General features: G+C 41.4%; 2 protein-coding genes and 1 long non-coding RNA gene across 10 annotated transcripts; 2 read left to right on the plus strand and 1 right to left on the minus strand.

Annotated features, from left to right (window-relative positions):
* Nucleotides 1-3681: 3681 nt before the first annotated feature.
* Nucleotides 3682-74181, minus strand: FAM120B (family with sequence similarity 120 member B). Of its 4 annotated transcripts, none has more exons than XM_072141102.1 (11): nucleotides 73968-74173; nucleotides 71365-72406; nucleotides 67867-68047; nucleotides 64788-64889; nucleotides 59835-60007; nucleotides 56643-56735; nucleotides 29626-29832; nucleotides 19861-19972; nucleotides 15842-15955; nucleotides 12772-12855; nucleotides 3682-6208 (listed from the first exon to the last, which is right to left on the minus strand). In XM_072141102.1, the coding sequence occupies exons 2-11, from the start codon at nucleotides 72379-72381 to the stop codon at nucleotides 6153-6155; spliced, it is 2139 nt and encodes a 712-aa protein (XP_071997203.1). In that variant the 5' UTR covers nucleotides 72382-72406; nucleotides 73968-74173; the 3' UTR covers nucleotides 3682-6152. The 4 variants fall into 4 exon arrangements, with proteins under 4 accessions (XP_071997203.1, XP_071997205.1, XP_071997202.1 ...); XM_072141101.1 differs by lacking the exon at nucleotides 3682-6208 and adding an exon at nucleotides 6215-11879 and having other exon boundaries at nucleotides 73968-74167; XM_072141104.1 differs by lacking the exon at nucleotides 15842-15955 and having other exon boundaries at nucleotides 73968-74181.
* LOC140121471 (uncharacterized) lies at nucleotides 38463-62595 on the plus strand. 5 transcript variants are annotated; one of them, XR_011854107.1, is made up of 4 exons: nucleotides 38488-38751; nucleotides 46574-46727; nucleotides 47069-47164; nucleotides 62479-62595. It is a non-coding gene; the product is annotated as an uncharacterized lncRNA (long non-coding RNA). The 5 variants fall into 5 exon arrangements; XR_011854106.1 differs by lacking the exon at nucleotides 62479-62595 and adding an exon at nucleotides 52565-52643; XR_011854105.1 differs by lacking the exon at nucleotides 62479-62595 and having other exon boundaries at nucleotides 38463-38515; nucleotides 47069-47505.
* Nucleotides 74182-119161: 44980 nt separating the features above from the next.
* On the plus strand, nucleotides 119162-125678 carry DLL1 (delta like canonical Notch ligand 1). Its single transcript, XM_072141106.1, has 11 exons — nucleotides 119162-119688; nucleotides 119806-120108; nucleotides 120881-120941; nucleotides 121269-121526; nucleotides 122413-122473; nucleotides 122580-122710; nucleotides 122798-122967; nucleotides 123108-123324; nucleotides 123563-124340; nucleotides 124437-124551; nucleotides 124951-125678. Exons 1-11 carry the CDS (start codon nucleotides 119635-119637, stop codon nucleotides 124954-124956), a joined length of 2154 nt encoding a protein of 717 aa, XP_071997207.1. The 5' UTR covers nucleotides 119162-119634; the 3' UTR covers nucleotides 124957-125678.
* The last annotated feature ends 18501 nt before the right edge of the window (nucleotides 125679-144179 follow it).

Below are 144179 nucleotides of genomic sequence, written 5' to 3' on the forward strand. Positions count from 1 at the left end.
TGCAAGATATTCTAAAAATGGCTAGGACACTGTGCACGCACTTCAGCCATTCTTACAAAGCTAAGCACACCCTCCCCGAGTTGCAGCACCAGAACGGCCTACCCCAACATAGTCTGATATGCCATGTTTCCACCCGTTTTTATTCCAGCCTCCATATGTTAGACCGCCTGTATGAACAGAGAAAAGCCATTAAGGATTTTATGATGATGCAAGCGGACCGTAGTACTCCCCTGTGTAACTTTGATGTCAGCCACTGGCAGCTCATGCGTGACACCTGCCGTTTGCTCAGGCCTTTTGAAGAGGCCACGTTATTTGTCAATAATAACTTCATAACTGAATAACTTCATGTCCTGGAACTTATGCTGCTAAATCTGGTCAGGGCACTGGAGAAGTGGAGACTACATCTCATGGCCACATGAGTCCGCTGGGGGCTGAACTGGAGGAGGAAGAGGAGGACATTGGAGCACAAGCAGAGTCTGGTGCAATTTGTGGTTTTTCTACTCAGGTGACAGTAGAGGAGGAGCAGGAGCATCCGGAGGAGGTAGAAAACGAGGCAGATGACCCAGAAGCACCGTGGCAGTATACTGTGGATATGGAGACCGGGAGTCCCTCAGAGTCACTTGCACAGATGGCCAGCAGCATGCTGCTTTGCCTAACTAGTGACAGCCGTATAGGCAACATCCGGCATAGGGATGACTTTTGGCTCTCCACCCTCTTGGACCCTCGCTACCGGTCCAAAATGGGTGACTTTTTTGTTGCTGCTGAGAGGAAGGAACAACTGGCATACTATAGAGAAATACTGAGCACACAGTTGGCCGCTGCCTATGTGCGCCATTGTCCATCCTCTGTCAGGTCTGGCCGGGGGATTCCTGGCAGTCATTGCTCACGTACTACTACCACGGCTGCTGTTGGGAGCTGGGGGGGTTGGAGCAGTAGCAGTTCCATCAACAGTCGTTTAAGTCTGGATTCCTTAATGAGCAATTTCCTTCACCTGTCTAGTGAGGAGGGTAGCCGCCACCAGCAGCAGCAGGACATGAAGCAGACCCTGCACCAGCAGGTAGTGGCCTACTTGGACAGCACTTTACCACCTGAGGTAGAGGACTACTCTACATGGACTACTGGGCAGCCAAACTTGATGCGTGGCCACAACTTGCGGAGTTTGCAGTAGAGAAGCTGTCCTGCCCGGCCAGTATTGTGGCATCAGAGCGGGTGTTTAGTGCGGCGGGGGCCATCGTTACCCCCAGGAGAACCCGCTTATCCACCCGTAATGTGGAGAGACTGACCTTTATCAAGATGAATCAGGCTTGGATCGGCCAGGATTTCAACTCACCAATGCCTAATGCGTCAGATTATATCAGCCATGACACCTCCTCCATATGAGTCGGGGTTCTAACTACCTGCCTCAGCTACTATTCTGATGCTGCCACCCGCCTGATGCCACACATCTGCTGCTAGTTGCACCATCTGCCTCCTACCATCTTTACCAGGGACTGGAATTGTCCGCCACCTCCACACTATATCATTGTGCCACTCTGCCGCTCTTGCTGCTTCTGATGCCACCTTCACACTACATGATTGTGCCACTCCGCGGGCTCCTGCTGCTGCTGCTCTGTGGGCTCCTGCTGCTGCTTCTGATGCCGCCTTCACACTATATCAATGTGCCACTCTGCGGGCTCCTGCTGCTGCTTCTGGTGCCACCTTCACACTATAGGATTGTGCCACTCTGCGGCCTCCTGCTGCTTCTGATGCCGCCTTCACACTATATCATTGTGCCACTCTGCTGGCTCTTGCTGCTTCTGATGCCGCCTTCACACTATATCATTGTGCCACTATGCGGGTTCCTGCTGCTGCTTCTGATGCCACCTTCAGACTATATGACTGTGCCACTCCACGGGCTCCTGCTGCTGCCACCTTCACACTATATAATTGTGCCACTCTGTGGCTTTCCCTGTTACTGCCACCATGTTGCTGCCACCTGTGGGATCCTGCTGCTGATGCCAACTCCACACTAAATAATTGTGCCACTCTGTGGCTATCCCTGTTGCTGCCACCATGTTGCTACAAGCTGTGGGCTCCTGCTGCTGCCACCTCCACACTCTTATCATTGTGCCACTTTGTGGCCTACCATGTTTCTGCCATCTCCATAATTTGTCATTGTGCCACTCTGCAGCCTACTCATGCTGCTGCCAACTGACTGCTGTCTCCCTGGAACACCCTGTGATTTCTATAATGCTGTTTTCACCCTCCACCACTCTATGACGTTGCCACTATGTTTGGTTTTCCCCTTCATTTAATCTGTCAGAAGGATGAAAAGCTTCAGGATTGATAGCCAAAAGCAGGAGTAGATAAAGAACACAGAGGACATGCAAGTATCCCATTTGCTGCTCATCTCTTTTCTGGATCAACACCTGTTTGTTTTTGGCTTTAGCAATACTGATGGATTATTGACCGATTGAAAGAGGACACTGACGCATGAAAAGAAGGGCAAAATGATCAGTGACGTCAATGCAAAATTACTGCCGACATCCTCTGCACTCTTTCGGGGGGCTTTCCACATGTTGTAATCTATGGAATCATCTGATGTCAGTGTAAAAAGAGTGCACTTGATTTTATAGTGGGATCTTGGCCCTCAGCTCAGTCCTTTCGAGCTGGCACAGACGTTACCTTGTCAGGCTGCGTTCCCGCTTCGCTTATTTGGGGAAGTTGGCCTATGTAAGTGCACATGGAAGTGAAGAGTGAAGCGATTCTAAGAGCCGAGGCTGTCATGTGTGTGTCATACTAAAACACAGCATTGTTTGAAGACCAAACCATGCTCCCTATGCATATTTAAGCATGGCACAACATTCTACAACACCCTACAGGCTCTCTGCAGCCAGGAAATGCCTGTTTTTTAACATGATTCATTTTGATTCCGGTCGAATCACATTTTTTCGAAAAATTCGGCGAATCGGGACGAAACGAAGCGCCCATCTCTAGTCACCATAAACGAAAAATCCCTTGTGCCTCCATTCTCCCAAAATGTCTTCTCGTCTACTACAGAATTGGTATTTCCCAAAACCCCTTACCATTTGTCTGAGAAAATAAATGAGGTGTAGGAAAGCTTTACAAGGCCACCTGTCTTCTGGACATCTAAACAAGTAGAAGCATGTACTAGAGAGTGACAAACAGCACTGCATGACAGTGGACTCAACAATGACCAGAGAAGACACAAAGTAACTTGAAAGATCTCATTACAGTTCTTTGGTGTCTGAAAGACACCTAATCAATCCCATAATAAAAAACAATGAAAGAATTATGTCAGAATATTTGATATTGATTTGTAAAGCGCTACGGAATTTGATGGCGCAATATAAATAAAGATTATTATTATTATATTGTTATTTTTGGCATTTCTCATGAAAGGTGGAGTTCTAGTGGCACTTTCAATGGGGAATATGTATCGATCAACATCAAACACTTTGATAAATCTGGTGCAGCATAAGGTCTCAAGCGCATGACTGTGTGCCAACTCACAGCCTCATTGCTGTTTTAATACAATCCACCTTTTAACAATTTGTATTGTGAACTTTATGATGTATTTTAATGTCCAATACTTTGACTGGGGTCATTGTTCTTTATTTGCAAAATGGAGAAATGTTCAGAATTTTTGGCAGAATTATTTCATGGGCCAGTTTACAGAAGTTTCTACCGAAATAAATTTTTTATTAAGAAGACCTTGAATAAGAATGACCACAATATAATTACATTTGACCTAAACAGTAAACTAAAAAAATGGTTTATTTCTGACACAATAGACACAGTCCTGTCCCTTGTCTTTTATATAGCTAAGGGTAATGGACAAATGCCTAATTTCAACAGTACTAATTAACTAAGTAACTTAGATGTTCCAATGACTATCCAAGAAACAAGTTCAAACTTCTCCTACTGAGGGCAGAATTGTTTGACTATATTGCTGATGCAGAAGAGCTCTGTAACAGAAAAAAAGTGTACATCTGGTAAAATGAACAGCTCTTGTCATATTGGACAACTTTGCCTATTACCGTACTTTTTTTTTTCCAATACGCAGTTTTAAATGCTATTCTACAGAGATAGGCTTCCGCCTTGTTTCTTTTTGGCTTCCTCTGAATCAACAGAGAAGGCTTCATAAGTTGTATATGCCATTAAATAAAATATTTAGGCATCTGAGAAAGTATTGTGCAGGGTTTATCTCAGGTAAGGACATAAAAAGTCCAAAACACAGTAATGAGTGCCACAACTTTTGTTCACTGGTCATGCAAATACACAAAGAAACCATGACCGGTTTTATGGCCTTGACATTCACACCACCACATTTGTGATATATGGTTGGTTCACTGGAGAAACTGGAGGAAGCACATGTCAAAATGTCAAAGTATCCTTGTGTTAGGGTAGGATTCAAGACATCCTCTTTTAGTGTGCGTTGGCTGCGTGTTTCTAATCAATAAGTATGCGTGCACATCATAAGAAATTAATTCAGACAAATTGCTGATTTAAATCTCACTCATGCGATCATTGCCATGGCAAATCTGGACTGCAAGCTTTATTTGGTTTCACAAAACTATATAGAAATTAGGAAAGAAGTAGAAGGGGGCAGAGAATTCCCAGCTCATGTAGTCTCTTGATTGGAGAACTTCCTTGCTGTTACTTACTGACGTCATGTTGACATTCTTTAGCCTTAATTGTTTTCGTTATGATCACGAGGCCGGCGCCATCTTAAAATGAAGTCTCTGTTACAATGCTTTTAGGAAAATAGAACAAGTAGAAATGACAGGATTTGATCTATCAGCTAGGTTTACCTTAACAGTCCCCCCTAAATCCTAGAATTTCTCTCGGCTACTCTTAGTCTAGAAGGATCTACAGATCTGCCCATATGTGCATTGTTCTCCTCTTCACCAGTTGGATGACAGCAGACCCCTGTTGGGTGTGCCCCCATTTAGTGGACTTTCACATATGGGAATCAAATCTCTACTCTACCTCTCCCTACTCCAGGGGGCTGTTTCATATGCTTCAGGGGTGGTTGATCTCAGAGGGATATCTTCCTTATGCAAATTTAGGAAACTTGAGTAAGGGGTCTTTTGCTTGTCTAACTACTGATACCCATGATACTTGGTGGACTTGATGAGGGGGACCACATAACACGCAATAAGTCACAAGAACAAAATCACAATCCCCAATATCATACCCACTTAAAGGAAACCCTTCCAATCCCCCAACCACAAAGTGAAGGATATAGCGTCCACTTCTGAGTTTCTCTTGGGTTCCCTGGACAGTCCTTCAATCTCTTCAAGGGACCCACAGGGGCGATGTCATCCAGGATGTATATGCGACAAGCCACTCCCACCATCTTACAGACTCCTCCCTTCTCAACAAGGGTCATGTCCAAAGTCATGCGGTTCTGGGAAGCATCTCGGATATAATTCACAAATCTCTGCTGATTACAATAAAAACAGTTAACCCAATCAACATCTTTGCTCATAGCTATCTGGGGAATAATGGACTCTAGTCCTGCCCATATCTGATTGTGGGCCTTGAACTCATCTGGGACCCCCCTTGGTGCTCCCACTGTATCCATATAAACGTTGTCATCTAGGTGCTTCTCTCTTCCAGAATCCTTTGGGATTCTCTACCTTTTCTTTATGTGTCTGATCAACCTTACACCTGGGGATCACGAGGAAGGAATGCAGAAGTTTTATCGCAGTACACTCACCTTCCCAGCCTCTAGGCCTGACCTGACTCTCCTATTCCCACAAGTCCTGTACACATCAGACACTGCTAATACAGGGTTACCTGTGCTATCAATGTTAAAGAAGGTCATTGTCTTGTTGCACCAACCGTAGGTAAAGTCTCCTACTCTGGGGGCATCCTGGTCATCCCTATAGATACAGTGATAGTCATGGTTGGGGTGTCCCTGAGCATACAGTCAGCCCTATAGATACAGTGATAGTCATGGTTGGGGTGTCCCTGAGCATACAGTCAGTCAAAAGAGACCAGCTAGCAAGAAGAATAAGTAAGTTTGTAAATAGAAAGCGTGGAAGCATGCTGACTTCCCTCTAGCTTCACAGACGTGGCATTGGTCAGCAGGACTTGGAAAGGACCATCGTAGCGAGGCTCCAGACTCTCTCTCTGGTGTCTCTTCACCACCCATAGTCTCCGGGCTTCAGGTTATGCGTCCTGAAGTCTCTGTCTAGATCTGAAAAAGGAATCAGAAACACTTTTGCGGACCTTTTCCAAGGCCTGGCTCAACTGTGTGTCACATTCCACCTGGTTTCCTGCCATTAGCTGCAGGGTCTGTAGAAAGTAGAGGCCTAGTCTGGGTGCACAGACAAAATGTACTTCAAAGGGGGACAATCCCATCTTTCTGTTAAGGGTGGTCCTAATTGAATGGTGGGCAGCAGGAAAGCACTCGGGCCATAGTTTCCCTGTTTCTTCCATGGCCTCCTGGATCTCTAACTTTAGAGTGCTGTTTAGTCTCTCAATCCTACCCTAACACTTGAATATGTCTAACTTAATATTTTTCATGACTGAGTAATGCAACAGGACAATGATCTTAATGTAGAATAGGGTTGGCAGAAACAGATACTTATTAAGCTATTACATTGATCAAGTAAAACCCAGACCTCAACCTTTCTGTAGAAAAAAAGTGCATGTAGGAAAAAAGAGAACAAACAAAGCACCCCATAGTAAAGTAAAATTAGGCACACAAGAGCAGGTAACTAGATTAGCACTGCTCACCTGGAGAATTGCATCAAGTTAAGTCTTGTGTAGGTCAAGTCTAGTCTTATTCTTGAGTTGTAAGCAGGCTGAAGCGTTCCTTGGGAACCAACACTGAGGTGTGTTGGATAGGTAATTTGAGTCAGAATATGAAAAAACTGATAAAGTAGTTGACATACTGCCTTAAAGTGTGAGGAATTAAAATTGCAACAGTTGCAAGTGGTTTTGTTTGATCAAGATCAGTGGACGACACATTCGGGAATGGACTATTCCATTCTTCAGGTCCAAAAGATTACAAACACAAGAGCGATGGATTTGATGAGGTAGGATATGGCTTCAGGAAAAAGACTATACCTAAGCAGCATATAAGGTTCACATGTATGCTAATTTGTTACTATGTGTTTGTAATCTTTAGTATCTGAAAAATGGAATGATCTATTTTGATCAATAAATATCCCTTTTCTGTTGCAACTTAGATTCCTCAAATCTTGCTCAACCATAAACCCTTTTTTTCCCTAATTTGACTACAGATTTTGCATGTGTCAAGTCTATTATAAAGAGAAAGTTCCAGTTCCATTTAGTACTTTTTGGGTCTATAAAAGTACGAAAATATACATAACGATAAAATGTTTCAACATCATTACCTGATGCACAATGATGTGAGAGACTGATAAAGTTTTAAAGAAAACAATTATTTCACAATATTGATGTAAATGTATTGATTCATATGGTTACTTCATACAGGGCTTTCTCATTTTGACTTCAATATAAATAAATAATGACAATGTGTACTCAGAGGTTGTCTTTACCTCACTGTAAGAGCTTCTATGGTCTTTTTTTTTATTATATCCTAATACATAAAACCCTAGAATTCAAAGGGTGTGTTATCCTTATCTGAATGTGGTTGTTATCACTGTACATATGTTACCTGTTCAAATGTATGGCATTCACAAATATCTGCTATTTGAGAACATTTACACAAGTTCAGTTATCTTTAAAGTAAATGCTAATAATGTTATAAGAGTATAGTAACTTTCATAATCATGAATAGTCGCTTTGACCTTCTAGCACTATTAAGCACAATGTTTGACATGTGTTACCCCACACACTTAGCACGGCTAAAACCATATACCCTTATAACCTACACAATACTTGATGCTGGCCTCAAAATATTTTTGCAGGTTAGTGGGCAAATGAGTAGGAGGCAATTTTCACCCCTCTCCAGCTAAATGTTTGCGCTAGACACTGTGACATATGGCGAGACCTGGTGCAGAGGTGTTTTCTTTTTTTGGGTGAATTGTTGGGTAAATGTATATGAAATAGGATTCCTTTATTTACCCTGCACAGTTGTCCTGTGGTGTTGGAGCAGAAAGTATTTGGCTTTTAATGTTTTAAAGAGGCATATCAGGTGGTTCCCTACTTAAAACAAATCCCAAAGATGTTCCTAGGATCCTGCATATCTACTAAAGCTCCTAAACAGAGATATATGTGTAGATAATACCATGAAGAAATATTGTGTAAACTACATACAACTGACTCACCACTGTACTTTCAAAATGCATTTCTGTTGTTTATTCATAGTAAAATATTGGTCGGAGACATATAACAGTAAGAGCATTGATGTAAATCAAGGGAATACTTGCTACTTGTTTTATTATGGATTTGATGAGAGTTTGGACACAGCTCACTCTGAGTATTAAAGGGAAGGAAGCTGAACTTCTGGGCACATAGAAACATGGTGTGTGCGACAATGGTTTCATGTGGGTTTGGTCACAAATGCATTGTCTATTGTTTTTTGCTATACATTCATTATTAAGGAAATGGCATAATGCCTTGTCATAAACCAAACATAGCACTTATCATACTTTTCAAAGTGACATTTCAGATTATCACTTGCAATTTAGATATTTCAGGCACTCTCTCATAACATTCTGAACTTTCAGATCTGCTTGAAGTACTTGGGGTGCACATACTAAATCTTAGCTGATTAAATAACAACATGTAAACATGAAGCACATTAGGAGATAATTAAACCAGCTGTAAGATTGAGTCAACTATGTCCTTGCACGCATGGTATTTAATGTACCTTCCCAGGGCCATATTACTATGTATTCTGCAGATTACAGAGGGTGTAATGTTTGGTACTCCCCATGAACTAGAAGTCCCCATCAAACTCAAGTTTTTGGATAAGGCTGACATCTTGTTGAATAAAAGTGTTATATAATGAGAGGGAATTACACACAATAAGTCTTCACACACACAACTGTTACAGGGGCCATATTCTGACCGTAAAACTGGCCTCCATTAAGGTCTATGGCACAGGATCTCACCACACCGGAACCCGGCCGGGTGAAATATGGGATATTCCAATATTTTGCTGTTTCGCAGCGGTGGCTGCTTGGCTTTCTATGGAAAGGGGAGGGGTGAGCAGTGCTCAGCCCTCCGCTATCCTGCACTGACTTTATGCCCACCCGGGTTAAGTCTGTATGTATTTTGCGGTCCCGTATTTGTGGCTGTTTTCTGGATGCAAAAAAGGCCTGTGTGCCACCCATATGCCATCAAACACTGGCTGCATCTGCAAAAAAAATATGGTGGGCTGGCACCCACATGACTTGGTCTACTGGGCAACCCACCACAAAAAAGGCCTGTATACAGTCAACAGTATATATAGGCCGTGTAAAAATGTGAAGAATAGGACATGTTCTACTTTTTACATTGCGGTCTTACGTCCTGTTCATGTTGCAATGAGAAATACGGTTACAAGATACATAGCTGTATTTCCTATTAATGCCAATGGGCTGTTTTTTAGAAGCAAAAAAACCTTGAATGGCCATTTTTATGTCTTGTGTGCATAAGGCCTAAGGTTAAGAATCTGTTAAGCCCTATGTATACACTGAGCATGACATCTCCTATGTTACTGAAGGACAGGGTTTTGGTTGGGGTAGTGGGTCTTTTCAAATATGGATGGCGTTGTCGATAGATGTCTGTGGGATGTAGTACACCACTTTCCCAACTGTAATAGTCCTAGAGATAGAACATGTGATCTTCCAAACGTATGTATATGTCTAATATCCTACACTTATTGTGAGGAGTTATCTTTTTTTCCCTGGTTTGTTTTGTGTGAATTTGCATTTTTTTCTGGTGCATGTCCAGTTCTGCACCACAAATTGCACCATTTTTGCAACATAGACATTTTGCATGTCGTACTGTTTATGCAAAACATTAGTCTTAAAAATGCTTATGTTTGTCAGTACTTTCACCCAATTTATTGTACCATTTACATACATTTCTTCAATCACGTGTCCACCACTGCTCGGGTGATCGGGCAAACAAACAAATAGTTTTGCATATGAAATGGCCTTGAGTGATAATGAATACTGAATCCATGCAGTCAGGTGCGTCACTAGCGCATGTGTGGTCACTGCTGGAAGAGTGCACAGGTGGTCCTATCCAGTGACTGCCATCACGTTTCTATGGGACAACATGGCAATTACATGGAAATTATCTTCACACATTTGTACTTTTTCTTGTTTTAATAATATGCAATTAAAGATACATAAACACTCATGCTCGTTAACACTTAATTTCTAATCAGCCAATCACATGGCGGCATTTAGGCATGTAGACATGGTCAAGATAATCTCCTGCAGTTCAAACCGAGCATCAGTATGGGGAAGAAAGGTGATTTGAGTGTCTTTGAACGTGGCATGGTTGTTGGTGCCAGAAGGGATGGTCTGAGTATTTCAGAAACTGCTGATCTACTGGGATTTTCATGCACAACCATCTCTAGGGTTTACAGAGAATGGTCCGAAAAAGAACATCCAGTGAGCGGCAGTTCTGTGGGCAGAAATGCCTTGTTGATGCCAGAGGTCAGAGGAGAATGGGCAGACTGGTTCGAGCTGATAGAAAGGCAACAGTGACCCAAATCGCCACCCGTTACAACCAAGGTAGGCAGAAGAGCATCTCTGAACGCACAGTATGTCGAACTTTGAGGCAGATGGGCTACAGCAGCAGAAGACCACACCAGGTGCCACTAAGAACAGGAAACTGAGGCTACAATTTGCACAAGCTCATCGAAATTGGACAGTAAAAGATTGGAAAAACGTTGCCTGGTCTGATGAGTCTCGATTTCTGCTGCGACATTCGGATGGTAGGGTCAGAATTTGGCGTCAACAACAAGAAAGCATGGATCCATCCTGCCTTGTATCCACGGTTCAGGCTGGTGGTGGTGGTGTCATGGTGTGGGGAATATTTTCTTGGCACTCTTTGGGCCCCTTGGTACCAATTGAGCATTGTTGCAACGCCACAGCCTACCTGAGTGTTGTTGCTGACCATGTCCATCCCTTTATGACCACAATGTACCCAACATCTGATGGCTACTTTCAGCAGGATAATGTGCCATGTCATAAAGCTGGAATCATCTCAGACTGGTTTCTTGAACATGACAATGAGTTCACTGTACTCAAATGGCCTCCACAGTCACCAGATCTCAATCCAATAGAGCATCTTTGGGATGTGGTGGAACGGGAGATTCGCATCATGGATGTGCAGCCGACAAATCTGCGGCAATTGTGTGATGCCATCATGTCAATATGGCCCAAAATCTCTGAGGAATGCTTCCAGCACCTTGTTGAATCTATGCCACGAGGAATTGAGGCAGTTCTGAAGGCAAAAGGGGGTCCAACCCGTTACTAGCATGGTGTACCTAATAAAGTGGCCGGTGAGTGTATATATATACACTGAATTAAATGTTAATGACCAGATGAGAAGACCCCTTTCAGAATTCCCCCATTGTCTGTAGTGGGTTATATATTTACTTTCGCCTTATTTTTTCTCATTGTTATGGGGATGGAACAGGGGGAGAGAATGAAGGGGAGAGTTTGATTTCTGTTAAAAAAAGTTAATAAAAAAGTATCCAATATGTTATAGTCATTTAAAGTAACTTGATTTTACTTTTATTCAGTAGCTTGATACAATACTGTTCATAAATGTTCCTTTTGAAAAGGAACATTTATCAGGTCAGCTTGCTAAAAAATAGTGCACTTATTCAGTAAATACTCCTGCTAGATGTGCAACTGATCAATCTACCATTTACTGGTTAGAAAACTGGTGTCCTCTTCTTCTATAGCCTCTGTAGTGTGATCTTTGCCCTAAAGACATGCAAAAGCAGAGTGTTATTGAACTAGTTCATATTTTGCACAAGAATAACCTCCTAACTGTCAAATTTCATGGAAAACCACCCGAAAAAGGCATTTATTTAATTGTAAATATTTAAACACAATTGGCGCGTCATTCCCATTTAATGAACATTTTTCTCCTGCATATGTTTATACAATGTATTTATTTTATGTGTCAGCCCTCAGATATACTAGAAATTAAGGGCTCATTCTGACGGTCGGAATTGTGGCCGTGATCTGGCCTCACCAATTATGGCTTGGTGAACACATGGGGGCTCATTTACTAAGGGTCCTAATCGCGCATTTTCGTTGGGTTTTCCCAATATTTCAGATTTGTGCCGAATTGCCCCGGGATTTTGGTGCACACGATCGGATTGTGGTGTATCGGCGCCAGCTTTCACGCGACAGAAATCAAGGAGCGTGGCCGTCGGAAAACCCGAAGGATTCAGAATAACCGCATAATTTAAAAAAAAATTGTGTCGCAAGAATAGCACTCACATACACTAGGACGAAGAAGGTGAACTCTGGCGGACTTCAGCGCAGCAGCGACACTTAGTGGATATCGGGCGCACAACCTTAGTGAATCCTGGCGAGCTCGGAATCATCGTCGGACAACGCACCACTGGATCGCGAATGGACCGGGTAAGTAAATGTGCCCAATGGTGTCTTACCACGTTGGGCGTCTCACGGGGTCGAGTGGCTGTGCCCTTTATTTTGCCTCTATGTTTTTACTCTCTAATGTCTTATTTTGTTTGTTTATGGCAACAATTATCTGCAAAATATGATGGCGCTATAGAAATAAAGATTGATTACAATTTTGTTATGCACCATTTTGCAGCTGTATAATATCTGTTCTGTTAGTTACCATGATGACTTGCTTGCCAATCTGGAACGCCTTGCCAAGAATTATTTTCACCCCTTTGGTTAGGATATGGATAAAACTGTCTTCCTGTTGAACAAAACATGATTATTAAATCCACAAGGATGAAAGGTGAGAAAGCAATCTGCGAGAAAAGGTAAAATATTGTGTAACCTTCCTTTACCACTGCATTATCATCACAGCCCAGGCTTTCATTTACACTTCCGCTGGTTATTGGAAACAGTCATCAAACTTACCATAAGATAAAAGTTTATTAAAGTCTTTATAATACACTTTGCTTTTAAACAGGGATCTTGTTTGTGTGATGGTTTTGCCGTTTAATAGGTTTGATATGATTATAGAACAGCACATACAAAGTGCAAGCTGTGTATAGACATGGTGAGAGCAAGGAATGTGTATGCAGGTCCCAACTTTTCTGATGACGATCAGAAAAAGATAAATGATGCCAGTTATTTACACTTACACATCTGTTCATATAAAATGCACACAAACACTTTTTTAATGACTTTTGTAAAGGGATTCAGAAGGTTACTCTGACATGAAACAAATGGATTATGCAAATACAACCATAGAATGCTCATCAAGGGTTAATCTAACAGGTATTTAGAATCCTCAATAAAGTCCATTGCCCATGAGCGAGTTCTCTGTATGTGCAAGATTTACTAGACCAAACCTAGAATGTGAACTGGACTGCTCAGTTCAGTGATTCTAGCTTCCATTAGGCAAATCCCATGCGTACAAACTCGCTTGTGGACAACAGGCTTATGGCTTGACATTCAGCCTAAAGAGAACCCGTCAGGCAAATTCACCCCAAAAACTAAATATATTTTCATAAACTGCCATTACAAAGCATTGTCCCTATCCCTTCATTCTCCCTCTAAATGCCTGTAAACTTAAGCAATGAGGTCCTAAAGCTGTATGCAAATGATCTGTGAAATGTCCAATGAGTCATTATCATATTCAGCTGTCCAGCTTATTCATGAGTGGGAGGCACAGCCACACCCCCAGTGCTTGACTGACAGCCTGTATAATGATGCTGGTGCTGGCTCCTCTCTATACTACCTGGTGCGGGCGGCCACAAACCCTGCAGCCTGTCTGAGAGATATAACAGCTCCAGAAGGCATCCATGTTATAGCAGAACATGTCAGTTACTTGTGTTGCTGATGTCTGTGTCTCTGTGTATTAGGAGGATGCAGCATGTCTGCAGGTAAAGCACAGACACTAGCAAAGCTTTACTATACATTGCACACAGACATGAGAAGGGGGAGGAGATGGGAGGGGTAACCGAGGTGACATCACTGCCTCTGACCTTGTGACCAGCCTCATTTACATAATAAAGAAAAGATGATTAAAGGGGTTCTCCGGTGACAAAGATTGACCTCACTATACCGTATTTCCTCACACTTATCACTTCACTAATTCAGTGTTATTAAATCTTCTGCCCCCTTTTCATGAGATCAAAGTCATCCCTGTGGACTGGTAGCTCCTGCTACACTTACAGTTTCCACAGAAATGACCTGTATACTTTCCCTGCTCTCCAGTGGGGCTTGTGCAGTCAGCTCCTTGTTCCCTGCTGTGGGGGTGTGGCGGCAGGTTCCTCTGTGTGAAGAAACTATGGGGGCAGACATCTTGGAGTAATGCAGCTGTAGCAGTGACACATGAAAGAAAAAAACTATATAGCCCAGGGTGGTGAGGTTGGTGAGGGTGTGGAACTATAAAAAAGGAACAGGTCAGTTTAAAAAAAAGTACAAACAGTGACCGCAGAACTCCTTTAATGTTTGAACTTCTAAGGCTGGGACGGGCTCCTTGTGAGCTGCTCCAACAGGTAGTGGTGACAGGACAAGTGACACAGACCTGATGACAGGTGTCCTTTAACCCTGCTATTACGTCACGAGTCGGCTGCGGGTGCATGGATAGGGCTCACTGTCATACTTGTCATAGAGGGGATAAAAAGTGGACCCTTGGGTACGGTGTGTGTGTGGGGGGGCAGCATATTAGGGAATTTACAAATATACATCTATTAATAGTTCCGTATAAAGCGAAGCCTCCTGTCTTTTACTTCATCAGCGAAGCAGACATGTTTATCAATCTCTAAATATAGATCTATCTATGTAATATTACATAGATCAGGGCTCACCCAATTTTTTTTATTTTGTTTGGTATTTATTTGGCTTATTCTCTTCTGAGTATTTTCAAAAATTTGGTTGTACTATTTAAATGTTGGCCACTTTACCTCATAGGTTTTGTAATGTGTCTGTAAGTAAGCGTGGGGAGCAGGATATTAGGCAATTTACCAATATACATCTATTAAAAGTTCTCCGCTTTCTTGATATGTAAAGTGAAGCCTCCTGTCTATTTCTGTAAACTTATATCAAGGCATTTTGGAGTGAAATGTTCGTTCCAGTGCAATGCATTGGCCCATGTCTGCCAACAGGATAAAGACCCAAAACATAGACCTTGAAAGATCCAAGAAAGGCTGAGAGCAAAATATTGGGTTTGACTCCCCTTGAAAAAGCTACCTGCGAAACACGTGTCGGGCTGTACAGCGTGTGCCTGCTAGACTGGTATGGGTAATTATGTTTCGGTGTTTACTCCATATGAGGTATAATGTTTACCCTTTACCTTGGGGATCTCCATATAAGACTCTGACTGATGCCATGTCTCACATACCAGGTTTGATTCTCCCAATTGGCTTATGATTTTGTGTTTATTTTGGCACTCTCTATTTTTTATACTTTTATTGCTACTTTTGTATTGCCGTCCACTTGTTTATTTAATAAAGTTTATTTTGTTTGGTATTTATTTGGCTTATTCTCTTCTGAGTATTTTCAAAAATTTGGTTGTACTGTATGTAAATAGCGGGGGGTATCTTATATAGAGATTCTATGCCCACACCCTTCGCTTTGTGCTTATTTTGGTTTTGAACATTTAAATAGAGCAAAACAGATCAAATAGACCAGACACAGATCATTTTGGAACTGTTTCTGGGACATAGATTAAATATCTATCTTTTCCTAAAAATACCCACAACATTTTTATCTTGGTACCTTCATACCTTGGTTAGTTGTTTGATGACGAGGAACATTATGCCACTCATTTCTTTCATTTCTCTGGTCACACGAAGGACTGGCATAAAACTGGTCCCTTCTGGTAAATGAGCCGCCAGTTACTTTTAAAATAATAAGCTTTGGTTAAAATAGATATAACAACCTAATATTACCCAAAATAAGAACAACAACAAAATAAAGTCTCCAATTTTTATCTTATGACACTATGTGCCAAGTGCATATATGCTTATGTTTTAGTAAACACTGGTACTGTTCAATATTGGAACTATATGAAGTATTATGTGTTCCTAATTTCTCCTTGTATGGAAAAAAGGAGACCAACAGAGAAATAAGAAATGTATGTCACCCCTTCTTCCTCGTAGATTGCAAGCTCTTGCGAGCAGGGCCTTCATTCATTTTGTTTCAGTTAGTGACTAATTTAATTACTCTGTAATATCTAATTTTGTTTGTGTATATACACCTGGATCTTGAAAACACTACATACAATACAGCATAAGATTTATTGTTTTTATTTACTATATACTATGGGCTATGTTTTTCCCAAAACAGGTGCCTCACAAAGAAAAGTAATAAGAATATGTAAAGATAAGCTAATACCGCGCAAAGTCATGATATTCTTAATAGAAAATTGTGTGCATTCAAAGTCCAAAAACCCTAAAGCACACGAGGGAATAATAAGCACTATAAAATTATTGTTAGTTACAGGATGAAAGAAGAAACTAGGCTAAGGTCTATAATTTGCTAAAATAAAATACAACAATATTTTGTAAAGTGTAGTCGCATTTGTCGTACACTAGTAGGATAGGACATAATAATAAAGTCATAGGTGTGACAGTGATGTCCTCGATGTGTGAAGTAAAAGAAGATATACATTATAGGTATTTAATATGGAATCAGAACTCAACAAAAAGAAAATGGCTCACCATTAGAAAAAAAGGGAAGTGTACTGAATATACCGATAAATTACAAGATGAACACCACTGAATTCTTCACTCATCACTCCCATGGGCGTGCTACAGATGGAAGTATTGTACCTCTGTACTGTCAACTAATGGTTCAACAACTTTCTATACATGTCACCTCAACAAACAGCATTAGAAAAACAAAAAATACCTTGGGTTTCTAAACAGCATGAGCCTTTAAAACCGGGCCAGATGTTGAGATTATATTATCAGAGTATCATCAAAATTACATTGCCTACCATGGTGCTTAGAGCATGATCATTTTTGAAAAGATAAAGGAAAAGTTTTCATTATATTTAGCATAATGTCACATGCACAGACATGTAACTGTGTGTGTACTGTTCATTCTTGGTGACACCATAGATGAATTATGATGTTGCACATTATCCAGTCAATATTAATTGATGAGCGATATGGTCTTACGTTAAAAGTTATAAACTTATCTTTATTAAGGTATATAAAATATTAAGGAATTGCACCTTAGGTTATCGCTATTGAAAAAGTCTTTGAATGTTAACGTAGGGCCTGTATAGATAATAATAATTCCTTTATTTATATAGCGCACACAGATTACGAAGCGCTGCACAGAGCTTGCCAAATTGGTTCCTGTCCCCCAATGGGGCTACCAGTATGTTTTGGAGTGTGGGAGGAAACCCAAACACGGAGAGAACATATAAACTCTTTGCAAATGTTGACCCTGGGACTTGTACCCAGGTCTCTAGCGCTGCAAGGCTGTAGTGCTAACCACTAAGCTACCGTGCTGCCCCATGGTCTTGCAACACTCCTAGGTAAAAACTCTTTTGCGCATGTCAGCTTGCTGCTCCAATTAGCAATCCCAAACCCTGACCTCTGCTACATGTTTCAATAATTTTATTTCAGCCCTTTTCAAGCACATAGCAAAAGTCCCTGCCCTTTTGAGACAATCATTCACAAAAAATGATCTCTGTAACTCTAAATGGGATGTCTGCACCTTGCCAAACTCTCTTGTGCAGGTATTAGAAGTAATGGAGCTTAGTTGTGACCCCTGTGGCACTGTTTTTGGAAGAAAGCAGAAATGTTTTTTAATATCCGGATAATTCCTTTAATATTTCATAACTCAACAGATCAGGGCTCATAGAAGGCCATTTGAGAATAGCCATTCTTGGATGTTTCTAGGCCTTTATCCTGTTGGCAGACATGGGCCTATGAATTACACTGGGATTTCATTCCAAAATGCCTTGATGTCATTTAATTGAATTCTGCACAGAATTCCCCATGATCAAATTATTTTCCATCCTTTCTAAGGGAAGCATCAGTTTAGTCAGGCCATTTCATTTTTTGCAGTCTCTGCTGAATGGGTGCTTACTGGCAGTCCATAAGGACTCTTGGGTGGTTTTAAGGGTATGATGACATTTGGTACATTCATTATAAATAAAACATAGAAAAACAATGCTGGAAACTTAACATGCCTTGTAAAGCAGTCTTCTGATGGACAAGGCACGTTTAAAGCCCCATTTCCAAAAGTTTTGTTGGAATTCCAACCACGTGAATGCCGAACCCTGTGGTGTTTATTATAGTCTCAGCTTGAAAAGTGGGTGGTCCCGCTTTAATGAAAGTCAAAACGTTTGGCCCATAATTTGTCTTTCCTGGCTTAACTGATATCCAACAAGCCTTGATGTCCTCCAGTGTACACAAAAACAGTGCCACTACACCTCACTCTTCTAGATAGGTGATACCTGCTGTAGTGATAAGTTGTAATAAGGTATCTCAATGTTATTATATAACTTCAATGGATACTTTATGCTGTAATGGAGGTCATCTTTACAAATATATTACCATCCGCAGGTCAAAGGTTAAACTGACCTAGTAGACCACTATCAGTTTTTAGTGGAGCAGATTAACAGCTTCCGGATCATGTTCCTTTTATGGACCAGTGTGGTGGCATAATCCAGAAAATTAACTTTGAAGTGATGTAAATGTGGTTGTTTATGGTCAAGGAGGCAAAGAGCTCAGCGCTGAAGTCAAGCTCTCTCCACCTCATTATAATTGATGGGCCTGCTTGCACATACACTAGTAAATTGCTCTACAGACGTGTGATGCAGACGGGTTGTTCTGGGGCAGAGAAAACTTGACATACCGTAATTACTGAACTCTCCGCCTCCTTGACTTTGTACAACCAATTTACATCTCACTTGAGAGTTGGTTTTCTAGGTGATGCCACCAAATTGGGCCAACAAAGAAACATAGGGGGAGATTTATCAAGCTGTCTGATAGTCAGAATATTTCTAGTTGCCCATGGCAACCAATTACAGCTCAGCTTTCATTTTACTAGTGCTCATGAATATTTAAAGGGGAGCTGAGATCAGTTAGAAATATTCTAACTTTCAGACAGCTTGATAAATCTGCCCCATAATCTGGAAGGTGTTAATCTGCCTGATGACATACTAATAGTGACTAATTAGTTCAGTTTCTAAGGCATGTTTCCTTTAAATGTGTAAAGGAGTTCTCTTTATCGTGCTTAACTGCCCTACTAAAATAAAACAGCTTGGCAACATAACCTCTTTTTAAACCATTTTTAACATTGAATAGTAAAGAGAGCATAAAACAAAAAATAATAACAATGCCAATGCTCTAAAACAACAACATATGTTAATATCCTATTAAGTTGTTACAGCAAGCTCATTGTTGTCAACATAATGGAAGTTATAACAGAAAGATTGTTGTTATGGGTTGCATAATTATTTGTTTAGAGTGAGTACAAGTGAAGAGAATTAAGGACAGACCTTGCTACAAAAGACTACCAAGGTGTTATGTCAAAGCAACGAAAAACTGCCTGTCAAGTGCTGTCAGAAAAGACAATGTTACCTACAGCCTCAAGCTGTCTATTCTAACATCCTTAAAATGTTTCTCCTTATTGCACAGGCACGTGTATAATATACTTCAAACATGCACGTATACATCACTGGTTTATCTATAGCTCACAGCAGGTGTCCTAGGTATCATTATTCACCCCAAAAATTCCTGCTCATTGATATCCAGTATGATAGCTGGTCTGAATTCCTCACCTGGTAATAATGAACTGGTTCTTGTTGGACCAGGTTGCAAAACTCTATTCTGTGCTTCAGAAGCTTCAATGATAATAGTCCTTAATTTCTTGAACTCCATTATTAAAGACTCCTGCAAAAAAAAATTCAGAATTCTATGGCTTTGTAGATTTAGAAATGTGACTAGTAATAAGAATTCTTTATTTATATAGAATTATGCATATATACAGATTATGCAGCGCTGCACAAAGCATGCCAAATTTCTCCCTGTCCCCATCGAAATAACCTATCAGTATGTTTTTGGAGTGTGGGAGGAAACCGGGGGGACCCAGAGGAAACCCACGCAAACACAGAGAACATACAAACTCTTTGCAGATGTTGACCTAGGTGGGACTTGAACCCAGGACTCCAGCGCTACAAGGCAGAAGTGCTACCCACTCAGCCACCATGCTTACTAGTACTAAACACATGTTCAGGTCACCAGCAATAACATTCTGAAATGTCAGTGCAATGGAAGGAGAATTTCCTCTAAACATATACTTTCCTAGGGGGTCTGAAAAATAGTTAAATAATAGTAAAAAAAAAATAAAGAAAGAAAACCTGATATAAAAATAAGCAGTAAAAATCATGAGCATGTTAGGTGTCTTCCGTGAATCTGCACGTGGATCTTTAAACGAGAATTTGAGACTGAAGAGTTTACAATGTTCAGTTACAATGTTTACAAGTTGTATGTCCTCCCTGACTATTTCATGGATTAAGAAATTCAACCTGCATCTTATACCTGTTTCTTTAGGAATTTTTAATTTTATATTTTAATAAAAGCAAGCAGAATAATCCTAAAAGTATACAAAATAATAATACAACAAGTGTATACAAGTGTATGCCATCCAAAAATAATATACCCATTGCTTACCATATATATGTTATATATACACCATTATTATTTGATACATTTTCGTGTCATTGACTACCTAAATGTAGCAACAATGGCCCACATTAACTAAAAACAGTGCAAACTGTACTAGGTGTAGTTTGCCTGTGTAGTGTGCGCCAGATTCACGATTTCTGGCACATTCTTCATGAATCTGGCGCTCCCTGCACTGCCCCGACAGAGTGCTACACTTTTTTTTGGTGCACCTTTAACATGGACCGTGCGACACATTTCTGTCGGACTTTGCATGTAAAATGTGGTGCACGGTCTGACTCAGCACCAAAACACTCATTTCAGTCGCGTGCCACAAATGTGGTGCGGACATTTCTTAAATACACGTGCAAGCAGTTTGCATCTAAAAGAACATGCAAAGTCTGACAGAAACCGTCGCATTTCCCTTAGTAATGGACTTAGTAAATGACTGTTGCTGCCAATCACTGGACTCGGTGGAGCACGGAGGTGGATTGATGGTTCTAGAGCAGCAGGAATTAAAGAGGACCTGTCACCCATAAATTCGGGACTAGGAGCTGCTTACTAAAGTAAGTACGCAGCTCCTAGTGCTTAAACAAACACTGCAGTGTTAGAATGATAGCATTATCGGAAACCTCCGGTAACACTGTGGCGGAGTACAATGTAAATGTTCACAAAGCCCTCCCCGGACCACCCGCTCACTCCATAGGCCAGCGGTGACTGCGGCGCGTCAGGCGCCAGTCACCGCCCCTAATCCCGCCCTCTCATGAATACGCTCTCTCAAAGCGGTCCGGCGATTACATTGTACTCCGCTGCAGTGTTAGATAGCGTTATCGGAGGTTTCCGGTAACGCTATAATTCTAACACTACGGCGTTTGTTTAAGCACTAGGAGCTGCTTACTTTAGAAAGCAGCTCCCAGTGCCGAATTTATGGGTGACAGGTCCTCTTTAACCTGATAAACCATAGAGCCATTGGCTTTTAGGACATTTCCTATCCCATCTACTTGGGATACATTGTATGCTCTTATATGAGGCCTCATAACCTTCATCATGTTGGCTTCTGATTAATAACATTTACTTAACAAAAATGAGATTCTTCTAAATGTCCTAAACGTGAATAACTTGAAAGACGTTCCCTACTCTGGGTTCCATATGCCTCTGACTATTCTTCGGCATGTCTATCACTATCTGACACACAGAGGCACCAACAAGGGTCTTAGGAAGTACACATGAGATCTTGTATTGGGCCACTGCAGAAAGGTGGACATTCTTTGTGATGATAAAGCATTAATCATAGTGCCATGCGGACATGTATTTGCTCAGGTGCCTCTGGAATGCAGCACCAATCATGACCAAGAAAGACAAATACCCATTCCTACATGCTTAAAATATGTTTTACATTGTTCATCTGTGCAGAAAACTAATGTGAACACAGGTAAACAGAGAGACTAAGCCAAAAACAGGTCCTGTCATTGAAAAGCTGAAAATGCTATACCTTTACGTGTCACTCATCCCTCCATAGTGCTCAAGGAAATGAGAATGCTTAAATCGGAACAACTTAATACATTTCAAGTTGCAATGCATTGGCTTCATGTCATACAGAACAAATATCCATTTTCAAATGAATTTAGTTCTAAAAGGGAGATATCCTGGGGCGAATATACCCAAATACTTGATGAGGTTACAATCCCATCCAATGAAGTTAAATTCCCTTTTCCACACAGTTCTCATTCTCCTGGCTCCTCTCTTAGCTCTTTTTGGAGATACAACCTAAGGAAAGAGATAACTAATAATACATAGGCTCTGATAAAAGAACCTTTTCAAATATGGCCCCTGCTTCATCCATACAAAACGATTGCTGCACCAATAAAACATCTCACCATTAGGAACTCCATCAAGTTAGGGGATCCCCTGTCACCATCTCCTTAACCCATTAAAGGGGTTTTCCCACAAATCAAGATAGGCCCTATCCACAGTGATGAGACTCCCACAGATCACAAAAACAGGGGGTCTGATGAGGTCCCAGGTACTGCAGTCGGATCCCATGTTGCTATGGGAGAGGAATGTTGTAGACGGCTGAGCATGACCGTTCTGCTCCATTCATCACTATGGAGCTGACGGAGATTGCCGAGCGCGGTGCTCAGCAATTTCCACCGGCTCAATTGAGATGTATTGAGCAGAACGGTCATACGCGGCCGTCTGCTCCATTCCTCTTCCAGAGCGACAAGGGGTCCAACTGAGACCTTCTTAACAGGGGCCAATTTTTCAAATCTGACATGTCACTTTATGTGGTTATAATTTTGGAACCCTTTAAAATACCCAGGTGATTTTGAGCTTATTTTCTTGTAACACGTTGCACTTAATGTTAGCTAAAAGAATTTGGGTGATATGCCTTGTATTTCTTTGTTTAAAAAAATAATAACTTTGGCGAAAATACTGAAAAATGTAACCTTTGAATGCATGCTTTATATTGGCATGTTTTATGTGTTATCTCATTTTTGTAGGATGTAAGGAGGCTTAGAACTTTAGGTGCAAATTTTCCTGTTTTCATAATCGCCAAGACTTCAGCTTTCAAGTAATTTTGAGAGGCCTAAATAATAGTAACATCCCATAAATTACGCCGTTACAGAAAATACACCCCTTGATGTACTTTAAGATAAGTTTAAGTTTGTTAACCCTTTAAGCGGTTTGAATGTAATCTTTTGGCTAACTGAATGTCTATTTTAAAAAAAATTCATACCTTTCGCTGCGCTCGGTAATCTCCGTCTGCTCCATAGAGATAAACGGGGCAGTCTGACCATTGTCGACTGTGATCTGTGGGGGTCCCGTCACTGAGATCTCCACTGATCAGCTGTGGGGTAGCAATGCTGCTGCAAGATGTGACCTGGAAGATCCTTAAAAATGATTTCAGGGATTTGGGCCATAAGCTCAGGGCAAGGACCTCAAAGGTAGTTTTCTCCGAAATACTATCTGTACCACGTGCCACACCAGAAAGGCAGCGGGAGATCAGGGAGGTAAATAAGTGGCTCAAAAGTTGGTGTAGGAAGGAGGGATTTAGGTTCCTGGAGAACTGGGCTGACTTTTCTGTCAGCTACAAGCTCCACAGTAGGGATGGGCTGCACCTCAATGGGGAGGGTGCAGCTGTTTTGGGGGAAAACATGGCTAGAAGGTTGGAGGAGTGTTTAAACTAGAGACCTGGGGGGAGGGCAACTACACTTGTGCAGGGCAAATAGACAGTGTACATAGAGAGCTGGGAAGAGTCATATAGTCCATGGGGGAGGAAGGGGGGCTGGAATGAGATTGGGGAATAAGAACAAAAGGAATACGAACATGGAAAACCATATAAAGTGTATGTACACAAATGCCAGAAGCCTCACAAACAAAATGGAGGAACTGGAACTCTTGATGTTGGAGCAGAAATATGATATAGTGGGTATCAGCGAGACATGGCTGGACAGTAGCTATGACTGGGCTGTTACTATAGATGGTTATAGTCTTTTTAGAAAGGATCGTATAAATAAAAAAGGGGGAAGGGTTTGTTTATATGTGAATTCTTGCCTCAAGCCTGTCTTGCGAGATGACATCAGTAATGCAAATGTGGAGTCCCTATGGGTGGAGATAAGGGGAGGGAAAAAGAATAATAACATATTACTAGGGGTTTGTTATAAGGTTCCAAATATAATGGAGGCAGCAGAGGAAATGCTGATAAGTGAAATGGATGCGGCTTCAAAACATGGTGAAGTACTTATCATGGGGGACTTCAATTACCCAGATATTGACTGGGGGGCAGAAACATGCAGGTCCTTCAAAGGCAGCAGGTTCTTGTCAACAACAAAAGACAATTACCTGTCGCAACTAATCCTGGAGCCAACAAGAGGGGGGGGGGGGCACTGCTGGAACTTATCCTAACCAACAGACCTGATAGGGTATCAAAACTACAGGTTGGGGGGAACCTGGGGAATAGTGATCATAATATCATTGATTTTGTATTTTGCTTTACTAAGAACGTTAGGGAAGGGGAAACCAACACTCTAAACTTCAGGAGGGCAAATTTTCATCAACTAAGGGAAGACCTTAAAGGCATAGACTGGGATAATGTTCTCAAAGACAACACCCCCCCCCCCCCAAAATGGGACTTTTACTCATATATTCTGAAAAAGTCCTGTGAGAAACACATACCTTATGGGAAAAAGCATAAGAGGAGCAAGAAAAAGCCAATGTGGCTTACTAGTCTTGTAAGGAAAGCAATAAGCGAGAAAGATAAGGCGTTTAAGGTGCTAAAACATGAAGGTAGCGATGAGGCATTACAGGATTATAGAGAGAAAAATAAATCCTGTAAAAAGCAGATAAAGGCCGCAAAAATAGAGACTGAGAGAAATATTGCCAGGGAGAGAAAAAATAACCCCAAATTATTTTTCAAGTATATAAATGATAACTAAAAACAGAGAGTGTGGGTCCCCTTAGAAATAACATGGGGGTCATGGTGGAAGGAGATGAGGAAAGGGCCAATCTACTGAATGTCGCCTTCTCAACTGTCTTTACCCAGGAAAATCCCCTGGTGGAAGACACAATCAGGAATAATGTAAATTCTTTTTGGAATGTCAACAGTTTAACCCAGGAAGAGGTACGGCGCCACCTCGCAACCACCGGGCCAGATGGCATACACCCCCGGGTTCTGCATGAACTATGTACCGTGATAGACAGACTGTTATTTTTAATATTTGAAGATTCGCTGAGGACTGGTTATGTTCCACAGGACTGGTGCATAGCAAATGTGGTACCAATATACAAAAAAGGATCAAATAGCGATCCTGGAAACTACACACCCGTGAGTCTAACTGCTGTGGTGGGGAAAATATTTGAAGGGTTTATTAGAGATGCTATCCTGGAGTATCTCACTGTGCACAACCTTATAACCCAGCGTCAGCATGGGTTTATGAGAGATCGGTCCTGTCAGACTAATCTGACGAGGAGGTAAGTTCAAGACTAGACCTGGGTTACAATGTGGATGTTGTATATCTGGACTTTTCAAAGGCATTTGACACCGTGCCACATAAAAAGTTGGTATATAAAATGAGACTGCTGGGAATAGGGGAAAATCTGTGTATTTGGGTAAGTAATTGGCTTAGTGATAGAAAACAGAGGGTCATCATTAATGGCACATTCTCAGATTGGGTGAAGTTACCAGTGGAGTGCCACAGGGGTCAGTATTATTAATGACCTTGAAGTGGGTTTACACAGTCAAGTTTCAATATTTGCAGATGATACTAAGCTGTGTAAAGTAATAAATACTGAGGTCGATAGTTTAGCATTACAGAGGGATTTGTGGAAGCCTGAGGAGTGGGCAGAGAAATGGTTGATGAGGTTTAATGTAGATAAATGTAAAGTTATGCACTTGGGCCATGGAAACAAAAAGTATAATTATGTTCTAAACGGTCAATTAATTGGTAAAACTGGAGCTGAAAAGGACTTGGAGGTATTGGTGGATGGTAAACTTAATTTTAGTGACCAGAGCCAGGCGGCTGCTGCTAAAGCAAATAAAATTATGGGATGTATCAAGAGAGGAATAGATTCTCATGATAAAGACATAGTTTTGCCCTTATACAAATCCCTGGTCAGACCACACATGGAATATTGTGTACAGTTTTGGGCACCAGTGTATAAAAAGGATATAGTAGAGCTGGAACGGGTGCAGAGGAGAGCAACCAGGATTATTAGGGGAATGGGGGGATTAGAGTACACTGACAGATTACAAAATTTGGGATTATTCAGTTTAGAAAAAAGACGACTGAGGGGAGACCTCATTACAATGTACAAATACCTGAACGGGCAGTACAAGGATCTCTCCAAAGATCTTTTTATACCTAGGCCTGTGACCACGACAAGGGGGCATCCTCTACACCTAGAGGAGAGGCGATTCTACCATCAACGTAGACAAGGGTTCTTTACTGTAAGAGCAGTGAGACTGTGCAACTCTCCACCGCAGGAGGTTGTTACGGCGGACTCTATGTACATGTTCAAGAGAGGCCTATATGCCTTTCTGGAGAGAAAAAATATCACGGGTTATGGGGATAAAACATTTATTTAATTCTTAAAGGTTGGACTTGATGGACTTGTGTCTTTTTCCAGCCTTATATACTATGATACTATGATCAGCAAGCTAACTTGTTTTGTGGGAAAACCATTTCAATAAGAAGATCAGTGGAGAAAATCTGATCTGTTTTTGCAACGGCATGTATTTTTCTGTGGACATTGCTGATTGAGGGCTTATTTTTTGTGAGACGAGTTGCAGTTCCAGTTGTATCACTTTGGGCCACATAACAGTTTTTTCCCTTTTTTTAAATTTTATAAACTTGGACTTGAAAAAGCAATGCTCCGATTGCTTGTTCAACTCCATATCATTGCACTGCAATAGTAATGTATTACAATGCAGTGCTGACGCATATTCAGTTAGTTACAGTCAGACCCTGCAGCCTGACGTCTCTGAGCATCGGGCAGTCCCGGAGTACACATCAGTCCTCAGGACTGCCAGGGGAGGTTCCACCTGGTAGTGACTGCTTTTCCAGCAGTTCCATGCAATAATTCTATTTTAATTTATCGAATGTAGGCATGGTCATTTATACTGAAATCACAGCTGACTGTCTTCGTCCATACATTCCCTACTTGATGAAACTAAAACGGGGGAAATTTATCCTTGGGTGACAGGATTTGGACAGCTACCTGAATGTTATATCTCTATGGACACATTTAGTGTCCACGTCCAGAGCTTTCCAGGTGTACATGCGTGGAATGTGTTTCACAATCAAGAAGTGAATGCAGCCTTACTGTGTTCCTTCCTTTATGGATTACTATGAATCATTTATATATATATATATATATATTTTTTTTTTCTATTTTACAGTCCATGAAATTGTTTATTATGAATTAGTTTAAAAAGTTATAGGTATGTGTAATTTTTGTCTGCTAGAGGACAGTTGTAGACTTTATTCTGGTGGTAGTATGGTCTGGATTGGTAGAGAAATGATATGGAATCTTTGACCAAAACTCTTTTGCATGATAATATGGTCTACAACTGTCCTCTAGCAGCCAAAAATTACATATAGCTATAACTCTTGTGCATGATAACTAAATAAAAATGCACTGAAAAGTGGAAAAGTGGGTGCATTTATCTTTGCCCATCCCATTCAGATGTATTAAACCTCCTGTCTAATTCAAGTCTGCCTGAAATTTTCTTTTTACCTACCTAGGTCTTAGACCTATTTATTCTCTGTCCCATTTTCTCATACCTTACTTCAACTGATATGGAAAAATATTTTTTTAAAAAATGGAAAAAAAGCTAACAATTGGGTGCAATTTAAGTTTTGCTTTCAAGCTAAATTTGGAGCTTAAATGTGGTCTTTCAGAAATTGAGAAGTTGATTTTATAAAATGTACATATTACCTTGTTTCTTGGTGTAAACCAATAGTAGTTAAATTTTTAATACACTCTCACAAAACAGTATAAACTTTCAGCTACTATATATAGGACATTTTAATATGTAACACATCCTGCTCTTCACCATAAACATAAATATACACTGTTGATACAACACTACAAGATGTTTAATGTGCACACATTTGTACAAATACATTATCTTATATGACTTGTTTTTGCTGTTATTATAGGGAATTTTTATTATATAAGGTATATATGTTCTATAGTCAGCACTTGCAAGCATAAAGAATATGTAAGGTATAGATCAATGTGCAGTGTATAGTAACAACATGGTCTTAAGCAAACAATACAATCATGTCTGCAATAAGGAGCCTACAAGATATAAAAGGGTATAAGTCTGTTCTATTCAGTGCAAAGATCATAAGGTACATATTACGGTGGCCCCAGGGCACCTCCTTTGTTTCTAGTTCAAACACTAAACAAGTGTTCTGTACATTTATCTTAAAATAAAATGTTCTCATTTTACAAGAAAAACTGCAGAACTGTTCCAGGGGTTAAACACAGTGCCCTCCTACTAAATAGTTTTGGTAAACCAGGTAAAAACAACTGCTTCATAAGCAGAAGGTAGTGACTGACCAGGTTAGACCTCTTCTACTGTATTTTTAGCCCCTAACAAACCCTCACTAAGGGCTAGTGGGCATCAGTTTTTATGTCTGCTATACTGTAAAAAAAAAAAAGAGAGAGAGAATGACGGAAATGTAATAGATCACTTAAAGCGTTGATACACTTAATATAAAACCGTCACTCATCTTGAATAAAAATACTGAAACATGACGGAAGGTCAGCTTAGTTTTTGTTGATACCTTTAGCTGGGCCAGCAGTGTCAGTTTGTTGGTGGCTGCAACAGTCAAGGAGGGAGGTGGTGAAATAGAGGAGAGTGGGAACCAGACAGTGTCTAAATGGATTAGAGGGAGCTGAGTAACCTTTTACTGTGTTAAAGGGGTTGCCTAGGATCAGGGTGCTTTGTGTATGAGCCCCCGGGGGGTGGGTATAAAAATGACAAATAATCTATACTTCACTATCTCCTGTCACCACAGAGGGTGCTGCCGACTGTAGCGTATGACGTTACTACTAAGCCTATGTCGCCAGTCTCTATTTGTATACAGAGGTTCAGCGGTTATACAGCAGCTTCAGTGGTGACGGGAGGCATCATGTTGAACCAAAGAGTTGGATACCCCCTGGGGTCCATATAGAATCCTCCCCCCACAGCGCTAAATATAGGTTTATAAGCAAATATGCTTGTTCAGCCAATTATTGTTTGATGCCAACTCTGTTTAATCATTGGCTGAGCAAGTGTCTCGGTGCATTTTTAGCGAACACCCTGTACAAGATTTAGAGGTGAATTTCGTTCTGTTACAATAACAACATCAATTAATAACACATTTGCTCACTTGTTTCTCTAAGATCACATCCAAAGGTTTGCGTTCAAGACACAACAGGTACTTCTGATGAAAGAGCTTCCCATCAAATGTGTTCCATGGCATCAAATCCATCATGTCAAAGGGGTAGCCACACGCACTGTTACAAGCCATCAACGTAATGAGGCCACGGAGAAAGATAAAGGCAAGATGAACCGCTCTAGAATCCACATAAGAAAGCTGCAAATATTAAAAAAAGACACAACAAGACAATTACATTTTTTACAATTAGAATTTTGTCCATCACAAATGTTATTACATGAGACGTGCAGTATAGTGCTTCCTCCTTTATTAAAATCTCAGCACGTTTTATAATGGTGTCACAATTTGCTCAATATGAATAAAGTATTCATTGATGTTTATTAGCATTTTTGTTTGTAGAGTAAAACACTTTCCACATAATCTTCTTTTATCCATTACCTTTGTACATCTGACACTTTTTACAGAGGAGCAGGTGTTTTCACTCAAAGCATTGCACAAACCCCACATTATATTTGCCATCATACTTTACTTCGCCTAAAATACCTGGCCACTCCTTGCTGGAATTTGTCTCTCTGGAATTTTATACGTTGTTTGCTCTTCTTGTGTAATACGTTTATGTTTACCTGCTGGTGGAAGGTTTATGATACTAGAAATGCCATTCTTGTCCATATATACTTGGTATACAAGACTTATTTCCAGGGTTTTGTTTTTTATTTACAGAGCACCATTAATTCCACAATGGTGAGCATTCATTACATAAAGAAATGTGGCAGTAAAAGAGACACAAAATGAGTGGAAAGAGGATATTATCAATAAGGACTTAAAATGAATATGGGGGGTGAGGTAGGGGGGAAACTGTAGGTGAGGGAGCACAGCAGTGGGGTTACTGTATATTGGTAATGCCCCATGAGAGGGCTACATTTGCAAACAGTTTTGTGTTCTTGTCCCTCATCAACACGGTAGACGCTGGTTAAATTAGGTGTCTCAGATGGAGTTGTGGTAGTGCGTACTGATACATAAGGATCTACAAATGGGTCCTTTTTTGGCTCAGCTTTGGCTGCTCCTACACATAGGTGGAGAGCTATTGGATGGCTACTTGTCAAAACCATGAAGGGCCAAGAAGGGTCATTGTTAACTTTCAGACATTATGCCACTGCGAATTTGGTTACTGTGGTTACAAGGACTGTACATTAGACATGTGTTCCTTTTAACAAAATCTGTCAGTCCTGTTAGAGCCCAGAATCATAACATTTTTGTATTCACACGTAAATGCATACAACCCAAGATATTTCTGGAATAATCTTAGAAAAAGTTGGAGGATCCTATCAATAGACTTATCTGTTGGCCACCTCAGTAAATGTACTGTGCTGGACACATCTTTTCTCTGCTGGTGTCGGCTGCCGGTAAAGTTACAGCATCCTCAGACACTATCTCCATCTCTGATCACTTCCTCAGCATTTCCTCTCACAAGCAGAGATTATGCTGAAGTCTCAATGGTAAAAGATTTACCATACCAGGAATCCCCGTCTACACACTCGGTGGACAGAGACAAGTAAGACTGAAGATGTGTGTCCACCCCAATACATTAACTGAGGTGTACACAGAAAAGGATGTTATACACAGTTTATCATCATGCTTAAAAAAACTTATTATATACCCCTCCTGAAGTATATTGACAGTTTTATGTCTATACATGGCTACTCACTATATTATTTTGGCATGGATGATCGGGGTTATATTCTGTATTGCTTTTAACAAGGTACACTTCCAGTTCTTCCTACAGCAGGTGACAAGTTTATCTGCCCTCACTCAGCATCACCCCCAGCAAGATGAGAGATACACATTTTCCTAATAGTTGCGTCTGGGTTTATGCCAGCCACTATTTCCAAAACATGCTTTAGAAACATTTGTAATGGAGCGTCTCTTTCCTTCCTCTGTGAGGCCTCCTCATGGTAACTAAAAGCACAGAAAACCAGAAGAACGAGTTTTTTTCTCTCCTTTTTAAGCGTCTACTGCAGCCCTGTAAATATTTACCCATAAACATGGGCCTGTTGTTGTTGATATGCAGTCCTACAGAGGTTTATAAGCCCTTGTGTGTAAAGTGAGCTCTCTCAACAAAATTGAAAACTATTTAGGTGAACTTTGTGCAATATCTCAAAGTGCTGACAGGCATTGCTCCATTTTGCTTGACTGCTCTATTTATATTGTTATGAAAATAAACAGCAATTGGGCCCTGGGCATTAAATGACACAAGCAGGCAGCTACCACCAGTTCTGGCCTCTTACATAGCTGTAATCTGTGACCTTACCCATGTTGTATGTATCATCAACTTACCAAGCACATGCAAAACATTCTTCATGCAAGCCAATTAGAAGATTCTAGAAATGTTTGTTTATGATTGCTTATGTGCGGTTAATAGCACGGACCTTTCCCCCAAGGCTATGACAGTCATGATTAAGAGAAGTTCACCTGCTAGAATCGCGTTGATGTTTTTGGATTTTATTGCAATCTGCATGTGTTTAATATGCGCCAATAAAGAAGAGTTTTAATTTGACCCACGAGTTTGACCTGGATTTATTCTTTGTGCTACACTGCCCTAACAGCGGGTTGGTGGCTGGTGAGCTGGAAAACACATTTTTGGCTATAAATCAGGACCCCCTGTTATATAGATATCAACTATACATGTACATTCATGCTTTTAACTCTTAAAATGGGTGAAAAAAGTGTCAATTTGGTCTCTTTTTTCCATTACAATTTTCACAGTGGGGAATACCGTAATGGTTTTTTGTATTTTGATGGATCAGACATTAAGGTGGTAAGTGATTTGGATTTTTTTTCACATTGCTTAAAACTATTTTTTACAATTTTTTTAAATATTATTTCAGACCCCATAGAGTACTTAAAGAGGACCTGTCACCCAGAAATTCAGCACTATAGCTAAAACAAACGCAGCAGTGTTACAATGATAGCGTTATCAGAAACCTCTGTTTGGAAACGCTGCTGCGGAGTACAACAGAAATGCCGGACTGCTCTCAAAGTGATCTGGCGTATTCATGAGGGGGATGGGGGGGGGGTGGGAGCGGCCGAGGCGCTGTCTCTTCCCTGAACCTCTCCTAATCCGGCCCCCTCATGAATACCCAGACTGCTTTGAGAGAGGTCCAGCGTTTCTATTGTACTCCGCAGCGGAGTTAGAGGTTTCCGATAACGCTATCATTGTAACACTGCTGCGTTTGTTTTAGCACTAGGAGCTGCTAACTTTAGTAACAGACTTTAAATGTTTACTTTCGTAAATTATTAAATATGACTGAATTTATTAAAACTATATTTTTGTTTTTATAAAAAATACCTTTCATTCAAAAAGATAGAAGCATTTGATATACTTCCAGTAAATTTGTATTGGCCTTCTGAGGAGGTTTCCATTGTAATGTAGGAGTTAAGCAGTTTTGCTAGAGGGTATTAAAACACAACTGCAGAGAGTGGCGGCCTCAGAAACTGCTTATTGGGATAATGTAGAACATAAGAAGCCATCCAACTTGTACAGCGATGCATTACCGGTTTAACTGGCACTTTTAGTGTCTTTTACTACACTTGGTAGGCGGAAAGTGTGTGAAAGTGAATAACTACATTTTTAAGCCCAGAATTCTTTCTTTCAGCAAAGGAAGAGCTTGTACATTTGTTTTGGCGGCAGAAAACTGTAGAGCGGGTAATATTGTACACATATAATACACAATGGAATGACTGGAATGAGAACACCAGCAACTCAACAATGACCGTGTTTTTTCTGATAATGACCCCCTTTACAGCACATATCTCCTTTGTGTCAGTTAGTAACTGACTAATTTTAATTGGCAGAAAAAGAACCAGGAGGGTTGTTGTATAATAAAAAATCAAAGCGGCATCATTGTAGTCAGTGAGCAGCACACCGGACAAGATTAAATTGGTCAGATTTATATATAAAGGGAACACTAAAATGCTACATCCTAGAAGTCAGTTTATGAAATATGCCATTTGTGTTTCTTTAAGAACAATAAAACTTAAAACTGATCAATGGAAATCAAAATTAATAGCCCATGGATTTGGAATGGTACTCAAAATTGTTGTGGTTTTTGTTGTATCCTCTCCAGCTCCAGGGCATCATTTTTATGGACAGGGGCCCAGAAATTAACTGCATATTCTAGATGAGGAAGAACCAATGCTTTTTACATTGGTAATATCAGATCCCTACAAGATCATGCTGGCTTAAAAGGCAGCTGATTGACATTGCATGTTAGTATTTAACCCCTAATTTAATTTCCTGCAGAAAATGCGTTTTGTTGCCACATCATGAAGTTAATGCATAGAGGCTGTGTGTGATTGGTGTACTCCAAACATCTTATAGATCCTCTCTTCACCATCTTCATGTCTGCAAAATAAATTAATGGAACATTTGCGTCCAAAAGTGCTTATAATACCTCTGGACAAATTACTTAAAGGGTTCATTTTCCATAATGGGGTCACTCATTGGAGGTTTCGTCTGGGATTTCTGGGGCTCCGCAAAAGTGACATAACTCCCAAAATCCATTTCCGGCAAACTCAAAAAACCAATTGGCGCTCAACCTCTTCTGAGCCCCAATGTGTGTCCCTACAGAAGTTTATGACCACATATAAAGTATTTCCACACTCAGCATAAATAGTGTAGGAAACTAAGGAGTTATTTATTTCTTTAAACCCTTGTATAAATAAATATTTTGGGGCTAAAGCAACATTCTTTGGGAAAAAAATAATTGTTCATGAAAGTTTCATGTGATCAGATACATACATGTGGTAGACAAATTAATAGAAGGTTGCTTGTGCCTGTTAAAAAATTGTATACAAGTCACAATCTGTCACCTGTCTCCATTGAAGAGCAACACAGGTGGAACTAACTACGTTCTCCCTGAGTTGTACTGACACGGACACTAAGAACTCCCAAGTACCTGCAGCTTCTTCTGGGGTCTTTATGATTGACACATGAATAGACCTATTACATTATAATTTAGAATGAACAAGGCTTTATATCTATACTAATGATGTAACATTGTACTATTGTTAGATTGCTATTAAAATAGTTCAAGTTCTGTTTTAATGTGATAGTTCTATTCTTGTGTCAATCATAGGGAGGGTTTAAAAGGAAGCCTTGCCCGGCCACCACCCGAGACGAAGCTGAGGGTTCTAGGTGAAATGTATGTTGGGAGCACTTAGTGTCCGAGTCAAGACAGGGATAGTATATCTCAGGGAGAAATTAGTTAGCAATGACACTTACAATAACATTGTACTCCCAACTTTCTCCCCCTGTGTTGCTCTTCAACGGACCACCTACTACACCTAAGCGTAGTCAGGTGATCGCATCACAAGAGCAGCATCAGTACGGCTGGCAACGTCGTGCATGCTGGAGAATATAGTGCACCACACTGCCTTCTATACAATTGTTTAGGTGGTACGAGCAACCTTATATTATTTTGTCAGAAGTGGAGGATTAGCTTGTAACAAGGTCTAATGTAGATTAAACAGCATAATTTGGAGCGAACAGTTCCCAATATCTGCTATGTCTATGTTGAGCGGTTTACACAGAACTACAGATTACTTTGTGGCTAACCGCCCACACAATCAATATTTGCGTCCCACTATAATATATGAAGATACAGGTATAGATCTATAACGAGGAATGTAACACAAGGGGATCATCCTTGTTATTGTTTGTATTGGAAGTGCCTGAGACAGGAAGAGAAGGGGGTAAAAATTATGTGTATCACCCTAGAGCAGTGATGGCGAACCTTTTAGAGGCCGAGTGCCCAAACTGCAACCCAAAACTCTGCTTATTTATCGCAAGGTGCCAACCAAAAATTAAAGCAGTAACTTATTGCTCCCTGTTCAACAACTTTCATATTGGCCTCCGGAGGACAGCAACACAGTAGAAAGATGGAAAATTTTCATCATTTTAGCTTCTTTCCAGGGCTTCTCTGTACACAGAGAATCCTGGGGCCAGCTGGAGGTCCTCCAAAAATAATTTGACCCTGTCTAATTCCCCCTCTTCCTACAGTCCCAAGTAGCGAAGTCAGTATCAAAATATGACTGAAAGCCGCATCTTTTAAGTTGCTTGGAACTGCAGGAAGATTCTTTGAGTCTTGTCTGGTGTGCTGGGGCATTGGCCCGGGTGCCCACAAAAAGGGCTCTGAGTGCCGCCTCTGGCACCCGTGCCATAGGTTCGCCACCACTGCACTAGAGGATACAGAGGACTAGGTAAAAAATTGTAATGTCCACATTCATTTGGGTTATTTAGCAAAATATGATGTGTACAGTGGAAGACTCCTTTAAATGGATAATTTGAATTTACATTTCCATCAATTGTGAATATCAATACTGGTCATTTTTGTATTGTATTGTCGTAAAAGTGTTTCTGCGGGAAGAACCATCTTTAAATGTCTGTATCCTCCAGAGCAAAAAAAATACAACACAAGATGGGACCCCTCTTTTAATGCATCATAGTATCTCAGTCACCAGTTCCAATGTTTGCTGTTGCATGTTTCTTAATGACTAGATCCTTCCAGCAAAGAACATCTAAAAATATTGAGATATACAAACAGGGCGTCAGCACTGGGCATACCTTCGCAAATGCTGGGGCCCAGAGATGCTGGGGAGTGGGGCTGTTATAAAATAACCATGACAGGGATGTTTGGGATGATAAACTAGGGATTATTTTAGGCAACAGGAGACTGTTTTAGTTTCTGTATTTTTAATGCTGCCATGTGAGTTTACTGCAAAGGGGCCCTGCTCTGTCGCCCAGGGGCCTACTGAAACCTGGAGCCAACCCTTTATATACAGGTCACCCCATTCAAGACACTTACACCATATGTAATAATTTCCAAAGATACAATGATGACTGCAACTTATGATAGGGTGGTCCATATCTACTAAAATAGATCAAACTTTCTTGATCTCCCCACAAGCAAAATATTCAGACTTACTACACACTAAAAGGGAAGCAAACTGCTGGCAGATATTTTGGCTGGTGACTTGCCTCCCAGCAGAACAATGGATAAGACAAATTAAAACAAGTCTCATATTCACTTATCCCGACATAATCCACTGGAAAAGACATGAATATGCATCAGATTGTCAGCTGATGCCCCCAAAACTAAAGACAACCACAGACATTAATGTCGATGCACATTGGACACCTTTTCTGGAAAATGGAAAAATGTGTGTCATGGAGATAGCTGCCTACTGCTACAATGTGCTATCTCCACTTCTACAGAGCATTAACAGCAAAAAGCAGATATGAAGAGATATGAACAGTATATGGTGAATGATGTTTTTTTCTAGAATTAAATGGCAGGTGTCCATTATTCTGTGGATATTTCCATGCCACTTTTCCTCTAGGCAAGGTGGGTTTCACAGATAACAGAATCGGTGAGATCAGCGGACCACCACAATAAACTCATGCTGAATAAGCAATCGTTCAGGTGACATAACTGCCCAGGGGCTGCCGCCCAAGCTGTTCTGGCACAAGAGTCAGTACGATAGCCCTTGCTAGTGCACTTTGTATGACGTGAACCTTTGACCTCCCTTCCTGAGAAAAGGAGCCACCCTGCCCTAATTCATTACACAGGCATCTAGCCCTTCCTGGCTTCCTCAGGGAGCAATGCCAAGCTGCAAAGCTTCCTGTGAGACATCACTCTACACTGTTCAGGGCATTTCCTTACCATGACTTAACTCTCTACTTGCTAAAACACTGTAATAGATGGCTGATTACTGTTTGTCACATGTCATGCTATAAAAAATGAACAGTCAATGACAATAACAGAACGTTCTTGCAGATAAACCGGAGCCGAATAGCCAATAGTGATGAATACTGTAACAATGTAAATGGATTATAAAGGATCGCAATGTAGGAACGTTTCTTGCTTCCTGTTTATACTGTATTTTACTTTTCACTTAAAATGTGCTTAATTGGTCTCCAAATCAGGGCTAGTATATACCATGGACCATAACTTCTCATGCAATGCCTTTATCACTACTACATCCTTTAAGAAGTTGCTCCAGGCAAGTTAGAGGCTCCCACCACAGTATTGCAGAGAATTATTATATCAGGCTTCTGACTAGCCCCAAGGTAGCTGTCCATGGTCCCCTATTGTAAAGATGACCTGGAAGACCCTTGCAACATGACTATGGTAAGTACTGTCAATGATATGAGCTGCATCTAGAATAGACATGTATAGAATAGAATGTCTAGTATTTGTGGCTGGAAACCTACAAGTGGCATAAGTGGCATCTGTGGCCAATTTTAAGCAGCAATTGTGTCTAGGTGTGATAGGGAAACCTGTGATAGATTTTTTTTTTCTAGTGGGGGGGGGGGCACAAATCAATTAAAGTGCTACATCCCTCGAGATCCCTGGAATTAACTTAGACTATTCCAGGTAAACTTTAGACTGCCTTGAGGTGCAGTATGTGGAAATGTAGAAACAGTGGTATTCTTCCACTTCTTGCATGCTCGTTGTAGAAAGCAATGCTTGAAATGGATTATCTTTTTCCTATATATTTCCTAAAATAATGAAAATGTATCCATATAATCTTGTAGGATGGTATTCAAACCTACATAAAGATAAATAGTGAGACCTGTATAAACAGGTGTACCTATTTACTTCCATATTCTTGGTTGCTAAGTTACAGATATTGGTAGGTCACAATTTTAGGGGGAAAAACCATTAGATGGAGGGAAATGGAAGAATGTGTCCCTTCCCCCAGCAGAGCCATCTGCCTATACTAGTGAAAGCTCAGGCAGATGTGATGCCTGCATTCCAACCTATGACTTAACAATGGCTTTGCTGACAGGTGCAGGCAGCCAGGAGCAGATGACAGGCAGGTGCGCGTGCCGTTGCTTACTTTCTGCAGCCTTTCCCTATGCTGTCCCGCCCTTTGGGCAACACCTGCCGCTTGTGGACACAGGTCAGCTACAAAACATTGTAAACTCTGACCGCACCCAGTATGGACTAATACTCGGCTCCTTACCTGGGCTCTACTACTTGCCTCCCAGTAAACTAAACAATCACGACTGTCAAACACACAGGCAAGATAGAATAGAGATTTAATGAGGCAAAGGTTGGTTTGTAGCAGTTATACAGACAAGTGTCTGCCCTATTCAGCTTCCAATGTATAAATAGCAGAGGTTACCACCTATGTGCAAGTATTTATCTATGGTTTCCTTGTCACATATTTTACTCCTATTAATGACTTATATCTTTTGTCAGACGGTGATATGAAATAAGATCCCTGCTTATTTTATCAGTGAACAAGGATATGTTATATGTCATTTATCAGGTGAAAATAAGTGTGCGTCACTTACATTAACTGTATTCAACTATTGTAATGGGAGTCTAAATCCACCCAACCACCTGCTATTAGACTGCAGGGAATGCTGTGCAGAGACTGGCCCATGACACTAAATATACCTGCACGCTGATGAGTAGGTATACATTTTTAAGGACGGTTGAGGACAAATTATACTTCCAATTGGCGAAATTTTATATTCTGCGCAGTGAACCCAGAATCTGGAAATAATTTCAACCAAAAAAAAAGCACAATAAACTTAATTCTTTAGACCAATGCATTCATAAATATACCAAACTTGGACATGTTCATGATTTTATTTCTTTATTTAGATATGCATTCTAGTGAATGTGTAGAGATTTCAGTTTTTCCTTTTTACCTAATATTTTTAATACGGATTTAGGCCCGATTGCTCATACAATATATTGATGTACAGCCTTTTTGCAGTATAATGTCAATATACTACTTTTAACACAAATGGTTTGCCATCATTCTCCTCACAACCCCATCCTTAGATAATATATCACTTCAAATCTCACACTGTGTGGCTTGGGTGTAGTTTCTGAGATCTGTCACTGAAGCGCCGCCAAATATTCTTAATCTTCTAATCTCCATCTGAAGAACATTGCATAAATGAAATAGTATATTCCAACGGAAGATATATCTACTCTGGTACATGCCTTTATAACCTCACTGTTACACTATATTAAGGCTTGACGGTGGCTGAGTGGGTAGCACTTCTGCCTTGCAGCGCTGGGGTCCTGGGTTCAAATCCCACCCAGGTCAACATCTGCAAAGAGTATGTTCTCTCCGTGTTTGCACGGGTTTCCTCCCATACTCAAAAACATACAGGTAAGTTGTTGAGATTGTGAGCCCCATGGGGACAGGGACAAATTTGACATGCTTTCTGCAGCGCTGCGTAATCTGTGTTCGCTATATAAATAAAGAATTATCATTATTATTATCATATACATAGGCCTTCCATATCTCCTGTCATCCCCTCAGTTCAAAGGAAATTTAAAAAAAACTAAAGTTTTGTTGCTACACAGGTCTCACTTTCTGAAACTTATAAGTCTATCATTCCTGGACAGTTGTAAAGCATATTAAATCCACATTTTTACAGTCTGACATTTGAGCAAAAGTGGCAACCTTAGCTATATGCAGAAACAACTGCTCAACCTACCCCTAGACTACTCTTTGGGTCCATTGAGAGAACGGTGAAGTTTTAATGTTTGCTGCCTCTGAAAGGCTGTGATGGACAGCACCAGAAAACATAAGAGGTTCCCAGCTGTCTTAGCAGTAGCTAACAGGTTAACAGCCATGAGCAGTGCTACTTGCCTTAATTTGAGATAGTCTCAGTCTCTCTCTCTCTCTCTCTATATATTTATATATACAAAAAAATTATATTATCATTATGAAGAGGTTAAGAAGTCAAGTAGGCCAGCCTCTCAATGGCTGACAATCCCTGCACTTTGCATGTGAGAGGTTCCCCTCAATACAATATATAATTCTACATGAAAGTATTTGCTGTCAAAATTACCTCTTGCATACTTTTCCTTTTTGTTCTTGGTAGCCACGTGACAATGTGGGAAACACTACTATTTTTTTTAATATTAGCTGGCGTGTCAGAAAATCCAGTACAATGGAAACTAAACAAATGAATGTATGGGTGGGTCCACAATCGCAGAGCAGACAATGTTAGTAACTGGCCCTGTATGCTAAAGATAAGTCATGAACAAAGACATCACCAGAAACCAATCCAAGTCTGGATAAAGTTTAATAAACAATCTCCAAGGATAAAAAACTTAGGTAGTAACCAAGTGATGACAACTTGTCTAGATCTGGCGAGATAGGAATGAACTATTTGTCACCAGGCAAGTCATGATTTATTGCCATTATGCCCACTGAGTGATTTGCCATTATGCCCACTAAGTAGGGTATTTTCCATTCAAACTCAGCTAAACAGCATTTAGAGCTCTGTTCTTCTAATTACTACTATATGGTGAGACTTTCTAGATTGTAACACTATAGAATGTAACCATGTAAAACAAAAATGTGTTTTCTGGCCCTGACTTATCAAGTGGATGCCCTATCTAGAAGACAAAAATCTGCTGACCTCTGTCAAGCTCCCTTCTTGAATATGATGCTTAACCACACGCTCTCCATTCATGTAACTAGGAGCACTAAAAATAGCTAAGGCAACTCGCAGCCACTCTGATCGCTGCTCCACTCAAGAAGTGTCCGAGATGGAGGTGAAGATTTTAGGCAAGTAAACTGTAAACAGTTCTACTCTGAATGTAATTTATAATCTCAAATAATCTCCATTCAGTTTCTTATTGAAGAAAGCACAGACATAACACTAAAACAATGACACATTTAGGCAACTGGGAATCAATTCTCCCTATAAGCTTCTTGCCAAACCCTTGTATTTTAACATTGAAAAAGTTATTCAAGAATATAAGGAAATAACTTGCTGGAAGATGCTGGCATGTTTGTGCTAGACGTGTCCCATCTTCCTCTAGGCCTTAAGCCAATACCACAGAAGATTAATGAAATGGAAAGTGGATGGAGATAAAACAAAAAATCTAAATTAATCTTCAAAAGTTATAGGACTTTAAAGAGAATGGAAGGGCACTATTTTGGCACTATTTTATGCTCTTTATAGTAGAAACACTAAATTCCGCTGTACTGCCTAGGGTGATTATTGGCTTAGCAATTGTTTCCTTAAAGGGGACCTGTCTGATTTTGTAAATTCTTGTAACCTGCTGTAACTCTTCAGAGAACTAGGAATATAGTGTCACCAGTAGGGAATGTCTCCATACTAACCAATAAAATACTTTGATAGGGTAAAAATCCAAAGAGAGATTAAGTGTCACCATCACTCCATTCAAACTCCTCCTTAGCAGATTGTAATATTGGTGAGGCTCTCAGTAAGAACTATCTTTACGTGCCGTATTATATTACTGAATAATCATGCACCATTCAGGAAAGAAGCGTACAGCAGCTTCTAAAAGGTTGAAATGTTAGGATCCTTGGTGGGGCTTACAAAAGACAAGATTCATAGAACAAGCATCCCTTATGACGGTGAGCAAAACACATAGACAACTTTCATACTAGTTTTTACAATTTGTAACTTCATGAGCAATGACATGAATTTTTACACAGATCCCAACAAATAAATGGGTCTTTTCTTTCAACGTGCATGAGAATCTTTACATAGTGTATCCATCAGTAGACCACTCAGGAGGACATCATGTAAAATTTACTGTGTATGTGTATAGTAGCTAGATCAGTGTCAAAGAGATGAAATCATCTCTAAGACTGGACCTGGACCTGTACTGCAATAGGCACATTCCCATAATCAACATTATTATTCAGCAGCTTTCATATACAAATCTATTTTCCCATAAAAGACCGCCTACATGCTCAGTAAGTAGTCTGGGGAAGGAAACACCGAGTTCTGCAAACTTTCAGTTTGTTTGGAGATGCAATTTTCACAACATCAAACAAAAAAAAACAAGATTTTGGAAGAAAGGACAGTGTGACCTTCTGTCTAGCTACCCTGTCTCCAATTCTATTCAGGAAAAGGATTTCCCACGGAAACTATCTTCCTACAGCAACTTCAGGATTTCAGCAAGCTCACAGGGCTGGAGAGAGCAAAATGCAAAATCAATTGTTTCTTTTTTTAGTGTTTCACAAGTGGTAAAACCATTGTGTATATGTACAGCTGTGCATATACAATGGCTAAGTATTGCTTCATGTCTTGTGAAGGTAAGGCAGTAGGTAGTGGCAAATCTAGAACCGGCTATACATGACATGAGTGACATCTGTTCACATCATGTTTGAGCCAAGTGCCTGTCATATGTTTCTGGAGAGGATATGTTAACAGAAAGGTTTTGTATTCCATTGAAAATAATTAGAGGAAAAATTGTGGCATTTTGGAGACAATTTTGAAATGGATATGAATTTATCCTAGTTTAGGATTCTTAGGCTTGAATTATTGTGCTGTGGTCTACTCATAGAATTGTAGTATAGCGTTATGTTCAATGTATATTACATTTCCCAGTATTATATCCTGTCCTGTATGTTACTGTACTAATCTTATTATCCTTAACTTAAAGGGAGCCTGTCTCCAGGAGCCCTATTTTGGCTCCCCCATATTCCTGCAGAGAATAGTCTATACATTATACTGGGGCATGGGCTGGCTATATACTGGTGCCTGGGCTTGCATTATACTTGGGTATGGGCTGGAATACTGGGGCAGGGACTGGCTATATACTGGGGTTGGCCATATACTGGGGTTGGCCATATACTGGGGTATGGGTTGGCTATATAGTGGAGATTTATCAGTCTGTCTACGCCAAAAAACTGGAGTCATTTGCACCTGAAATGCCATGCACCACATTTACTGAAGATTTTAGACCAGTTTTGGGCTGTTTTTGAATCCTAAAAAAAGGGCCATGTCCTCAGTAAAAGTAGGTGTGTCTGCTACAGAAATAAGCCGAGCACCACAAAATTCAGTCTGTGCACCAGAAAATCCAATATTGTGGCACAGGCAACTAGATTAATCATCCAGAATCAGACACAGATCTGGTGCAGCAGAGAACTGTCTAGTTCTAATCTTCACTGGTCTTAAGATGGACACACTTCCCAAAGGGTCAGAGTGCAATGTGAGTTCTGCACAACAAAAATATGCGCTTTAAAAATGCCAGTGTGAGAGAGGCCTAACAGTTTTAGTGACAAAGGAGACTCTTTCCTAAATATTATTATCCACCCAGAACATTTCTTATTCCATTAAATTTGAACACGTCATTACTTATTTTGGTTGCCATCACTCATGTTTGCGTCCTGTTGATACCTGAAAGCTGTCAACAACCTGATCTTGACGGATGCTATCATTAGGAGTCTGACTGACTCATAGAGACCTTAACCCCAAGTATGACACCCTGTTAGAGCTAAGCAGTGCTGAGTATTCACATAAACCATACATACAGTCATGGTCATAAGTTTTGAGAATGACACAAATATTATATTTTCACATGATCTGTTGCCCTCTGGTTTTTATGTGTTAGTCAGATGTACATAAATACAAGTGAAATCATTTTATGAGTAACAAAAGACAGTTAGAATGAGTTAATGCAGCAAGTCAATATTTGCAGTGTTGACCCTTCTTCTTCAGGACCTCTGCAATTCTCCCTGGCATGCTCTCAATCAACTTCTGGACCAAATCCTGACTGATAGAAGTCCATTATTACACAATAAATGTTTGCATTTTGTCACAATTTGTTGGTTTTGGTTTGTCCACCGGTCTCTTGATGATTGACCAAAAGTTCTCAATGGGATTAAGATCTGGGGAGTTTCCAGGCCATGGAACCAAAATCTCTATGTTTTGTTTCCTGAGACATTTAGTTATCACCTTTGCTTTATGGCAAGGTGCTCCATCATGCTGGAAAAGTCATTGTTGATCACCAAACTGCTCTTGGACGGTTGGAGAAGTTGGTCTTGGAGGACATTCTGGTACCATTCTTTATTCATGGATGTGTTTTTAGGCAAAACTGTGAGAGAGCCGATTCCCTTGGCTGAGAAGCAACCCCACAAGACTGGTGGTATCTCTCACCTTGTCTTCTCCGAACAAGCTGTTTTCCAGATGTTCCAAACAATCGGAAAGGACTTTAACCCCAGTCCTCAGCAGTCCACTCCCTGTACTTTTTGCAGAATATCAGTCTCTCCCTGATGTTTTTTTCTGGAGAGAAGTGGCTTCTTTCCTGCCCTACTTGACACCAGGCCTTGCTCCAAGAGTATCCGCCTCACAGTGCGTGCAAATGCACTCAAACCTGCCTACTGCCATTCCTGAGCAAGCTCTGCATTGCTGGTAGCCCGAGGTGGTCCTGGCGCTTGCTGGTCCTTCTTGGGCACCCTGGAGCCTTTTTGGCAACAATGGAACCTCTGTCCTTGAATTCCTTGATGATGCAATAGATTGTTGACTGAGGTGCAATCTTTCTAGCTGCGATACTCTTCCCTGTTAGGCCAGTTTTGGGCAATGCAATGATGACTGCATGTGTTTCTTTAGAGATAACCATGGTTAACAGAAGAGAAACGATGCAAAGTACCAGCCTCCTTTTAAAATGTCCAGTGGTGAGATTCTTACTTAATCATGACAGATTGATCTCCAGCCCTGTCCTCATCAACACCCATACCTGTGTTAATGGAGAAATCACTGAAACGATGTTAGCTGCTCCTTTTAAGGCAGGCCTGCAATTAAGTTGAAATGTGTTTTGGGAGAAACACAGGCAAATATTGACTTTGCAAAATGTTATAAAGAGATGATCACTCTTTCTAACATTCTGGAGTATATGCAAATTGCCATTATAAAACATGATACAGTAGACTTTGTAAAAATTAACATTTGCATCATTCTTAAAACTTATGGCAATGACTGTAGAAAAAAAATGACCTGATAATAAACCAGAATTTTGATCATAAATTGAACTTAGTGTTCAATTCCGTAAAACTACCCCCCAGTTACTGTATGAATTATGTTCTATCATAGATAAACCATTATATTTAATACTTAAAGAGTCATTTCAGAAAGGCTCTGTTCCACAGGACTGGCACATAGCAAATATGGTATAAATTTACAAAAAAGGATCAAAAAGTGATCCTGAGTTTATCCTCAATTGTGGGGAAAATATTTGAGGGGTTTACTATCCTGCAGTACATAATCTTATAACCCAGCTTTAGCATGGGTTTATGCGGGATTGGTCCTTATATGAGAAGGTAAATTCTATTCTGGACCTGAGGGAGGCTGTGGATGTTGTGTATCTGTACTTTTCCAAGGCATTTGATACAGTGCCGCATAAAAGGTTGATACATAAAATGAGACTGCTGGGATTAGGGAAAAATCTCTACAACTGAGTAAGCAATTGGCTTAGTGATAGAAAACATAGGGGCACATTTACTAAGGGTCCGCGGACCGCATTTCCGTGGGGTTTCCCGACTATTTCCGATTTGCGCTGCATTTAACAGGGTTTTTTGGTGCACGCAATCGGATTTTGGAGCAATCCCGTTGACTTTCATACGTCACAAATCGGGGGCGTGGCCGTCGGTCAACCGGACTGATTTGGACTAAGTGCAGGGTTTAAATTCAAATTGTGTCTCAAGACATGCACTCACATACACCGGTAAGAAGAAGGTGAACTCAGGTGCGCCCTCATCCGAGAAGCCGGCGTTCTGCGCATGTGAAGCTGGAGCTACTACGCATGTGCAGAACTCCGGCTTCGCGGACTAGGGTGTGCAGCTACGAGGAGCTGCTTGCCGAAGATTTCAGGGTAGGAGGAACAAAGAGGCTACTGGGGAGTGGAGTAGCCGCAACGTGTAGACTCATGTCTAGCTACTCCATGCCCCAGTAGCCGCTTTAGAAAATTTACATGTTAGGGCAATAAAGAGTTAAAAAAATAGCAGGGACGTGAGGATTAGCTCTAAAAAGGGCTATCCTCATGTCCTATACATGCACCTACCACCCGTTCTACCTTTATAGGTAGATTCGTGGTGGTAGGTTCTCTTCAACTTGATAAAGTTTATTGTTCACCACCAGGAGCCATGGGACTTATGACCAGCCAGCAGCAGGACTTCTGGGGACATCATGTGTTCTGCTGGGTTCCAGGGGATGAACGGGACAATAAAGACACAGGAAGTTTTGGGTCCTGCTGCCAGGGGGAGTCATCTGACCTGCGGAAAACTTTAACAGAGTAAGCATAATATGGGTGACCCTATTACGCTCTTATAGTTAACCTTTGAAAGTTTGGTTTAGGTGGCCAACCCCTTCAATTTTACCATACAGGAAGTAAATTTTATAAAAAAATTCACACACAAAAAAAATTACATATCTTATGTACAATACCATACTAGGAACTACTTAATAATCCAGTATGCTGCCTGACTCTCCAGTAGAGTAAAGCAGGCCACCTGAACCCAATGCTTTCTATTGTGTGTATGCTGCTTTATAGGAGTACTAATGGGTAAAGGGAAACAATAAGACATTTCCATGATTTTAAAACTACAATAATAAATTGGCGTCATTGTCTTCTAGAACAGAAACCAGAAGCAGCTGCTTCATTTCAAGAATGCACATAGAGCAAAAGAAGGAGGACAACAAAATGATGAGTGGAAACTAGAGGAGGGTGGAGTATGTCACATTGCCATTAATGCGTTAACAATAGGGGGAAAAAAGGCAAATATTGGTTGTAGAAATTCATTTGACATGTATTCTACTAACCTGTCAAGTAAATATGTAGTTCATCATATTGTCAGCCTCTAGTCTGGAGTACATCACATAAAACTAATATTCTTGTGTTATTTCTTCTCCTGACTGACCTTTCTACCATACATTGTGTACATTTTATTGGTAATATGTGCAGACCTTTCAGTGTCCCGATTATACTGCATTAGGTAAATATATGTATTCCTCATGTAATAACAATTTAGATCAACTTTTCTCATAACTTTATTTTGTGCCATTCCTTCTGGTAGGAGGTGTTTCCCTGTACAATCTGAATGTGCTCAATCATTGTCGATAGTAAACATTTTCTAGAATAATAGAGTAAAGGCATATCACAGAAATATATGAAAATATACTCCATTATTATTAATTCATTGGGGATGCTATGATTTAATAAAACTGCCTTGCCAGGAGAATTGTCAGGTGCTCTTCTAAATGTACATCTGTTGTGTCACAGGGGTAGTTTTTTTTTGCTCTTGCCAAACTTGTTCTGTTCCAATCAACATCATATATTGTTGTCAGTGAGATCACATTGGGAACAACATAATACCAGATGTTACAGATATGTTCTCAATTTCCACTTAGAGCAGGTGATAAACGGATAACTTTGTAAAATACTTTATTATGTTAAACAGCTTCTTTGTGTTTCCTGATTCTTTCTCCTGCAGTGAGCAGTGTGCAAACTGCTTAATTAAGGGAGAAAGGCAGGGTTAAAAGAACACTGGATATTTATTTAATAACGTATACAACAAAGTTTGCCATTGCCATCTGTACTACTGGTTTTATGCACATTTTATTTATAATTCAGTTACAATTTCACGTTTAAGACACAAAATATGCATGTTGAGAATATCTGTGAGTAGGTGTTCCTGGTTTACCCATGCTTGATTCTGAAGGTAGATTTCCTTTAAGAGTATTTGGACTGAAATCCCACTCTGAAGTGACCAAACTGCTCATTAGCAGAAAGAATCAAAAGGCTACACTCACCTTTGCTGAGGATTATGTGTGAACAGAGGAGATTGTAAGCACCCCCACAGTCTCCCCTCCCCGGGATGAAATGGCTGATAGCAGAGAGTAATAGATTCTATTCCCATGTACAATAGATTATAAACCCCCTGTATAGTCATATCTTCCTGGAGGGGGGACACAGAGCTGTAGCATCGGCGGAAAAAGAAGAATATCTGCGGGGGAGTGTAAAGAAGGTGAGCAGGTGTTGGTTTTTGTATTGACTCGATTATAAGTCATATACCTCATGTGTCACCCTCTTCTTCCTCACAGAATGTAAGCTCTTGTGAGAAGGGCCCTCATTCCTATAATTTCATATGACTGTTATTACTCTACAATGTCTTATTTTATTTGTATATGTTCCCCAGAATCTGTAAAGCGCTATGGAATTTGATGGTGCTTTATAAACAAAGATTTTTATTGACTGGTTCACAGCGGGCGGGTCCCGCTGCATGAAGAGGGCTCACGGGCTGAGCCCTCTCCATAGCCGGTAAGTCTTTGCTGCATATTGCCGATCTCGATGCTTGCACCGATCGCGGGTGTTATCACAGCGATCGCTGCCGGCAAAGCTGCCGGGAGCTTCAAAAAGATGGCAGCGCATGTGCGTCGCCATCTTGCCTAGGATTGCTGCTCCCCGTGACGTCATCGGGGAGTGGCGATCTGTCGTCATGACAGCCTTGGGTCTTCTGAAGACCCAAAGCTGTTTCGTTTTAACCCCTTCATCACAATGTGCTGATAGCACATTGTAATGAATGAGGAGGAAAATCCCCACATACTGCCATACTGTAGTATAGGATCGATCAGACAACCTAGGGTTAGAGTACCCTAGGGAGTCTGAAAAATTGTAAAAATAAAAAAAAGTTTAAAAAAAAAATTATAATAAAAAAACCCTCAAAATTCAAATCACGCCCCTTTTGCTAGAACTGATATAAATATAAATAAACAGTAAAAATCATAAACACATTAGGTATCGACGCGTCTGAAAATGCCCGATCTATCAAAATATACTAACGGTTTTTCACTGTGCTTAACCCTGTAACGGAAAATAGCAGCCAAAGTCGAAAATGGCACTTTTTTGCCATTTTGAAAAATATAAAAAAATCTATAGAAAGTGATCAGAAGGTCGTACAGTCGGAAAAATTATATAATTGAAAATATTATAAAATGTCGCAAAAAAAATGACACCATCCACAGCTCCGTACACCAAAGTATGAAAAAGTTATTAGCAACATTTTGTACATGAGGTTTTAATTTTTGTAAATGTATGAAAACATTATAAAACCTATACAAATTTGGTATCCCCATAATTGCACCGACCCAAAGAATAAAGTAGACATGTCATTTAGGGCGCACAGTGAAAGCCGTAATATCCAAGCCCACAAGAAAACGGCGCAAATGCGGTTTTTCACCATTTTCACTGTATTTGGAATTTTTTTTCCCGCTTCCCAGTACATGGCATGGAATATTCAATACCATGACTATGAAGTGCAATTTGTTACACAGAAAACAAGCCGTCACACAGCTCTTTACGTGTAAAAATAAAAAAGTTATACATTTTTGAAGGTGGGGAGTGAAAAATGGAAATGAAAAAACAGGAAAGGGTCAGGTCTTTAACCGGTTAATATAATTTTATGCACTGATTAGCTACTTTAGCTTTTCATGTCCAAGTCCCCCTAAAAATACTTATCAGTAAATATGTCACTTCATAGAAAACAAAATATATTAAAAGGTAGTAAACACATATAAAAAAATTTGTATGATTGCTGATTTTGACCTGAAGTGTGCCTAAGATGCAGCAGATTAATTATGAGGCGTACATGTCAGTAAAATGTGAAATTTTGTCTACCAATGTGCACAAAATGACTATAATTTATGCCGGTTTTCTATATTTTTTTTTTAAAAGAGTGTCGATAGCAGCAGAGGTCAAAAATAAATTTAAGCAAAATTGGCATTTGCCAAAATATGTAACTACTTTACTCCATAAAAAGGTCTTAAAGACCATGTTACATAGCGGTATATATATAATGAGTATTCCACCAAATTTTGTAAAGCAAAATGTTCTTTTAAATGTCTGGTCTACTAAAGGTGTCTGCAATTATACTTCATTGGTAATCCTGATTCTTGAGAGAGCCCAAAACTTTTAAAATCCAATTGTCCTACCAGTATATATAAAACTTATATAGCACACAATTATATAGAACACTATAACACTTATATAGCACACAAACCCACTGATGCACATTGAAAGTGAAGTAATATCAGGCAGTGGTAGTCGTCGGATAAGTGCTTCTGCCTCGGTAAACAAACAGTAGTGACAGGTGAAGCCACGAAACAACAAGAGCGTCTAAGTAGGTAAGTATACGGTTTTATCAAGAATCAGAGAAAAAAGTAGTGTGTCACTGACATGATTTGATTCAAAAAACATAACAAATTTTATTAATATTCAACACTGAACACAAACATGCATATAAAATCTATTAAAACTGTACCAAAGTACATGCAATTGTCTACTATGTAATGCACTATGGTCGGTGCAAAAACAAGACACCTCCTGAATGGGTGGTATCCACCCAAAACCACCCCTAAACAATGAAAAGACACATATAAAGTGCAAGTGCATCTGTCAACCTGCCATGGAAGTAAGGGTTAAGTGAATTAATGCCTACAATGTAAACATGGTAAAAAGTCGATAAAGGTAATGAGGAAGTCTGAGGAAGTCTCCAGTTGGAGACGTAACGCGTGGGGAGCCCTCCACCTCCTGATTACTCCACCACCCCGCCTGCATGCTGCTATTTCTCTGGTTTGTTTGCCAGGTCACTTGTCATATGTACTAGGGTTTGCCTCCATTACCTTTATCGACTTTTTACCATGTTTACATTGTAGGCATTAATTCACTTAACCCTTACTTCCATGGCAGCTTGACAGATGCACTTGCACTTTATATGAGTCTTTTTATTGTTTAGGGGTGGTTTTGGGTGGATACCACCCATTCAGGAGGTGTCTTGTTTTTGCACCGACCATAGTGCATAACATGGTAGACAATTGTATGTACTTTAGTACAGTTTTAATAGATTTTATATGCATGTTTGTGTTCAGTGTTGAATATTAATAAAATTTGTTTTTTGAACCAATTATGTCAGTGACGCACTACTTTTTTCTCTGATTCTTGATTTGCTCGTTTTGAGTGTGTCGCCTATTACCTCTACTTGGTGCAGTATTCTGCTGTGCAAGGTTCCATTTTCTATTGACTAAGTATACGGTTTTTTTATTCTTGTTATAGCCTGATATACAATTTTTAAAGCCAGGAACTACCCTTTAAAGGAAATCTACCACTAGCTGGTAGACATATTAAACTACAAATACTCTCTCATCTCACTCTTCCATGCTTGGAGAGCCGGTTGACGTCAATCGAGAGGTCTGAATTCACGCCTCCTGCGTGATAGATGCATCCCTCTGACATGTTAGTGAGGGAGGTGATGTCACGCAAGAGGCGTGCATAACTAGCAGCCCGGAGTGTGGGGATGAGATGTTTCTTTATAAGTTTCTTTACTAGGCAATCCTGGCGTGTCGAGCTTAGAGAAGGACACCGCCAGGTTCAACATTAAGAAGAGCGTAGGTAAGTATTTGTAGTTAATTATGTCTACCAGCTAGTGGTAGATCTCCTTTAACCTTCTGCCACCTCCAGAGTGGCATCCAAGAGGTTAAGGTGGCAAATTAATGGCCCAAGTCTCCTGAAATCTGAGGAATTTAAATAATCAGCAACTTGTAACAAAAAATAATAAAATTGTATTAAACAAAACACAGCCTTGTAATGTGTCAAAACTGTTTAAAGTCATCTGATTGTTTGTAAAATTCTGGAGGCAGGCTGGGGAGGCCCAGCGAGACGGCGGCGTGGGGCGCTGAAAGCGGCAGAGGAGGTGAGTACAGGTTTGTTTATTTTTAAAAAAATCCCTGCTCAGCCTGTCTCCAGAATTTTAAAAACAATCGGACAACCCCTTTAATATAAAATGAATCACACAGATCAATTGTTCTCAAGCATTATAGCTACTTTGTGTATTGCTTTGGAATTCTGCTCTGCTATAAAGTTTGCTTCTTAAAAGTAACGCTTTTAAATTACAACAGAAAAGTTTAAGAAAATGAACACATTTTTCCAACAAGTTTCCTCTAATGAAAATATACTAGCTTTGTTTGGAACCAAATAAGAGCTTCATCTGAACTTCAAAAAATAGTCTAAATCAAAAACCAAATATTACGCTTACAATGTGTCACACCAAAAGGTGTAATTTTGCTGTGGTCATTCAGGCATCAAAAGGACTCGATCCAGAAAGGGTTACTTGCTTTGAAATTTCAAGATGATAAAACGATTCCCCTTGCACGTGAGTTATGTTATTTTATCAAAAAATATGTGAATATGGACACATAAAGCTATAACCTGTCACACTGTAATACCCCATTACTGATGGCAGGTAAGAAGATATGACACTGTGCAACTACAGGAACAATACATTTCCCCTAAAGTCAATGAGCTTGAAAGAAGTTGGCTGAAGGTCAGGTAGGTTTGGCCTTTTGTCTGAAGGCCTGTCAGTGATTTGTACACTGTGGCTCTAATGTGCACTCCCTATTAACATCTCAATAATGGTTCACAAAATGAATGTTTGTCTATGCAAAAGTGTGCATTAGGTCAAGAGTCCACAATAAACACATGGCATATTTACACATATAACATGTTCTTTTTAGATGCCACCCGATTCTAAGGGTACCTCATCCTTTCACTGGACAGACTTTAGGACAGAAGCGTAATGACCTTTCCAGGGGAAACAGCATGGCTTGTTGAAAAGGGGGAGGCTTAAAGGACACCTGTCATCAGGTCTCTGTCTCTAGTCTTGTCACCACTACCTGTTGGAGCAGCTCACAAGGATTCCATCCCAGCCTTTATCTAGTCAATTCATACATTAATCATTGTAAAATCATCTATTCTTTAATATGTAAATGAGGCTGGTCACATGGTCATTGGCAGTGATGGCACCTCTGTTACCCCTCCCCTCTCCTCCCCCTGCTCATGTCTGTGTGTGATGTATAGTAAAGCATTGCTAGTGTCTGTGCTTTACCTGCTGACATGGTCTCCCTCCTAATACACATGTGCGAGACAGACATCAGCTACACATGTACCTGACATGTCCTGCTACACACATGTGCGAGACACAGACATCGGCTACACAAGTACCTGACATGTTGTACTATACACATGTAAGACATCAGCTACACATGTACCTGACATGTCCTGCTACACACATGTGCGAGACACAGACATCGGCTACACAAGTACCTGACATGTTGTACTATACACATGTAAGACATCAGCTACACAAGTACCTGGCATGCTCTCTCCTCCTATACACATGTGTGAGACACAGACATCAGCAACACAAGTACCTGACATGTTCTGCTTTACACATGTAAGACATCAGCTACACAAGCACCTGACATGTTCTATTATACACATGTGAGAAACACAGACATCAGTTACACAAGTACCTGACATGTTCTGCTATACACATGTGTGAGACAGACATCAGCTACACAAGTACCTAACATGTTCTGCTATACACATGTGAGAGACACAGACATGCACTAAACAAATACCTAACATGCTGTGTTCTGCTATAAATATGTGTGAGACACAGACATCAGCTACATATGTATCTGACATTTTCTGCTATACACATGTGAGAGACACATACATCAGCTACACAAGTACATGACATACTGTGTTCTCCCATACACATGTGTGAGACACAAACATCAATCACACAAGTACCTGACATGTTCTGCTATACACATGTAAGACATCAGCTACACAAGTACCTGACATGTTCTGCTATACACATGTAAGAGACACAGATATCAGCTACACAAGTACCTGACATGTTCTGCTATACAAATGTGTGAGACACAGACATCAGCTACAGAAGTACCTGACATGTTCTGATTTACACATGTGTGAGACACATACATATGCTACACAAGTATGTGACATGTTCTGCTATACACATGGCTGCATCCTGGAGCAGTTATATCTCACACACAGGCCAGCACCAGCATCTTTATACAGGCTGTCAGTCAAGAACTGGGGGGTGTGGCTGTGCCTCCCACTTATGAATAAGCTGGACGAGTAAATATGATTGGACATCTCTCAGGTCATTTGCATACAGCTTTAGGACCTGATTGCTTAAAGGGAACCTACCAACACGAAACTACCTATAAAGGTAGATCGGGTGGTAGGTGGATCAATAGGACGTGAGGATAGCCCTATATTCAAATTTCCTTATGCAGCTACTGGGGCGTGAAGTAGCCGCATCTGAGGTTACACGGGGCGTCTACTCCACGCCCCGGTAGCCTCTTTTCTCCTCCTACCGAAAATCTTCGGCGCGCAGCTACGAGGAGCTGCGTGTCCTCGTCCGATGAATCTGCTGTCTGCGCATGAACCCATCTTTAGTTATGCATTTCAGTTTGTTGAAAATGCATGCGTTTTTTAATGGACTAAAAACGGGTTCAAAATGCCACGTGTCCCACCACCCTTAGAGTTAATCTGAAATAGCTCAGAGTATACAGAGTGGTCTGCTTATAGGTCTGGACACCACTCAGATCAGCTGGAGGAAGCACACAGCTAAAATCAGCTCTAAAAGAAGAACTTGTTAGTCTTAAACTGACATAGATTCTTTTTCAAAATGATGAATATGTCACATCAAAATGCTTGTGTTGTCAAGTTCTGTTCTGTCAAGAGCCTGTGCCTTCCGACATATTTATTAAGGTTTTTAGACCCTTTTTTCCCCTTTTCCAATTTGTCCAACAAAGGTGGCCATGGATTGCTTGGGCGGTAAGTAGTCTGTGCACAGTTTAGACCACCTAAAAGCAGGTCTAAAAGTAGAACTCAACAGTCCTAAAGGAAACCTACCATTTGATTTGATGCATTATGAAGCAAACATACCTTGAGAATGCTGTAACTACATTGATGCAGGATCATATCTTGGTTAATCCCTGAGCTAAGTGGTTTTGCTGATAAAACAGATATAACATTATGATAATGAAGCTTTGTCGCTTCTATGGCTGATTCAGGGTTTCTCCTAGCACGTGGGTTACTCACTGCAGGAGAGGATGATGTAATCCCTGGGTTGTGTCTGAAAGCAGAATGAATAATTGCTGCACCATCCCCCAGCTGCTGTGTATGAGTGATCCAGCTCAAGTTAATTAGTCATGTCTTGACTAACCTTCATTTGTAATTACAAGCTGCCGTGTGTAATGTGTTTATGTCGGCCAGCCTGACTCAGCTTTCCCAAGGTCCTGAATTTTATAATTGTTTTTTCAGCCAAACCACTCAGCTCAGGGATTAACCAAGATATGATCCTGCATCAGTGTAGCTACAGCATTCTCAAGGTATGTTTGTGTTATAGTGCATTAAATAAAATGGTAAGTTTCCTTTAAACGTCCATCATCACAACGATGAACCTGTTAGAGAAAAAAACTAGTGTTGTCGGAGTCTGCGACACATTAATCTATTCATTCAATGATTTATCCGAAGGAAAGACTAAATATTGTAAATCTCAGACAACCCCTAAGTTCCTAACCATTCAATTTTGATTTCCAGAGCATGGTACATGTGAATAAATAATCAATTAAATTATTTAATTCAAATGCATTCTACATTTTTGAAGGTGTTGTCGAAGTTGTATAAAAGAATTATAAGAGCCCCAAATAGCGTAACAAAAAATATTAAAAAGTACCTTATTTTTCCTGAGGCGATCCAGCGCTGTAGTTTGCGCTGTGTTCTCAGCCTTGTTATGGGCAGGGCGGCAGAGCGCCAATTACTGGTGACGTTCTGTAGTCAATGACTAACAACATGCATCTATGGAAAGTCACCTCTCATTAAATAGTTAGCAGTTGTGGTATCTTCAGGCCCATGACAAAGACTAGGAGCAATGCGGAAGTTAACAAGCTGAATTGACTGGGGTAAAAAATAGTGAGAAATCACAGGTCTTTATAATCTGCTTCCTTCAGAACAATAAAACTTTCTGTCTGCAAAAGTTGGTGTTAATATGCTCTTCATAGAAATCTAATAGATTCAATAACTATTTGAGAACAGAAAGATAATGCTACCAACCTTACAAAGAATATATGGGTTTTGTGACAAATAATTTTTTAGGTATATTCTTGAGTTAACACCGTTTTCAGATTTTGGCATCAATAATTTCCAGACAAATTTATGGAAGTATCTCTGTGACAGAGTCTATACATAACCTAGAAGAAAACTAGAGGCCAAGATGTGTCCTGTCAACATGAGGTTAACATAAACACTTTGTAGGGTTTTCTGTTGTGTCTGTACCTGCAAGCTACTTAACTGGGATCCAGATTTCCCCGGAAGGCATAAAGCTTGGGCTAGAAATGCTTCAACGTCTGTCAGAGTCAGACTGTCCACCTGAAGATGAGGAAAGAAAACACACAATTGTTTGGATTGCAAATGGGCACCAGACAAAAGTCCACCACAGCACATTAGATTCATAGCTTTAGGGGATGGTACATTAGATATCACTAAATACAGATAAAGCAAGCAAAGCCCTTGAGGCTCTTACCTCACCTGTCCACGCCCAAACTGTCTACTATCATGAACTCTGTAAGGTAGTTCATGGGAGGAATAGATGTTGTCTGTGCTGTGCTTTGTATCATTCCTGCTTCATGGTGACCCTGATATTTAGCCAAATGACTTGTGCTTATCATATATGGTGAACATTTAAAAACTTTTCATGAACATTAGGAATTTAAAGGGTCGCCTGGACATTCCCATTTAATTGTACCCTTTCATTGCCAGGCATTTCTTGAAATTTTGTTGCATTATTGGCAAGAGCAATTTTTACCATTTCGATGAGTACAACCGAAATTACAATGGAAAGAATTAAATTAAGTTTAACTACAAGATTGTTGACATCAATTATTATATTTTTTTCGTATTAAATAGGTGTTATACTGAACGCCAGCAAACCGTATATTTTCTGAAAGTAGACACTTGCCCCATTTTCAAAATTGCATTAGAAGACATAGGCACCTTCATGCAATTTTTAGTGTATAGAGTGTATAAAAGTATTAAAGTGTATAATTTTATATAAAATGCATAAAAATTTGACTAATTGAAGAATAAATTGCTTGAAGATGACTGTCCTTCCCAGATTACTTTATCTATTTCAGACAATCCCTCTGACACTCACTAAATCCTTTTTCAATAATGTATCGGGTAATTTGATTCGCTTTCTCTGGTCCTCCTCATCCCCCAGGATAGCAAAGAACACACTGATCCACGTCACGTCAAATCCGCATACTGGATCTGTATCACAACATATCTAGTAAACTTTGGATAGGGTTAGAGGAAGCCCAAGCACCCGACCCTCTGCAATCTCTTTTCTGGATGGCCACAAATCTCAAACAGGAGCACTGCCTCTCAATACTCCCATTAGTTACGGAACAGATCCTAAGGACCCATCGAAAAATTTCCTACCGACTCACCCCAATCACTGACAACCCCGACTTTCCTCCTGGTGATTCTCCATCTTTCCTCACTCCTCTTCGATCAGACAGCAGGTTCATATTTAAGTGTTGACTCCCAATCAACCGATACTGGCATGCTCCCGATGGGATTATACACACCTTTCAAACAGATGTGTGTTGCCCCTTCGCCCACACCAAAACTGATCTTAGCAATATACGCCCTATATTTGGATAGATGGTCAGATCCTTGGGGCAAGTCATTTGAATAGTGCCATAAACTTTCCATCTCTAATAGGTCACAGGAAACCAACTAGAAGATCTTTTCAACATGGTACTGGGTATCAGACTCATATAATGTACCCCTCCTTCCCAGCAGAATGCTGGAGGTGAAAGCAGGTATCTGGCACGATGTTGCATATCTGGTTGGAGTGCGCTCTACAGCCCTATTGGAGAATGGCCATTGGGGCAGATTAATCAAGCTGTCTAAAAGTAACAATGTTCTTTGTTTCCCATGGCAACCAATTACATCTCCCCTTTAAAATATTCAAAGCACTGGTAAAATAAAAGCTGAGCTGTAATTGGTTGCCATCAGCAACTAAGAACATTCTTACTTTTAGACAGCTTGATAAATCAGCCCCAATAGGTTGAACCACAAGGTCACTGGTTGTGAATTACAAAATGACCCGGCACACCAGCTTCTATCAATGCTACCCATCTCCGTCCCCACTGCTAAGAGCTCCCTTCTGGGATTCCTTTTGATAGCAGCTCGGGCCCTGATCCCAAGGCTCTGGAAATCAACAAAATCCTCCACTGATATTCTGTGAGAAATGCTAACAATTCAGAGGATGAAGGAACCTACGGCACATACACACTCCTCAGTTAAGAGACACCTCCAGACCTGGGAACCATGGCTTGACTTTCACCGCTCCTCGGATTTTGCCTTTTGATTTGAATTAGTAAACGCCTCTATCTCCAGACTCAGTCCTTGGACGCCCCTGATGTCTTGTTCACCCCTACAAAACCCATTCCACCCTGCCACTTTCTACCCCACTCCCCACTTTTAGTATTACCCGAGTCGTCTGAAGCACTAATTGGGTTTAGATGAACCAATTGTTACCCGATGCCTTGCTGTATCTTAGCTTTGCTGCTGCCTTGTCTCCTGGCACTCAAGTTGAGACAGCTTGTTTTTCTTGTGGAGGTTTATGCACAAGACCAAATTTAAAGATAATAACACAAAGTGAGAAGATTTATATAAACCACAATACACAACATCAACAAGCATTTACACTCCCAAGAATGCTAAAACATAAACCATGCAATAAAAATATATAACGCACATATGTATATATAAGGGAAACAGTTTTTAGCTAAAAGGAGGATGTCAGTTTATTACCAGGGTTCTATGGGCACCTGCCACTAGCTGTATTTGTGAAAAATCTGGTGACAGGTTCCGTTTTAACATTCCGTACATAGATGCATGCCTCTGATGTGATGCTTTGGCTGTAGCGGTTGAGGCATCTTAATGGAGACATCCGTTACCAGCTAAAGCTCTCAGTGACAGTACCAATGAAGGAGGGGAGTTCAATAATGATGACTTATTCTATGGACAGTTCATCAATATCAATAAACCCAGAAAACCCCTTTAAGGAATGTGACACTACATACACATATACCTGTGAGGCCTCCTGCACACGACTCATTTTTTCCTACAGCCCGTAGGAAACGTGTCTAAAGGCTGTTTTTTAGGACCATGCATATTTCCCCTGTATGGCCGCAAAGTAGGCCCATGTGTATTCTATGGGAAAGTAGGCCCACAAACATAGCCAACAGTAGGACCTTCTTAGAGTTTTTTTCTAGAGGGAACTAGGCTGAGACAAGGAGTTGAGGCTGTATGTAGAATCCCTTAGAAATACTTGGAGCCTTTAGCCATATCACTTGTGGAAACAACGATCGTGTGCATGAGGCCAAACTCTTGTGAAATAAGGATATCCTGTGCACTATGGATCTTTCTGAGGATCCATACAAGAGTCGACATTACCTGAACTGACAGATATATCAACAGGCAGCAGGTAGCAGCAAGATGGCTGTCCAAACTTCTTATTCCCTCCGTCCATCTCTCCACATGGAAGCATGCCATGCATGTATAGAATCTCTGTATCTGAATGTCAGGGTTGTTAGAAAGCCAGAGCTCCCTAGCAGTTGGGGTTCCACCTATAAAGAAAATAAATGCTTTTTTATCAATACCCGAGCTTGACATGTGCAAATAAAATACATTAGCTTTAGAGTCAATAGAGTCAAATCAAAGAAAAACTGACCCTTGCTCAATTGCTGTCAATCTGCCGACCAAAGAACATGATTAAGTCTGTTTATGGCATAAAAAAAGGAAAACCAAATGTAACCAAAATGTATTAAAAATATAACTGGAAGGAAATAATATTATATAAAAGCTCTTATATAATGGTCTTGTATGAACTGTGATGGTGGGCAGAAGCTGTCACCAGCTGAATAGATATGTATGCCAAAAGCTTTACTAACAATACAATCCCATACCTGCAAGCAACCTGACCCTACCCTAAGGAAAGGTTAAAAATAGGTGTTTATTTATTTTTACGTCTGAAATACCTGGTGTCAGGTTAGTTTCATTCATGAGGCAGGCTGGGGCCACATATCTGCCTGTAACAGTGAACTTGCAAGGCTCGTGCCTTTAAGGAATGCAAACTACAATTTAGAAGACATGATGCTTTGTAGTGCTGTTAACTAAACACATAAAAAAGATCAGTTTTGACAATGACTTCATCACAGTGGATTTTTGAGTAGGTGCTAATATTCTGTCCTTGCAAACATTTTAGAATGACCTCCCTCCTCTCCCACAAGAAAAACAATAAAAAAGAAAATCATCTAATATACATGTCAGATCCAACTTCAGAATTCATTTTTTAATTTGTAAAAATTCATTTAATTTAATTTGTAAAAATAAATACAATTTCTATGAACACATAAAAAGGCAGAGAATGTATTTCAAGCATGCTTGAAAGAATTAAATAAAACTCTGAAAACAATTTGAGTTAGGCCCCTTCCACACTAGCGTTGCATTTCACGTCAGGGTGCAATGCGTGAAAAACTGACGTTTTTGGCTGCGTTTTTGTTCCATTTTTCCTTGGAGTCATTAGCGTTTTTGCGTTTTTCACGCAGGTTTTTTTTGCGTTTTCGGTGCGTTTTCTAAGTAAATGGGAGACTCGAGCATTTTTCAAAGGGACCATGATTCAGGAAAAAAATGTTTTATTTAATTGAAAAAGAATGTCTTCTGATAAGTTAGCAGATGTATGCAAACATCTACAATCTTTTCTTCACTGTTCCGCGCATATATTATCTCCCGACAAGTTAGCAGATGTGAAGAACAGTGAAGAATAGAATAAAAACAGTGTACACAGTGAAGAATAGATTACAGATGTTCGGCACATCTGCTTACTTGTCGGGAGATACGCGCGGAGCGGTGCGAACAAAATAGCATGTGAAGAACAATATATATGTGTGTGTGAAGAACACATTGCAGATGTTTCCATACATCTGCCATGTGTTCTTCACACACACATATATATTGTTCTTCACATGCTATTTTGTTTGCACCGTTCCGCGCGTATCTCCCGACAAGTAAGCAGATGTGCCAAACATCTGTAATCTATTCTTCACTGTGTTCTTCACTGTGTTTTTCACTTAAATGATCCTGTGTTCACTGTTTTTATTCTATTCTTCACTGTGTTTTTTAATTAAATGCTCGATCTCGAGCAGGGGAATTATTCATGTCACCTAGCAACCCATCCGTTTAAAACGCATTGCACTTGCAATGCTTGCGAGTGCAATGCATTTTTGATGTGTCTCCATAGAACTGAATGGGATGGGAAAAACGCGCGTGAAATGCAAAAGTAGAGCATGCTGCGATTTTGACGCGTGTCAAAACAAACGCAAGCATGCGCATGAAAAAAAAAGACAATTGAGGAAAGGCCCATTGGAAACAATGGGACAGAGTGCAATGCAAGTTCTGTGCGTCAAAAGCACGCGCAGAACTCGCGCGTGAAAAACGCTAGTGTGGAAGGGGCCTAAAGGGACATGTCAAATCTAGGCATGTCCACTAATTAGCATATATATATATATATATATATATATATACACACACATCACCACCATATACTGTACTGCTATATAATATCCCTTACATATGCATCACCACCATAAACTGCACTGCTATATAAGAGATGTGTGTGTTTAGATGTTATGTAGCAGTAGTGTATGTGTGGCTATATGTGACACAGCAGGGGTGTGTGTAATTGGTTAGGAGATATCCCTCTACTTCTTTTATCCAACATACATCTATCTCATTAGTGATTTTATATCCATGTTTCTTTTTCCTTATGTCAGATAATATTAGTAGAAAACTAAATAAAAGTGTAGCTAAACTCAGAATTTCGATAATCTAGTAAATGTCACAGGCAGCAGGAGGTCCACCAGCAAAGCCATAGTGGACTTAATGGGAGACAACCAAGGAGGGTACCATAATTTCTGTCAAGGCATGTTTCATGAGTTTTATTTTTAAAAACATTCTGTTGAAGCATGGTTGAAAAGCAATGTCTGCCTTTCATTTATTAATTTTTTATTTAAATTTTATTTACTTTTATTTATTGTAGTTTTGCTTGCCAGCTGTGCCACCCGCCAGATACATAAAGAGGAGCCGCTATCACACGCCAAATCTCCCTCCATGTCGCCAAACTGCAAACTGATTACAAGATTGTAGACACCTGTGATGTCCGTTTCCTGAGTTTTATTCAATTCTGTTGAAGCTCGGTTCCTTTCATAGTGTTCAGTTTCATAGAAATTTTTTATTATTTTTACTTTTGTCAGATTCAAGTTGGTTCTGTTGTGCGTTATTCTTTGATTAATGGAGGGGTTACAACAATTTTGTACACATTATATATTTATAAAAAGAGAAAAAAGAGAGTAGCACAATATATGACAATTCAAATAGGACAACTCGTATTGTACCTGCCAATAAAAGACAGGCTGGGTTCACACCATTGTAAGGATATATTGGGCAGATCTGGATTATTTGTGATGCTAAATCCCACAGGGATGTGTCTAAAATTGGTCTCCATAGATGAACCCAAGAGATAGTCTAGGGAATTCACCCAGAAAGTGCACAGCATCTATGGAAACACACTAGTACAGAAAGGCGGCTATAATCTACAGGATTCGTGCCTATAAGATGAGGTGTCTTTATATGAATTAATAAGGCCACACTGTATGGATAAAAAAAATCTCTTGGGGCCACTGTATTTATGCAAAATATCTATATAGATTCAATTGCATAGGGGCACCTTATAATGCAGTGGATCTAATGCATGTGCAGAAGTACAAAGCCCACAATGCATTGATATACTGGTATACCGTATATACTCGAGTATAAGCTGACCCAAATATAAGCCGAGGCCCCTAATTTTACCGCAAAAACATGGTAAAACCTATATATTTTTTACTCTAGTATAAGCCGAGTTTGTGGTTTTAGCACATTTTTTTGTGCTGAAAAACTAGGCTTATACTTGAGTATATATGGTATATTGCCTATTTATGGCCATATATGCAAATGCACTAGGGTCAATGTGTATATGCAGATCTAATCAGAGGCAGTCTATACATGAAATAATTAGAAGGGTTTTCGGAAGGAATAACAAATGGTAATAGGAAGGTGGTGAGTGTGCAAAATCTACTTTTGCACGAATTGTTATATATCTACTAATGCACTTCCAAAGGAAACACCATTATTGAAATGACGGTTGGTCTTAAAGGACATCTACCAGCAGGATCAATGATGTAAACCAAGCACACTTACTTACTGGTGTGTGTCCCTCTGGCAGGATAAAAATCTTCTTTTAGCTTTTACTGTGCTTGTTTTTGAGATAAAAAGGGTTTAAAATGCTACAAATGAGCCTGAGGGGCTCCAGGCTTCATTAACACCTATGGAGCCTGGTGCCCCTCAGGCTCATTTGCATAAGTTTAAAAGGCTTTTTTGCAAAAACCAGGGCTTAAGAATCTAAAAGGAGAGCAGATACTGCCAGAGGGGGCACACACCAGCTGTGTCGCTGTGCTTGGTTTATAATCCTTGATCCTGGTGGTAGATGTCCTTTAACATGTAGCCAGGAGTTTTCGATAAACTATAATTAACTTTTTTTTTTTAATCTAGTACTTATGTGAGGCCCAACATAAACCGTGCTGTTTGCACATGTGTAAAGGCACTGATATACAGGCTGAGATTTATTATCTGTCTATGCCGCATTTATAAAGGATTTAAGACAGTTGTTAGGCACTTTTAGCTCTAGTATGACCAAAGCAACGTAGGCCTATAAAAAGGGGATGTGGCTTCACACCAAAAAGTCAATTTCCCCAAAACAATGCTAACTCAACAGAATTTTGCCTCCGTTTCCCGGCGCAAAATTAGCCAACTAATAGGAGGTCTTATACTGCCCCAGATTTATCATCCATCATCAGACTTTTATATGAATCTTGCTCAGCATAAGACTGGCCTGGTCCAACTCTGCTATGTCTTACCTTATAACACTTTTCATAAATCTGCCCCACTATTGTCATTATTTTATACATTAAAGTGGTGGGTCAATGTATATATTAACATTAATTTGTGGGATGAACTATAACTCATCCAGAAGCAATATATGTAACATTTATTTTGAGGGAGTGCCATTTGTGTGGTTACTGTATATATTTCATTGATTTATAGGAAAGGAGGATCAGGGGCATCCTTTGAGATTTGACCTGCTAAATGGATTTCCTAGAGACAACCCTAAAGCCAAGACTGTTCCAAGCTGTAATCTAGGCAAAGTCACGGCTACTCTTATAGATTCTTAACTTAACATGTGTTTCTGTTTTCAAGTGTATAACTAGAACTCTATTCATACACATGGATTACAAATAGTGATCTTCTTACCTTGTATAGAGAGTGGTAGTGCTGGTACAAGCTCTGGTTTCTCCAGCATATTGCCAGGGTATACATACCACTCCTGGACCACAGGACATGAGTCTGGGGACCCTAACAAGACAGAACAAGAACACATGCTGATATCATAATGTAACTAAATCTACTCCAAAATGTGATCAATAACTTCCAATGCATCCACATACAGTATTTGGTGAGGAATATCCCACCTCTGTTCAGAGAATCCCTTGTTACCTGGAGAGTTAGAACCCATTAGGTAATACAACATGAGACGATTATCACACAGTGACAAGTTATAGGGGCTGCCCTCCACAAGGCTGGGAACACACAAATGTGTGCAATCTGTTGAAATTGACCTGCATGTTGTTCTGAACCCCCAGTCATATTGCATAGGATGGGAGTCCTTGCATCAAGAAATTTGCAGTTCTTGTATCATATCGCTAAATGATGCAAGGACTCTTGTCCTCTGCAATGTGTTCAGTCTGTGGGATCAGACCAACAAATGTGTGTGGACGGCATAAGACACAGTTATGATGAGAAACAATGAAATCCAGTGCAATATCTGTGCAGAGAAGTAAGGAAACGCATGTGTTAACATCGCGGTTAACGCATGTGTTTGTTAACACAATGTTGACATAAGCGTTAACCTTTGCGTTTTGTAAACTCAAGTGTTAACAGCTGTTTAATTAGGAAAATCACTCTTCAGCTATTCCATTGCGTTTTTAAACGCATGCGGTAAATGCAACGTGTGACCGCATCCTCAGGGCGTTTTGAACCCGTTTTTGGCCCATTTTTATGCAGTCCGTTAAAAAACGCATGCGTTTTCAAAAAACACATGCGTAAAAGCACCCTTACGGGGTTTGCAGAAAAACCTACCTCAGCTTTGAATTCTGCAGGCCCAAACTTGAGGCTGCGGCCACATGTTACGCCTCGTTTGCATTTTACGCATGCGTTTTCAAACAGCTAAAGAGGAGATTTGCCTTATTACATTCCTGTCAACACAGAATACAAAATGAAAGTGTTAAGACAATGTTAACGCATACGTTAACACACATGCTTTAAAGGGGTTGTCCGAGAGTTATGAAAAAAAACTAAAGGTGGCCGGAGGGGGCTAAAAAATAAAGATCTACTTACCTTCCGGTTTCCTCCAGTGTCCCGCACTGCTGTCGCTCATAAACATTGCCGCCGGAGCAACGCTGGACTCAGCTTCCGGCCGGATTCGACAACCTTCCAGCTCGCATTCACAATGCTGTGAATAGGGACGGGTAGGCGTGGCTGCCATGGACGGCCGGAAGCTGAGTCCAGCTCTGCTCCGGCGGATACCCGGAGGGCGTCAGAAAGTAAGTAGACTTTTTTAAGCAGCCCCCTCCAGCCAACTTTGGTTTTTTTGTCATAACTCTCGGACAACCCCTTTAACTTCACATTAACGCATGCATTTTGTAAATGCAATGTTGACAACGTAATTAGTTGAATCTCCTCTTCAGCTGTTAAAAAACCGCATGCGTTAAACGTAAACAAAACGCAATGTGTGACCGCCGCCTCAAAGAAAGTAGTCATTTTTGTTCATAGCAACAAGTCTGAGAAGAGCCTTTTCTGAACTGTGATTTATTGCGATTACTGTGATTATTTAGACCCTAAATTTACAATATAGAATAAAATCTGATATATTGATGAAGCCCTGCAGTACTTGTGAACTCTCCTACTTTAGAAAAGCATCTTGTCGCGTCTATTTATTTGCCTGGTGCTCGAGGTTTCCGATCCCCGTGGATGGATGGTTTCATGTTTTTGTAGCCCTATCAACGCTAATTGTATATTTCAGTAGATTTATGACAACAATTGCTGGAAACACGACTGAGCTTAACACCTACATGAAAATACCTCAATTTATTCCTCCGTTTCTTTCCAGAGGAAAAACATAAAAAAGAACATGTTTAACTTACAGTGCAAGTCATTAACGCCTGTGTAAGAGCGATGAAAGATAAGACTTTTTCCTGCTTAGAGGTCTCATACAATATAACAATCCCCTGCCCGGCGTTGCAGACATAATGACAAAACCCTGATGTAAGTGCAAAGAAATGCACATCCTCCACAACTATGTGTACAGCTTCCTTCCAGACTGTGGGCACCACTGGGGAGACATTACTGCAAGTCATATAAGGGTGACCAAAGTGTTTATTGTCTTATATTGCCCGGTCAGTATGTTAATAGACCCTAAAAGAGACTGTAAGGTTAAGATACATGGACAGTGCTTGTTCCTACATCGAAGCCCTATTAAGGTGAACAGGACAGGGCTGCAGAGTTAAAATAAATCTTTCCTTGATTTATATACCGCACACAGATAACGCAGAGCCGCACAGAGTTTGTCAAACTACCAGTATGTTATAGAGTGTGGGAGGAAGCTGGAGAACCTGGAGGAAACCCACGCAAACACGGAGAGAACATACAAATTCTTTGCAGATGTTGACCCTGGGACTTAAACCCAGGACCCTAGCACTGCAAGGCTGTAATGCTAACCACTAGCAGTGTTAACCACAGACACTTTTGTAACTTCACGAGTTCATATGAAACCAGCTGCTTAGTTTACTTTCAATAAAGTCTCAAATTATTCAACTATTTACCGTATATACTGGAATATAAGCAGAGTTTTTCAGCACAAAAAAAATCCTAACTCGGCTATGCATTGGCTATACTCGGCCAATGAAAAAAAAACTTCTGTGTTTGTGGGTGGGCTGTTTCCAGGATTGCTGTGCCAGATCTCACACATGCTATGTGGTGGCGATACATCTGACATCTACATTATTACATTGGCCATCTCTATTATCACTGTAGTTATGGTGGCATCACCTTATGTTCTTTCCTTTTCTTTTTTTTTTCTTTTTTTTTTTGGGAAATCTTCTATGATTACATATTTGATGTTTTAAAATTGGTTTTCCCATCAAAGGAGAGTCACAGGCCCTCTTAAATGTACCACGTTGCAAAAAGCAATCTAGCAGCAGTAAGGACGAAGAATAGCTGAAACTCTTCCCAATCTGGAGCAAACATCTTATAGATTACAGACTACGATACTCACCATCTCCAGTGCCAAGCAGAATTGCGTAAATATGTTGTCGGGCAATTCTATAGACCAGGGCTTGACAAGGGATGTCAGGGTCATTTTCATCCTCCAAGGTATTACTGCAGTCACTTTCTCCAAAACACAGGACATTACAGATCATGACATTGTCCCCTTTGTAGTGGTCTTCTAATGCAATCTGTAACGGATAATGAATAATATTGGATTAATAAGAGGAAATCTACCATTAAAAATCAAGCATGATAAACTTGGGGCACTTACTTATAGATCCAGACACAGTGACCGTGGAAATCTTCTTATATTTGTTATCCACGGTCTCCTTCCTTCTAAAATCAACTTTGATAATAATGCTAAGGAGTGCTTCCAGAGCAACAACATTCTGCAGATTCAGAGGCTGTTACAATGAGAAGAGCAGATCTCCCCCCCCCCTACACTTCCTGCTGTTGCCAGAGAGAGCAGATGGAGGGTGAGATATGTTCTGCTCAATAAAACAGCCTGTGAATCTGCAGCGCTGAGGGGCTCTTGTAAGACCCAATTTTAAAAGTCGATTTTACAAGGAAGGAGGCCATGGATAACAAATATTAGAAGATTACAGAAGTTACTTGATCTAGGAGTAAATTTCTCTGGTTTATACTTGATTTTGGTGGTAGATTTTCTTAAATACACATTAGACATCAACAATGTGTGGATTTTCTGGTATCAGGTTCTATTTCAGATTCCTATAATGGACAGCAAAGCTTCTTCCCTCTTAGATATTCCACCACACTGCCAGAAAGCCTGTTTGGTTGTAGCCAGTAAGTAGGTGTATTGGCTCCTGGGGAGCCTCCATGCTCTATATGGTATCCATGTAAAGAATCGGGGGCCGAGTACGTTTACACCTACTTAGGTTTATGAAAGTTGCACAATCTATACACGTACTCTATGCCCCAGGACCTGCAGGAGGTACCACCTACCCCAGAATAATGGGAATTCCAGCTCAATGTGTGTTTATGTATTATATGCAACCCGATTCACAAAAGGAGCTGAAATATTGATTCATTTCCTTTTCACGCTTTCATGTTGGATTTCATCTATCTTTAACTTCTGGCACCTGTTAATCTTCCTGGCTGTCATACATGTAAAGACATGAAAGGCATTTCCAGAGCAGGAGAGCTTTACAACTTGTCAAAGATGACGAAGTAGTGGAAGTAAAGGTGCTCTAATACCCTTCCTCATAGTATGGAGGACAGACCTTGTTACTGGTTAACATGCTAAGCTATGGTCATGAGTGGCCCACTACAACTTCAGACTTGTAGGCGCTGATCTAGGCTGGGACAACACTCTGGACAGCTTTTAGGACACTTATTATTTCTGCTCAGGCGTTTACATTATGTATGTATATTTACATAGGAGTTCTCATATCTAGTAAAACCGTGTAACTCAGAGCTCAACAGAAAGTGGGTGGACCTACAGATTTTAAACTTATTTTTTTTATTAGTGATTATTGCTGGAACATTTTAAGTCTATGCACGCGCATGTTTTTGGAAATATTACCATTTATGCCAAGACTGAACATGTTAATAGAAATATAACCATTTAGCCTCCATCTGTATACAGTATATTTATATAGCATACATTTCTCACTATACAGTATATAGTAGTAGTCCTGCAGACTATTGTAAAATTCAATGGCGGATGGATGCTACTGTTTGACATCCATCTCCAGCCTCTAGTGAACGGTGTATCCCCAGTGAACACCATGAACATCAACAGCAGTTAACCACTATTACACTTCACACTTTCCATGAAGGACCTGAATAGGAGGACATATCCTATTGTATGAGGCTGCAGTGCGGTACCTTGCAGCCCTATGTTCTATGGATACATCTGAAATCCTGCCAATGTTTACTTACAGCAGAGTGAAAAATGTTATCAGTAGTAGCTCATGCACATTATATGCTGGCCCTAGACAGACTAAATCAGCATTTGTGTGCAGTAACTACACATACACATGTGCAGTAATGAGACTTCTCAGGGTTAAAACATATGATTAGATTTTTCAAGAAACCAAACTGAACCCTACATTTAGGGTCCACGATATAGACAGCCTACAATTAGGTCTTCTCTTTTTAGAATGATAGGGATCCATTCAATAGGTCATAAATATAAAACTATATATAAAGGGTATAAGCTAGAAATTAGGCAGTGACTAACCCAAAGCAATTTCTATATGCAGCCTAGAAGAAACAAATCACTTCCAAATTCTACATAAAAGCAACTTGTACTGCGGATATTAAATGTCCAACACTATAGATTTTCTGTGCTCATCATTTGCATCAATCATGTGATAAATGCTCCAGAATGGAAGTTGTGTCTTGCAATAAGGAAGTCAGATTGCCATTAAAGGGGTACTCCTATCCACGTGCCTTGTTAGGGCATCACAGAGGAAGCCCATACACAATGTTCTGCCCTACAAGCCAGAGTGGAGGTTCAGTTCAGAAAAGGCATGCCAATTTTGCACAGAGACTGTTGACAGGTATATATAACCCGCTCATTTCTTACCACTGGCTATAAGGTGATTTATAGTCATACAATAGCATAAAAAGGTGTTACTGTCTGAAAGCTAAAGCTCAGACCTATGACTTGCACACAAGTTAATTTAATGCAAAATGAGCCAAAACTAATGAACTTTTAAAGGGGTTTTCTCAACCCCCTAGTGATGTTACGCAATAAAGATCATTTTTAACCTTTTACTTCACAATTTTACTCAGTTTTATTGCTCCTGTAACGCAGTGATGCTCAGTGCAAAATTCCAGGGTGTGGACTCTCTAAGCAGACACATAATGACTTTATGATCCATCTAGTTTCGTGAGCTGACAGTGTGGCTAGATTATCAGGGTACAGGTTTATATACACTTTCATTTACCTTCTGAACATTGTACTAGTATCTGACACATAGTAAGAGAGATGAGACAGATCAGAGATGATCCATGAGATGCCTATTACACACAATTACAGTCAGCTCTCCCACATCTATGCTTTTCAACAACACACTAGATCTGCTGTGCTTTCCTCCTCCGATAAAGATCTTATCTGTCTGTAACTTGTAGTTCTCCTCTTGCTACTTCGGCAGTGTGAGCTCCGTCCGGGACTGCATGGGGGCTGGGCTAGAGCGCAGGGAGCAAAGAAAGAAACTCAGCTCCACTGCCATCACATAGAAATCCAATATGGCTTCCCCGACCCCCAAGTCAGAATTTACAGGGTCATGTCTAGGGGCAACTGAAATTGTGTACTCCTGCACTGATACGGACAAGTTGGAATCATATCTGTGCAATGCTGTATTTTTGTTAAAAACAGTGAATTAGAGAATGTGTTATTTTGTTATCCTGAGTACATTTAAGAAACTTGTCTTCGTGGGAATACCCATTTAAGTAAATCTTCTCCCAATCTGTTCATCACTGGGGTGAACAGTGGTTTTATTACAGTGCTTGGTATTGCATCTATTTAATAAATTACCTGTACAACCTCCTGATCCTGGCATGGGCTTGATCTAGACAGCTCAGTGCAGTTGAGAAAGGATTGTGAAGTTAGAGATATCCATGGTGAGTTTTGCTGTGGTAGAACATATGATTGAATACCTTTCTGTAATAAGGTCATATCAAATGTTGGCTCCATCATCCTCTCTACCTCTCGAAGACCGTGTGGCAGAAGTTGTATCTTAGAAATAAAAGTAGCCACTGCTCTAATGGCATTAGCCCAGTTGTTCTGTTCATTACATGAGCCATATAGAGCAATACATTTCCTGTGAAAGTGCCCCACCATTTTTTCTGGAACAATATCATTACCAAGAAGACAGGCTAGAAGTGGCAGGTCCTGAAGACGGAGGCCCAACTCTCCACAGAAGCTTTCCCTGGAATACATCATTGTCACCAGCCTATTTAGTTGCAGTTTATTAACAGAAAAATATGGGACTGTGTTAAAGATCAAATAGTCGCTATCCTCCCCTAAAATGCCAAAACAGTTGTTCTTGAGAGCATAATCGGCTATCTCATAATCTCCTTCTACACGTGAGCAGATTACTTCCTGACCAAGTGTCTTTAAGGCAAATCGTGCAAATGTAGATATTCCTGATGGAATAAAGAACATATTGCGACCTGGTTGCTGTCTATCGGATTTAAGAACATTAAAAATTTTTGAGACTTTAATGCTATCCCCCAGTCGTCTCTTCACCCACTCGGAACGTTTCTTCTGCTCAATGACGCCATCAAAAACAAACACTAATCTTATTCCAGCATTGGTAAATGCCGCAATAAAGTTCTGTATGCTGCTAAGGTATTCCTTCCACTGCCCCCCATGTATCCAGGCATCGGGTGTATACCAGGTACGCAGGCAGCACATTGCATCAACAACAATGGTGGGGACGCCATCTGGATAAGACGACTGGTGCCTTGAGGCCAGAGTCTTTAGGTTGACAATGCTGCAAACATTGACACATGAATTCTGTGCAAAGCTCTGTAATCCTTTGATACCCATCTGTAGCAGACACTTTGGGAAATATCTATTGAGCAAAAAGGAAAGATCATATTAAAAATCAGAAGATTAGATACAGACAGACACTTAATTATTTGATAGGGGATAAATATTTGATCACTAAGAATCTGATCACTGCAACCCACAGCAAAAACAACACCATTCAATAAGAGTAGTGCCGATTGGACAGCCACGGCTCCATTTCACTTATATGAGGCTTTCCCTGCTTTATCCGGTAGTCCCATAGTCAAGAACAGGGGTCAGCACTCATTTATCATGAAGCATCTTTGATCGTTGGGGGTCGCATAAAAATTTGCCCATCACAGCACGATTTCAGACATTTAAGACACTGGGGCAGATTTATCAAGCTGTCTGAAAGTCAGAATACTCTTAGTTGCCCATGGCAACCAATCACAGCTCCCCTTTAAAATATTTATGAGAACTGGTAAAATGAAAGCTGAGCTGTAATTGGTTGCCATGGGCAACTAGAAATATTCTGACAACTTGATAAATCTGCCCCATTGTGTTTTCCCACCAGACAGCGCGCAGAGCCTTGTCAATCAAATTTAGGATGTTTTTATTCATTGGAGCAAGCAGAGACCTGGAAAATGATGAAGAATGCATAGATAAAATGCATTAGAAAGTAGCATTACTTGTAACTGAATGTTTTAAATGTATGTTACAAATGTAATGCTTTTCCCAGTGTGCCGGAAATGTAGGGCAAACCTAAATATAATAAACAGAGTTTTCTTCTTTTTTTTTCTTTTGATTTATTCATTCAGCCAAAGGGAAAACTTCTTTCAATACTACCATTAAGTTGTCTATCTAATGTGCTGAGGGCAGTTCCGCATGTAGAAAATTTGTTGGAAGAACCTTAGAGCCTGGCACTTGTCACAGGGGCAGGAGGTAAACATCAGTAGTAGCAAATCAATGAGTTTGTTCCTTATTGTTCCTCATAAGACTCTAGTCACCACCCAGCACCCACAAAGGTGCACTCACCACCCATGTCACATGCTGACAGTAAGCAGCAATAATATGAGAATGAGCTCCAAAATCCCATAATAATGTTCCTACAAGACACTGGTATCTCAGCTATGTATGACCTTATGTTTGAGGACCTCTGGCACAAGTGTACCCAACTAGTATACCTGCTACCTATAACCCCCTTCCCCACCCTTTATGATGTCCTGGCTACCTATGACCCCATAACAATGTGCCTGTGATATTCCCCCCATAACAATGAGTGTGCACCCCCACTAATATACCTGCTACTTATAACCCCCCTTCTCCACCCTTTACGATGTCCTGGCTACCTATGACCCCATAACAATGTGCCTGTGATATTCCCCCCATAACAATGAGTGTGCACCCCCACTTATCTAGTATGGTATTCCTGATGTAACAATATGATGCGATGAGCCTGTACCCTAATGTTATATACCTGCTAGCTATGAATCCATTACAGTGAGCCTGCAGCAAACTAGAACCCCCTGCTATCTATGCCCCATTGCAGTGCACCCACCACCCCCAGGTGTTCTATAGATGCCGGGCAATTACGTTAAAATCGTCCTTTGCGGGCGCGTGCTTACATTATAGTGGGAAGCGGATGCGTTTCTCCTGTACAGGACGCTTCTTACGTCACCGCATCACGTGACTGCGCCTGTCACGTGGTGCCGGATGTATGGCGGGCAGTTTGTTCGGTGGTGAGGGAGAGAAGCCTGATATCCGGGGGTGATATGTATGGATGTCCAGGGCACCGGGTCAGGAGAGTCAGCAGCCCGCGCTGAGGGTAATGGATGCAGTTACCTCTGATGTGGGAGGGAGAAGTTTTCCCAATGATATGTCTCCCACTCATTATCGTGTATGAGGCAGCATGTCCACAGTTCTCAGGTCTTCCCATCGACTATGATGAAACACTAATAAAAGAGCATCCCCAGTGACTGCAGAATTGGGCTTGTGGGTTACATACAAATGTAATCAGAACATCAGAAATGTTGGACTATGTGAGGCCATGTTCACGTGGTGCATTTGACTTTAAAAGTCAGCAGCAATTGATTATTCTGCCTTCCAGCAAAACCCAGTGATTACATCATCCTTTGGTTCAGTGATTAACTAATGTGCCAGGAGGAGCACTAAGGGTGCGGTCACACGTCGCGTTTAAAGCATGCGTTTAAAAACGCATTGGAATAGCTGAAGAGTGATTTGCCTAATTAAACAGCTCTTAACACTTGTGTTTACAAAACGCACGCGTTAACCGCGATGACAAAAAATGTATCCGTTTATTGAAAATGCATCAGTTTTAAAAAGGTTTTACCAATTATCTCAAATAAAAATGGTCAAAAACGGACGTGTTTTTTAACGGACTGCTTAAAAACGGGTTCAAAACGCCATGTGTGGCATCACCCTAGGTCAGCCACAGTAGTGAGAAAGCTTCATTATCATAATGTTAAGGCACTTAAAACTTGGAGGTGCATGGCCATGTTGCCTCCGATCGTCGCTCCCCCGAACTTCACCGGGGGGCGGCGATTGGTTGCCATGACAGCCTCAGGTCTTCGTCAGACCCAAGGCTGCATGGTTACTGGCTCATTGTAATGAATCATAAGCATAAATGTAATGCAGTATATAGTAGGAACGATCTGACCATCTAGGGTTAATGTACCCTAGATGGTCTAAGAAATAGTGGGGAAAAAAAAGGTTAAAAAAATTAATAAAATATAAAAAATTCAAATCACCCCCCTTTCCCTACAACTGATATAAACTATAATAAACAGTAAAAATCACAGACACATTAGGTATCGCCGCGTCCCAAAATGCCCAATCGCAGTGACCTCCGAGACGAAATGTCAGAAATGTGACTTTTACACCTTTTTACATGACATAAAAAATGTAATGAAAAGTGATCAAAATGTCGCACAGTCCTCAAAATGGTAGCAATGAAAATGTTGGCTAATTTTGCAAAAAATGACACCACCTCCAGCTCCGTGCACCAACGTATGAAAAAGTTATTAGCGTCAGAAGATGGCAAAAATTGTTTCTTTTTTTGTACATTTGTTTAATTTTTGAAAATGTATTAAAACGCAATAAAACCTGTATAAATTTAGTATCAATGCGATCGTACCGAACCAAAGAATAAAGCTGAGGTGTTATTTGGAGCGCAGAGTGAAAGTCGTACAAACTGAGCCCACAAGAACGTGAAATTTTTCCATATTTGGAATTTTTTTCCTGCTTCCCTGGACATGTTATGTTAAAATAAATAACATTACGGGAAAGTAAAATTTGTTACGCACAAAATAAGCCCTCACACAGCTCTGTACACGGAAAAATGAAAAAGTTATGGATTTTTGAAGGTGGAGAGCGAGAAATGAGCGAAAATACCCTGCGTCCTTAAGGGGCTAAGCATGTGTTTTCAGTCCATCAAAAATTGCATGTGTTTTTAAAACTCATCAGTTTTTGAATGCTTACCATGCATTTTGCTGCTTACAACCTGTTGGTCAAAACGGTAAAAAATTCATGTGTTTTTAAATTGCATGAGTTTTTAAACGGACTGAAAAAGCATGCTTAAAAACGGACCAACGGACAGCATCACCCTAAGGATGCTATCACACGGTGTATTCTCGGACCGTCTTTTAACAGACTGACAACTCATGCGTTTTGTTTACTACGTGTTTGGCTGGTATGAACCCGTTTATCTTCATTTCTCGAAGTGTAAGCAGCTGTGAAACCGATGAAAACCAGCGAAACGCATGGTAAACATACAAAAACACATGCGTTTTCAGTCTGTCTAAAAACAGTCCAAGTGTGACAGCACCCTAAGGCTATATTCACACTAATGTATAGGGGACATATATACGGCCGATAAACGTCCCCCATACATCGCAATGGACTCACGGCGCCCATCGGGAGCGGTACGTAGAAAGATAGGACTTGTCCTATCGTTCTCCGGAATGCGGCACCGTGTGCCATATATTCCTATGGAGAGGGGTCGGGGGTGAGCAGCTCTCTCCTACGGCACTCCCGTGTGCTTGCCGTGCTACGGTACGGTGTACAACCGCAGGGTGAATATAGCCTAAGGGTTATGCCACGCGTTTGCGTTTTGATTCCATTTTGTAACGGAATCAAAGCGCACTGGGGTGGCCTAGTGTCTCGCATTTGCACAATACAAGACACTGGGCGGTGATTGCCGATTGCATGCGTTTGCATACAAACACATATGCGATCAACCGTGGGCTGCCCCGGTGCTCGATTCTGCCACAAAACGGAATCAAAACACTAACGTGTGCCACCACCCTTTAACCCCTACAAGACTCTTTTGGCCTTAAGGACGCGGCCCCATTTTTCAAATCTGGCCTGTGTCACTATAAGTGGTTATAGTTTTGGAACGCTATGAGATATCCAGGGGATTTTGAGATTGTTTTCTCGTGACACATTGTACTTCAAATTAGTTTAAAAATTTGGATGAAATCTTTTGCGTTTAGTTATGAAAAAAAACAAAATTTGGCAAAAATTTTGAAAAATTTTTTATTTTCAACATTCTAAATTCTCTACTTTTGATGCAGATAGTGATAGCACCCAAATAAATTCATAACTTACATTTCCCAAATGTCTGCTTTATGTTGGCATGGTTTTTTCAGATTCCACATATTTTACTAGAATGTTATGAGGCTCAGAATTTAGGTATCATTTTTCACATTTTTTGTAAAATCACCAAAACCTGTATTAGATGGACCTGCTCAGTTTCTAATTGACACTGAGAGGCCTAAATAATAGCGAGACTCATAAATTACCCCATTGTGGAAACTACACACCTCAATGTATGAAAAACCACTTTTAAGAAGTTTGTTAACGCTTTACGTGTTTTATAGGGGTTAAAACAAAATGGAGGTGCAGTCTGCAAATTGTAATATTTTTTCACAATACACTCATTTTGGGTGGAAAATTAAACATTTACAATGGATTAAATGAATAAAGGCTCCACAAAGTTTGTTACCCAATCTCTCCCGAGTACAAAGATACTCTATATGTGGTGGTAACCTGCTGTATGGGCGCACGGCCGGGCATAGAAGGGAAGGAGGCGCCATCCAGATCAGATTTTCTATCTAACATTGTACAGGCTATAATTTTTTTCTTTTTTTTAATGTGGACCTATAGGGGCTTATTTCTTTTGCCACATGAGATGCACTTTTCTGGTACGTAATTTGGGGGAATCTATAGGCTAATTGGTAAGATTTTATTAACTCTTTGTTGGTGGAGGAAATGAAAATCATCACTTTTCAGGAAGATTTTTATGGGTTTTTTTTTGGCCGTTTACCATACCATAAAAATAGTATATTATTTTTATTCTATGGGTCGCCACGATTACAAAAAGACCTCATTTATATAGATTTTTTATTTTTTTCCCATTTTTACTGAATAAAAAGTAATTTGGCAAAAATGTTGTTAATTTTAGCATCACCGACTTTCATATGCATAACTTTTTTATTTTTCGCCTCACAAATCTGTTTAAGGGCTTATTTTGTGCGAGAAGGATTGTTCTTTTTAGTGGTCTTATTTTAGAGTGCATAACATTTTTTAAATCCCTTTTTAGAGCATTTTTATAGGGTATTAATTGAAAATGATCTTTTTTCTGGAGCTTTTTTTTGTTTTGTTTTTTACGGGGTTCACTTTGAGGATCTAATAACGATTCTGTTTTATTATGCAGATTGTTACGGACGCAGGGATACCAAATATGTGGGGGTTTTGTGTATTTTATTCAATTGTACTGAATAAAAACCAATTTGGAGAAAATCTTGTTCATTTTAGCATCACCATCTTTTCATATGCATAACTTTTTTATTTTTCGGCTTACAAATCCGGTTAGGGGCTTATTTTTTGTGAAAAGAGTTGTTCTTTTTAGTGGGCTTATTTTGGAGTGCATAACATTTTTTAAATTACTTTTTAGAGCATTTTTTATAGGGTATTAATTAAAAATGATCTTTTTTCGGAACGTTTTTGCGGTTTTTTTTCTACGGCGTGTACCGTGCGGGTCCAGTAACGATTCTGTTTTATTATACAGATTGTTACGGACGCGGCAATACCAAATATGCGAGGGTTTTTTGTGTTTTTTATACTTTATTAAGTGTTTTTATAGGAAAGTGATATTTTAGGGGCTTATATTTTAATGCATTTATTTTTTATTTATTCTAATGTATTAACTTTAGTGTTTTTGACTTTTTTTTAATTATACATACTTGAACTTGAACCAGTGATGCTCTGATCACTGGTTTAAGTTCAATACACTGCTCTACAATACTATTTTATTGTAGAGCAGTGTAAACTGTCTGAGCAAGCTTGCGCATGCTCAGACAGTTTACAGTCAGACCCGGAAGGGGTCTGGCTGCCATGGAGACCGGGCAGCTCCGGGGCACATGCCAGTCCTCGGAGCTGCCCAGAAGTGGATCGGATCCCCCGGTAAGCGGCAAACACGCTTACACGCCGCTTCCGGTAGCGGCTCCGTTCGTGAGCCGGTGCCAGAAGCAGGACGTTATAGAACGTCCCCGTGCGCTAAGCATCTAGCCCCGGGGACGTACTATAACGTCCTGGTGCGCCTAGGGGTTAACCGCCCTTTAAATTTCACAGAGCCAGTGCCCACGCCGGACCACAGGCACCGTCATTGGAGCGTGGACGGGTGAGTACACAGAGGTACACAGGTGTGTCTGCGACCTAAAACAGGAGCACCCATGATGACCTCATGATAACCTCTAAAACCCTAATTATGGCACTCCTATCTCGACTACTGTAACTTCCTAACTTGCTATTCAGTGGGGATCTCCATGCTGAGACCCCCACAGTTCATGACAACGGACGTGATCTCTATGGAGCTGACGTGCCACGCTCGATTAATGGAGCAGAATGGTCATTTGCGGCACCTCGTTTTCGTGATCTGTGGGGGTCAGCAAGTTAGGTCCTATCCTGTGAATAGGGCCTAACTTTTCTTTGTGAAAACCCCTCACCACCGACACTTGTTTTCAGCTTAATGACCAGACTCTTTTTAGAATCTGACGTGTCCCAATAATTGGTTATAACTTCGGAACGCTTTAACATATCCGTGTCTTTGAGACTGTTTTCTCGTGACACACTGTACTTCATGTAAGTTTTACAAATCTTAGTGATAAGTTTTGTGTTACATTCTGAAAAATACGGAAATTATCAAAAAATTCAAAGTTTCAAATGTTTTGCTTTCCGGACCCCCCAAATAGCTAACATTTTCCGAATGTCTGCATTATGTTTGCATGTTTTTTATGCGTCCTCTCGTTTTTCTAGGATGTTATGAGGCTTAGAACTTTAAGTGGGATTTTTCACATTTGTATGAAAATTGCCACCACTCACGTTTTGAGGTACAACTCAGCTTTCGAGTGACTTTGAGAGACCTAAATAATAGTAAAACCCCATAAATGACCCCACTATAGAAACTACCCCTCTCAAAATCAGTCATGACATCTGTTTACCCTTTCAGCGTTTCATGGGATTAAAACAAAATAATATTTAGGAACTGTAATTTTTGTTTGGAAAATAGATTCATTTAGGCTGAAAATTACAGATTCACAATGGATTAAATGATGAAATGCTCTGCAAGGTTTGAGACCCAATTTCTCCCGTGTATGGGAACATCACATATGTAAATCAACATACATAAACATACGGGCCCACAGCTGGGCATAGAATGAAAGCAGTGCCATGTAAAACAGGTTTGTATTGTTTCATTGTACAGGCTATAAAATTTAGATTTTTTTTGGTAATGCGAACATATGAGGGCTTATTTTTTGCGGTATAAGATATACTTTACAGGTACTTAATTTTCAGGGATCTATAGCTTATTTAAGAGATTTTATTAAAGGTAGAGAAATAAAATCATTCATTTTTGTTTTGGCTTTTTCATACTTAAAGGAAACCTACCACTTGAAGTGGCAGGTTTCAGAAGAAAATACCGAGCACCAGCGCGATACAGCGGTTTAAAACACTAACAAAAATAAGCTCCGGCACCAGCTCACCCTGAGCTGGTGCCCGGTATTTCCATCAGAAACCTGCCACTACAAGTGGTAGGTTTCCTTTAAATAATATTATTATATAATAAATAAATAATATAATTTTTATTCTTTTCTTATTCCTCACTATGGTTATGGTGATGCCTCATTTACTGTATCTACGCGAGTATAAGCCGACCGGAGTATAAGCAGAGACCCCTAATTTTAACACAAAAAATGGGAAAACCTATTGACTTGAGAAGAAGCCGAGGGTGGGAAATGCATTGGTCACAGTCTCCCCAGTATATAGCCCCGTGTAGTGTTAAGCCTGCCACGCCCCCTGTAGTGTTTAGCCTATCACGCCCCCTGTAGTGTATGGCCAGCCGGCCCCCTGTAGTGTATGGCCTGCTGGCCCCCTGTAGTGACTGTATAGACTTGCCCCCAATATACCTGTAAGAAAAAAAACAAACTGTGTACTCACCTTCCGACTCCCCACCCCCCATCAGGTCCTCTTCTATACAACAATGCTCCGGCATTGGCTCCATGTCCCTGTCGCAGGCACCAAGATGTCAGCCGCTCGCTAACATAGTGTGCGCCAAAGCCATGCACTTAGTAGAGTGTCAGTGTGCAGCTGATGTCACGATCCCTGCAACGGACTACGCGGGGACACAGAGCCGCTGCCAGAGCATTGCTGTATAGAAGAGGACTCGGCTAATACTCGCATATATACGGTACATAGTTTGTTTTATTTTGAAACAAAGCTATGAAACAAAACCAGAAATTCACAATTTTTTTCGCCAACCATTCTGAGGCAAAATGTCTGTATTTTTATGTTGACAAGGCTTATTTTTTGTGAAAAAAGTTTTTTAAAGCTGTATGAGAACATTTTTTGTAAGGGTATTTTATGAAAAAGCATAAATTATGGGACATTTTCATGGGGTTTTTTTTACGCCGTTCACCCTTACAATGATTTTGATTTATTGTGTAGACTTTTACGAATGCTACAAAATATGTGGGAGAGTGTGTGTATTTGTGTTTTTATACATTATTTGTTTTTTCTATGGGCTTGAACTGCACAACACTGCACAACAATACTAGAATGATCAGTCCAGGTCCCAGCAGTTGGACCCTCACTAATTACTTTGTTATCCCCTTTTATGTGGACATAAAGTTTGTACAACCCTTTTAAAGATGCAGCTTTATTATATTTTGCCGTGTTCTGGGAAGCTGAAAATAAAATCCCAAATGTTGTGAAATTGGCAAAAAAAACACATTTGCATTACTTTCTAAAGGGCTCAGTTTTACGACCTTTACTGTGCGTTTTTAATGATACATCTACTTTATTCTTTGGTTCTGTACAATCAATGTGATACAAGCTTTATATAGGTTTTATTGTGTTTAAATATATTTTCAAAAATGAAAACAATTTGTAGAAAAAAAAAATTTACGCTAATAACTTTTTCATACTTAAATGTACGAAGCTGTGTAAGATGAAATTTTTTGCAGAGGAGCTGACGTTTTCCGGACTCTGTGACCTTTTGGTCACTTTTTATTTATTTTTTTATCAGATGGAAAATGGTGTAAAAGTAGTGTTTCAGACATTTGGAGCTATTTTCAATTATTGGGAATAACAGTTTTTATATTTTGACAGATCGGGCAATGCGTAGATGGTTTGAACATTCCTACTATATACTGCAATACTATTGTATTGCAGTATATGTCGTTTTTATACAGTATTCATTACAATGAGACACTGGCACATTTTAATGAATTTGCAGATGCCATACAGCCTAGTTTTTCTAAACAATCAGGTTGAAGAAGAATTGTGGTCGTACCAAACTTCTTCTATTTACAGATTATGGGGGGCTGTGATTTAGGAACCTTAAGTGCTGCAGACATTTTTTTTGTAACCTTCTGTCTCTGAGCTCCTTAGGCAGTTCTTTAGACCTTTTGATTCTCATGTGCTCTGAGATGCACTTTGAGCCGTTTGGTCTTATATAGACTTGGGTGTGCCTTTTCTAATCTAGTCCAATCAGTTCAATTAAACACAGCTGGACTCCAGTGAAGCAGTAGACTGCACAGCATGTGAGTTAAATATGAGTGTCACAGCAAAGGGGCTGAATACTTATGACCATGTGATATTTCAGGTTTTCTTGTTTACTAAATTAGCAAAAATATCTGCCATTGTGTTTTCTGTCAAAATGGGATGCAGAGTATACATTAATAAGCAAAAAAAAACTGGCTGCAACCAATTACTTAGCAATTTCCGTAACCAATGTATATCTTGTGAACTGTTTCAGGCAACTTGTTGCTGCATCATATGCACATTTGAGTGAAAAGCTGCCAACACATCTCATACTGTTTTGTCCTTCCCCCAAATCCCATTTTTCATTACACTATTTGGTACCATTTGTGATTTTCACCTTTCTCCAAATCTTCTGAACTGTGGCATCTATAAACACAGTTCTGGTATCATTTTAAAGATGACTACATCCCCATTAAAATAACATCACCAAATAACCAGAAATATCCACGGCTGAAGTTGCTTTCAAAAATATGATTTTTTATATACAGATCCCCACTCTAATGGAATTTTAATGGTGGATATCTCCTGTTCTGGCACCTAGAAACACAATCCTGATGACATTTATGCCCCTCCAGTCTGTCAGCTAAAGACAAAATCTGAAGTACATGCACACTCTGCATCTGTAAGTGATCAGTTGCCAAGACAGGCTTGTCATTCAACCACATTTATTACAGTCTACCATTGGCAGTCTGTGATAGAAGAGTACTGTAATGTTAGATATCCCAAAATGCCTGATGCCTAAAAACCACAAGGCATTAAATATCTGAATTACCACACATAAAAATTTGAATAAAAAGTGATGTAAAGGATGAATAAAAATTTGAATAAAAAGTGATGTCCCCATGGAGTCCCCAAAATGGTAGCTACAAAAACTTCAGCCTGTCCCACAAAAGATTACATTTTACAGAGGCCCTTACATCTAAGTATAAAACATTATTACAGTCTGTCTATGGTGAGACAAATAATTTTTTTTAAATGTATTAAAACATAATAAAATCTATAAAATCTTCTTGATTGTAACGACGCAAAAAATGAAGGGAAGGTGTCATTTGCTGCACACAGTGAAACCTGTAAAAACAAAGCCGACAAAAAACTGGTTCCAAATGCATTCTTAGGTCAATTTCACTGCATTCGAAATTTTTTCTCACTTCACAGCACATGGCATGGAATATTGAAGCGTACCTGTCACCAGGAAAATGATGTTTAGCTGGCGACAGGTTCCAATAGTCTATGCTATGCTGATTTTAAAAATGCCTTTGTCAACATTCTGAATCATTTCAATACATTCATTTTTAATTAGTTTAAAGGACACCTGTCATCAGGTCTGTGTCACTTGTCCTGTCACTACTACCTGTTTGAGCAGCTCACAAGGATCCCATCCCAGCCTTTATCTAGTTATTTCATACATTATTCATTGTAAAATCATCTATTCTTTATCATGTAAATGAGGCTGGTCACATGGTCAGAGGCAGTGATGTCACCCCTGTTACCCCTCCCCTCTCCTCCCACTGCTCATGTCTGTGTGTAATGTATAGTAAAGCATGGCTAGTGTGTGCTGCATCTGCTGACATGCTGCATCCTCCTAATATACATGTGAGAGACACAGACATCAGCTACACAAGTACCTGACATGTTCTGCTGTAACATGGCTGCCTGGAGCTGCTGTATCTCTCCTAAACACACACACATGCACACACAGGCTGCAGGGGGCGTGGCCACCAGCACCAGGAAGCACATCATTATACAGCCTCACATCATTATACAGGCTGTCAGTCATGCACTGGGGGTGTGGCTGTGCCTCCCACTCATGAATAGAGTGGACAGCTTGAATATGCTAATGCTTCATTGGACATTTCACAGGTCATTTGCATACAGCTTTAGGACCTCATTGCTTAGGTTTACAGGCATGTAGAGGGACAATGAAGGGATAGAGGCAATGCTCTCTAATGGCAGTTTATGAAAATATATTTAGTTTAGGGGGGTTATTTTGCATGACGGGTTCTCTTTAAAAAAGGACCTGTCACCCAGTAATTTGGCACATTTGTTAGAATGATAGCGTTATCAGCGTTTACATTGTACTCTGCTGCAATGTTAGATAGCGTTATCAGAGATTATCTCCTAGTGCCGAATTTCTTGGTGACAGGCCCTCTTTAAGTTTAATTCACATCAGCTGGCTCCCTGCTAGCAGCATGTATTGAGTCCCTAAGAAGTGTAGTGTCACCTTATGTATTCTTACTCTCCTCCACACCATCCCCCTCCCTCCCCTGCCTGCTCAATGCATATGACAGAAGGTGAGGGGGAAGAGGGAGTGTGAGGAGGAGAGGAGACTGACGTAGGCTTCTTCCCTCTCGCCGGGCTGGAGTCGGGTAATGTGAATTAAACTTGTATGGATTGATATTACTTAGCTAGGCAAAGGCATTTTTAAAATCAGCATAGCATAGTCTGTTGGAACCTGTCATTTCTGTTTCACTTTAAAACCTTAACAACATGTCACAGGCCGAGCCCTCTCCATACAGACCGGGTCTGCAGCATACTGCAGCAAACACCCAGCACTAACACTCTGAAAAGCTTTTGGAGGCATCTAAATCCTTGTGGCATTTTGGATAGATCGTCGCTCCCTGTGACGTCATCTGTCTCCATGGCAGCATGGAGGCTATGTAACAGATCATCTGCACAATCAAAATATAAAAACTGTTATTTCCGGCGGTGAACCTCATAATGGAGAATAGCGCCCAAATGTCAATGTCACTTTTCGCCATTTTGCAACACTTAAAAAATTTAATAAAAAGTGATCAATAGGTTGTACAGTCAAACAAAATGGTAGAAATGAAAACCTGAGCTGCTCTGATCAATGTTCTTCTGGGAAATTTGGGGTTCTAGAAATTATGTGCCACATCGCAAAAACTGTACAGAAATGGTTTATAGAATGTATCCTAAAATGTTCTGCAAAAAAGAACCTTACTATGCTGTATTTGGACGATGTATTTATTTCTGCGGATCGTCTGGCACTGCCAGTGTGCCAGCATGATCTGCAGCAGGAGACTGACTGTTACATACAGCCTGGATCTAACTGCATCTGCCCGGCAGGGAGATCTCTCCTTGCCATGCAGTTTAGGCCACTAACTGCTACGGTCAAGCATGATTGCAACAGTTAAGGAGAGGGACAGGGGGAAAAGGGTCCCGGGGTACCAGGGGGTTGCCATGGCAGCCGAAGGTCAGATGAAGACCTACGTGTCTTCCATGTATGGTGGCCTATTATGCCCAGTCCAGGACTGGATCTAATAGGCAAACTGTCAGTAAAGCACTGACAGATAAAATGTATTGTATGAGGGATCAATGCATCCCCAGTGTAAGTCCTCTAGTGGGACAGTAAAAAAAAAAGTTAAAGTTTTTAAAAAATAAATTAAATCATAAAAATAACCCATTTTCCTATATACAATAATATTTGCGACCTTGGTCAAGCAAATACAACATTATTATTCCTGTATTGTGAAGGATATAAACAACTACCGTATATACCCGTGTATAAACCAAGTTTTTCAGCACAAAAAAAGTGCTGAAAAACCTCACCTCAGCTTATACACGAGTCAATAGAAAAAAATAAACTCGCCCTCCGGCACCCCCGATGCTCGGCGCGGCTCCTCTTTGGTCTTCTGTATAGTCGGCAGAGACGCGGCCATGTTATCTGCCAGCTGGCGCACTATGACGTCATCAGCGGCCACATCATAGTATGCGCATCGGTGTAACAGCCGGCAGAGATGCAGCCATGCGCTCTGCCGGGTGTTACATCAAAGAAAGAGAAGCCACGGGGGCCCGAGCATTGGAAAGAAGACAGAGGAGGAGCCGCACCGACATCGGAACCACCCGAAGTTGAATATGTAAGTTTATTTTTTTTAAGTGCTGGGTAGGCTGGCTGTTTAGTACATGGGGTTGGCTGGCTGTATACTAGAGCGGGCTGGCTGTATACTGCAGGGGGCTGGCTGGCTGTATACGACTGGGATGCTCAGCACGGCTCCCCAATGTTGGCGCGGCTCCTCTTCGGTCTTCCGTAACAGCTGGCAGAGACGCGGCCATATTATCTGCCAGCCGCCCACACTATGACATCAGCAGCAGCTGCATCATAGTATGCGCCAGCCGGCAGAGCGCATGGCCACGTCTCTGCTGGCTGTTACACCAATGAAAGAAGAGGAGCCCTGGGGACCGGAGCATCGCAGGGAAGACAAGAGGAGCCGCTCCAACATCGGAACCACCTGAAGGTGAATATGTAAGGTTTTTTTTAAGTGCTGGGTGGGCTGGCTGTATACTACATGGGGGTGACTGACTATAACAGGGGACTGGCTGGCTATATACTGGGGGCGGGGACTGTGACCAATGCATTTCCCACCCTCTGCTTCTACTCGAGTCAATAGGTTTTCCCAGTTTTTGGTGGTAAAATTAGGGGCCTCGGCTTATATATTTAAAAATTGCAATTTTAGTTCTTCCTACCTCCAAAAAAATATGTAATAGAACGCAATCAAAAAGTCAGCTGTATACTACAGGGGGGTGACTGGCTAAATATTGTGGGGGGGGGGGCTGGCTGGTCATGTATCCTGCTAAAGCCATGGACTATGCTAAGGATCCACATCAGCTACTGGCGGATTTGCCCAACAAATTTGATGGCAACCCCGAATTGTGCAGAAACTTTGTATTCCAGTGCTTGCTGCACACTGAACTGATGTCCTCCCAGCTCACCACCGAACGCTCTAAGGTCCAGGTTCCAGCAACCTCAATTCCAGCTCCCACGCCTGCCTTACCAAAGGCCGCTCCAGAGTCTCCGGCCTTCCCAGAGACCGCTTCAGAGTCTCCGGCTTCCCAGAGGCTGCTCCAGAGTCTCCGGCCTTCCCAGAGGCCGCTCCAGTGTCTCCGGCCTTCCCAGAGGCCGCTCCAGAGTTTCTGGCCTTCCCAGAGGCCGCAGCAGAGTCTCCGGCCTTCCCAGAAGCCGCTGCGGAGTCTCCGGCCTTCCCAGAGGCCGCTCCGGAGTCTCCGGCCTCCCCAGAGACCGCTCCAGCTGTCCAAGAATCACTTCAGCCTCCGGCCGTATTGCTTGCAGAGGAGACAGTGCAAGTTACCTAAGTCCATCTGTCGGCCAAAGGACACTCTAGATGTCTCCTGGATAGCCTCAGCTTGTTCCCTGCCAGGTCCAAGCACCTCATTGGGGTTTGTCCTGTCTTCATTGTTCCTGCTCTCCTCCTCAGGTGACTCATCACCGAGAAGAATTGGAGGAGGCAGAGAAAGAAGAAGAGGGGGCTGAAGAAGAAGAGAAGAGGGGCCCTAAAGTGGGTGGTATTGTCACCGGTGACCCCGTACACCCGTGCTCTGCTGTGTGCGTTCCCCCGGACCCGCACTCACCTCTCCCCACTCCAGGTCTGGCTCTGGTCCTGGTCTTCCTTGTCCTGGCTCCCATCCAGGACTAGGCCCGCGCACGTCCCCTAAGGTGCATGGCAATACTTTGTGATTTAACGGACCAGCATCCCTCTAATTGGCGCTGGCTAATCCGGTGCACCCTTATAGTCCAGCACCTCCCTTCACTCTCCGCCGGAGAGTATCGCCACTGCTCAAAATGTCTGTTCTATCAAAATATAAAAACTATTATTCCCAGCGGTTAACTCCAAAGCGGAAATATCACCCAAATGTCCAAAACGCCACTTTTACACCATTTTATATAAAAAATTTTATAAAAAGTGATCAAAAATCCACACAGTCCTCAAAATGATAGCAATTAAATGCCTGCTCATCTATCAAGAAAATTACATCTTACACAGCTCCATACACCGAAGTATGAAAAAGTTATTAGCGTCAGAAGATGACTAAACAGTTTTTTTTCGTGCATTGTTTAATTTTTGAAAATGTATTAAAACACAATGAAACCTCTATAAATTTATTACCTTAATAGTACCAAACCAAAGAATAAAGCAGACAGATCATATGGAGCGCACAATGAATGTCATAAAAACTGAGCCCACACGCTTTTTCGCCAATTTTACCACATTTGAAATTTTTATTTTCAGCTTCCCAGTACATGGTATGGTATAATAAATACCGTTATTGAGAGGTACAATTTGTTAACCAGAAAATAAGCCCTCACATAGGTCTGTACATGGAAAAATGTTATAGATTTTTGAAGGTGGAAAGTGAGAAATGAATGAAAAAATGCTGTGACGTGAAGGGGTTAAACTTAAGGGGGCAAAGTAAAAAGGGAGAAAAGAAAAAAAAAAACTGTTATAGTATCAATTGAAATATGTATTTTTCAATGCAGTGTTTTATAGAAATTTGATTAAATTTAATAAACAGACTTTAAAAAAGAAAAAGAAATATGTATTTTTCAGGTTTTCCATAACACCATCAATAATACATGCAGATTTCAGCTCAAGACATCGACCTAAATAAATACTTACCGTGCTAGTCATGGCTGTTAGCAAGTAATTGTTAAATCCGCATAAAGAGGAGTTTTCTGGCCCTAGCCCAACGCCTCGTGTGGCAGGTCACATTCTTTAGGATTGGTTGTAAAGGTTCCTGTTAAAGTATGTGCCATACAATGCCGCCATCTGCCACTTGTAAACTGCCCGCAAACTTGTGCACATTCTCTAATGTTGAAAAAAAGGAAGATTTCACATTCATTTTTGAACTATTCTTTGTTATGTTTTTGTTGATTTGTATGTTTCTATAAATCAGCATAACTAATTATACTAAATCATTGTAAAAAAAAAAAAAAAGAATGCATTTCATAAAATTCTTATTTAATTGCATTTTAATATAATGAAATTGTGTGAACAGTAATTGAAATTGTAATTATGATTAAATATTACATATTGTATTTAGTTATACAATATAGAAATGATTCCAGTAAACTAATGCACATATTTAATTTCAATTATCATAGAAGCTAGACATAACATTCAATCCACTAAAAGGTGCTATGACACTAAGCATGCCTCAAATCCTTTCCAAAAACAACAGAATACTATAGGATACATTATGGCTTTGCTAGACAACTCCACAGTACATTTAGCATGTCTTTCAAATGCAAGGAAACAAGGATGCAGCTTGGCTTCAATCTACTTTACTGGCATAGGAATGACAGATACAAAAAACAAACCTAAAACATCAGAGACTCAGGAAAAAGGCAAATACCTCCATACAATGTAAAAGAAATTTTATGGAAAACCTAGAAGCACATTAACTTCTAAACAATTGCATACATGAATGTGATATGGAAGATGCAATTTACTTACATATAAATAATTTCATACAACTAAATCCCAAATAAAGGCAACATTTTCATTTCAATTTCTTTGGTGACACAGTTGTTTCTGATCACATCACTCTTTTTGCATGGGACTGCAGTTCTGTGCAGCCATTGTTCATTGTCCTTTTTTGAAAGAAAGTTAACAAAGACTTGTTTATTTTATTCACTTAACAAAAAACCTAGTGACTGGTTGCAGGAATTACTTTTTTACATAGTTTATCTTTTTATTAGAGCACTTTCAGTCCTGACATGCTTTATGACAAGCTCTGTTTCCTAGCAGCCAAATTAAGCGGGCCTATTCAGCTCACAATGGAGGAGGGCATTGAGAAAGAGCTGGGTTTGTTTAAACTACTTCTGTCTTCATTCACAGCCTGATGTCCCCCTGCATTGTAAGGCTTACAATAGCACCCAAAGAAAGCATTGTCAGACAAAAACAAATCAAAACCAGAGAGAGAGAGAGGTGCTATGCAGAAAAGGGCACTGACATCATTTTGGTAGCAAAGTTTTAGTCATACACACATCTATCTAGCTAGCTTTAAAATGTATATGTACAAACATTGACTATTGGACACCATCTTTGATCAAATGATTATACGTTATACTATACCAAACCTAAAATACTTTAAGTATGAATTTGGGGAGATGAGAGAAAATTACCATGGATAAAAGGCACATATGATTGTTGCAGGTGGAACAGTACTAAGATAGAAGAGAAAGAAGAAGACATTGAATTTTGGGAGACTTGGGTAATGAGAAGATTTAAAAAAAAGTGGAGATACTGTCATTGGAGGACAGTTGTAAATGTCAGAAGGGAACACAACTTAAACAGAGTAGATCTCCGAGGAGTCCAAGTCAGATTAATGTGTTTAGTGACTTTGCCTACACAAAGACTTGCCATTGTAGACACGTCTGAATAGCTATGAATGGTTTGGAACATATGCAGCCTGTCACCGCAGGTGCCCACATCTGTTCTTCTTAGGCAGATGCTCATAGAAAAAGGAAGAGGCTTTCCATTGCTCTGGAGCACGCCCTATAGCCCTACCCCCATCTATTTTACCCAGTGGTGATTTAGGGTGGAGGTGAAGGGTGGAAATTGTCACTGCTCTCTACCCTCTGCAGACAGGGGCCAACAACAAAAAAACACCATGATCATTAAGGCAGTGACCTCCACTAGGAACTGCAAGTTACAACTTCACACTACACAGACAAAGAATGAAGGGATGGGATACTCTATAGAACTGCTATAGGAATGTTAATCACTGACAGTCCATATGACTTCTGCGTACAGAGGCCACTCCACAAATACAGATTTCATGCAGTACTTACCTCCGGCTGTAGAACCATGTTTACTGAAGTGGGTCAAAATATTACTTTTGTGCTATTGTCGTTTCTATTATATTCTTTTAGAAACATATACAGATATGAGCAGCAGATTGACACATATGTACCTGTATTTTAGTTTTCAGCGTTTTGCATTCCGGAGAGATATGGTATACATGGTTTACCAGGGTGTTCTTCATCTTAAACTCTTCTCCCTATTAGGCCTTTATTTCTATAATACCATCATATTCCACAGCATTGTAAAGGTCAAGAGGTACATATACAAACCAAATTACAGACATTACAGAGTATTAAAATTAAATAAATATTGCTGAATTACCCTGTCACAGCTATCCATATTTACAGAAACCAGGGTTTATCAGTCTGCAGAGAAACCTGTTTAGTGGCGTCAAGTTATGGGGGATTATAAAGACAGAAGGAAAAATCAGCAGAGGTTTAGAGGAAAGAAAGGGAAAGTTACATGCATTTAGGGAATGTGATAGGCCTGCCTCATAAGGTGTTTTTTCTGGCACGTTTGAAAATTTGGTATCAGCCAGATAGTTAGTGCATTCCAGAGAATAGGTGCAGCTCAGTAGATGTCCTGGAGATGTGAGTAGCAGGTTCATATTAGGGAAGAAATTAATTGTAAAACACTTGAAGATAAAAGAGCACAGGCTTGACAATATGCTGAGGTATGATTGTGCAGCACAGTGCAGAGCTTTGTGGATGAGGGTTATTCAATTGAATGCAAAAGGTGATGGGAGGCCAGTGCAGTGACTGACTCAGAGTTGAGGCATCCGTGTAGCGTTGGGATCGATATACTATTTTGGCTGCTGCATTAAGAATAGCTCATAGAGGAGAGAGTTTAGTGGAAGACCAATTAGTAGGATGGTACAGTAGTCGAGACGGGAATGAAATTGCAATTATTAAGGTTTAAGAGGTTTCCATGGCGAAAAAAGGACGATTCTAGAAATGTTTGCAAGTAATGTTATGCGATGCGCAAATGAGAGGTCAGAGTCAAGCAATACCTTCAATACAAATGGAGCTGTCAGGGTAAGGTTGATTGGTAGATGGTGGAAAGACAAGAAGTTTAGTATTACTCAGAAGTATATAACTGTATATTTTAAGGGTAAAGATGGTACTGAAAATCAAATGGTTTGTCCAGAAGGGTAAAGAAAAGAGGACCTAGGACAGAGCCCTCGGGAACTCTGACAGTAAGAGGAAGAGGAGACGAGAGAGAGAGCTAGAGAGAAGACACTAAAAGTGCATTCATATAGAGGAAGAAAACCAAGATGGCACAAGATCCACGCCTCCAGGCTTCCTTACCACACTGGGGCGTCTTGACAGCGACTTTCCCTGACCGAGTACCCTCACCCCCTTTACGTTCTCCTCGCCTCTCTCCCCTCTAGCGTAGGGTGAGGCAACCGAGAGCAGGGCTAGGTTCCGGTCGGGGTGGCAGTCGTCTAGGACTGCGGTCCCGAATTAGGCTACAACCAGGGTGCATTAGGTCCCTCCCTACTCCCACATTAGGGTTCATCAGGGACCCCCAGCCCCACCTTTAGGGCACACCGACCCTATACTGTCTCTCATTGAGAGACTTCTTCTCTCCTTGTCGGCTCACTGCATTGATCTCTACTCCTTCGATCACTTGCAGCGTAATTTTTTGTTCACTTCTTTGTTCAAATAAACTTTATTTTACTGTTCTACTGTTTTCCTCCACCATTTGTACTTCTTTCATGCTCCACTAGGTGGATGAGGTTGGGAACACACGTTACCCACCTATTGTACTCTCGCTTTTCCTTCAGCGCACTAGGATGTCTGGCTTTTTGAGGACAGGACTCGACACCTCCGCATGGATATCAGAAGCAACTAATGTTTTTTCCGACAAAACATATACCCAACAAAAGAAATTCTCTCCTACTATTAAAGGAGCCTTCAGGGAATTGACTAAGCTATACAAGGACCACGCCAGCGCCTGGTGGGAGGTCCAGGGACTTGAAAACTATATAAAAAACAACATTGTCCCTAAAGGATTACGCATCCCCCTGGTCCCGGCAGCACGGTACCTCAATCCCACATTCATGAACCGGTGGGAAAAAGAAGCTACTGACAGTTCCCTCCGATTCATGAAACTGCTCCTGGAAGAGGAGAAAACTAGACTTGACAACCTCACTAAAAGTCTACAGGAACAAATCGAGATCACCGAAAAATTTTCCACTGATCCAGAATTCGGAGATCTCGAGAAATCCCTTCAGGGCACTCTCGAGAAATTTCAATATCATCTCAGGGAACGCAAACACAAGCAGTTTAACAGAGACCTCAACGACTTTCGGGATAACAAAGCCTACCTGTACTTAACCACTCGCATTACGCTACCGGAGACTGATATTTCCACTGACACGGACGTCTCAGACGCAGATTCCAACACAAATTCTAGACCCCAGAGGGGTAGGGGGAGAGGTAGAGGCAACAGAGGAAGGGGGAATCACCGCAGACAGGATCAGACTACATCCGCAGGGCAACCATGTACGACCAACATGCCAGCCCCTCCCGCTGGCTATACCACAGGAGCATCTGCCACATCCCTTCCCTCGTCCTCCTCCTCCTCTTTTTTACCACAAGGTCCTCTATATCCCCTCAGAAACCGCAATCCTCGGGGGAGAACGAAGAATCCTTAGTGATCAACCTCTCGACAAAACCCCTTACTACACACGAAACTTCGATCCTTAGAAAGGGCCTGTCTTTCGTCCCCGTGAACAAATGCGATATTTTTGGATGGCATAAAGACATCCATCTTTTCTTGCGGAAACTTCGATGGCGCAAATTCTTCGCCCTCAAAGACAGGAAGGAGTCCCGTGAACTCAACATTCCCATCGATATACTATCCAATGTCAGATTGCTGCACAATCTCTCATCCGTGGACCCCAATTTGGAAGGGCTCGGCCCATTCACCCATTTACACAACAAAAACACCAAAACACAGTAATCTGGGCACTACACGTTTCAACTGCACTCAGGCAGAAATGGAAGCCTTATCTTCCCTAGAGCACAACCCTAATATTGTCATTAAGCCTTCGGACAAAGGCGGCAACATCGTAGTCATGGAAACCACACAATACCAAACCATGTGCCAAACTTTACTCATGGACAAATCCAGCTACACCATTCTCCCTCAGGACCCCACTGCATCCTATCTCAAAGAACTCCGGGATATTCTTATACCAGCCCTGGGAGACAAACTCATATCCCAGGATGAATTTGACTTTCTCATGCCAAGACATCCAAAAACAGCCACTTTCTATGGACTACCCAAGATACATAAAGGCATGACCCCCCTAAAAGGTAGACCCATCGTATCAGGACTTCAGTCTTTATGTAACAATTTGGGCATATACATCGACAAAATCCTAGCCCCCTTCGTCACCTCTCTCCCGTCATACACGCGGGACACAACGGATTTGCTTAGAAGACTGGATGGTCTATACCTATCCCCACTAAGCACACTCGCTAGTATCGACGTGGAGGCCTTATACACTTCCATCCCCCATGACTTGGGACTGAAAGCAGTCAAGTTCTACTTGGACGGAAGGGGGACGCAGTATAGGGCCCACAACCTCTTTGTCTTACAGATTCTGGAATTCACCCTCACTCATAATTTTTTTACCTTCAACGGTAAATTGTTCCACCAGCTCAGGGGCACGGCTATGGGGAGCGCTTGCGCCCCCAGCTATGCCAATTTGTTCCTGGGCTGGTGGGAGCATTCCTGCGTTTTCAGCGAAGACTCCGGCCCACGATGGATAGAACTGGCCTCCCTATGGGCCAGGTATATTGATGATATCTTCATCGTATGGGAGGGCACTAATGCAGCCTTCATCGAACTTGTCCAGGACCTCAATACCAATACCTTGGGGCTCAAATTTACCTTTGAAACACATCCCTCTTGTCTCCCTTTCCTTGACGTTAAGATAACCAAATCATCTACAGGAGAGGTACAGACCACCATATATCGTAAACCAACAGCCACCAACTCCCTATTACGATGGGAATCTCACCATCCCCCAGCACTTAAGAGAGGGATTCCTTTTGGACAATACCTTCGAATTCGCAGAAACTGTTCCACCCATCATGAATTCCTAAATCAAGCCAAGATCCTTAGAGATCGCTTTAGACAACGCGGGTATCCTGATCACATCTTGCGGAAAGCATACCAACGAGCGACATCACTCGAACGCACAACCCTGCTTTCCCCCAGACCAACTCCCGTTAATGACTCCCTAATTCGCCTGATAGGCACGTACGACGGAGCATCAAGTCAGATAAAAAACATACTTAGAAAACACTGGCATATCCTCAGAATGGATCCCGATTTATCTCCACATCTGACTCTTGCCCCCAGTATTACATACAGGCGCGGCCACAACATCAGGGACAGAATCGTCCATAGCCATTACACTAAACCCTCCACCCCCTCCATGTGGATTCACAGGGAGATAAAAGGTTGCTTTCGATGTAGTGGCTGCATCGCCTGTAAAGTAATCACCTGTGCACGGACCTTTACCAGCAACGTGACTGGTACCACGTACACCATAAAGAGATTCATCAATTGTCTATCTAAAGGTGTTATCTATAGAGCCTCATGCCCTTGCGGCAAGGAATATATAGGCAAATCCTTCAGGGAATTCCGCAGACGTATCGGTGAACATCTGGGTGACATCCGACATAATAGGGACAAACCATTATCCCGACATATGAATGAGATCCATAACGGCAATACAGATGGCCTTAACTTCATAGGCATTGACCTTATTGACCCCCCCAAGCGGGGTGGTGACTGGGACCGTATCATTTTGCAGAAAGAAGCACAATGGATTTACCGTCTCAAAACCTCCACCCCTCTCGGACTCAATGAACAACTCAGCTTCACCTGTTTTATCTGACCCCCACATACCCATATCTGTTCCATCTTGATGTCCTGTTCCTGATTCCTCAGACTAGAAGCTAATCCTATAAATGGCCCCTCCACCTAACCTATGGTTACAGGGACCTTCCCTTATATCTTGTTTAATGACCATTTTTACACATTCCCTATGGTTCACTTGTGGTCCGTGTTTCACCCCCCCTCTCCACATCTTACCATAGATGTGTAGTCCTTTGGGGAACGCGACCACTCTTGCACACCTTAGCCCCTGGCCGGGGTGCTCTCCGGTGCAAAGTTTTAATCCTCCTGGCGGTCTTGCGGCGGCTGCGCTCTTTGCCTCGCGTCCCATCCCACGGGTCGCGTGGCAACGTTCAAGCCCAGCCTCCGCCCCCGCCCCCTTGCTCCGGCCCCACCCTCCATCAATCCAGGCACTTTGCGCACGCGTCCCACTGACGCCATTTTGGTGAAGCCTCGCCAGCTGTCAATGGGCGACCTCTAGGGTTTGACCGGACGCATTTATCTCCCGACGTCCCCGCCGACATCACGTCGAGTCTGCTCCACTGATCACTCGACACGGACGCCCATCAACTTTGGCGCGTCTCCCCATCACCACCGGCCTGTTCACCATACCGGAACACGCCTCCTATTTCTGACTGGACATTTGGAAGGTAAGACCCGCATACATTCCTCTCTAGCCTGGGGCTGATACTCACCAGTACTAAACCGTATCGGGCCCTTACCAGGGCTCCCTTCCTCCAGCCAGATCTACCCAAGTCCCATTATAGGCACCTTACCTGCGGACACCCCGTTCCACTCACTCCAATAGTGCAGGAATATACCGGTAAGCCTCTACCTGTTACCATCATAATTCCCCCATCTTTATCACAAGATTACTCTTAACTCCCTGATAACTTTCCCCCACAGGTCCTCATTTCCCCTGAAGAGCCTGTTGCACACAGGCGAAACATGGCATGTAGGGAGTCCTGACCTACAGGGAATTCCCGGCCCCCCCGGGGAACCCGTCTGTACCACTACGGGAGTCCCGACCCACAGGGAACTCTGATCCTACAAGCAACCTACCCAGACGCATTGGATCCCCCCCCCCCTTTTTTTGCATTAACACTGCACTAGGGTATCATCTTGGGCAGCCACCAGTATGCTCCATGCCTGCTCTCCCTCAATTGGGATTTGACTCGACGTGTATACTCCTCTTATCTGCCTTGACCCCAATACACGTCACTGCCATTTTACACCTGCAGCTCCGGTTGGCACTCTGCCTTGACGCTACCACCGGATCCACGCCTCCAGGCTTCCTTACCACACTGGGGCGTCTTGACAGCGACTTTCCCTGACCGAGTACCCTCACCCCCTTTACGTTCTCCTCGCCTCTCTCCCCTCTAGCGTAGGGTGAGGCAACCGAGAGCAGGGCTAGGTTCCGGTCGGGGTGGCAGTCGTCTAGGACTGCGGTCCCGAATTAGGCTACAACCAGGGTGCATTAGGTCCCTCCCTACTCCCACATTAGGGTTCATCAGGGACCCCCAGCCCCACCTTTAGGGCACACCGACCCTATACTGTCTCTCATTGAGAGACTTCTTCTCTCCTTGTCGGCTCACTGCATTGATCTCTACTCCTTCGATCACTTGCAGCGTAATTTTTTGTTCACTTCTTTGTTCAAATAAACTTTATTTTACTGTTCTACTGTTTTCCTCCACCATTTGTACTTCTTTCATGCTCCACTAGGTGGATGAGGTTGGGAACACACGTTACCCACCTATTGTACTCTCTCAAGATGGCACAATGGCCCAGCTTTACTAAAGCCCCTGCGCCAGTTTTCTGTCGGACTTTACATGTTCTTTTATATGCAAACTGCTTGCACATGTATTTAAGAAGTGTCAGCGCCACATATGTGTCGTGGCTGCAATATACCCAATCCAAAATTTTGAACTGAAAGGGGCATCCGGTGCACAGTCAGACTGTGCAACATATTTATCATGCAGAGTCCGACAGGAATGTGTTGCACACCCAAAGAAACATGGTGCACTCTGTTGGAGCAGTGCATTGGGCACCAGATTAATGAAGAACATGCCCCACAATTCATGAATCAGGCTTGTCCTTCACACTCCACTGTTTTTGATAAATGTGGGCCAGTTTCTTTCAGGGCAATGGAGTGAAGCATCCTGAGGAGGAACTGGTGGCCCACAATATCAAACACTGCAGAGAGATGCAAAGCATAGAAGAATGAGCATAGTTACTTTAGAAAGATCAGTTTCAAGGAGGGAGTTGGCAGAGCGATGCTGGGGCACATTTACTAAGGACCATCTGCCAGTTTTTCAATTGGACTTTGCACATTCTTTTAGATGCAAACTACTTTCACATTTAAGAAGGGTCTGCACCACATAGGTGTCGCACGCAACTGTTTTGTGGCGTGGCTGCACCATGCTTCATGCTACACAAATTTCTGCACTGAAAGGGGGCGTTATGGTGCTCAGTCCGACAGAAAAGTGCTTAAAACGCCCTATGTTAAAGGTGCACCAAAAAAAATGTAGCACTCTGTCGGGGCAGTGCAGAGGGCGCCAGATTCATGCAGAACGTGTGCCAGAAATACTGAATCTTGTGCACTCTCTGCTATACAGAAGCATAGTGCAGTTTGCACTGCTTTTAGTAAATGTGCCCCAATGGGTTAGTTGAGAATAGACCAGGGTCCCAGGAGTTATGAGATGAAGGGAAGATTAGAGACTGGTCAGCAGTTAACAGCCCTGGATGTGTCGATGGTTCTTTATTTTCTCTTACTATAAAAAGACTGCTAGGTTGATGTGAGGGGATGGGGTCACTGATGAAGGTAGTGGGGCGAGCAGAGGAACTTGGACACTTCATGACTGAAATGAAGAGAGTGAACAGGTTTTTGTCTATAACAGTAAATTAGTTAATGGTAACATAACAGGTGCTATTTAGTTGAAGAGATCAGTAGTAATATTCAACCTTTAAGAAGTATATAGTATATAAGGCTGGAAAAAGATGCAAGTCCATCAAGTCCAACCTTTAAGAAGTAAACAAATGTTTTTCCCCATAACCCATGATATTTTTACTCTCCAAAAAGGCATCCAGACCCCTCTTGAACATGTACATAGAGTCTGCCATTACAACCTCCTGCGGCAGAGAGTTCCATAGTCTCACTGCTCTTACAGTAAAGAACCTTTGTCGATGTTGATGGTAGAATCGCCTCTCCACTAGGCACAGAGGATGCCTCCTTGTCCTGGTCACAGGCCTAGGTATAAAAAGATCTTTGGAGAGATCCTTGTACTGCCCATAGGTTGTAATGAGGTTTCCCCTCCCCTTGTACATCGTAATGAGGTCACCCCTCAGTCGTCTTTTTTCTAAACTGAATAATCCCAAATTTTGTAATCTGTTATTTTATTCTAGTCCCCCCCATTCCCCTAATAATCTTGGTTGCTCTTCTCAGCTCCTGTTCCAGTTCTACTACGGCCTTTTTATACAAAGGTGCCCAAAACTGTACATAATATTCCATGTGTGGTCTGACCAGGGATTTGTATAAGGGAAAAACTATGAGAACTATGAGTCCTTATCATGAGAATCTATTCCTCTAGTGAAACATCCAATAATTTAATTTGCTTTAGCAGCAGCCACCTGGCTCTGGTCACTAAAATTTAGTTTACCATCCACCAATACCCCCAAGTTTTTTTCAGCTCCAGTTTTACCAAGTAATTGACTGCTTAGAACTAACTTTACATTTATCTACATTAAACCTCATCAACTATTTCTCTGCCCACTCCTCCAGCTTCCACAAATCTTTCTGTAATTTTAAACTATCAACCTCAGTATTAATTACTTTACACATCTTAGTATCATCTGCAAATATTGAAACTTGATTATGTAAACCCACTACAAGGTCATTAATAAAAATATTTTTAAAAAAGTGGCCCCAAAACCGACCCATCTGAGAATGTGCCATTAATGACGACCATCTGTTTTCTATCACTAAGCCAATTACTTACCCGAATACACAGATTTTCCCCTAGTCCCAACAGTCTAATTTTATATACCGGTGTCAAATGCCTTTGAAACATCCAAATATACAACATCCACAGCGTCCCACAGATCCAGTTTGGAACTTACTTCCTCATAGAAGCCAATCAGATTAGTCTGACAGGACTGATGTCTCATAAACCCATACTGATGCTGGGTTATAAGGTTATGTACAGTGAGATACCCCTGGATAGCATCTATAACAAACCCCTCAAATATTTTCCCCACAACAGAAGTTAGACTCACAGGTTTGTAGTTTCCAGGATCGCTTTTTAAACCTTTTTTGTATATTGGTACCACATTTGCTATGCGCCAGTCCTGTGGAACATAACCAGATCTCAGGGAATCTTCAAATATTAAAAATAACGGTCTGTCTATCACGTAACACACATCGATCACATCTGGTAATTTGTTTATCTTAGTGGTTGCAAGGAGGCGCCGTACCTCTTCCTGGGTTAAACTGTTGACATTACGAAGAGAATTTACAACAATTCTCATCAAGTCTTCCACTAGGGGATTTTCCTGGGTAAAGACAGTCAAGAAGGCAACATACAGTAGATTGGCCCTCTCCTCATCTCCTTCCACCATGACCTCCATGTTATTCCTCAGAGGGCCCACACTCTCCTTTTTTATCATTTATATACTTAAAAAATAATTTGGAATATTTCTCTCAGTATCTATTTTTGCGGACTTTATCTGCTTTTTACATGATTTATTTTTCTCTCTATAATCCTGTAACGCCTCATAGCTACCTTCAGGTTTTAGCACTTTAAACGCCTTATCTTTCTCCTTACAAGACCAGTTAACCACATTGGATTTTTCTTGTCCTCTTATGCTTTTTCCCATATGGTATGTGTTTGTCACATACCTTTTTTAGAATATTTGTGAAAAAGTTCCATTTGAAAGGCAGAGGCCAAAAGAACATCATGATTATCCAGGTAATGACCTCCTTCGAAAATAGAAAGTTAGAATTTTACATGCTAAATTTGGAGCTATTTTTAGATTCATAAGATTTAATGGGGGACATATATCTGTGGGATACTGGTGAAGTTGTTAATGAATAGGATTAGATCCAAACTGTCATATGAGTGGTGGGCTAGTCAGTCCATGGGCCCCCTACAGGTGCGAGATTCAAAAACTTTGCTGGCCTAAGTCAGATGGAAAATAAAATAAAATAGAACAACTACCATCAGAGACCAGGACAGGTTCTAGATTATTTACTCTATAGGGTGAATCTGAAAAATTGCACCCTCCCCAAGTCATAAAAGTGTATACAATGTCCCTCCCATAAATTAAACATAAACAGTTCCCCGCTCAAAATAAATACAATACTTGCATATGAATTATAGTGTATAATCAACTGAGTTAGCATATACAGTGCTTCCACTAAATTCATTTTACCCTATGTGGTGTAAGAATATGTACAGTGACCCTTGAATTATACAGTGCCTCCCTCATGAAAATACATTACATAAGAACATAAATATAACACCAGAACCTAGCTTAGAACATAAATACAGCAGTAGAACCAATCAGTACATACTGTATATACACCAGAAGCACAATGTAACGCCTACTTTGAGATTTTTGTTGTAACACAACTAATTTATATAAACTGTAGCGCTGCAGCAGCAGTATACAACCATTCATGGAGTTCATCCCAATTTTGTGAACCACCATTGTTACTCAATTGTTCAAATTATTCAGCCGTGCCACAAAAAGTCTTTGTGATGCCCAGGCCTCATTGACACCTGGTAGTTACCCTTCCTCTTGTCAAAAGGATGTGTTTTTAGGCATGATTGACACAGTCAGTGTGTATGGAGGAATGGTAACACCCAGTTGTCAATAGGTTCTTATATTTTCAGAAAGAATTGCCAAAGAATAGCACAATTCAGTATTTTGACAAAAAATGCTGCAGAATTGTATCTTTGAAAAAAAAAGCATTTACCAAAACGAGAAAGTCAGGATAATTGACAGATCCTTGTGATTTATTCTGCCTTTGACAGCTTCTGGTCATTGCTGCACTGCATTATCTGCAGCTTAATGCTTTGCTGTTTGTGTAGACCTGGTATATGCCACTACTGTATGATAGTTTTATTGAATTTATTTGTCTTTGTATAATCATTGCATGAATTGTCCTAGACATTGTAAAAAGGTGCTTTAATGTTTGAATATAAGTTATTTTCATGTGACAATTGTCTGCTCTTCATGGAAGGAATTCTGCACATTAAAGGGAACCTACCACCACAAATCTACCTATAAAGGTAGATTGGGTGGTAGGTGGATCAATGGGACGTGAGGATAGCCCTTTTAAAATAGGCACTTTTTAAGCACTTTTTTGATAACTTTTATTAGATATATAGTCAAATTTACTTATGCGGCTACTGGGGCGTGGAGTAGCCGCATCTGAGGTTACACGAGGCGGCTACTCCACGCCCCGGTAGCCACTTTACCCCTCCTACTCACCCATGTTTCAGAGCAGTGACCACGCAGGCGCGGGCCTGCTCTTCTGCGCATGCGCAGACGGCAGGATCACCGGACGAGGGCGCGCAGCTACGCGGAGCTGCGCGCCAAAGATGGGTGAGTAGGAGGGGTAAAGTGGCTACCGGGGCGTGGAGTAGCCGCCTCGTGTAACCTCAGATGCGGCTACTCCATGCCCCAGTAGCCGCATAAGTAAATTTGAATATATATCTAATAAAAGTTATCAAAAAAGTGTGGGGACGTGAGGATTAGCCCTTAAAAGGGCTCTCCTCACGTCCCATTGATCCACCTACCACCCAATCTACCTTTATAGGTAGATTTGTGGTGGTAGGTGCCCTTTAAGCACATTCTACAAAGCTTGGAGTGAGGAAATGAACTGTGGGAGCAATAAAAAAATGGAAGAAATACAAGACCACTGATAATCTCCCTTAATCAACGGCTCCACGCAAGATCTCACCTCGTGAGGTCAAAATGATCACAAAAATGGTGAGGGGGGGGGGCATATTGAATGACCTGAAGAAAGCTGGCAAAGGCTACTGTCAGTAACACACTACATCGCCTGGGACTCAGATCCTGCAGTGCCAGCAGTATTCCCCTGCTTAAGCCAGTACATATCCGGAACTGTCTGAAGTTCGCTAGAGAACATTTTGATGTTCCATAAGAGTATTGCCAAAAGGAGCTGATGTGGATATTGTGTTCTTAGACTTTGCAAAGGCATTCAACACTGTCCCTCATAGAGGTAAAATAAGGTCTAGTGGTTTGGCAGGAATCATTTGCAATTGGAGAGAGTTATGGTTAATGATTTCTGCTTAGAATGGTCACACATTATAAGTGTTGTACCCTAGGGTTCTGTGCTTGGTCCACTATTATTTAATTTAATTATTAATGATAGTAAATCATAGATTAAATGACAGCATGCTGCCTCTCAGGATAGGGATGTAAATTTGGGTACTAGTCCATAAAAAAGGATGCCCTGGAGCTGGAAAGGGTACAGCGAAGATCCACAAAAATTATAAGGGGCATGGAGGGTCTCAAAAAGAGAGGGGATATCATTAATTTGTATAAATATATGAATGGTCCATACAAAAAAAAATGGTGGAAACTTGTTCCAGCTTAAAGGAAACCTACCATTTGATGTGATGCATTATGAAGCAAACATACCTTGAGACTGCTGTAGCTCGTATCTTGGTTAATCCCTGTGCTGAGTGGTTTTGCTGATAAAACAATTATAACATTATGATAATGAAGCTGTCTTGCTACTGTGACTGGGCTCTGCACTTTTCCTAGCACATTAGTTATGCACTGCTTCACAGGATGATGTAATCCTTGGGTTGTGCCTGAAGGCAGAATAATCAATTGCTGCACCACCCCAGCTGCTGTGTATGAGTGATCCAGTGCAGGTTGATTGGCCCTGTCTGGCCTAAGCCCTGTGTGTAATACAAGCTCTGTGTAACTTGAGCAATCATGCACTCCCGCTTTCCCAAGGTCCTGAACGTTATAATTGTCTTTTCAGCAAAACCACTCAATTCAGGGATTAACCAAGATATGATCCCGCATCAGTGTAGCTACAGCATTCTCAAGGCATGTTTGGTACATAATGCATCAAATCAAATGGTAGGTATCCTTTAAATCAAACCAAAAGACATGGGGCACTGTCTGTGTCTGGAGAAAACAAGGTTTAATCACAAGAGGCGGCAGGCCTTCTATACTGTGAGAACTGTAAATCTGTGGAATAGCCTGCCTCAGGCGCTGGTCACAGTAGGAACAGCAGAGAGCTTCAAGAAGGGTCTAGATGCCTTTTTATAAGTAACATTGATGGTTATGTTATAATATAGAATTGTTTCCCTTAAATCCCTTCCTTATTCAATCACTTCATGAGTATAAATTATGTAACTCTGTAACTTCTGTGAGAATGTCACATGATCAGATGAAACCAAAGTAAAACTGCTTGGTAGAAACACAACTTGGTTGGAAGAGAGTGAATGTTGAGTTGCATCCAAAGAAAGTCATGCATACTGTAAAGCATGGGGGTGGCAAAGGGCCCAGGATGATTACCGTAATCTACGTACATGAAAGTATAAATGGGTAAAAATAAAGGTAAAAATCATAATTTTTTATGTGTTTTTAACTGTTTTTGCTTACGGCGTTTATGTACGGGATCAATAATTATTTATATCTATTCTACATGTTTTTACAGACGCGATGATACTATATGTATGGGAATTGTTCAATGATTTTTAACTTTTTCAAATTATATGTCATAGTATGTGTTAATGGGGATTTGGGGCATTTTTATTCATTTATTAAACAACTTTTTTTTTAACTTTTTTATTTCTTCCAACATGGGACATGAACAAGCAATCATCTGATTGTATTGCAGGGTATTAGCTGTGTCGGCCAATGCACATGCATAGACTGAAAAACTGAACGTGTGACATCACCCTAAGGCTGGTGCCACACGTAGCGCTTTGTCTGCGCTCGCAAACGCAAACAAACTCGCGCTCACCGGGGCGGGCCTCGGGCCCGATCGCATCGGCGTTTCTATGGAAACGCCTGCGATCGGGAACGAGCCGCTGGTGTTTTGGATCATAATGAGTGAGAACATATCACCGAGACAAGCTGTTCCTACACCTTTTTCACTCCACTCCTGGTTTGGACATCAAAAACTGCACCTGAAAAACTGAATGTGTGAACGCAGCCTCAGGCAACACGTGTTTTGAAACACAATACAACAGCAAAAGACAGGAGTTTTGCCTAACTACATTGGTGTTAACATTTGTGTTTCCAAAATGCAACTGTTAGGGTGTACCCCTAGCGCTGTGTTTACTAACACATCGCCAGCATACGGGGGCAGGCCTCCGCTCTATCGCTTATGTATTTCTATGAAAACGCATGCAATCGGTAACTTGGACCTGATGTCTTGTATTAAAACAATTGCGCTTGTAAAGGAAATCAAAGCAGTACGTGTGAACGCACCCTTAACGTCACGTGTGAACGCACCCTTAACGCCACGTGTGAACGCACCCTTAACGCCATAAAGATAAAGCCCACCAGACTATGGAGCAAGTGTGTTTTCTTGCTAATTCCAGCACATTTGGTGGCACAGCATAGTATAGTGTGCCACTAGAAAGATGCTCGTGGGGTAGAGATAACTGTACAGGCTGCTGTAGATAGCTGCACATGTGAATGGAGATAGATGGGGGTCCCCTGGGAGCGCTCAGACCCCATATGCCGGCAGTGAGTGGCTGTGCAGCTATGCCGGCCTCCAGTGTGTGAAAGCTTGCCGGGAGCGGCTCACACTGCCAGCACGATCGATAGCAATCTGTTAGCTGCGTGGGCACGTCCATTGTATTGCCCCAGGGCAGCGGCAGATGTTGCTGGCAGGCACGCGCCTGGCATGCCATGCATTATCTATGCTGCACATGTATACAGCGCGCAGCGGGGATAGCCCAATCTCAGACACGTGCGCAGGCTCAGGGTCCTAATCCCCGCAGCCCCCTCATAAAGCCCCTTATCTCTGGCCTGGTCACTTGTCCAGGGAAACACTGGGAAGCAGCTGGCCCCAGTAATCTGATCTGGAGACAAAGCAATGCCCCTTGGTGGCAGGATCACAGGTAAACAGGCTCTTTGTGATGGAGATGAGGGCTGCAGCAGCGGCGGCAGATGATGTGCGGAGAGGGGGAGGCGGCGCTGCGCGCACTGGGTGCCAGCTGGGCCACGCGACTGCCCTTTCTTATTCTAATCAGCACATGCCATTGCTACTACTCCCTCAACTTCTTACAAACAACCCCCTCCCGAGGAGCCTCAATGACACTGTCTGCCCCAGCACATCACTGCAGGGGGCACCTGCAAATATAGGGGTGCATCTGGAAATACACGTGTATCACTGGAGGGGCACCTGCAAATATAGGGGTGCATCTAGAAATACACGTGTATAACTGCAGGGAGTACACCTGGAAATATAGGGGTGCATCTGGAAATACACGTGTATCACTGGAGGGGCACCTGCAAATATAGGTGTGCATCTAGAAATACACGTGTATCACTGGAGGGGGGCATCTGCAAATATAGGGGTGCATCTAGAAATACACGTGTATAACTGCAGGGAGTGCACCTGCAAATATAGGGGTGCATCTAGAAATACACATGTATCACTGGAGGGGGGCACCTGCAAATATAGGGGTGCATCTAAAAATACACATGTATCACTGCTGGGAATGCAGATTTTAGCAGGTAGAAGGTACATATCCTCCATTCCCCAAGAATCTTTATTCTAGTATCAAATCTAGGAAGTGATTTCCAGACTATATTACACATACAGCCAAGGGCCCATGGCTGTCTTAATCTGCCCATGTATTTACCTATGCATCTGCATGGAAGCACATGGATATATAAGGGTACCACTATATAGGGTACATCCAGAAATATAAGTGCTTTAATTCAGGGGGTGCACCTGTAAATATAAGGGTACTACTGTGTATGGGGTGCATCTATAAATATAATTTTATCACTGCAAGGGGTGCACCTGGAAAAAGAAGGCCATCACTATATAGGGGTGCATAAATGAATATAAGTGTATCACTGCAGGGGGTGCACCTGGTAATATAAGGGTACCACAATATAAGTGGATCTATAAATATACGTTTATCACTGCATAGGGTGCACCTGGAAACAGAAGTGCATCACTATGTAGGGTGCATCTATATCTATAAGTGTATCACTGCAGGGGGTGCATCTGAAAATAGAAGGGCTTCGCTATACAAGGGTGTGTCTATAAATATAAATGTATTGCTGTAGGGGGTACACATGGAATTAGAACAGCTATTTCTCTATAGGGTGCATCTATAAATATAAGTGTATGAATGTAGGGTGTGCACCTGGAAATAGAAAGGTATCAATATACAGGGTTGCATCTATAAATATAAATGCAGGTGGGACACATGGAAATATAATGGTACCATTATATAGATGTAGCTATAGATATAAGTGTATCACTTCAGGGGGTGCACCTGGGAATATAAGGGTACCACTGTTTAGGTGCATCTATAAATATAAGTTAATGACTGCAGGTGGCGCGGCTAGAGCATCTACAAATGTTAGTGTATGATTATAGAGGAGCATCTAGTAATATTACTGTATGACTATAGAGGTGCAGAAGTGTATAACTGCAGAGCAACATCTGCAAACAGAAGTGTATCACTGCAGAGCAACATATGTAAATAGAAGTGTATCACTGCAGAGCAACATATGTAAATAGAAGTGTATCACTGCAGAGCAACATATGTAAATAGAAGTGTATCACTGCAGAACAACATCTGTAAATAGAAGTGTATCACTGCAGAGCAACATCTGTAAATAGAAGTATATCACTACAGAGCAACATCTGTAAATAGAAGTGTATGACCTCAGAGCAACATCTGTAAATAGAAGTGTATGACCGCAGAGCAACATCTGTAAATAGAAGTGTATCACTACAGAGCAACATCTGTAAATAGAAGTGTATCACTACAGAGCAACATCTGTAAATAGAAGTGTATCACTACAGAGCAACATCTGTAAATAAAAGTGTATCACTGCAGAGCAACATCTGTAAATAAAAGTGTATCACTACAGAGCAACATCTGTATATAGAAATGTATCACTACAGAGCAACATCTGTAAATAGAAGTGTATCACTACAGTGCAACATCTGTAAATAGAAGTGTATCACTACAGATCAACATCTGTAAATAGAAATGTAACACTACAGTGCAACATCTGTAAATAGAAGTGTATCACTACAGAGCAACATCTGTAAATAGAAGTGTATCACTACAGAGCAACATCTGTAAATAAAAGTGTATCACTGCAGAGCAACATCTGTAAATAAAAGTGTATCACTACAGAGCAACATCTGTATATAGTAATGTATCACTACAGAGCAACATCTGTAAATAGAAGTGTATCACTAAAGAGCAACATCTGTAAATAGAAGTGTATCACTACAGATCAACATCTGTAAATAAAAGTGTATCACTGCAGAGCAACATCTGTGAATAAAAGTGTATCACTACAGAGCAACATCTGTATATAGAAATGTATCACTACAGAGCAACATCTGTAAATAGAAGTGTAACACTACAGAGCAACATCTGTAAATAGAAGTGTATCACTACAGTGCAACATCTGTAAATAGAAGTGTATCACCACAGTGTAACATCTGTAAATAGAAGTGTATCACTACAGAGCAACATCTATAAATAGAAGTGTATCACTACAGAGCAACATCTGTAAATAGAAGTGTATCACTACAGAGCAACATCTGTAAATAGAAGTGTATCACTACAGAGCAACATCTATAAATAGAAGTGTATCACTACATAGCGACATCTATAAATAGAAGTGTATCAATGCAGAGCAACATCTGTAAACAGAAGTGTATCACTACAGAGCAACATCTATAAATAGAAGTGTATCCCTACAGAGCAACATCTGTAAATAGAAGTGTATCACTACAGATGAACATCTGTAAATAGAAGTGTATCACTAGAGAGCAACATCTGTAAATAGAAGTGTATCACTACAGAGCAACATCTGTAAATAGAAGTGTATCACTACAGAGCAATATCTGTAAATAGAAGTGTATCACTACAGAGCAACATCTGTAAATAGAAGTGTATCACTACAGAGCAACATCTATAAATAGAAGTGTATCACTACAGAGCAACATCTGTAAATAGAATTGTATCACTACAGAGCAACATCTGTAAATAAAAGTATCACTGCAGATCAACATCTGTAAATAGAAGTGTATCACTGCAGAGCAACATCTTTAAACAGAAGTGTATCACTGCAGATCAACATCTGTAAATAGAAGTGTATCACTACAGAGCAACATCTGTAAATAGAAGTGTATCACTACAGAGCAACATCTGTAAAACATCTGTAAATAGAAGTGTATCACTACAGAGCAACATCTGTAAATAGAAGTGTATCACTACAGATCAACATCTGTAAATAGAAGTGTATCACTACATAGCGACATCTGTAAATAGAAGTGTATCACTACAGAGCAACATCTGTAAAACATCTGTAAATAGAAATGTATCACTACAGAGCAACATCTGTAAATAGAAGTGTATCACTACATAGCGACATCTGTAAAAAGCAGTATATCACTACAGAGCAACATCTGTAAATAGAAGTGTATCACTGCAGAGCAACATCTGTAAATAGAAGTGTATCACTGCAGAGCAACATCTGTTAATAGAAGTGTATCACTACAGAGCAACATCTGTAAATAGAAGTGTATCACTACAGAGCAACATCTGTAAATAGAAGTGTATCACTACAGAGCAACATCTGTAAATAGAAGTGTATCACTACAGAGCAACATCTGTAAATAGAAGTGTATCACTACTGAGCAACATCTGTAAAAAGCAGTATATCACTACAGAGCAACATCTTTAAACAGAAGTGTATCACTATAAAGGTGCATCTATAAATATTAGTGTATCACTGAAGGGCTGCACCTGGAAATAAAGGGTATCAATAACGAGGTGCATCTATAAATATGAGTGTATTACTACATGGGGCATATACTATATAAATATGAGTGTATTACGAGGGGTTCATTTATAGATATAATTGTATCACTATAGATGTAGAAATATGAGTTTATCACTACAGGGGGGCATCTATAGATATAAGTGTAATAATACAAAGGTGCATCTATACATATAAGTGTAACACTATATTTACATTATAAAAATAAGTGTAATACTATAGGGGTACACCTATAAATATTTATCACTATTGGATGGACATCTATAAATATATTACAGCAGATGTGCATTTCAAATAGTTGTTCAGCTTTAAATATCAGTGTATGACTATTGATATTACTATAAATATGAGTACATCACTAGGAGTGGTGTATACATGCACACACACATATATGATGTATATATGTACCAGAGATCTGCTTCTATAAATGTGAGTATCTATCTATTTTTCATCATGGCACAGTTTAGTTTCATTCTGTGTAATTTGGCATTTCCCTGTGGCAACGTGTGAATAATGCATGACATCAGCTGAATGTTGTTATGCACATACATGCCTTTGAAGTGAGAGCTAGCAGCACACTTGAGAATCTGTACAGTTGTTTAGGATCAGAAATACTATTGCATATCCATATATTTGAAAATTAGATTTTTTTCTCTGTATCCACAACCTTTCCTGCAAACACGTGGATGAAGGACTCCTAGCGATCAGATAGGAGAACTCAGATCTGTGACCATGTGACACACTGCACATGAGGATCCTTCTACTGCAAGTGATGAGGAGCAATTATATCTAAACCCATCATTTATGTACTACAACAGCTTCTTCCTTCCATCCTGTTTATGATCGAGAGTTGTTCTTCCTCCGTTTTATATACCCCGCTGTCTCTCTCTTCCTCACTCTCCCTTCATTCTTACTCACAGTCTTTATTCTCTCTGTGTATCACTTTATATTCTAGATTGCAATTTCTATCAATTCTAACAACCCAACTCCTTCATCCTCCTTTACTTTCTCTGGGAGTCTTCACTCCCAGTTTTTTCCGTAATTTCTATCTCAGTTTACATTCATTCTTTTCATCTTCATTCTTTCTTCCATCATTCTTCTTGCTTTCTTCCCCCTTTAAATCTTATTTTCTCATATTCTCTTAGTTTCTATTTTCAATGTCTCAAAGTATTCTTTATTTTTCACTCAACCCGAAGTTTTCATTCATTCCGATTCTTCCTTTCCCCCTTCTCCTATCAAATTCTAAAGGTTGTGTTTGATGACTTAAGCTGCAGTCTTTCATTGAGGATGGACTGTGTTGACACAAGAGCTTCACCTGTTAGCTGGGCTTTCTTACCAAGTGGTCAAAGTCTAAGGAGCAGCCACAACACACTGTTATGAGCAAACACTGGAGCTATAAACTTATCGGCTCCTTTCATTTTATAAAAACGTTTATGCCCTGCACCTGGCTTATCCCTGGACTGATGAAGATAAGGTAATCTAGCTCCAGATCCAGGAGTGTGCCATAAAGGCTCCTACATTCCTCCCCTCCTAATGGAGCTATTTACATTGCAATAAAGCCAGCCTGTCGTGGGCATGAGGCTGGCATGCAGCGATGTCACCCAGACCTAGTCTACAGTACTGAGATAGTGCATGTGCCTCCTCACCTCTCTATCCTAACCCATTCATTGATGGCTGGTGGACAAAGGGTTACAGGGGGTATGTAGACATGCAATTGGGTAGTGAAAAAACGCCATTTGGTCGGGAGCAGATGGCTGGCTAGGGGGCTGATCGCGTCTAAAGGCGTGTCATCCCCTTCAGCTCCAGTCCCCAAAGGGGCTCCCCTTGTCTTCACAATCAATGAAAATTAAAGTGCAAAGAATAGATGAATAGCCGGGGCCGGAGTCTGTCTTTTGTTCCTCGCAGCTACTGGTGGGCAGGAGTTAAACTACAACAGCCTCCTATAGAAAGCCTGAAGTTAAACAGTCTCCCAGTTATCCCAATGGAAGAGGGGGAGCAGGAGCTGCAAGGAGGAGTAAAGAGGGGGCCAGAAGAAAGGCCCTTTCTGCTTCATTTCCCCAATACACAATCGCGTGGCATAAATTAAGCTGCCCATGAATAAGGGCACTGGGAAGACTCTGATGGATTTTATGCGCCATTCACATGCGCTGTGCACAAGTAATGGGAAAATCTGTGTCACGTCAGTTTAACTAATGCCTTATACCAAGGGAGGGAGGCGGCTGCCAGGAATGTGGAACAACCCCCACCCCTCAACTACCCTATGTATTACACCAGTGTTACCCTCTGCACGTGGAACCTGTGATCACTCATTGATGTGCAACTCTCTATACTTCCAGCGACTCTATCCATCCAGCAACTCTCTGTACATGCTGCTACTCTGTACATCCAGCAGCTTCCTATTCATCCAGCAACTCTCTACACATCCTGCAACTCTGTATACAAGCATCCACTCTCTATTCATCTTTGCAACTTTGTACATCCAGAAACTCTTTATACAGCCATCTACTCTCTATATTTCCAGCCACTTTCTATACATCCAGCCACTCTCTATTCATCCTGCAACTCTGTACACCCAGCAACTCTCTATACACCCTGCAACTCTGTACATCCAGACACTCTTTATACATCCAACCACTCTCTATTCATCCCATAACTGTACATCCAGCAGCTTTCTATTCATCCAGCCACGCTCCATAGATCCATCCACTCTCTATCCTGCAACTGTGTAAATCCTGCAGCTCTCTTTACATTCAGCAACTCTCTATACGCCCAGCAACTTTCTATACATCCTGCCACTATGTATAGATTCATCCACTCTCTATTCATCCTGCAGTTCTGTACATCCAGCAAATCTCTCTACATATATCCACTCTCTATTCATCCTGCAGTTCTGTACATCCAGCAGCTCTCTATACATCCAGAAAATCTCTCTACATATATCAACTCTCTATTCATCCAGCAACTCTGTACATTCTGCAACACTCTATGGCAGTACACTAGAGCAGCACATGTTTACTGTAATTCAGTTATCCCAGCGGTGCAGGTGATCTGTTTATTACTACATCTCCAGCACCCAAAAGCAGGACCATTATTTAGGAGAAAATAATCCGCACTTGAGATGATTTGTTTGTTTCCATGCCTTTAAGACCCTAAGGAAGTGCATATATCCAAGGAATAGCAGTAGATAATTTGTGTACGAGTATACCTGTAGCATCCCACAGCTGTACTGCTATAACTGGGACAGCTCCTTTTTCTCCTGGATACGTCTCGCTTTGGGATGCTGAAGGAATAGGGATACATAGATCATCAGTAAGCCCCTAAATACACAGGACAATTATGATCATCCCAGAGAGTGACGACCTCACAGATACACGGGGGCAGAGAGATCTCAATGTGTAATGGGTGATCGTGCCATATCTTCAGCCTTATACAGAAAGTATTCTTATACCCCCAACATGCTATATGTATATATGTTCATAACTAAGCTATGACTCCTCGCAATGATCTGATAATGACTCACGTCACTTGTAGTACAACCATACCCGCCTTACTGATAAAACCTGTAGGTGTCAGGGCAGCACAGCACACCTACCTGCAGGTGAGCTCTTAAAGCTGCAGTACATCACACATGAGGCTCACATGTAATAGATGAAGCATGACATTCAGGCTGTTAGTCTGGACTGCATACCTCTAGACATTGGTTTTAAAACAGTTGGCACCACCCATGGCACATCTCACAGGGAAATCACTACCAGTAAAAAAAACTATGAAAAACTCCGTGCCACTCAGCAGGATTAACCCTTGTGTGCCCTGATCCCAGCTTGTTTGTAGGTGACTGAACCTGAGCTGAATGTGTAGAGAGGAGGCTTGGAGAAGTGTTTCCTGTGTGTGCACATTGTTGCAGAGGCTCCATCTTGCGCGGAGGGGAGCTCTTTCTCTGCCTTGTATTGTGCAGGGAGCAGGTGCTGGCCGCATTACCATACAGCTGAGAGCACAAAGGAGCAGCTCATTCATCCCCCGCACAATAACACGGGTCCTTAATGACAGCCACGCGAGCGACACACACCGCGCTCACTCCGAGGGGGACGCGGCCATGGGAACCTATGGACAGCTCACTGCAGGCTGCCCACCACAGTATACATCTCTATATATACAGCTAACTGCAGGCTGCCCACAGTATACACGTCTGTATACACAGCACACTGCAGGCTGCCCACAGTATACATCTATATATATATACAACACACTGCAGGCTGCCAACAGTATACATCTCTATATATACAGCTCACTACAGGCTGCCCACAGTATACATCTCTATATATACAGCTCACTGCAGGCTGCCCACAGTATACACGTCTGTATACACAGCACACTGCAGGCTGCCCACAGTATACATCTCTATATATACAGCACACTGGATGCTGCCCACAGTATACATCACTATATATACAACACACTGCAGGCTGCCAACAGTATACATCTCTATATATACAGCTCACTGCAGGCTGCCCACAGTATACATCTCTATATATACAGCTCACTGCAGGCTGCCCACAGTATACATCTCTATATATACAGCTCACTGCAGGCTGCCCACAGTATACGTCACTATATATACAGCTCACTGCAGGCTGCCCACCACAGTATACATCTCTATATATACAGCTCACTGCAGGCTGCCCACAGTATACACGTCTGTATACACAGCACACTGCAGGCTGCCCACAGTATACATGTCTGTATATACAGCTCACTGCAGGCTGCCCACAGTATACATCTCTATATATACAGCTTACTGCAGGCTTCCCACAGTATACATCTATATATATATAGAGCACACTACAAGCTGCCCACAGTATACACCTCTATACATTCAGCTCACTGCATGCTTCCCACAGTATACATGTCTATATATACAGCTCACTGCAGGCTGCCCACAGTATACACGTCGATATATACAGCTCACTGCAGGCTGCCCACAGTATACATCTTTATATATACAGTTCACTGCAGGCTGTTCTCAGTATACATGTCTATATATACAGCTCACTGCAGAATGCCCACAGTATACATGTCTATATATACAGCACACTGCAGGCTGCCCACAGTATACATGTCTGTATATACAGCTCACTGCAGGCTGCCCAAAGTATACATCTCTATATATACAGCTCACTGCAGGCTTCCCACAGTATACATGTCTATATATACAGCTCACTGCAGGCTGCCCACAGTATACATGTCTGTATATACAGCTCACTGCAGGCTTCCCACAGTATACATGTCTATATATACAGGTCACTGCAGGCTGCCCACAGTATACATGTCTATATATACAGCACACTGCAGGCTGCCCACAGTATACATGTCTATATATACAGCACACTGCAGGCTACCTACAGTATACATGTCTATATATACAGCACACTGCTGGCTGCCCACAGTATACATGTCTATATATACAGCACACTGCAGGCTACCTACAGTATACATGTCTATATATACAGCACACTGCTGGCTGCCGACAGTATACATGTCTATATATACAGAAAAATGCAGTCTGCTCACAGTATACATCTCTATATATACAGAACACTGCAGGCTGCCCACAGTATACATCTCTATATATACAGCACACTGCAGGCTGCCCACAGTATACATCTCTATATATACAGCACACTGCAGTCTGCCCACAGTATACATGTCTATATATACAGCTCACTGCGGGCTGCCCAGAGTATACATGTCTATATATACAGAACACTGCAGGCTTCCCACAGTATACATCTCTATATATACAGAACAATGCAGGCTACCAACAGTATACATCTCTATATACTGTATATAGCTCACTGTAGGCTGCACACAGTATACATCTTTATATATACAGCACACTGCTGGCTGCCCACAGTATAAATGTCTATATATACAGCACACTGCAGGCTACCTACAGTATACATGTCTATATATAAAGCACACTGCTGGCTGCCGACAGTATACATGTCTATATATACAGAAAAATGCAGTCTGCTCACAGTATACATCTCTATATATACAGAACAATGCAGTCTGCCCACAGTATACATCTCTATATATACAGCACACTGCAGTCTGCCCACAGTATACATGTCTATATATACAGCTCACTGCGGGCTGCCCAGAGTGTACATGTCTATATATACAGAACACTGCAGGCTTCCCACAGTATACATCTCTATATATACAGAACAATGCAGGCTACCCACAGTATACATCTCTATATACTGTATATAGCTCACTGTAGGCTGCACACAGTATACATCTTTATATATACAGCACACTGCTGGCTGCCCACAGTATACATGTCTATATATACAGCACACTGCAGGCTATCAACAGTATACATGTCTATATATACAGCTCACTGCAGGCTGCCCACAGTATACATCTCTATATATACAGCTCACTGCAGGCTGCCCACAGTATACATCTGTATATACAGCTCACTGCAAGCTGCCCACAGTATACATCTTTATATATACAGCACACTGCAGGCTGCCCACAGTATACATCTCTATATATACAGCACACTGCAGGCTGCCCACAGTATACATCTCTATATATACAGCACACTGCTGGCTGCCCACAGTATACATCTATATATATACAGCACACTGCAGGCTGCCGACAGTATAAATGTCTATATATACAGCACACTGGAGGCTGCCCACAGTATAAATCTCTATATATACAGCTCACTGCAGGCTGCCCACAGTCTACATGTCTATATATAAAGCACACTGCAGGCTGCCCACAGTATACACCTCTATATATACAGTGCACTGCAGGCTGCCCACAGTATACACCTCTATATATATACAGCACACTGCAGGCTGCCCACAGTGTACATCTCTATATATATAGCACACTGCAGGCTGCCCACAGTGTACATGTTTGTATATACAGCTCACTGCAGGCTGCCCACGGTAACATGTCTATATATACAGCACACTGCAGGCTGCCCACAGTATACACCTCTATATATACAGTGCACTGCAGGCTGCCCACAGTATACACCTCTATATATACAGCTAACTGCAGGCTGCCCACAGTGTACATGTTTGTATATACAGCTCACTGCAGGCTGCCCACAGTATACATGTCTATATATACAGCACACTGCAGGCTTCCCACAGTATACATCTCTATATATACAGCACACTGCAGGCTGCCCACATTATACATGTCTGTATACAGCACAGTGGAGTGTATACAAGTTTATGCCCTCCCTACTGTAGTGTATACATGACTGTGTAGAGCAGTGTATATCAGACTAGTCGCATGACATTAGGGTAGCAATGCACTTCCCATGTAAGGAGGCTAGTAATAAGTAGGCATCAGCTTCAGTGACAGCACTGCTCCCAGCTTCATGGTGCACCCTGCCAGTGACAGCACTGCTCCCAGCTTCATGGTGCACCCTGCCAGTGACAGCACTGCTCCCAGCTTCCTGGTGCACCCTGCCAGTGACAGCACTGCTCCCAGCTTCATGGTACACCCTGCCAGTGACAGCACTGCTCCCAGCTTCATGGTGCACCCTGCCAGTGACAGCAGTGCTCCCAGCTTCATGGTGCACCCTGCCAGTGACAGCACTGCTCCCAGCTTCATGGTGCACCCTGCCAGTGACAGCACTGCTCCCAGCTTCATGGTGCACCCTGCCAGTGACAGCACTGCTCCCAGCTTCATGGTGCACCCTGCCAGTGACAGCACTGCTTCCAGCTTCATGGTGCACCCTGCCAGTGACAGCACTGCTCCCAGCTTCATGGTGCACCCTGCCAGTGACAGCACTGCTCCCAGCTTCATGGTGCACCCTGCCAGTGACAGCACTGCTCCCAGCTTCCTGGTGCACCCTGCCAGTGACAGCACTGCTCCCAGCTTCATGGTACACCCTGCCAGTGACAGCACTGCTCCCAGCTTCATGGTGCACCCTGCCAGTGACAGCACTGCTCCCAGCTTCATGGTGCTCCCTGCCAGTGACAGCACTGCTCCCAGCTTCATGGTGCACCCTGCCAGTGACAGCACTGCTCCCAGCTTCATGGTGCACCCTGCCAGTGACAGCACTGCTCCCAGCTTCATGGTGCACCCTGCCAGTGACAGCACTGCTTCCAGCTTCATGGTGCACCCTGCCAGTGACAGCACTTCTCCCAGCTTCATGGTGCACCCTGCCAGTGACAGCACTGCTCCCAGCTTCATGGTGCACCCTGCCAGTGACAGCACTGCTTCCAGCTTCATGGTACACCCTGCCAGTGACAGCACTGCTCCCAGCTTCATGGTGCACCCTGCCAGTGACAGCACTGCTCCCAGCTTCATGGTGCACCCTGCCAGTGACAGCACTGCTCCCAGCTTCATGGTGCACCCTGCCAGTGACAGCACTGCTCCCAGCTTCATGGTGCACCCTGCCAGTGACAGCACTGCTCCCAGCTTCATGGTGCACCCTGCCAGTGACAGTTGCTCAGCGGTGAATTAGTGAAGACATCTGATCCTTGTGCTGCAGTTACCTGCACCTTGTGGACTCTTCCTGGGATCTTATCTTCCTTATAGCAATAATTTTAGTACCTCATGGTATACTTAGGACAAAACCATACAGAACATACATAGTACCCAGCACTGCCTATGGTATAATTGCATATTCTATAAAGTATATAATATATATTACATGTCTTATACTATAACACTGTACATAGTTCACAACATTAAGTATTTGTTTACTAAATATAGGAAATATATTGAACACAATAAATAATACTTTGTATCCTATTATACATTGCACTGGCTATATAATAGATGAATTAGGGGGCTGAGTTATTATAATGTCATTAGAATATAACATGGTCTCACATTGGGTTATTAATGCTTCCTAGGTGAGAACATGGGGGGGGGGGCGTGTGGGCTGGATCTGAGAAAGGGGGAGTCGTTAGATTTGGGGGGATTTGATTTCCTCTCCATGTAGCTGTCGGATCACATGACTGGGGGCAGCTATATAATGTCCCATTGCTAGGACTAGTAGTGCTGCGAGTAGTGTAAGTGAGTGCTGAGCACAGTGCCCGGGGGAGGACAGGAGGGAGGCGGTGGCTGGAGGAGGGAGCTTGCACATTTTACAGCTCACTGACCATTTGGCGATCCATAGAGAGGAGGGTTCGGCAAGTGGCTCCTTTGTGACATCTCTGGACAGATTGGGGGTCTGCTCATTTCCATCTCATTAGCTATGCAGACGACAGGCTCCATATAAAGAGGCAGGCAGCCAGCCACAGGCAGAGAGTCGCCGAGAGCTCAGCCGCACCTGGGATCCTATTCTATACTGCGGACACTTACAGGACACCTACCGTCACTGGGATTATAGCTCCTGCCCATGTGGATTTTTGCATGATTTTTACCTCTATGGAGCCCAAGGTTTAGGGGCACACAAGGTGCAGCAGCATCAGTCTCCACCTCTCATCATTCACAAGAAGTGCCACTCAATGAGAGGGCGTATCTAGAGGGGACAAGACACCGCGCACAGTGACAAGACACCCGGCTCTCTGGGGCTGACACCGCCGTCACAATGGGACCTCAGACCGCCATCAGCCTTGCCATCGTGGCCGCGCTCCTGTGCCAGGTAAGGACGTGCCACCCAGGACCCTGATGGAGGAGAGGATGTGCTGGATGCCTATGATATGTGTAGTCTATGCTCTGTATACTGTGTGTCATAAATCAGGGTTTGTCCCTTCTGCAGGTCACTTGCTCCGGACTCTTTGAGCTGAAGCTGCAGGAGTTTGTCAACAAGAAGGGTCCTATCGGCAACATGAACTGCTGCCGCGGCGGGACCTCCCAGGGGCTGCAGCAATGTGACTGCAGGACCTTCTTCAGGATCTGCCTTAAACACTACCAGAGCAGCGTGTCCCCGGAGCCCCCGTGCACCTACGGCAGCGCCATCACCCCGGTGCTGGGCTCCAACTCGTTCACTGTACCCGACAGCGTCAGCTCGGAGCCCAGCTTCACCAACCCCATCCGCTTCGCCTTCGGATTCACCTGGCCTGTGAGTATACATGTTCAGGGTGGGGCTGGATGGGAAAGGTGACATAAACCCCTGGATAAAGGACTGGCAGCTGCCGGAGGGGAGGGGGTTTACATCCTGGGGGGATAGTCACAGCCACAAGGGCTGAGATTTGTGTGTGAAAGGAGACCACAAGTGTTATTTTTCAGAGGCCAGCCTTTTTATTTTCCCAAAAGGAACAAGTGTTATGGTGTTGGAAATGCCACTGCCTTACTCTCCCCCTCTTGTTTCTGGAGCTGGTTGTATAATTGTCAGCTCAACGTGAAATTCCCAAAAGGCTTCATTTTACAGCCATCCTCAATGTGTGAAAGTGGCTAAATTAAGCGTGAAGATTGATGGCAACGGGCAAGCTAGGATCTCCACTCACTGGTTTCCTAAAACCTTAGATCTCCCAGAAAGAGTTAATTTTAAAAAAGGAGCATTTTCATTTTTTGTTTAATAAAGTGTCCTTGGCTAGAACTAGGGTGGGGAAGGGTTAAGCAGAGGAAGTCCTGTTTAATGGACTGGCACCTTAGTGCTTGCCTTACTGAATAATAAAACAAACAAACATAAAATCATACCAGGAAATAACTGTAAAAAGTCCACCCATTTCCTTAGGAAAAGTGAAAACATGGAGCTGGCCAAGTCCGTTATCTGGACCTCGCCTAGACAGTGGGGGTGGTAGCAGTCAGGTCTGAAATATTAGGGCAGATTTTGTATGTGATAAGGATTCCTGCTGGGCCATCATTACTAACTGCTTCCCTTTCTTGTACAGGGTACATTCTCCCTTATCATTGAAGCATTGCACACTGATTCTCCAGATGATCTTAACACAGGTAAGACACCTCTAATCTCCAGCTTATCTAAGTGCTCTTTTTACAATCAATGCCATCATTACACTTACACAAGGCAATTCATTTACCAGCTTCTTGTGTTCTCCACACTAGATTGAATTCAGTGTCTGATTTGACCCAAGAGAGTTATCAGTAGTTTTCACAGGAGTCCCACATGTTATTACATTAGTCTATAAATGAGAACAGTGTTTACTCTATGTCAATTGGTGGATCATATCAGGCTCAGAGCAGTAGCGCAGTAGCAAGTGCACAGGACCTGCCAGCTGGTGCGGAGTGCAATGGTTGTAATGAATGATCTTCTTTTGGCAGAGAACCCTGAGCGTCTGATCAGCCGCCTCACCACCCAGAGACATCTGACTGTGGGTGAAGAGTGGTCGCAGGATTTACACAGCAGTGGGCGCACAGAGCTGAAATACTCCTACCGTTTTGTATGTGATGAATACTACTATGGAGAAGGATGCTCTGACTACTGCCGCCCCAGGGATGATGCTTTTGGACACTTTTACTGTGGTGAAAAGGGAGAAAAGATCTGCAACCCTGGTTGGAAGGGACAGTACTGCACAGAACGTGAGTATTTACAGTGTAAACCAGGTTATGGTGTCATATTTATGCCTAGAGTTGCTGTTTTGAGACAGATTGCAATAGATATGGGCTACATAACACACAGAATGACCACATTTTCTATCAGATGGTCAATTTCTTCCATGAAATAACACATTTATTACTTGGAGAGCCTCATTAATCATGTTGATTAGCTCCTTTTTATTCTTTGTAATGGGGGTGTCCCACTCTTTTTTTGTGCCTCCAGTGTCACATAGCTGTGTAAAATGTGCTCTGCCTGCTTAACTAGCTTCTATTAAGCAGGAGAAGCAGCAAGGTCCCCCCTTCCCCCACACTCCTTTGTCAGGCTGGTGCCCCTCATTCTGCTGAGAACTTTGCACCATTTATTTAAATGATAATAATAATGAAAAGTTTTTAGAGAAATCACACGCGTGCCATAGATTAGATCTCACCATTGATTGGCCCTAGGAGGAGCACCCCTGCCTGTGATTGGCCGGGGGCACTGGGGTATTGTTGCAGAAGGGCAGCTGCTGGGAGAGAATAGACAATAGAGCAGCTGTCCTGTACTGGCACCCTGCACACCAGCTGTCCACTCTTATCTGCACACACTCACTGGGATATTAAGGGGTGGAACTGTGTGTGTATAGAATTAGGGAAAGAAAAAAAAAAGACTTCTGACCCTCACTTGGAAAAAAAGTGTATGCAAAGGGGGAGGGGAGATGAGGACTGAGCTTTCTTTTGTCTGTGTGTAAATGTATTATGGAGACAGCTTGTTTACAAGTGACCAGTAATACACTAGTTACCAAGCCAGATCACTAGTCTGGGGGGATTATCTGCTCACAGATTCACATGTATCTGGACTTTACTAATGTTTCTGTCCCTTCTTTTACAGCAATCTGTCTTCCTGGATGTGATGAGCACCATGGTTATTGTGAGAAGCCTGGGGAGTGCAAGTAAGTGCATTTCATTTATTCCCTTATACACATTTAAACATTTATACACATTTATGCATTTTCCCCATAACTTTGCATACTAAATATTTTATGTTCTTGCTACCAGGTGCCGTGTAGGTTGGCAAGGTCGCTACTGTGATGAATGCATCCGTTATCCAGGTTGTCTCCACGGTACATGCCAGCAGCCATGGCAATGCAACTGCCAAGAAGGATGGGGTGGTCTTTTCTGTAACCAAGGTAAGCTTATAAACCAAACTTTATTGAATCACTTGATAAATGGTAGATACAAGGCTTACTTACCAAATGCATTAATTTACCATCCAGATCTTAACTACTGCACACATCACAAACCCTGTAAGAACGGAGCCACCTGCACCAACACAGGCCAAGGAAGCTACACTTGTTCCTGCCGTCCAGGCTACACTGGGTCGAACTGTGAGATTGAGATCAATGAATGTGATGCCAACCCTTGCAAAAATGGAGGAAGCTGCACGGTAAGTTCTATTATGCAAATTTCTAAACCTAAAAAAATAATAATTTATTACTAGTACAGTAACTTTTAGGCTATGTTATAGTTCACACATTGCCTCTATATCTGTTTTATTTACTGATTCCAATCCTTTGATTTCAACAGGACCTAGAAAACAGCTATAACTGCGCATGTCCACCGGGATTCTATGGTAAAAATTGTGAGCTGAGCGCCATGACTTGTGCTGATGGACCTTGCTTCAATGGGGGCAGATGCACGGATAATCCAGATGGTGGATACAGCTGCCTATGCCCATCTGCATACTCTGGCTTCAACTGTGAAAAGAAAATTGATTATTGCAGTTCCAATCCCTGTGCCAATGGTAAGGTCATATGCCATGTGTCTATGCACCTTAATTATTGTGTGTAGCTCTAGATTATATGTAGAATGGGGGGCACTTTGTTCTAATGTAGTTGTAGATTACACTTGGATATAAGATGTTCAGAAGATTGCCAGTAATGATTAAGACCTACAATATGTGGAAACAATACATACAGAAATGGTAGTAAACTTTTTCCAATTCACATTTTTTAAATGATTGTTATTTGGCTGCATTACAGGAGCTCGCTGTGAGGACCTTGGAAATTCCTACATATGTCAGTGCCAGGAAGGCTTCTCTGGGAGACACTGTGATGATAACCTGGATGACTGTGCTTCCTTCCCCTGCCAAAATGGCGGAACATGCCAAGATGGGATTAATGACTATTCCTGTACCTGCCCACCCGGGTACACTGGGAAAAACTGCAGCATGCCTGTCAGCAGATGTGAGCACAACCCGTGCCATAATGGGGCAACATGCCATGAGAGAAACAACCGCTATGTGTGTGAATGTGCTCATGGCTACGGTGGACTTAACTGCCAATTTTTATTGCCCGAAGCAAAACCTGAAACTGATAAGTACATAGAACGGCCAAGTGGACAGTTCCCCTGGATTGCAGTATGTGCTGGAATTATCTTGGTGTTATTGCTACTTTTAGGCTGTGCGGCTGTAGTTGTTTATGTACGTCTCAAGGTACAGAGGAATCGTCACGTGCCTGCAGCTACTCGTGGTGAGACCAAGACCATGAATAATTTGGCAAACTGCCACCGAGAAAAGGACATTTCTGTTAGCATCATAGGCACCACTCAGATTAAAAATACAAATAAAAAAGTGGACTTTCTCAGTGAAAGCAATAATGATAAAAATGGCTTCAAGCCCCGATACCCATCTGTGGATTACAATTTAGTACATGAACTAAAGAATGAGGACACTACCAAGGAAGAGCGGAAGAAATGTGAAGCCAAGTGCAGCTCAAGTGACTCAGATTCAGAAGACTTGCACCCATCACATTTAAAAAGGTGAATATCTTAATCATTCTTAATAAGAAAAAAAAGATTTTTTTTTCCACCTATGCCATGTAATCTAATCATGAACTGTTTGTCTTTTATCGACAGTGATACTTCAGACAAACGGAGACCAGACTCAAATTACTCCTCATCTAAAGACACAAAATATCAGTCGGTATATGTCATATCAGACGAGAAAGATGAATGCATCATAGCAACTGAGGTTAGTATCACGTTTTGTCCTAGTTTCACGAATGACAAGGCGTGTTATCTGAGTACATTTGAGAACCCCTGTAGCAGCTTTTCGGTAGACCTCTTGCAAATCAATGGGCTACCTGTCTAGTTAGAGAGCATATCCTTTTTGTGTCCTATACACTTCTTATTATACTGGAAAACAAGCTGTAAGTAAACTGCTACTACTCATCCTTTTAAGGTTCCATCTTATGCCCCATAATAAAATAGAAAAAGGATTCACTGTTGCAATATATCCATTTAATGCAAATGAAAAGCAATAACTATGCAAGCTTAAATATGAGCAGCTATACAAGCAAACCTATACAAATTTGTTATAAGCTGACATATCCACAACATGAACTAACCTTGTCTTTTCCATTATCCACAGGTGTAATAAAGAAGCTGTACAACCCATTCTTGTCAAATATTCTGAGGTGACGCCCACATGAATGCTGCTGATAATTGAGGAGAGGGACATCCCTTTGTTGACTGCTGCTGAGACACTAAATTCAGGCTGAGCTGGTTCTCTACTGAAATTAGAAAAATGACTGCAAAACAAAATGGACACCCAAGCTAGTCTCTGTGTCCGGACACAAACTGTTGCACTGCCATTTCTGTTCTTCTCCACTCTTCATTGCACTATGGACAGTTGCTTTTTTTAATAATTATAATACAGTGAATATATATATATAGATATAAATATATATTTAATGAATGGACTTCTACATTCTTTAGAAGAAGAGCGCACTGCCTGAGGTGTATATTTTTAATTCTTATGAGCCACTATGTTGTTAAATTACAGACACCGCCTGGCTTAGTCTTTTTTTTATACTAAAAGGTGTTTTTCACTAGGTCAAAAAATGTGCGTTATTTTTTGAACTTGTAAGACTATTTTTACGATATTTGTAAAGCTTGAGTATTTGTAATTGTCATTTTTATAATTTAAAGTTTGGTAAATATGTACAAAGGCACTTCAGGTCTATGTGACTATATTTTTTGTATATATATGTATTTATGGAATATTGTGCAAATGGTATTTGATTTTTTTCTACTTTTTTTGTTAATGAAGGAATTAATTTTTAAACTATTTTTCCAAAATAAATACTATGAATGATACTTTTGGAGGTTATACTTATTTGGATGGTTATTAATACTTGTAGATGCTACATCACTCATTTTGTGGGTGTAGAACCTTAGATAGAGAATAACTATGGAGTCACTATTTGCTACATATTTTACTTCACCATGGTACATTTGATACTTTGATTTACATACGGGAAATTTATTATTACAGTCAATTAATTAAATGGACTGGTCAGTTTTAAATATCATATTAGGAGGTGTTGGGGACGCATATATTACTGGATATCAAAATGACATAAAATGACAGGGCATTTCTGTAGGACCCAGCATTGCTATACATCACATAATCAATGAATTTCCAGATTATAGCTGGTCACTGGGGTTCCCAGCAGCAGGATATCCTGTTATTAATGTATTATCAGAGGACCCTGCTAACAAAATTGTATTGTCCACAGTGATTCATGCAATGTGCTTGGTCTTATATACCAAAGTCATTGTACCTTGTACATAAGAGCAGTACTAAAGATGGCAATACCCATGAAAACTTTCTCATGTTGTGCAAACACTGGTGTTTATAGCAGGGAATGTCATACAATCTAGAGCAAAGTTACTCTATGGAAAGAATGTGGTTTGTTGCTGCAATATCATTCTCAGGGTGATTGTGTCTTGTATGATCTCTGATTAAGAAATGTAGATTTATGGCCCAGAAACATCTATAGTGCTGTCTCTATGGAACTCATTTTAGGAACTGTAAATGTGAATTGCTTAATGGGGAAAAAATCATGATGTGAGAACATCAAATAGGTTGAAGGGAAACTGCACCAATGTAACAGTAATGCTTGTAATTAAAATGTATCATTTGAATTTAGTCTTAGTTAAATTCTTAGTGATCCATTGTGTCCTAGTGAGTAGTACCGGGATAGACATAAGGCTCCGTACACACATGCGTTTTGGACATGTGCTAAGCATTGTTTCAAGCTATCACTTGTCTCTTTCTATGGGCTCCAACACATGGGTGTAGTTTGTATGGCCCTGTGTGTGAGCCAACTGCCCTCCACAAATTACAGAGCGTGTCTTTTTCTATTGTCATCGGCACGTGAGAGGAGCTCCCACACCAATGGGCTGCAAACAATGATAACAGGTACGCTAATAATATCTGTCACGGTTCATTCCCTAACAACCATTCAGTCAGACAACCACATTTAATAATCTAGCAATATATTATCTCACCTTCATAATTCATTGGATTGATTCATATCAATAAGTTGATGAGTACATGCTATTTCTATAGGTTGAGATTGGCTGCTAGATACAAGATTTGGCATGTTAAAATCTTGCTGCCCCCATTTTAGATTTATGGTGGGTCCTACTGATATTGTTTGGATCTGAAGAGTATGACTCGTTCAAAGGAAATCAAATATTATATTTAGTGTGTTAATTAAAGCAAGCACACTTACTTGTCAGCACAATGATCCTGAAACTGAATCTTATCTCCATTAGTGCTGAAAATGCTCCAATTTGAAGAAAATCGCTATGTAAAAATATGCAAGTTAGGGCACCTATGAGCATTTCTACGGAGCTTTTTCCATCCTCCACCCCTCCCTTTCACTAGGGGAAGGAGGTAATTCTCTAGCAAAAGACATCAATAATTATAAGTCGGCGGAGCACCGAGTGGCTTGGATGGTGCTCACTGGAGCACCCGAGCCTTATTTACATATTTTTATATAGAGATTTTCTTTAAATTAAAACATTTTCAACACTAATGAATATAAGCTCCTGTTCAGAATCATCATTGTGTTAACAAGTAAGTGTGCTTGCTTTAACTCTCTTGAAATATAATGGTTGATCTCCTTTAAGGGATATATGCTGTAAATGTCTGCGTATCCTATCTGGATGTGTAGATAAATTGAAGTATCAGCTATTTTCCTGGCCAAGGTAGTTTGTCACGTATCCCTTAGAGAATTGCTACATGGGAAAAAAAATTGCAGTGCGCTAGTTTAACCATTTATAAGACTTTCCATCATTGGAGGGAGGAGAAGAGGTGTTTTCCTGTAGCAAATCCTCTCTTACCACTCCATCAGTCAAACATTCTGGCTAAGAATTCTTGGCAAGCACATTACATTATCTTTATGAAAAACAACATTGGCACAGACATGACTAGTAGTTGATTTATGAATGAAAACAGTATCCATTACAGAGACACACAACTCAGAAGCAAACAAACACATGAGCCATACTACTGGTAAGCATTACCCTGTGAGCATTCCAAGACTGCTTCATTGTGACAGCTGCGCCGGTTGAAGTTACAATCTTTGAATCAGAACGATAGGTGCAGTTGGGGGTGGAAAGGAGCTTTTTCTATGGGAAAATTATGTATATTTCTGTTAAAAAGAATATTTTCCTCAGAAAGGCAGCCCTGAAAATGACAGATATTACTGCATGTATGTTAAAGAGCTTCTTGGGTTCAAACCAATGCCTACAGCCCTAATTGTTCTTACTTATGTCTGAACATCATAATAATAATTCCGTTATTTATATAGCACACACAGATTACGCAGAGCTACACAGAACTAGTCCAGGTCCCAAATGAGGCTAACAATCTAATCAACCTACCAGTATGTTTTGGAGTGTGGGAGGAAACCGGAGGACCCGGAGGAAACCCACGCAAACACAGAGAGAACATACAAACTCTTTGCAGATGTTGACTTGGATGGAACTTGAACCCAGGACTCCAGCACTGCAAGGCTGTAGTGCTAACCACTGAGCCACAACGCTGTCCATAATTTCATAGTACAATGCCATCCCATTACGTATAATATGTGTTTACAGGATCTGTAGGTATGTGCTGGAAAATCCCCTCCCATATACTTACCAAATGATTTGCATATCCAGTAAAAGAGGAGATTCTTTGCATTATTTCATCAGTTTGTAGCCACAAAATATATATGTGATAGAATTTTAGCTTACTTGTTTGGGTGTACCTGTCACAGCTAACATATCTTACATCTAAACTAGGTAAGTGGAGCCAGAATAAATATGCTACACAACTGCAGTAATGGGGATTTTGAATGGAATGATCATCCTGCATTTATACAAAACACAATGGTAGGGACTTATCGCCACATTGGGGCACGTGTATCATTTGTTTTTCTTTTGCAACTTTTTAAAGTTGACTGAAGTCGGGATACTTTAGCAGTGCTATATATCTTTCTAAATTTGATATATGTCTTTTTTATTCTTTGTCTCTGTTTTGTAGGTTTTTTATTTTTTGGGGACTTTTCCGGTGCATTTATGGAACTAAGCATGTACTTGTAGTTGTACTTCGTTTTGCATCTAAAAGTCTCTAATTTGCTCTACAAAAAGTCGTGAAACAAGGCAAACATCTGTCTTGAAAAAATACATTTAGGAACACTGCAACAGAAACAACCACCAGCTTACTTCTAAAGCCCCTGGCATAGTCGCAAAAATGCATCCAAAGAGTCCCAAAATTTTTTAAAAAACAGCAAAAAGAAAATAAAATAGCAGGCCAAAATAAAGATTCATCTCCCCCATTTCTTTTACTACTTTTTCAAATGTAATTGTCTCAGTTGAGACATATTTGTCCCAACTGAGACATTTTTGTCCCAGTTGGAAAATATATTTGCCAGTTGAGACTCAGACAAATGTCTCAAAATGTAGTGAAAGAAAACAGAGAATGTGCTGAAATATCAACTCAAATGTCTGTGATGGAAAGAGCCGAGAAATGAATCCCGTACAGCTTGTGTGACTACCCCACTATTTCACCTCTTTTTCACTGTGGTTGTGAAGGAGATCAGGACCTCTGCCCTGCTTATCTCTGGGGGAATTATACTGGCTAATTTGACATTTATTACATATCTTGTGGAAAGCGTCCACTTTTTTAGTTTAGAAAATCCTATTCACATTTTTGTGAATACTTGAGGAATTACAGCAAGGTAAACTCTGCAGCCATTCTGCTATGTCTGCAGATAGCTCAGTCTTCCATGTTTATTTACCTTTTTTTATTATACGGTACTCAAAACTTTGCCTCACAATACTGGATTAAAAAAACTCTGTTGTTTTAATGCTGTGGTTGAGAGTGTTCATATGGAGGTACCATACAAGAACACTATGCAAAGATGTTGTTTGACATAGTTTGCGTTTCATATATTCCCATCCTGGTTTTGAAAAGTTATGTGAAAGTGGTAAAAAAGTGAAACCTTGGCATATGTGCAATTATTATTTCTATAAATCTTTATAAATAGGTCGTTCACACGAGTGACTCCATTTATAAGTTCCAACGTAATGTTTGGAAGATCTTGCAGTTTGTTAGGATGCACTGGAAAAACATCAAATTGGAATTAGCTGCTAAAACAAAATTGTATTAACGTAATATTGAGTACCTGTGTGCACAGGCTTTATGTATATGTATATGTATATGCATATAATTGTAGTACAGAAACAAGAGATTAACTGGAAACATTCCCAGTACCAATCAGTTTTATATTCTAATCTCCATACAAATGTTACAGGTTTGGTTCAGCATATCACATATCAAGCTCTCGCAGTGTTAATTCCGACCACTTGAAAGGAATGATAATGCTAGCTATCACTTGAAGCCATGCTTACAAGCAGATTATAGAAAGTGAGTGTTAATCCTGCATCACTCCCTGCAGAATAATCTTTAACACAAGTTTTATTTTCTATTTCTGTTGTAGCAATATAATGTTTTACAGATTGTGTAATATTAAATCCTTGTGGCATATTAAAGATAAGAATCTCATATTTCAGATCAAGCTTACAGTTCTGGGAGCTACATAACTGGACATACAGACAGTTAAAAATAGAACTTTATCTGCAGCTTGCATTTCCAACTATATGTCTAGCTGTAGGTACCTCTGGTTCTGTAGATTATGGGGCACATTTACTTACCTGGTCCCTGCGGGATCCTTGATCCAGAATGTCAGCCAAGGATGAACTCTGCCGCGATTCACGTAGATTGTGTGCCCAATATCCTGCATGTGTCGCTTCCTCGCTCAGGTCCTTCAGAGTTCACCATCTTCTTCCCAGTGCATGTAAGTGCATGGCTTGCGACATAATTTCAAAGTTAAATCCTGCACTCAGTCCCGCCCCCCCCAATTTGTGTTGCATGAAAGCCAGCGCCAATGTGCCAAAATCCGATTGCGTGCGTCAAAATCCTCTGCTAAATGCGGCGCAGATCGGAAATTGTTGGACTATCCAACCAAAGTGCGGCCGCAGGACCCTTAGTAAATGAGCCCCTATATCTTTATCTTTAATATAACACAAAATGTATGTTTATAGGTACTATAGAACAGAATATATTGAACAAGTGTTACAGTTTTTGGGGTCCATTTTCTAGGGGCATATGTTAGGGCGTGGAAATATTAATCCAATGTTTAATTACATTATAATGTGTATGAGTGGAGAGCACATTTAAAAGGAGTTAGTTTCAGTTGTATTCTCCTGTATTAGTTAGTATGTATATTCTGGGTATGGCATCACTTAGTAGCTAAATTCTCAGTTGGACTGGAGCCAGAATAAAAATGCATTACAATGAATGATTATTTTTAGTAAAGACAGCTTCCGGAACACCACTTTCTCATGCATATATTCTCGCTTCACTCTTTTCGGATTTCTCAGGCATGGAAGTGCTAAGAGAACAATGGGAAAAAAATAATCACATTTTGTTAACCCGTTCCCCAAGAAAAAACTTACAGTCATAAGTCATAAGAAACGCTACTTAACAATAAGACCAGACAACTTGGTTACTTGTGACATGATTTTTAAAACTAACAGAGTAGTATTTGTTCTTCTACAGGGAGGACTGTGAATGATCCTGTTTCATGGAAATTTAGGTACGGGTCAATTACTGTCCACCATTGGAATGGAATACTAATTCACTAGTTAAAAAAGATCTCACTATGGATGTCAATATACAGACTTTTTCCTTGTCTCTTTAGTCAGTTTTGACCTTAAATGGGTTGGCCACTTTTCAATAAATCTGTTCTATTAGACACGTCTCTGCGTGTACATCTACCTGTGTCTTTCCCCTGTAATCCACATGCTGCACTTTGCATCTCCATACAACTTCCTGTTTCTAACTCGTTCAGCGCATCTGTCATGGCAACCTCCAGTGTGTCTATTTTCTATCCATCTCACTGACACACACAGGAAGGTGGGAGGGGGAGAGCTGGATGAGGCATAATATCTTGTTTACATGTCTATGCAGAGTGCACAGAGAGTCTGCACACAGCAATAAAGCAAGCATCAGGGATGATGAATGAATTGGTGAGCATTCGGGGATTATTATTAAGTTAAAAGGTGGACAACTGCTTTAAAGACTAGGCCTATTTTTTCAATTCATACATGTATTTAGCACAATTTAAAATATCCAGGGGATCTTGAAATTGCTTTCTTGTGACGCATTGGGGGGTATTTATTATTGGCACCACATTATTGGCTCATTTTCTGACTCTCATGATTTTTTTGTTATTGGTCACTATTTTGGGTCCTTCTCGGTTCCTGACAATTTTTTGGCACAATTTTTGGCACACAAATAGACCAGCTTTCAGTATACCAAGTTCTATTTACTTTTTATAAATGTGGAGTCAATTTAGACCCTTTGTGGTCATGTGCCACATCCACTAAGCCCTTCCACCAAAATCTAACATCCCATTCTAAATTAGTGCACAATTCATGTGCCACAATAACCGACCCTGCAACATAATGCCCCCTATTGTACTTTAAAGTAGTTGAAAAATTTGGATGATATCTCATTAAAAAAAAAATTAAATTTGTATCTGTCGCAACACAAAATTCTGCACTGAAAGTAGCGTTCTGGTGCACAGTCAGACCGTGCAACCACATTTATCATAAAGAATTGTGTCACACACTCTATTTCAAAGGTGCAAAAGTTGGTGCACTCTGTCGGAGCAGTGCACGGGGCACCAGAATCATGAAGAACACAATTCCTGAATCTGTCACAACCCGCACACTTTATAGGCAAACTGCACCTTGTGCAGACAGAGCTGCAGACAGATAGTGGGGGACATTTACTATGATGTTTCCGCCAGTTTTGTGGAGCTTTCACCGCATCTTCTGCTCTCCTACCTATTTATTAGCTGTCGGAGACAGAAAAAATGACTTTTTCCGTCTGCTCCGACTCTTCTCCGAAAAGGGGCGTGGCTTTGGAGGAGTGGAAACTCAGACACAATTAATATGTGTCGCAGCCCTTTTTGGGCACTGTAAACTGGCGGAAAGTAGACCAAAAGAAAACTGGTCTAGCAGGGACTGTTGGACACATTTCTGGTGCTCGGGATAGATTTTGGTCCCAGGGACAGAAAATGGTCTCGGCGCCAGAAATGTCTCTGCACAGCTCCACAATATTAAATGTGTATCTTCTTTCCGAGAGCAGGTCGGTAACAAAGCCAATGCAGACAATGACACTTTAAGTAAATGTCCCCCAATATCTTTATAGCAGGGGAGGGAGGTATATAGCAGACCTGACAGTGTTTGTTAAAGCTCAGATGTAGAAAGGGGCGGACTGGAGTACCTTGGACCCACCAAAGGAAATCATTTTTGGGGCCTCACCTAGCTTTTTACTAGAAAGAATACCAAACTACTGCTAATGGAAGTATAAAACATGCAGATAACATTGTACAGTATGGAATAGGGGCAGATTTTTCAGAAGAATATGAGAGCTGAACTGTTCTAGTTGCTCATGGCAACCAATCATAGGTCAGCTTTAATTTTCCCACAGCAGCTTGTGAAACGAACTCTGAGCTCTGATTGGTTGCCATGAGCAACCAGAACAGTTTTGCTCTCACACACTTCTAATGGCAGTCTTCTGCACCAGATTTATCATGCTGTCTGTTTCTGTGTAATAGATTTTACATAGTCTTACATAGACGGACTAGTTTAACTTTATCTAATAGTTGGTTTAGTTTGTGGCAGAAAATATGCCAGATTTTTCAGCAAACACTGGAGAGACTGCAAGCCCCACCCAGGGAACCTAAATGTGGACACTAACCCTAAGGCCACATTCACATGAGTAGCATAACGGAGACCTGCCTGGCCATAGACAGGCTGCCACCCCACCCTCTCCATAGGAAACTGTGCTGCATGGCCAATCTTACAGTCATAGGTAGAGCAGGCTCTATCTTTTTGGTAGGCATGGCATGGAGTGGTGACCACACGTTGTTCTCACTGTACCATATAGATGGCCGCAAATTTGCAGCTGGATATAAGTCCCTCAAACGGTTGTGTGAATGTGGCATAAGCCAACTACTCCTAGTTCCACTAACCCTAATCTACTGGCCCACTAACATAAACTCTACCCTGTATTAAAGCAGCTGAGGGAGTGGGGGCATCAAAACAATAAAGCAGTGTTACTTACTCCCTTGTGGTTCTGTGGTCCAGTGCTGTGCCTCCCATCACTCCCAGTCTGTATGTTTACAGAGGCGCAGAAGTGACATCACAACCAGAGCGGAAGCCTCTGCAGATCCTGGCTGTGGTCGGTATAATGCTTTCACTGGCAGCAGGCAGAGACGCAGGAGGAATGCTCTACGGTCCTGACATCACTGCTGCATCTCTGTATACATACAGACCAGGGGTGATTGGAAGGCACATTGCTAGACCGTGGGTATCAGAGGGGATAAATACAACTACTTTCTTATTTTTACAGCCTCTCAACTTAACTGGTAAAAAATATAAAAGCCTGGACAACCCCCTTAATCATGGAGGGCATGAATGTATATGTACCGTATATACTCGAGTATAAGCCGAGTTTTTCAGCACAAAAAATGTGCTAAAAAACCTCACCTCAATACTTATACTTGAGTCAAGAAAAAAACAAACAGTGTACTCACCTTCTAACACCTCCTGACAGGTTCTCTTCTATCCATCTGGATATAGCTGGCAGGCTATATACTACAGGGGGCTTGCTGGCTATATACTGGGGAGGCTGTGACCAATGCATTTCCCACCCTCAACTTATACTTGAGCAGGTTTTTTGAGTTTTTGGTGTTAAAATTAGGGTCTCGGCTTATACTTAGGTCGGCTTATACTCGAGTATGTACGGTATATATATTATGTATATACATGTATATGTCTATATTTACAAACACACAGACTTGTATAAGTACATAAGTAAATGAAAACATAACCAAAACCAAGCTCAGTGATGTGTATAGAGTGCAGAATTGTGAGCTGAAGAGTAATACCAGTACTTACTGTAAACCTGGCAACTTACACATGACGTCTCTTGTTCTCTTTCTTCTTCTTCTATCTGAAAGATATGTCAGTTTCTACCAGTTCAGAACTCGAATCTGAAGATTTTGAAGAAAGCAAACTTAAGTTCTTCATTTTATCATCATCTCCTCCACCTTCTTATGACAGATTTAATTTACAGTGAGAATTCACAGTGTTTACCCCCAAGAAGTCACAGTGCTTGCCACGAAGTAGTCACAGCGCCTGCCCCAAAGTAGTCACAGTGCCTGCCCCTATGTAGTCACAGTGCCTCTCCCCAAGTAGTCACAGTGCCTGCCCCCCAAGAAGCCACAGTATCTGCCCCCAAGTAGTCACAGGGCTTGCCCCCAAGTATCCACAGTGCTTATCCCTAAGTAGTCACAGTGCTTGACCCCAAGTAGCCAGAGTGCTTGCCCCAAGTAGTCATAGTGCTGCCCCATTAGCCAATACAAAAAAAACGTACTTACCTTACTCCTCTCTGCACTGGTGTCTTCTGCAGAGTTCTGGTGCAGGGGACGTATGATGATATCAGACATCCCTGTGCGCCATTTTACACACATTGAACCCCCACATAAAATCCATGTCACACTGCACCACACATTAGATGCATGTCACAGTGCACCACCGCATTACATTCATGTCACTTTTTACCCTGCATTATATTCATGTCACGTTGCACCCCCACGTTACATCCGTGTCACACTGCATCCCCGTTTTACATCCATGTCACCCTGCACCCTGCATAACATCCATGTCTCACTGCACCCCATGTTCTCTTCCCTGCACCCCATATTCTATACACGTCACACTGCATCCCACATTCTTTCCCCTGTACCCCCACATTACATACATGTCATACTGCACCCCACATCCCTTCCCCCTACATAACAGACATGTCACACTGGACCCCACATTGACATCCCCCCTTGCACTGCCTCTAAATAACTTCACATACCTCACAGCAGCACAGCAGAAAACTGTACCTGTGAATCTTCCTGCTGTGCTGCTCCTCCCACACATGTCAAATGGACATGATCTCATTGAAGGTCTTTTAGACTACCATATCTACTGCATCTAATAGCAGGTGTGTGGAGCAGCCCTAAGGCAGATTGCGCCGGTTACCGATCAAAGATTTGCAGGAGGGTGGGGTGGCGGTTGGAAACAATTAAAAAAAAATAAAATGTTTCCTTCCCCCAGTGACCAGATGGGGCCCAACCAGTGTTACGGCCCACCGAAGGATCATCTGGTGAGCCTCCACTGAGCCAGTCCAACCCTGGATGTAGCAGGGCTGAGAGTGACATTGTGGGGCACATTTACTTACTTGTCAGTGTCACAATCCCCGATCCGGAATGTCTGATGAACATGGATTGTGCCGTGATTCACTACGAGCGTGCGCCCGATATCTTGCATGTGTTGCTCCCCGCTCAGGTCCACTGGAATTCACCTTCTTCTTCTTGGTGCATGTAAGTGCTTGGCTTGCGGCACAATTTTAAAGTTAAATCCCACGGTTTGTCCGAATCTGTCGATTGTCCGACGGCCCGCTCCCTGATTTGTGTAACATGAAAGCCGATGCGATTGCGCGATCACATGCAACACAATCTCTGTCCCGGCAGTGTGATTCCAGAAAAGTTGGAAAACCTGACGGAAATGTAGCCACAGAGACCCTTAGTAAATAAGCCCCTGTGTGTGCATCTCATGGATCTCATCATCGCTCATCTCCGATCTGTCTCATCTCTCTTTTGCTTTGTGTCAGATACTAGTGAACATTCAGAAGCTAAATAAAAGTTTATATAGACCTGTAATCTGATAATATAAGCACATTGTCAGCACAGGACATCTCATAGCACAGAGGAAAAGGCTGCTTAGAGCAGTGGTTCTCAACCTGTGGGTCGCGACCCCAGTGGAGGTCAATTGACCAAAACACAGGGGTCTTCAAAGCCATTGGAAAATACATATTTCTGATGTAAAGTAAAGGGGTTAAATATGATCTTCATTGTGTAAAGATCACTAGGGGATTAAAATTTGATAATTTTCTTTCAAGGGAAAACCCCTTTAAGCCTGTGCGACACAGTGCACAGTGCTTGTGCACATCAGCCGCGATTCAAGAAGATCGTGCGCCCAATTTCCTGAATGTGTCGCTTCCCCGATCAGGTCCGCCGGAGTTCGCCTTCCTTTCGGTGTATGTAAGCGCATTAGATGCGACACAAATTTAAATGTTAAATCCTGCGCTTAGTCCGAATCTGTCGGCCTGCCCGCAACACAATCCCCGACGCGATCCCCGAAAAGTCGGGAAACCCGACAAAAATGCGGCTGCGGGACCCTCAGTAAATTAACCCCATTGTCTTCTGTAGATTCTAGCATTGGATGGGAAGAAAAGCAAAATAATGTGTGAATACAGCATAGAACTCAGCTTTGACCTCATGTGTCCCCAGTATTCACTATTGGTCACAAGACTAGTAGGATTCAGCATATTCTGTCCTCCAGCTGTAGACACCTGAGCCCACACCTGTGGCTAAGCAATTCTTATTTCACATAAATAGATGAAGCATATGAAAAGCAGGCAGCATTTAATGGGCTAAATTGTGTGTGTGATAAAAATAAAGCACTTCACAGAATCTTATTTGAAAAACACAACATCATAGAAATTGCATTGATTGATTTACTTCTTAATAACATAATACAGGAACATGCAGGTTATGGAAGTATTAAAAACAAGAGTCTGTCTCTAGGTTTAGAGCTGTATAACAACATTTACATGGGCAGATGGTGCAAGGGCCACACAGAGGACTCTTTGGCCTTCAGGCTACAAGTTGAAGGGAGGGTCAGGAAAATGATAAAAGTGGTGCTTAGGGACAAGAATGGACATTTGGAACTGCACTATTGTCAGTATTTAATCTAGAGTAAGACAAATCAGTGTTAATAAAGTGGCTAAGGTTAAAACTCATTTATAAGACAAATTGCATTTTATTTTATACTCATGGCAGTAGAATTTTAACAAGCTAGAAGTGGTTCACAGTCCGGGCGTCTCTATGATTAATGTACAGTATATTCATTGGACTATATTGTCTAAACAAAATAGTATAACACTATAATATAACTGTATCAACTACATAATATAACACAAACAAAAGCACATCAAGATTATTTTTTGCTGCAATTGTGGGGTTTATATTCTATATTATAACCTTTTCTAAAGCCTCTTGCCTAAAATGGCATATGTAACTGTTCAAAAAACTAAATCTGTGAAAAAGACATGGAATGAATACAACATGACTCATATTTATGTACCAATAAAATATAATATTTGTACATTGTAATGAGGTCTCCCCTCAGTTGTCTTTTTTCTAAACGGAATAATCCCAAATTTTGGAATCTGTCAGTGTATTCTAATCCCTCCATTCCCCTAATAATCCTGGTTGCTCTCCTCTGCACCCATTCCAGCTCTACTATATCCTTTTTATACACTGGTGCCCAAAACTGTACACAATATTCCATGTGTGGTCTGACCAGGGATTTGTATAAGGGCAAAACTATGTCTTTATCATGAGAATCTATTCCTCTCTTGATACATCCCATAATTTTATGTGCTTTAGTAGCAGCCGCCTGGCTCTGGTCACTAAAATTAAGTTTACCATCCACCAATACCCCCAAGTCATTTTCAGCTCCAGTTTTACTAAGTAATTGACCATTTAGAACATGGCCCAAGTGCATAACTTTACATTTATCTACATTAAACCTCATCAACCATTTCTCTGCCCACTCCTCAAGCTTCCATAAATCCTTCTGTAATGCTAAACTATCGGCCTCAGTATTTATTACTTTACACAGCTTAGTATCATCTGCAAATATTGAAACTTGACTGTGTAAACCCACTACAAGGTCATTAATAAAATATTAAAAAGAGGTAGCCCCAACACTGACCCCTGTGGCACTCCACTGGTAACATCAACCCAATCTGAGAATGTGCCATTAATGACCACCCTCTGTTTTCTATCAGTAAGCCAATTACTTACCCAAATACACAGATTTTCTCCTATTCCCAGCAGTCTCATTTTATATACCAACCTTTTATGTGGCACGGTGTCAAATGCCTTTCAAAAGTCCAGATATACAACATCCACAGCGTCCCCCAGATCCAGTCTTGAACTTACCTCCTTGTAGAAACCAATCAGGTTAGTCTGACAGGACCGATCTCTCATAAACCCATGCTGACGCTGGGTTATAAGGTTGTGCACAGTGAGATACTCCAGGATAGCATCTCTAACAAACCCCTCAAATATTTTCCCCACCACAGCAGTTAGACTCACGGGTTTGTAGTTTCCAGGATCGCTATTTGATCCTTTTTTGTATATTGGTACCACATTTGCTATGCGCCAGTCCTGTGGAACATAACCAGTCCTCAGTGAATCTTCAAATATTAAAAATAACGGTCTGTCTATCACCGTACATAATTCATGCAGAACTCCGGGCTGTATGCCATCTGGCCCCAGTGATTTATCTATCTTAGTGGTTGCGAGGCGGCGCCATACCTCATCCTGGGTTAAACTGTTGACATTTCAAAAAGAATTTACATTATTCCTCATTGTGTCTTCCACCAGGGGATTTTCCTGGGTTAAGACAGTTGAGAAGGCGACATTCATCAGATTGGCCCTTTCCTCATCTCCTTCCACCATGACCCCCATGTTATTTCTTAGGGGACCCACACTCTCTGTTTTTAGTTTCTTATCATTTATATACTTGAAAAATAATTTGGGATTATTTTTGCTCTACCTGGCAATATTTCTCTCAGACTCTATTTTTGCGGCCTTTATCTGCTTTTTACAGGATTTATTTTTCTCTCTATAATCCTGTAATGCCTCATCGCTACCTTCACGTTTTAGCACCTTAAACGCCTTATCTTTCTCGCTTATTGCTTTACTTACAATACTAGTTAGCCACATTAGTTAGCCACATAGGCTTTTTCTTGTTGCTTTTATGCTTTTTCCTATAAGCTATGTGTTTCTCACAGGACTTTTTCAGAATATATGAGAAAAAGTCCCATTTTTTTTGGGGGGGGGGGGGGGGCTTTTGTCTTTGAGAACATTATCCCAGTCTATGCCTTTAAGGTCTTCCCTTAGTTGCTGAAAATTTGCCCTCCTGAAGTTTAGAGTGTTGGTTGCCCCTTCACTAACGCTCTTAGTAAAGCTTAATACAAAATCAATAATATTATGATCACTGTTCCCCAGGTTCCCCCCAACCTGTAGTTTTGATACCCTATCAGGTCCAGCAGTGCCCCCCCTCTTGTTGGCTCCAGGACTAGTTGCAACAGGTAATTTTCTTTTGTTGTTGACAAGAACCTGCTACCTTTGAAGGACCTGCAGGTTTCTGCCCCCCAGTCAATATCTGGGTAATTGAAGTCCCCCATGATAAGTACTTCACAATGCTTTGAAGCCGCATCCATTTCACTTATCAGCTTTTCCTCTGCTGCCTCCATTATATTTGGAGCCTTATAACAAACCCCTAGTAATATTTTATTATTCTTTTTCCCTCCCCTTATCTCCACCCATAGGGACTCCACATTTGCATTTGCGTTACTGATGTCATCTCGCAAGTTAAAGCTGCTAGAGGTAGTTCCTACAGTCATGGATTTTTGAAGGTTATCTAGTTTTCTAGGCATGTGCAATTTTTCTATTTGGCTTCATATTTAATAAGTATATAGTGATGCAGTGCAATTCGCCATGTGTTTTTGTTCATCTGAGATCATATTTGCCTAATCGATATGTAAAACCATAGAATTTAAAGTGACTGTGTTTGTTTACTTTGCAATTAGAGATGAGCGAACATACTCGTCCGAGCTTGATGCTCGTTCGAGCATTAGCGTACTCGAAACTGCTCGTTGCTCGGACGAATACTTCGCCCGCTCGAGAAAATGGCAGCTCCCGCCGTTTTGCTTTTTGGCGGCCAGAAACAGAGCCAATCACAAGCCAGGAGACTCTGCACTCCACCCAGCATGACGTGGTACCCTTACACGTCGATAGCAGTGGTTGGCTGGCCAGATCAGGTGACCCTGGGATAGACTAGCTGCTGCCCGCGCTGCTCGGATCATTCTGTGTCTGGATGCCGCTAGGGAGAGAGCTGCTGCTGGTCAGGGAAAGCGTTAGGGTGTTCTATTAGAATAGTGTTAGGCAGGAGTGATTCAACAAGAACCCAACAGCCCTTCTTAGGGCTACAATAACGTTATACTTTTTTTTTTGTTTGCTTGTGGCTGGGCTTGCTGGCAGCTAGTACCATATTGTGAGGAATTTGCAGGGGGACTTGCTACCGTTGTGTTTAGCTCTTAGTGACACACATATCCACCTCAAACACCAAAGTGGGAAAATTTATTAGGGGTTTGATTTCAATTAGGCACAGTCTGGCAGTTTCTTTTTATTTTACGTTTATTTTTTCATAACTCAGCGTCATCTCATCAGTGTGCTTTCATACTTGGCTAGAAAATAGACATAGGAGAATCCAAACGGCTTACTTACGCCTACAGTAGCGTTATATATATTTGATTTCTGGTTGATCTGCTGGTGGCTGTCCTTGCTGCAGTGCATCTGCTAGCAAATTGTGAGCAATTTGTAGTGAGTTGCGACCGCTGTGTTTTGCGCTTAGTGACGCACATATCCATCGCAAAGACCGAAGTGGGAAAATTTATTAGGGGTTGGATTTCAATTAGGCACAGTCTGCCATTTCCTTTTTTATTTTACGTTTATTTTTTTAATAACTCAGCGTCATCTCATCTGGCATAGCAGTGTGCTTTCATACTTGGCTAGAAAATAGCCATAGGAGAATCCAAACGGCTTACTTACGCCTACAGTAGCGTTATATATATTTGATTTCTGGTTGATCTGCTGGTGGCTGTCCTTGCTGCAGTGCATCTACTAGCAAATTGTGAGCAATTTGTAGTGAGAGTTGCGACCGCTGTGTTTTGCGCTTAGTGACGCACATATCCATCGCAAAGACCGAAGTGGGAAAATTTATTAGGGGTTGGATTTCAATTAGGCACAGTCTGCCATTTCCTTTTTTATTTTACGTTTATTTTTTTAATAACTCAGCGTCATCTCATCTGGCATAGCAGTGTGCTTTCATACTTGGCTAGAAAATAGCCATAGGAGAATCCAAACGGCTTACTTACGCCTACAGTAGCGTTATATATATTTGATTTCTGGTTGATCTGCTGGTGGCTGTACTTGCTGCAGTGCATCTACTAGCAAAGTGTGAGCAATTTGTAGTGAGAGTTGCGACCGCTGTGTTTTGCACTTAGTGACGCACATATCCATCGCAAAGACCGAAGTGGGAAAATTTATTAGGGGTTGGATTTCAATTAGGCACAGTCTGCCATTTCCTTTTTTATTTTACGTTTATTTTTTTAATAACTCAGCGTCATCTCATCTGGCATAGCAGTGTGCTTTAATACTTGGCTAGAAAATAGCCATAGGAGAATCCAAACGGCTTACTTACGCCTACAGTAGCGTTATATATATTTGATTTCTGGTTGATCTGCTGGTGGCTGTACTTGCTGCAGTGCATCTACTAGCAAATTGTGAGCAATTTGTAGTGAGACTTGCGACCGCTGTGTTTTGCGCTTAGTGACGCACATATCCATCGCAAAGACCGAAGTGGGAAAATTTATTAGGGGTTGGATTTCAATTAGGCACAGTCTGCCATTTCCTTTTTTATTTTACGTTTATTTTTTTAATAACTCAGCGTCATCTCATCTGGCATAGCAGTGTGCTTTCATACTTGGCTAGAAAATAGCCATAGCAATAGGATAGCATCGTTTGGTTTTAAAAACTAAAAAACACAAAAAATAACAAAAAACACAAAAAAAAGTTTAAAAAAAATTAAAGTTATAACTCTCATTTTCAAAATGTTTAACCCGAGGGCTAGGGGTAGAGGACGAGGGCGGGGACGTGGGCGTCCAACTACTGCAGGGGTCAGAGGCCGTGGTCCTGGGCGGGGTGAGACACCACCTGCTTATGAGGGAGCAGGGGAACGCCGCAGAGCTCTACTCCCTAGGTTCATGTCTGAAGTTACTGGGACTCGTGGTAGAGCACTGTTGAGGCCAGAACAGTGCGAACAGGTGATGTCGTGGATTGCCGACAATGCTTCGAGCAATTTGTCCACCAGTCAATCTTCCACGCAGTCCACCCATGTCACCGAAATCGCCACTCCTCCAGCTCCTGCACCTCAGCCTCCCCCCCCCCAGTCTGCCCCCTCCCAGGAAAATTTGGCATTTGAACCGGCATACTCTGAGGAACTGTTTTCTGGACCCTTCCCACACTCACAAACCACTTGTCCGGTTGCTGCTGAGCAATTTTCCGATGCCCAGGTTTTCCACCAGTCACAGTCTGTGGGTGATGATGACCTTCTTGACGTAGTGGAAGAAGTGTGTAAAGAGGTGTCCGACGATGAGGAGACACGGTTGTCAGACAGTGGGGAAGTTGTTGTCAGGGCAGGAAGTCGGAGGGGGGAGCAGACTGAGGGATCGGAGGATGATGAGGTGACAGACCCAAGCTGGGTTGATAGGCCGGGTGAACACAGTGCTTCTGAGACGGAGGAGAGTCCTCGACCAGAACAGGTTGGAAGAGGCAGTGGTGGGGCCAGACGGAGAGGCAGAGCCAGAGCTGGTGCATCAGCGCCAAATGTGTCAACTAGTGAAGCTCCCATGGCGAGGGCTCCTGCGGCGAGGGCTAGATTTTCAGAAGTCTGGAGGTTCTTTAAGGAAACACCGGATGACCGACGGACTGTGGTGTGCAACATTTGCCAAACCAGGATCAGCAGGGGTTCCACCACTAATAGCTTAACTACCACCAGTATGCGCAGGCATATGAATGCTAAACACCCCACTCAGTGGCAACAAGCCCGTTCACCTCCGGCCGTGCACACCACTGCTCCTTCCCCTGTGTCAGCTGAGAGTCAGCCCCCTGCCCAGGACCCTGCCACAAAAACCCCATTGTCGCCTCCACGATCCTCCACAGCATCCACCAGCGTTCAGCTCTCCATACCCCAGACGCTGGAGCGGAAACGCAAATATAGTGCAACCCACCCGCACGCCCAAGCCCTTAATGTCCACATCTCCAGATTGCTTAGCCTGGAGATGCTGCCCTATAGGCTAGTAGAGACCGAGGCCTTTCGCAACCTCATGGCGGCGGCCGCCCCTCGGTATTCGGTCCCCAGCCGCCACTACTTTTCCCGATGTGCCGTCCCAGCCCTGCACCAGCACGTGTCAGACAACATCATCCGTGC

This window comes from Engystomops pustulosus, chromosome 3, assembly GCF_040894005.1.
Source record: "Engystomops pustulosus chromosome 3, aEngPut4.maternal, whole genome shotgun sequence".
Classification (NCBI taxonomy): Eukaryota; Metazoa; Chordata; class Amphibia; order Anura; family Leptodactylidae; genus Engystomops; species Engystomops pustulosus.

Coding starts and splice junctions, on each gene's coding strand:
- FAM120B (XM_072141101.1), bottom strand. CDS start 72,381: ATGGGTATCAAAGGATTACAGAGCTTTGCACAGAATTCATGTGTCAAT. Junction 64,890..67,866: donor TCTGCTTGGCACTGGAGATG/GTGAGTATCGTA, acceptor CTGTCTTGTTAG/GGTCCCCAGACTCATGTCCT. Junction 11,880..12,771: donor TTGGCAAGCAAGTCATCATG/GTAACTAACAGA, acceptor GCATGTCTTTAG/GGCAAAGATCACACTACAGA.
- DLL1 (XM_072141106.1), top strand. CDS start 119,635: ATGGGACCTCAGACCGCCATCAGCCTTGCCATCGTGGCCGCGCTCCTG. Junction 120,109..120,880: donor CCTTCGGATTCACCTGGCCT/GTGAGTATACAT, acceptor TTTCTTGTACAG/GGTACATTCTCCCTTATCAT. Junction 123,325..123,562: donor TTCCAATCCCTGTGCCAATG/GTAAGGTCATAT, acceptor GCTGCATTACAG/GAGCTCGCTGTGAGGACCTT.